The 144,179-nt window shown below is 37.4% G+C and overlaps 2 protein-coding genes across 3 annotated transcripts in view; both read right to left on the reverse strand.

Annotated features, from left to right (window-relative positions):
- Window positions 1-19,681: 19,681 nt before the first annotated feature.
- Window positions 19,682-86,054, reverse strand: GCC2 (GRIP and coiled-coil domain containing 2). Of its 2 annotated transcripts, none has more exons than XM_043603030.1 (23): window positions 85,874-86,054; window positions 85,449-85,505; window positions 84,376-84,460; window positions 83,184-83,251; window positions 80,110-80,214; window positions 76,941-79,406; window positions 76,179-76,248; window positions 73,602-73,702; window positions 73,278-73,376; window positions 66,375-66,494; window positions 63,456-63,620; window positions 63,051-63,155; window positions 62,019-62,181; window positions 45,685-45,785; window positions 45,520-45,597; window positions 44,706-44,843; window positions 43,679-43,800; window positions 41,746-41,922; window positions 38,963-39,180; window positions 37,104-37,298; window positions 35,701-35,840; window positions 26,764-26,965; window positions 19,682-20,552 (listed from the first exon to the last, which is right to left on the reverse strand). In XM_043603030.1, the coding sequence occupies exons 1-23, from the start codon at window positions 85,877-85,879 to the stop codon at window positions 20,482-20,484; spliced, it is 5,052 nt and encodes a 1,683-aa protein (XP_043458965.1). In that variant the 5' UTR covers window positions 85,880-86,054; the 3' UTR covers window positions 19,682-20,481. The 2 variants fall into 2 exon arrangements, with proteins under 2 accessions (XP_043458965.1, XP_043458964.1); XM_043603029.1 differs by having other exon boundaries at window positions 85,778-85,954.
- A 57,522-nt stretch (window positions 86,055-143,576) lies between these two features.
- Window positions 143,577-144,179, reverse strand: part of LOC122496657 (sulfotransferase 1C4-like) — a 10,555-nt gene continuing 9,952 nt past the window's right edge. Inside the window, exon 7 of the mRNA XM_043603031.1 lies at window positions 143,577-144,179. This exon is cut by the window's right edge and continues 726 nt beyond it. The gene's annotated coding sequence lies outside the window, so the exon portion shown is untranslated.

Consider the following 144,179-nt stretch of genomic DNA (forward strand, 5'->3'; position numbering starts at 1 on the left):
CCTCATGCACTACCAGATAGGAAACTATCCTCCTGCGTTTTAGAGAGGGAAATTTTAAATTCAAAAATTAAAAAAAAATTTTGTAATGTTTATTGTTGAGAGAGACAGAGAGAGAGAGAGCAAGCGGGGGAAGAGCAGAGAGAGAGAGAGAGAGAGAGAGAGAGAGAGAGAGACAGAATCTGAAGCAGGCTCCTGGTTCTGAGCTGTCAGCACAGAGCTCAATGCGGGGCTTGAACTCACAAACTGTGAGATCATGTGTTGAGATGAGGTTGGATGCTCAACTGACCCAGCCCCCCCTGAAGCCCCAATTAAAGAATTTATACCTAGTGAAGATGCCTTCACAGATGAAGACAATGGAAGAAAGACATTTTCAGATATGTAAGTGTTCAGAAATGATACCACTTCTTGAGACAAGAAGCTGCTTACTTAGATTATTCCAACCAATTTAGACATGAAGGAAAATTGAGTTTATTAAATCCACGTCATACCACAAGACTGTAGTGAAACTGAAATCACATAAACACAAATAAATTTAAGTAATTGTCCTAAATCTCTTTATAAAATGGAGTGAAATGTTAAAGTCTTCAAAAGGATAAATAATGGGAAAAGCAATAATTCAGTAGTATTTTGATAAACTATATTAACTGATGTTAAAAACTGAGAATTAATGGGGCCCTGAGATTGAGGCACAGATGGAGGAGCTAATGAATAAAGTTTTCCACATTTTCATCAGAAATAGAGTCAAAATGTTCCATATCAAAACTAAGGTTGACAATTAGAGAAATGAACAATGAAGAAATGTTTTTGGAAAATGTCAAGGTAACTACTATAAAAATTAAAGGCAGGATCAATATTCTCAAAACATTGAAGAAGAAAAATAAAATACTTAGTCATAGCAAAAAACAGAAGCCGGGAATTTGTAAAGAACAAAAACACTTATTAGGATAAATAAAAGTGTCTTTTTATTTTATTTGTATTTTATTTTAGCTTAAAAAGTGGTTATTTATTTATTTTGAGACAGACAGGGAGAGAGAGAGAAAATCTCAAGCATGCTCCACACTCAGTGCAGAGCCTGGTACAGGGTTCAATCCCACAACCCTGGGATCATAACCTGAACTGAATTCAAGAATTGGATGCTCAACTGACTGAGGCATACAGATGCCCCAAAAATGTCTTAAAAATTTTTTTTTTAGATGTGCCTGGGTGGCTCAGTCAGTTAAGTATCCGACTTCAGCTCAGTTCATGATCTCATGGTTCATGGGTTCAAGCCCTGCATTGGGTTCTGCACTGACAGCTCAAAGCCTGGAACCTGTTGTTTCAGATTCTGTGTTTCCTTCTCTGCTCCTACTCAGCTTGTGGTCTCTCTGTCTCTCAAACAGAAATAAACATTATAGAAATTGAAAAAAACTATTTTTAGTATTTATTTTTGAGAGAGAGGGCAAGTGAGTGTGGGGGATGGGCAGAGAGCGAGGGAGACAGAAGGATCAGAAGCAGATTCTAAGCTGACAGCAGAGAGCCCCATGCAGGGTTTGAACTCACAAACTGTGAGAACATGACCTGAGCTGAAGTCAGCTGCTTAACGGACTGAGCCACCCAGGCACCCAAAAAGCGTATTTTAAATTAGAAATTCTGTATTACCGTGTGCTGATAAATTTGAAAATCTGGATGAAATGAACTATTTTTTTTTCTAGGAAACAACTTATCAAAATCATCTCAAGAAATCTGCAATAGAAAATCAGTGAAGTCTGATAAAATTATAGAAGAATTCTTTTTAAAAATGACATCAAGTCCACGTGTTTTACAGGAGAATTATTTTAACATTTCAAGGAGGAAATGTTTAAAGCTATTTAAACTGTCTCAGAATGTAGAAAAGTCATCCTAATTCATTTTACACAGTTAGCATGAATCCAGTACCAAAAATTGCCAAAGGAAGTAGGAAAGAATTAAATAGATTGAAAAATCTTAAAGAATTATGAACAAATCAATACCAACTATATATCACAGGAACATTAATCCATGACCAAGTAAGCTAGCATGCTAGAAATTTTAGAAATACAAGGTTGGCTTTCTGGTAAGAAAAATACATTTTACTCTATTTGTAAAGGAGGAGAACCATATAGTCATCTTAATAAATGCCTAGAAGTGTTATAATTCAAGTTATGTTGCTGATAAATGTTGTTACAGTGTGCTTAAAGAAATATGAAATCAAAGACATATTTACAATGAAGAACTAGCTACACGCTTATAGTGAGGAATAAAATTAAGGAGACCGTTGAGGAAGTATAACTTTTGGAAAAGAGAAAAAAATGCGATCATTTGTAGATGATATGATTAATTGAAACAGCAGCATTCTTACAAAACTTCAGCAAGATGTACAATTGCAAAATAAACATATAAAAAACAAAGCTTTTATATATCCCAGGAATAACTAGAGATTGTTTTACTTATAATAATAAAAAAACATAATTTTTTATATAATAAATTTAATAAACCTTTCTAAAATAGGCTGCCTATGGTAATCACAAACTGTTCTCTGTTATCTATGAGCTTGTTTTGTTTTGTTTTTAATTCTAGATATAAGTGAGATAATACAGTATTTGTGTCTCTCTGTCTGACTTATTTCACTTAGAATAATGCCCTCAAATTTGTCCATGTTGTCACAAAAGACATTCTTTTCTATGGCTGAATATTATTCCATTGTATCTATATATCACAGTTTTTTTATTCCATTCATCCTTTGGTGGGCATTCAGGCTGGTTTCATATTTTGGCTATTGTAGATAATGCTTCAGTGAATATGAGTGTGCATATATTGGTGAGTTAGTGTTTTCATTTTCGTCAGATAAAAGCCCAGAAGTGAAATTGCTGGATCATATGGGAGTCCCATTTTTAATTATTTGAGGAAACTTCATACTGTTTTCCACAGTGGCTGCACTGATTTACATTCCCACCAACAGTTCCGCATACTTGCCAACACGTGTTATTTCTTATTGGGTAATAGCCCTTCTAATAGGTATAAGGAGACATCTCATCGGGTTTTGATTTGCATTTCTCTGAAGATTACTGGTGTTGAGTATATTTTCATGTACCTGTTGTCCATTTGTATGTCTTCTTTGGAAAAATATCTACTTAGATCTCTTGCCCATTTAAAATTTTTTTTATGTTTATTTACTTTTGAGAGAGAGACACAGAGAGAGCACAAGTGGTGGAGACACAGAATCTGAAGCAGGCTCCAGGTTCTGAACTGTCAGCACAAACTCACAAACTGTGAGATCATGACCTGAGCTGAAGTCGAATGCTTAACTGACTGAGCCACCCAGGCGCCCTGATCTTTTGCCCATTTTAAAATAGTGTTGCTTGTTTATTTGCTATTGAGTTGTATAAGGTCTGTATATATTTTGGATATTAGCCCTTTATCAGATATATGATTTGCAACTATTTTTTCTCATTTAGTAGGTTGGCTTTTCATTCTGTTGATGGTTTCCCTTGCTGTGAAGAAGGTTTTGATTGATACAGTCACACTTGCTTATTTTTGCTTTTGTTGTCTTTGCTTTGGGTGTCTGATTCCAAACATCATCACTAAGACTGGTGTCAAGGAGCCGTGACAACTGCTTATGTTGTCTTCTGGGAGCCTAATGTGTTCTTCCAATCTATGAGCATGGAATGTCTTTCCATTTCTTTGTGTCTTCTTCAATTTCTTTCATCAATGTCTTATACCTGTAAGTATACAGGTCTTTCACTTCTTTGGTTAAATTTATTCCTAGGTATTTTATGACTTTTGATGTGATTGTAAATAGGATTTTTCTCTTAATTTCTATTTCTCATAGTTTGCTATTAGTGAATGAAAACAAAATAGATTTTTTTTGTATATTGATTTTGTATCCTGCAATTTTACTGAATTTGTACATTAGTTTTAACAGTTTTTTTTGGTGGAGTCTTTAGGTTTTCTATATATAATATGTCATTTGCAAATAGTGACAGTTTTACTTCTTTCTTTCCAATTTGGATGTTTTATTTCTATTTATTGCCTAATTACTGTGGCTAGGACTTTCAGTACTATGTCGAATAAAACTTCTATGAATAGACATCCTTGTCTTGCTCCTGATTTTAGAGGAAAAGCTTTTAGCTTTTCATCACTGAGAATGAAGTTAACTGATGGTTGTCATATATAGCCTTTATCATGTTGAGGTATGTTCCCAGTATGCTTATTTTGTTTAGAGTTTTGTTTAGAGATTTTATTTTTAAGTAATCTCAACACCCAATGTGGGGTTCAAACTCACACCCCTGAGATCAAGAGCTGCATGCTGTACTGAGTCAGCCAGATACCCAACACTACCATATGATTTTTATCCTTCATTTTGTTCATGGGGTGTATCACATTCATTGATTTGCATATTTTGAACCATCCTTGTGTCCCTGGAATAAATCCCACTTGATCTTAGAGTATGATTTTTTAACATATTGTTGAATTCAATTTGCTAATATTTTGTTGAGGATTTTTGCATCTATGTTCATCAGGGATATTTACCTGTAATTTTCTTTTCTTGTGGCGTCTATGTCTGGTTTTGGTACCAGGATAATGTTGGCTCCATAAAATGAGTTTGGAAGAGTTTCCTCCTCTTTTATTTTTGGAAGAGTTTGAAAGGTTGGTAAATTTTTTTGAATGTTTGATAGAGTTCACCAGTGAACATGTCTGGTTCTGGACTATTATTTGTTGGGAGTTTTATTATTATTGATTCAATCTCCTTACTAGTAATTGGTCTGTTCATATTTTCTTTTTCTTTATCATTCAGTCTTGGTAGGTTGTCTGTTTCTAGGAATTTACCTATTTTTGTAGGTTGTCCAATTTGTTGGTATATTTGTCTTGTTATTTAAGTCTGACTTAGTGAGTAATAGAGATCTAGTTTGGAATAACACTTATTCTTTAAAATTTGTTGATTTTTTTATGGACATGGTAAATTTTTGTGACTATTCCAAAATTACATTCTCTGTTGAGAAAAAAAGTATTTTCTAATTATTGGATGCAGCCCTCTATATATGTCCTTTAGGTCAAACTTTTTAATTCAGATCTTCTATTTCCATTCAAATCGTCTATATCCTTGATAAAGTTTTGTCTGAGAAGGATGTTTAGAAAATCTATTATCAAATACTTTCTGCAATCAAAGTGTATTATATTTGTGTTAAACAAAAATATTTTTTGTCTTATAAATAAATAACAAGTATAATATAAATAAAAAATGTATAAAGATGTCCCATAGTTCCTGAGAGTGGAAGATGAGTGGAGGGAAGTGAGCCAGGAGAGCTGTTGGAGGCACCCAGTTATAGAAATCCAAGTGAGCTGTGCTGATGAATGGGAGTAGGAGTGACACCAGGGAGAGTGGTTTGTAAGACATTGATGGGATGGAATGAACATGAATGTGGAAAGAGAAAGAATGTACCGAAAGAGGAAGAATGTAGAATGACCTCCAGGCTTCTGACTAGGCCACATGGTGAATGGTGTAGCCATAATCTGAAATAGAGCACAAAGGAGAAAGTAGAGAGGAAGTATCAGGCAGATGACACATTCAGTATCATATTTGCCACATTTGAAGAGTTTGTGGGGCATCCAACATCCAGTAGAAAGATGGATGTAAGACAGATGGCTGTAAATATAAAAAACTTAAAATTTTATGAGTCAAAGATCTAATAATCAAATTTGGGAGAGAGATAAGTGAGACAATCAGAGTAATACACAAGGCAATTACTTAAGGGTCTAAAATATTTGGAGAAGTCAGAAAAGCTATGGCGGGAGCAAAACCAAATGAGATAAGAGTAGATGGGGTTATCAGGGCTCACTTCTGGCCCAGGATCTGATTTAAAAGGTGAGCAGGTAGAATCTTAAAAACACTGAAATTATATGATTCCACTTACATGAGGTCCCTAGAATAGGTCAAATTCATAGAAACAGAAAGTAGAATTGTGGTTACCAGGACCTTGGGGGCGGGGAACAGAGGGGTGAGGAGGAAGTGTTTATGGACAGAGTTTCGGTTTTGCAAGATTAAAGAGTTCTGTAAGTGTACAATGGTGATGGGTGCCCCACAACATCAGTGTACTTAATCCCACTGAAGTATACACTTAATAGGATGGTGAATTTTATTTTATGTAGCATAAAGACAGACAGTAGCATATTCTGGGTACAAAACAGCCAAAGGAAAGAGCATGAAATTAAAATAAGCCAGGTTGATCCAGGTCACAACAGTCCTAAATATTAGAGAATGCTAGATTTTCAATGAAAAAAAAAAGTAGATGTGGATGATTTTGAATAGAGAAAAACTCAAAGGCAATATTTATGAATGCATTTATGTGTATGTTGTTTGAGAGAAGGAAATCTAGGGTCAAGGAGAGAAGGTAGGAATCTGATTTAATAATTCAGCAAGTTATGTCAATGGAAATGCAGGGAGAGTGTAGAGAACATCTTGGGGGTGTCTACCCAACTATTCCTGGTTTGTTCAATCTATTTTTACAAGTGACTTTAAACTTTTCACCCCTAAATAGTTCAGAATGTATCCTTTTAAAAAAGAAAATTATTTTACCACACAATCACAATATAATTCTCATATCTAAAAAAATTTACAATGCTTTCTTAATGTCACCTCATAGTCAGACAACATTAAAATTTCCTCTATTGACCATAAAATGCCTTTCAGAGCTGGTTTGTTTAAATTGGGATTTAATTAAGGAGCATGCATTACATTTCATTGTTTTGTCTCTAAACATTTTTAAAACCAAGCACAGTACTTGGCCCTGATTTTTTGTGTTGACCTTGAACTTGTTGGAGAGACTCAGACAGTTGTCTAAGGCCAATTTTCTCAATTTCTGTGTTTATCTGATTGTTTCCTGATTATGTCCTTTCTTTAACTGTTGTCTCTTTTATTTCCAGTAGACTGGAACTTTAATCTAAAGGTTTGAATATACTTCTATCAAACATTTTTAGCAAGGATTATTCAGTTAATACTATTTTCATCAGGCACATAATGTCTAGAGCACAACCATTAGAGGTGCTTAGATCAAGGGGTTAAGGTATCTCTCTATTGGAAGGTTATGTTCATCTTTTTTTTTTTTCAACCAGGACATATTCTAAAAGATTCGTCAGCTCTGACTTTAGTCATATTTCACCGGCCTTTCCTCCAGTATCCTGTCTATATCAGGATTCAATTCATGATCTTTGGCTCTCTTTACTTTGTGAAATGTCCTTCCGTTTGGGTTGGCTGTTTTCTCATGGTTAAATAAAGTCCATGGATTTGGGGGAAGGATACCCAAGAGGTGTAATGCCCTCTCCAGAGCATCCTATAGAGGGTACCCAGCCCTGATACGTCCCATGATGGGTGATATCAGCCTTGGCTCCCTGGCCTAGGGCGGTTTCTGTCAGGTTTCTCCAATGTTAAGTCACTGTTATTCCTTGTAGTCAACAAATATTTGAGGGGGAGATACTTTCAGCTATGCAGTATCCTGCTCCTTCTTAAACTATGGTCCATTAATTTTCATATTCATTATTTGGTTTTGCCTATAGCAATTATTAGCTTTGGTATGGTGATTCTTATTTCTCCCACTCCTAACAAATGTTTCAATTAGAATTCTTCTGTATGGAAGAGTTGTCCCTTCTCCCTCATTTTTAAATTCACCCAGAGTACTCATGGGTATCTATTTTATTCTTTGAATTATAATCTAATACTATTATTATTTATTTAGTTGTTCAAATTTTTCCAGTTTTGGCCATTGGGAGCTCTTCAAGGCTGACTCCTATGTCCCTTTGATACGCCCCCATCTTTTTGTCTTTTTGGCACTTACTTACTTTTTGGCGCTGCAAGATGCTCCAGGCTCATTTTGTATTTTCCCTACTCAGCCTTGGCATCAACCATTTCACCAAGGAGTCTTGGTTCTTTTTTTGGGGGGATAATATTTTAAATTTTAAAACCAAGAGCTGGGCAGTAGGTATGTTCATCTACGCTCTCTGAGCCAACAAAGCTAAAAAAAATGTATGTGTATGTATACCAATCCATATATATATGCTTAGCTAGATTTCTATCACCATACTAAAGCTAATAATTGCTGTAGGCAAAACCAAATGATGAATATGAAAATTAATGGACCATAGTTTAAGAAGCAGCAGGATATTGCATAGCTGAAAGTATCTCCCCTTAAATATTTGTTGGCTACATGTATACCAATCCATGTATATACGCTTAGCTAGTTTTCTATCTCTGTGTGTGTAGTAAAACAACAAACATGATTTATACTGATACCTCTGATTCCAATCCAGTACCTTGAGGTTCATTCTAGCCTTCTCCTTTTGCTTATTTGTAATTTCTTTCTCTTTCTGACAGTGAGAAACCTGGGGACTTGCCAATAAGTCAGACCTCCTGCCTGTCCTCAAGGACCTTACAATTATGTAGGGTCAAACATAAACATGCATGCAAATAATGAAGGGCTGTATATCTGCAGAAGGCATAGTGAGCTCCCAAAGGAAGATGTCCACGTTGAGGTGTGAGGCCAGGAACATTTTAAAAGCAGAAGTGACAACTGATTTTTGCTTTAAAGAGTTCATCATTTGGACAAAAGAGAGTCAGGGAGAGGATGTTTCATTATTTTATGCAGTTTTCAAAGTCAGTTTTAAATTTTGTTTTGTAAAATGCAATGATTTTTATACCCTGCACTTATTTCAAGGTTTATGAATTTTTAACTATTCTAAGGGCTAACAGAACTTTCACATGTGCTCTGTGCTCTACTGTGGAAGAGAAGGAGAGACTTTATTTTAGTTTGTAATTCATGAATCACATTACAAAAAAGTCTTGTAGTTCTCTGAAGACTAGTTTATCCTTTCCAGGTTTTAGAGAAAAAGCAATCTAATGATCTGATTATATTAATTGATACCAAGATGGAAATGACCCTGGCCTAATCTTCTTCAATTCACATTTTAAAAGAGGAACTTAATAACCCCCAAGTAATAAGTAATTGGAGATGAAGAGTGAATATTTCTGAAGGAAGAAAGTGTATTTCTCATGCTTGCTGGCTTTTAGAAATTGAATTTCAAGGAAGCCTCTCAGTTAGCACTTTATTCCAGAAGGCATTTGGAGTTAATTTTAGAACTTAACAGAATGTTTCTTTAGAACAGTATTGTTCTAAATGTAATATAAGCCACAAATGAGATCCTTATAAGTAACTTAAAAATTATCTAGTAGTCACATTATAAAAACTAAATAGAAATAGGTGAAATTAATTTTAAGAGTATATTTTACCAATAAAATACATTTTACTTAAACCAATATGTTCACAATTTTGAAATTTCAGCATGCAATCATGATAAAATTAAAAAAAAATTAATGCTTATTTATTTTGAGAGAACACGAGCAGGGGAGGGGCAGAGAGAGAGGGAGACACAGAATCTGAAGCAGGCTCAGGCTCTGAGTTGTCAGCATAGAGCCTGATGTGGGGTTTGAACTCATGAGCTGAGCCAAAGTCATATGCTCAACCGACTGAGCCACCCAGGTGCCCCACATTATAACATTTTAAAATGAGATGCGTTATTATATTTTTTTCATATGTCTTTGAAATCTGGTGTGTATTTTGTACTTACAGTATGTCTCAATTTGAAATAACCACATTTTAATCTTTCAAAAATCCACATGTGACTAGTGGCTACTGTATTAGAGCAGTTTTAGAACAACAGAATTCCTTTTAAAATATTTCAGTCATTGTCTATAAGGCAGTTTGAAAGCTTATCTGAATGATTTCCGCTTTTCCAGGAAAGGAAGCAGAAATAGTACAGTCATGAAATTAAGTTAGCTGCATATTTTATGGGTCCCAGGAGAAATATGCAAGGCCAGAGAGAATGATCTCAGTCAGAAACTCAGAATGAATCATATGAATTAAACATTGGACAATGTCCAGTACTCAACATGACTTTTTAGTTTATAATAAGATCACATTATACCACCAAATGTAGAGATTTTCTAATTATGCTCAGTGTAGGATACATTGTTCTACAGACTACCATAGACCCATACTCAGCAAAAAGTTATATCTCGTTTTTTGGGATTTGTATCTTATTGTAATCTTAAACTGCACTAAAGTGAATATAAACTGTTAAGTTCCTCAGAGTGGGTCTGAATCCTAGCCTCTACTTTGGTTATAAGAGAAGTAGTAAAAGTAGTGCTTTTGTGTATAAACAAGACACTAAAAGCAATCAATGGTGATTAACTAACAGTGCTCTTGCAAAAGGGTAACTCTTTCTAGAACTTGGTATACCACAGTATGACCATTGATCGACTTATTAACTGTTTTACACGTTTATAAGTTTTCTAAGCAGTTAAAAAGAGTCCTTTTCACGTCTGTGGTGGGACTCCATGCTATCCTCAATCTTTATTCCACTAGCCTTCTATCACCACCTAGCTGTGCAATGAGTAACACATCCATGCTCACACAAAGCAGCTACAATAATACATCAGTGCTATAGATATACACTATACATATAGTCTAAAGATATATACAGATATAGACATAGATATAGATATAGATTATATAGATATAGATATAGATGTAGATGGATATAGATATAGAAAGTCAGAGAGCTCAGACTTAATGAATAGATCCTTTCCTTGGGAAAATTCATGAAAGTAAATACTGAACGTGAAACTGAAGGGCTTCTTGAGGGAATGTGATCTGGTAATCCACTGGAGTAAGAAAAAGAGCAAGAAGACATAGCCAGTTCTTGATGAGGCCCCCAAAGGATAGCAAACCCTGTATCTAGCCAGCAACAACATTGTTAAGAAAGAGTGAGCACAATGTTTAGAAAAGTTGATCAAAATAGAAACAAAAAACCACATATTTTCTCTTAAGTTATCATAAAATATTCAAGGAACATAACTAACAGAATTTGCAATATTATGGGTAAACTACATTTTAAATTGCTTTTGCAAATTAGGAAAGCAGTAACAGGAATAATCCAAATGTCATTTATATTAGTTTTATAAATATTTAATTTTTTATCTATTTATTGTTTATTTTTGGGAGAGAGAGAGAGAGAAAACACAACTGGGGGAGGGGCAGAGGGAGAGAGGGAGACACAGAATCTGAAGCAGGCTCTAGGCTCTGAGCTGTCGGCACAGAGCTGGATGCGGGGCATGAACTCACGAACTGTGACATCATGACCTGAGCTGAAATCAAGAGCTGGATACTTAACCAACTGCACCACCCAGGCAGGCGTCTCTAGGAGTATTTTTACATATAGTTGTTGTGAGTGTTAATTTTATGTCATCTTGACTGAGACACGGATGCTTATGTATCTGTTTAAATACTATTCTGGTGTGTTTTGAGCGTGTTTCTGGATGAGAGTACCATTTGAATTGGAGGATGGCCCTCCCCAGTGTAGGTGGGCCTCGTCCAGTCCACCAGAGGCCAGAGTAGAACAAATGGCAGGGTAAGGGAGAGCTCATTTTCTCTACCTTCTTTGAGCTAGCTGGGGCACTGGTCTTCTGCATTTGGGCTGCAAATTACATCACTGGCTCTCCTGATTCTCCAGTTTGCAGAAAGCAGATCATGGGACTTCTTAGTTCTGTTTCTCTGGGGAACCTGGAGTAATATAGTACTACATACTGAAATAGGAGGAAAAATAGTCACAAAAATCCATTCATTTACTATCCTGAGAAATAATGAGTCCTAATAATCCATTAATTATTGATGTTTTCTATTGTTATTTGTTATCCAAGATCAGTAGATTTAGTAAGTACAACAAAAAATAGGCAATAATTATAGATCCTAAAAATATAACTTTAGCATCTATTCTGTGTTGATGTGTGTATTGGTCAGCTCCAGCTGCCATGACAAAATACCACAGCCTGAGTGGCTTAAACAACAGAAATCTATTTTCTCACAGTTCTGGAGGGCAGAAGTCCAAGCTCAAGGTTCTGGCTGATTTGGTTTCTGGTGAGAGCATTCCTCCTCGCTTGTAGACAGCCATCTTTTCACTACGTCGTCACCTGGTCTTTCCTTGGTGTGTAAACGCAGGGAAAAGGAGAGTGAACCCCCGTCTCTTCCTCTTCCTATAAGGACGCCCATCCTATTGGATTAGGTTTCCACCTTTATACTTCATTTAAGCTTACCTCTTTACAGGCCTCATCTCCATATACAGTCACATTGTGGGGGAGGGCTTCCACATGTGGATTTGAGGGGGGCACAATTCAGTCTATAACTATGTGTGTTAGAGCAATATCTCTGGTATCTTTGGATTCCTGTTCATTATGTAAATGTAACATTTACTTGTTTTATTTTAAAGGATTATAAAAGAAAAACATGAATCCCTTGCTCTACTTTTCTGACCCAAGGCCCTCTCTCCAAAAGTACTACTTTTACCTCTTTCAACTTTTCTCTTGGTATTTACCTTCATATTTCTAAATAATATATGGATTTGTTAAATCCATTTTTTATGATTTTTAGGTTTATTTTTATTAATTTTGAGAGCAGGAGAGGGGCAGAGAGAGAGAGAGAGAGAGAGACAGAATTGTAGGCTCCACAGTGTCAGGTCAGAGCCCAATGGGGGGCTTGAATTCACAAACCATGAGGTCATGACCGAGCTGATGTCAAGAGTCAGATGCTTAACTGACTGAACCACCTAGGTGTCCCATTTTTTATCTTTTTGATTTGCTTTTACATGAGGTGGGAATTTAGGAACTTTGTGTCTCCTCACTTCACCCATACCCATTCTTCCAATATAACATTCTAATATTTTGCAAATAGTGTTTTGACTTTATATTGTTATCCAGTGAGCCAAAAGTGTACTATGACTATATCTTCTTTGTCATTCACCTTTTAGTGTTTCCTAAAGTTAACATTGACTCCCCCCGCTTTCCTAGTCTCCTACTTACATTTCACTAATTCTCTAAGAACTTTCTACTCTTTATTCAATTTTTAGTAACTTAAACATTTAAAAAAGTTTTTAAAAATTGAAATATAACCAACAAACAGTGTTATATCAGTTTCAGGTGCATAATACAATGATTCAACAATTCTATACATTACTCAGTGCTCATCGTTGTAAGTGTACTCTTTATTCCCTATCACCTGTTTCAACCAATACCCCCTCCCACCTCCTCTCTGATAACCATCAGTTTGTTCTCTACATCTCTGTGGTTACTACAGCATTATTTACATTGGCCAAGATATGGAAGCAACCAAAGTGTTCATCCACAAATGAATAAAGGAGATGTGATACACACACACACATACACACACACACACACTGGAATATTCCTCAGGCATAAAAAAAAGTGAGATCTTGCCATTTGCAACAACATGGATAGACCTAGAAGGTATTATGCTTGGTGAAATAAGTCAGAGGAAAAAAAATCCCATATGATTTCACTCATATGTGGAATTTAAAAACAAAAACAAATGAACGAACAAAGAAAAAACAGACAAATTAAAGGGCTCTTAAATTTTTAGTAACTTTTTGTTATGGAAAATTTCAAACACATACAAAAATGGTGAGAATACTACTATATATACTCCAGTTTCCATTATTAAGCTTCAAATCTCAACTCTTATTTCAAGGAATGTAAGGTTAGTTTAATATCCAAAAGCCAATCCATGTAATAATACGCCATATTAACAGAACAAAAGACAAACCCTCATGATTATCTCAAAAGAGACTGAAAAACTATTTGACAAAACCCAATAGTCTTTCATGATCAATCACTCAACAAACTAGGAATAGAAATAAACCTTCTCAATCCGATACAAGGCATCTATGAAAGTCTCACAGCTGACATCCTACTTAATGGTGAAAGACTGCATGCTTTCCTCCGAACATCAGGACGATAGGGATGGCCTGTTTTGTCACTTCACTTTGACATTGTGCTAGAGTTTCTAGACAGGTGATTAGGCAGGAAAAAATAAATAAAGGCATCAAAATAGGAAATGAATGGGTAAAACTATCTTTATTTGCGTATGACATGATCTATGGAATATAGTTACCTATATTCCTGTGGAATCCACATACAGATAGCTACTGGAACTAATAAAGAATTCAGTGTGGTTACAGGATAGATCAGCATACAGAAAATCAATTAGATTTCTATATATAAGCAATGAACAATCCAAAAATGGAATTAAGAAAACAATTCAATTTACAATAGCATCAAAAGGAATGAAGTATTTAGGTATAAATTTAACATTTAAATGCAAGACTTGTACACTGAAAACTACAAAATATTGTCAAAAGAAATTAAAGCAAATCCAAAGAAATGGAAAGATACCCTATGTTCATGGGTTGGAAGACTAAATATTGTTAAGAAGGCAATATTTTCCAAATTGATTTATAGACTCAACATAAACCCCATCAAAATCCCAATTTGTGTTTTTTCAGAACAGACAAGCTGATCCTAAAGTTCATATGGAAATGCAAAGGATCTGGAAGAGACAAAAAATCTTGAAAAGAAAGAGTAAAATTTTGAGGAAACACACTTCCCCCTTTCAATCTTACTAAAGAGCTGCAGTAATCAAGACTGTGTGGGACTGGTCTAGCTGCAGACATACAGGTCAAGGAACTAGAACTGAGAGTTAAGATATAAACCCTTACTTTTATGGCAAATGATTTTCAACAAAGTTGCCATGACAATTCAATAGGGAAAGGACCAAGTTTTCAATAAATAGTGCTGGGACAAGTGGATGACAACATGCAAAAAGAATGAAGTTGGACTCCTTCCTGTATCATATTAAAAAGATTAACTCAAAGCGAATCAGAGACCTAAATGTAAGAGCTAAAACCAGAACACTTTTTTAAGAAAACATAGGAATAAATCTTTGTAATTGTTGGATTAAGCAATGAAGTTTGGATCTGACATCAAAAGTAAAGGGGATAAGCAAAAAGTAGGTAAATTAAGACTTCATCAAAATGAAACTTTTGTGCTGCAAATGAGTCATTGAGAAAGTAAAAAGACAAACCACAGAATGGTGGGAAATATTTGCAAATCATATGTCTGATAAGAGATTTATGTCCAAATATATCACATAAAGTTGTATGTAAAGAACACTTACAATTAAATAATAAAAAGACAAATCATCCAATTTTTAAAATGGGCAAATAATTGAAACAGGACATTTTTCCGAAGAAGAAATACAAAGCACATGGAACACACTTTTTAAAAAAAATTTATTTATTTATTCTGAGAGAGAGAGAGAGAGAGAGAGAGAGAATGAGAATCCCAAGCAGGTTCTGCACTGTCAGCACAAAGCCCAATGCAGGGGTCTATCTCATGAACCTTAAGATCATGAACTAAGGCGAAATCAGGAGCTGGATGCATAACCGACTGAGCCACTTAGGTGCCCTGAAACACACTTTTAACATCATTAGTCATTAGGGAAATATAAATCAAACCACAGTGAGATATCACTTCATATCCACTAGGATGGCTATAATCAAAAAGACAGATACGTTTTGATGAAGATGTGGGGAAAATGAATCCATACCTTGGTGGGATTGTAAAGTGGAGTAGTCCTTTAGAAAAGTTTGGCAGTTCTTTTTTTTTCAACATTTATTTTTGGGACAGAGAGAGACAGAGCATGAACGGGGGAGGGGCAGAGAGAGAGGGAGACACAGAATCGGAAACAGGCTCCAGGCTCTGAGCCATCAACCCAGAGCCTGACGCGGGGCTCGAACTCCCGGACCGTGAGATCGTGACCTGGCTGAAGTCGGACGCTTAACCGACTGCGCCACCCAGGTGCCCCAAAAGTTTGGCAGTTCTACAAATAAACATACAGTTACTATATGATGCAAAAAGTTCCACTCCAAGGTATGTACATGTACCCAAGAGAACTGAAAACATATCCACACAAAATCTTGTATGCAAATTTTCATAGCAGCAATATGCTTAATAGCTAGAAGCTGGAAATACTCAAATGCCTACCAACTGATGAATATATAAAACATAACATGTCATAGAAGGGATTTTTTCAGCAGTAAAAGGGATGATGCATGCTACAATGCAGAGGACCTTGAAAACATTATGCCAAGTGAAAGAAGTCAGTCACAGAAGATCACACACATGATTCTATTTATATGAAAAGCCTATCATAGGCAACTTGATAGGAAGTAGATTAGTGTTGTCAAGGACTGAAGTAGGCTAATGGAGGAGTGACTGCCAATGGGCAGGGAGTTCCTTTTAGGGGGTAATAAAAATTTCTAAACTCAGATTATGGGGATGATTTTGCAACCCTGTAACTGTACTAAAACCATTGAATTGTACACTTTCAACAAGGGAATTTTATGATATGTAAATTATATCTCAACAAATGTGTAAAAACCAAAACACAATGTATAAGTGATGTCAGAAAAAAAAAGATGTATGCTTATGGAGTGCATTGAGTGAAAATGTTTGAGTAGATAAGAAAACAACTTTCAACTCATTGTCAATCCTCTTTCACTGCCTCCCTCACCCACACTTCTCCCATAATACTTTGGATCAAATATGATTTCAACTGTAAATACTTCATGTTTTAAAAGTAATTCTTTTAAAACACAGACTCATCATCAAAACTAAACAAATTAAACATATTTCCTTTAGGTGTTCCTAAAAAGCAAGAGGTGATTATTTTTTTATTAAAAAATTTTTTTAATGTTTATTTTTGAGAAAGAGCACGAGCGGGGAAGGGGCAGAGAGGGAGACACAGAATTCAAAGCAGGCTCCAGGCTCTTAGCGGTGAGCAGAGCCGACACAGGGCTCAAACTCATGAACTGTGAGATCATGACCTGAGCCAAAGTCAGATGCTTAACCGAGTCATCCAGGTGCCCCAAGCAAGAGGTGATTATTACAGGCATGTGCAGGTAAATGTTACATTCACTTGTTGATTAATTAAATAACTTACTCATTAAGCACACTTTAGTGTTATGTGCCGTGCACTTAAGTAAGGACTGGGCACAAAAAGAAAAGTGAATTGGTAAACCTTTTTGCAGGCTGAGGAAGTAGGAAGATAACTTCCAAAAGGGGGAATTAACATTGGAGTGCCCACTCTGTGCTGGGGTGATTATGTCATTTAATAACTCACGATTGTGTAATTTGTTGTCTTCCTCTTGCAGATAAACAGATGGGTTGTCAGAACTGTCAAGAATGGGCCCCGAGCCAGTCAGTAGTAAAGCGGATATTCTGTCCAGATCTTAGTGTAGAGTTTCTCCTCTCGTCACTGCACTGTGTTCCAGACACCTGATAGTCACTCTCGAAGCACATGTAGAAGTTTGCTGAGGATGCAGGGACATGGTCTAGACTCCACTATACGTGTCTCAGGTATTAGAGCAGAATTGAAGTCTCCCAACATTCTCACCCCATATGTATTACCTCTGCCTGTCAGCTTAGCTTCTTTGTGCTTTCTAGGTGAGCTTTCCTTGCTCTTTCTGGGTCTCCCAGAGCTCCTGTCTTTGTCATAATTTGAGTTACACAGAAATGCGGACTTGACTCTGTAGTACCAAATCCACATCATTGAATCTAATCAATTTCGCCTGGGTTAGGGCTCTGTGCCTGGTTCAGTTGATTCTGGTTGGGCCTATGGTTGCCTCCTGGTGTGGTGGGGCAAAAGTTCCCAGTGAGAGGCAGGGGTGGAAAGGATTGTTGTCGTCTTCAAGTCTAGGCAGACATTTGGAGTGTTAACCACTATGGGTCTTTTTTAAAAAAATTTTTTTTTTCAACGTTTATTTATTTTTGGGACAGAGAGAGATACAGCATGAACGGGGGAGGGGCAGAGAGAGAGGGAGACACAGAATCGGAAACAGGCTCCAGGCTCTGAGCCATCAGCCCAGAGCCTGACTTGGGGCTCGAACTCACGGACCGCAAGATCGTGACCTGGCTGAAGTCGGACGCTTAACCGACTGCGCCACCCAGGCGCCCCTAACCACTATGGGTTCTAAGTGAGCTCACCTCAAAGGGAAGCTGGGGTGGTCATCTACATTATTGACACTGAAATCTTATTTCTTCACCATATTAATATTGAACAATATTCAGTGTTCTATTCATATGCACCTTGCTATTTTTTTTTTAAAGTAACAATTTGAAGGCCATGTAATCATATTTTGAATGCAGGAGGAAAAGATTTTTCTGCTATATATAACTTATGCATAAATAACCAAATCCTTTTTAACACTCATGGGTAAAAATTAGCTCAAAGACACCTGCAAAGTTGTATCAGGTTGTTTTACCTAGTGTATACTCATTTTGAAATAATAGCTGATTTTCAGATAACCAAATCAAAACAGAATAGTCTTAAACCAAATTGCAACCTACATTCCAACTTACTCATAGTACGAGTACTTTTTTTGTGTCACCAAATACCAAATTGTGTCTTTATTGGAAATTTCACATTCCTCAATACTATGTATTTCCAGTGACATCATTAGCTAACATGGGGCTTAAAAAGAACACAAAACACTGCATGCCTTTCCAAACCTTAGCTTTGCTAGTAAGCAATTCAATTACACTTCTGCCAAAGTTTGTTTAAAGGAATGTAATTGTGAAAGTTTGTTTAAAGGAATATAATTCTTGATCTTACACAGTTTGGAGCATAAGCAAATCTCACTGTATACAAGAGAGGCCTACATCACAGAGGAGGCTGGAACTTGAGAGGTGCCCAAAGTAAGGCTAAATGTGGCTCCCGGATCCAGCTGGAAGGTAGATGTCAGACATGGAAGGCATCATGGCTACACTTTATGCACCAAAATGTCAGTTCTCTCAAGCAAATGACATTCTAGGTCCCAACTGTCTGAAGAAAGCAGTGAAGGAATTTGCAATGCCAATTCATGGACTAAAAAACCCCAAAGAGACAGTGTCTAACAGAAAAAGAGTAGGCATAAAAATATAATATGCAGTTAAATATATTTAATAGAAATATTAAAATAATCATTACATTTCCTCTCATTGCTGAAGCCATGAAAGAATATCACTTTTGTAATCAAAGTAATAATTTATCATGCAAAAAGGTATTTTTGTTATTACATTCATAAGCAGAGACTGTATTTCAAAACAAGTTTATATAGACTTCAAAAAGGCCTAGACTTAAAGTGAAATTTATTTAAATACTAGTAGTTACATAGTATGCTGCTGGCATACACATCTTCACAGTTCATAAAGTAAAAAAGCTAAACTTTTAAAGTCAGCTCTGAAATGGATGCATTTTCATTAATACATTCACTAGTTAAGTCTGTTCTTCTAAAACAGGAGGAAAGACAGAAATAGGAGATATTCTTTGAGAACAAACTCAACATGTCAGCAGCAAATTTCAGTTAAATTGGAAACAAATGTTCTGAGTAACCAAAATATAAAGTCAGTTCACCAGCTGAGACTGAAAATTAGGGTATAAATTGGAAGGCTTAAGAGAACTTTACAGAGCATACTGTGTGGTGATTTTTCCGTCAAATAAATATTAAAAATGGAATTCTCAAATTTATGATTTAGGAACACAATTTTGATCTAGTCTATAAAATATACTCAGAGGAATCAAAGGCAGGTACCACCACCACCTAAAGTTATTCACAAGATCTGTGGAACCATGACCCCGGCCTCTAAGGTGTCTACCTGAAGCTCCTTGTGATGGAGTTCATGGAATGGCATGTCTGCTGGGCCACGGGAAGCACCACTCTCATATTAGATACAATGCTAATGACAGAGTCAATGTGCTGATAAGTTTTTATTAGGGGAGATGGAAAGAATTCTCAAAACAGATTCATGGCTTAAAAGTGGATGAATCCCCTCAAGAGCCTGGAGAGACATCATGAAATCACCCCGAGGTAATGAGCTTGGTCCCCTACGTTCATGTTCCGTGTCACACCAGCCAACGGTAGAGTCTCTAACAACATAATGAGTTTTGAGATAATATACTTTAGAGGAAAAAAAGGACAGTTCATTTTAAAGTAATTAAACTGTATTTTAGTTTCATAATTAACTGCACATATTTGCTTTATAATCTCTTAATAAACATGTCAACTTTACCAATAAAGTATTTTCCTTCATATTCTACTTAACAAGTTTTCTTTAACAATTTATAATAATAATCCATCTGCAAGTCTGATCTTGCAATAAACAGTCTTGTAACATTATTTTAAAAACCTAAATTCCAGTTGGTACTGTACCAAAATTTAACTTCAAAATTCACAGTACTGCCCAGAAACAGGCGGGTCCTGAGGTTCTACAGAAGAAGGGAGTGACTTCGTTCTTGGTGTTTTCATCTGGTAGCACACATGGGAGGTCACAGAGTCAAAGGGCTGTGGACTGGTATCAACACTTCAGGCTGCTGTACTTCATACTTTTACTTCAAGCGGAGACTTTTAAAATACATCTGACATAGATATGTAGAAATATATGTAGATGTGAATATATACACACACTATTGGACAAAAGAATGACAGCAATGTGAAACTTTTTTGCCAAATGGATTCTATTTCGTAAATAAATAATGTTTTCCTGTCAATCTATCGAAGTCCAGACCAACTATGCAGATAGGATGCCCAGCCAGAGGAACGGGAAGCATTTTCTTCCTCACCTTTGGAAAGTTAAAAAAGAAAAAAAAAAAGGCATTAATCTTTTCATACCATACTTTGACATTACAAGTATGTTCTTGAACTTTCAGTATTTGCTTTCTCCATTAGACAATTCCAAAAATAAACTCCCCAGCACAACTAAGTATTATTGACAATAAGGGGAATTTTTACATTCTTTTAAAACAGAAGCCTTACATAACTTAGAATCTAAACCCAATAGTTTTGTGGTAAACCTCAAAATGAAACCAAGACAAACAAAAAATCATTGTTTTTAATCATTTAAAAAAATTTTTTTTAACGTTTATTTATTTTTGAGACACAGAGAGACAGAGCATGAACAGGGGAGGCGCAGAGAGAGAGGGAGACACAGAATCTGAAACAGGCTCCAGGCTCTGAGCTGTCAGCACAGAGCCCGACGCGGGGCTTGAACTCACGGACCATGAGATCATGACCTGAGCCGAAGTCGGACGCTTAACCGACCAAGCCACCCAGGCGCCCTGTAATCATTTTAAAATCAAATACACTGAGGTATAATTTACTCATGGTAAAATTCATCCTTTTTAGGTATAACACCACCATCCCTACCTTTTTGCCTTTTCTAGAAAGTCATAAATTTAATTACATTGTGTATCTTTGGAGTTTGGTTCCTTTCACTTAGGAGGATGCATTTGAGAATTGTCCATGTTCCGTGTGTATCAGTAGTTCATTCCTTTTTACTGCTGAGTAGATTCCTCTGTGTGACTGTACCAGACTAGTTTGTTTTATTCATTTACCAGTGAAGGATATCTGAGCTGTTTCTATTTTTTCCAATTTAAAATAAAACTGCTAAAAACGTTTGTGCATGCGTTTTTCATTTTAACATTTATTGAGAAATGATCTGCATACCATAAGATTCACCCTTTTAAAGTGTATCATTCAGTGGTTAGGTTTGTGCAGTTTGTTGTGTGAACAAAGGCTTTCATTTCTCTTGGATAAATACCGCTGAGTGGGATTGTTATTATACAGTAAGCATGTTTAACTTTATAAAAAATGCCAAACTTTTCCCAGGGGATTATATCATTTTGTATTGAGTGTTCCAGTTTCCTTTTATCTTTTTTATGATCAACACAAACAAATCCTATCTTAAAATTCAGAAAAATTCTGGGCTTCCAAGAAAATTTCAGACAAGGCCTCCTTTATTGTTGTCTTCTTACTATGACTTGAATATTAATATATATGATTTGCAAGTTTTACAACCTTAAAAAAAGTGAACCCCTCTTCTTATTACATGTCCTTTGCCACCTTCCCACTTCTCCCCAAAAGTGATGACTATTAAATTCAGTATACTCTCTCCTAGATGCTCTTCTGTGTTTTCAAGCATGTATAATGTATCACAAGTGGATCTCATGCAGAAAGGCATTTTCAAAATTTTAAATAGAGGAACTTTATTTTATTATTATTTAACCTTTTAAAAAATGTTTATTTTTGAGAGAGAGAGAGAGAGAGAGGAGGGGCAGAGAGAGACGGAGAGACAGAATCCCAAGCAGGCTCCACGCCATCAGCACAGATCCTGCCGTGGGACTGGAATCCCCAAACTGTGAGATCATGACCTGATCTGTGTCTCAGATCTGGCAGGACTCTGCCCCATGCAGACAATGTTCTGGGCAGCTGTTTTTTTTTTTTTTAAATGTTTATTTACTTTTGAGAGAGACAGAGACAGAATGCAAGTGGGTTAGGGGCAGAGAGAGAGGGAGACATGGATCCGAAGCAGGCTCCAGGCTCTGAGCTGTCAGCACAGAGCCTGACGCGGGGCTCGAACTCACGAGCCGTGAAATCATGACCTAAGCTGAAGCCGGCTGCTCAACCAAATGAGCCACCCAGGCACCCCTGGGGCAGCTGTTCTTCTCTGGTAAACAAAGACCACAGAAAGGCTGAGATAGGGTGTATTTGCTCCTGCACTGAGTAATTGCTCTCTTCTGATAAAATTCTACATCCTCTTCAAACCAAATCAGGCCCGTACAGTGAGTATGTGAGTGTTCTCTTCCTGCCAGTCTGGAGATGATCAAAAAAGCTTCACGGTCTTCACCTTTTTTTCCTATTGAATTGTTAGCCTTTTTCTTTTTCTTTCTTTTTTTTTTTCTTAATTGAGGTAAAATTGGTTCTTCTATTACTTTTAGGTATTTTTCCTCTTTACTTACTTCTATAAAGTATTAGATTTTGGCAACACTGTACAGTAAGGAACAATACACAGTTCTGCAAATTATAACCTAGTTGGGGAGTAAAGATGTAGAGAAGCAAACTTTGCTCTTACTTGAGCAGCCAAGTTGAGATTCTAGTCTTTCAAAGAGAAGCACGATATGACCAACAACCTGCTTACCTCAAGTTGTGGCTCAAGAAGAAGAGAAATCCGCAGCCTGTGAATGGTGCTGGGATCCAACATGAGGGAAGCAGGGGAGTTAACATTTGCACCACATGCAGAGCAACAACCTATGCTACTGAGCAGTATTTCTTCATGTTACTTGTTTGGGGACTAACGTAGCACTTTGTGTTGTTTTGCCTTATGTAGAGATGTGACAGGCAGCTTTGAGCAGCTAATGACACTTGCCCATGGGGCAAGTTGGGTCCTTATTGGGTGTTTATTACAAGGAGTTGGACATCACCTGTCAGAGGGAGAAAACCTACTTTATCCCCTAAGTTAATGTTTCTCAAATATTTGTGACCCAGATGCACAGAAAGGCAAACATCTGTCTGATACAGTCAGACAGAAACCAACATTCACACATATACCCAGGGAACTTCAAGAAACAATTCTTACCCTTATCAGATTCAAGATAGTCTGATGTTTGTCTCATTGTCTCAATTAAAAAAAATGTTTTGTATGTGATTCACCAAATTAATTTCAACATCCATTAGTGATTACCAACCTGAATAAAAAATATTGGTATAATCTCTACACAAAATCAGAGTATAAACCCTGCTTCAAAGGAGATGAAGGGGGCAAGAGGTACTTGTGCTCTTTGCTTTTATGGTCCCATTCCTTTCACTGTCAGGAAGAGCAGCCCTCAGACCCTCTCTTCTGGTACTCTGGACATCTGTAACGTGGTCTATTGTTTCCAAGTCTTGGTAAATGTCCTTGGTCTGGCTGGTGGGGCCCAGGACTGTTTTCCGTAGTGTGGTGACAGGTTTCCTGTGCATGGCATTCCTTCTTGTATCTCTGACCTTCTACTTACCTTTTCCTTATACATGAAGTACATAGTTGAGCATTTCCAATGGAGGTGAATTCTTGAAGTTTCTATCAGAAAAGATCTTGAGAAATAGTTTCTCAAGGTTCACAGTTATTGTTTTTTTTTTAATGTTTATTTTTGAGAGTGCACGTATGCGCAGGAGTAGGGGAAGGGCAGAGAGGTGAACAGAGGATTGGAAGCTGACTCTGCACTGACAGCAGACAGCCTGACGTGGGGCTTGAACCCATGAACTGCAACATCATGACCTGAGCTGAAGTTGGATGCTTAACTGACTGAGCCACCCAGCTGCCCCAAGGTTCACATTTATATCTTATAGCATGCGAAAGACAGTACTCCACCAATGTCACAGAAAAGTACACTGTGAGCCTATCACTCCTTTAAAGGTAATGAGGTAATGGGTCTTCTTTTGAGACTTTTCTCTGTTCTTTTAGGGGGCATTTTTACTTTTATGTGAAGAGGTACACTTCCTTTTATTTATCCTACTTGAAATTGTATTGAGATTTTTCAAATGTGTGGAGGGATGTCCTTCAGCAGCTCTGAAAAATTTTTAGCCACTCTCTTCAATACCATCTCTACCTCATTCTTTCCTGTCCTCTCCTTCTAGAACTTCAATTATTAAATATATGTTAGATGTCTTCATTCTATCCTCTACATCTATTACTTTTCTGGTTTTTTTTTCCTCCATTGTGTTTCCATGCTGAATTCTGAATAATTCCTTCTGACCCATCTTCCAGTTTAATAATTCTCGCTTAAGCTGTATCTCTAGCTGCTGCCAGACTACAGCTGTTTTTAATTCAATTTTTATAAGTTTTCTTTTGTTTGTTCACATAGACAAGAGATAAGTGAATAATCTTTATAACGTATAGTAGTTTAGGGAATTTTTGTATACGTTTACGGGACTTAGCAAAAAAACCTGTATTAGAGTTCTGGGTTTCTAATGAGCTTCTTATATATACCCTGTGGGATGATCACTAACATCTGTGTTATCAGAACCCTTAAGTTAGTCTCTTTGAGATCTTTTAATCAACAGGCACTCAACTTACAGGAGCCACTTGAATGTAACACCTACATAACATTAAATATCTGGGCCTTAAAAAAGACTGTTAGACATGCTAAGTATTTTGAGATCATTTCATTGAAGTATGTTTTAATTTAAAAATACACATGTCATTCCTAAAGTCCTGGTTAATTTTACAATGAAAAAAATAGTTTTAACTTTGGTAGAATAAACAAAAAGTAATATATAAAAGCAAATTTATTATCAGGATAACTAAATTACAAAAAATGTACATTATGTATTCTTATTTTGGTTCTTGTGACAAAAATACAATTGTAGCTAAGGTAATGTGCCCTACAATTAGCAGAACTGAGGTTACTTGAGAATATTCCTCCCTCATCATTACTCAGATATATTGTAAGACAACATTTTGAAAGAAACAATCAGCACTATGTATGAAGTATTTCTGCAAAACCAAAACCAACCAACCAACCAACCAAACAAACAAACAACAAACCCCGAATCATATCAGTCCTCTAGATCAGGGGTTCTCAAGGTATGGTCACCAGACCAGGTCCCCAGAGCATCAGTATCATCTGGGAACTTGTTAAAAATGCGAACTCTTGAATCTATTGAATCAGAAACTTGGTGGGGAGGGGGGTGTCCAGCAATCTGAGTTTTAATCATTGCACCAGATGATTCTGATACCTGCTCAATTTTGAGCACCACTCTCCAGCATTACCAGTTTAATCAGGACTTATAGGGAATAGAAGAACATGTTAAAGAGCACCAACATGAGGTAAACCAGTCAAAAGTGGGACAACTGGACATTCTGCGCTTACTGATACGATGTCTCAGAAATTATACAACATTACCTATGAGGTATTTTTTGTTTCCCACCCCACCCATTTACACCTGGATCTAATCAGAGATCTAACTTCCTATTTATAGGCAATAATGGAACAAGTTAAATGCTATCTCCAAGTGCCAAATTCATAACTGAGCTTCTGTAGGACAAATGACCAGTTTCTTCAAATAATAATCAACATACTACAAAAAAGAACATGGAAATGCTATAGATAATAACAATAAGACAAAGCTTAAGGGACATCAACCAGATGCAGTGTGTGAGCCCTACTTGGGATGCTGTAGAAAGACATCTGTGATAATGGGAACACTGAGGGTGAACTTGGTGTAGACAGCAGAGGGGTCCAATACACAGCAAATATTTGCTGGGGAAATCATATGATGTGTGGAACTTGTTTTAAAATCTCTAGCTCTGCTCTTCCCCTGTCAAAAGAGTCTGACCATGAGTTGAAAACTGTTAAAGATGACTGAGAACTATAAGGGACATGACAGTATTCTGCCTGCATGCTTGAAAGGGTCAGTGATAAAAACATTTGAAACTATCAAAAATTAAACCATGATCCTTAAGACGCAGTCTTAAGTCAGGTAACTACAGCAGCTGTATGTGCATCATTTTAAAGGAGTTAATGAAATCACAGTATTAAATCTATTTGATAGAAAATCTAAACTCCAAACACAGGACAGCTTTAAAGCTGAATGTTCCTTAAGAAATGGACTGTTGGGTATGATATGGACCAAGTGTTGAGCCATATCATTGTTGCCTTGAGACTCTTTGGGGGAAAAGAGGTAAAGGTGGACATGAAGCAAGAAAGACTAAACCAATACAAGTTAAAAAAAAAAGTATCATATAAAATAAAACCACATTCTTTGATAGAATTCAATGCTAGAATTACAAGTCCACTATTCAAAAGATCTAACTAAACACTGTATTGTATTTTGATGCATCTTAAAATTACATAATGTTACCTTTTCAAATCTAGTCACAGGTTACACATATGATAGAATTCATATTTTAAGTCGTAGTGTCATGAAAAAGATTGTAAGAGCACACACAAAGTCTCATCCACAAGGCCAGCATTTAGTGTAAGTTATGAAACAGAAGTTCTAATACTTTCCTTCACGTACCTTGAGCAATTGCAGCAAGTTTTCCCTTTTCTTCAGGGCTGAGCTGCAGCATTGTATCTATAACAGGAAGCAGTCTTTCTTTCTCACTACCTGGTTTCAGGAAAATGAATTGGAGCAAGACATTCTTCAAGTACTCCAGGTTAGCTACAGACTTTTCTCGTTCCTGATTTCTTTCCAGTCTTCTTATTTCACTTTTGAGGAGCTGATGTTAAAGAAATTAGTTAAAAATGGTTTTAGGAGCTTTGGGTTAAAAATGGTGGACTGAACACATGCACTTTTCTTCCCTTCCTGCTGAAATGCCCCCCAAAAATGACTAAAAGAGAGTAGGAGAAAAGAAAAAAAGCTGATAGAAATATCAAGAAATTCCTAAAAGATGAGAAACAGAAAAAGTGGACAAGACTCAGTCCAGCAGCTTACCAACTACCACTGACAGGAGGACACAATGGATTCCACAAAAATACCAAGAAGCTCCTGCCTCAGAAGTACAGAGGAGCATGGAAATTGGGGCTGAAAATGGGGGACTGATATAAAGCCTACATAGGTTGGTACTATGGTGCTCCCTCCATCTCCTATTCTCTACAGAAAGTAAACCAGTGGGCTCAGGGCTGTGGAATAAGACATGCTGTGAAGAGGGCAAGCCAGAGTTTGAAAACAAGGGCCACAAACCCCTTCCCTGCCCTGCTCACAGACTGCAGGTAGTCACGGTGTCCACAGTGAAGTTATGTTTACATGATGCACAGCATTTCACCAAAACAAAAGCCAAGTCCATGATAGAGTAAATATAAGGAATATAAGACGATCTAAGATATTACAAAAAAAAATGGGGCAAACGGTGATAGAAAAGATGGTAAAATGTTAAAGTCTTTGGAGATTTGTGGGTTGAAACAGACAAAAATAGTTATACTTCATCATTTTATGTTAGTCCAGGAAAGTTAGCAAACTCGGTCCTAAAATCTACGGTCATTCTGAAAAGTGACAATAAGGTCCAAGAAATCATTCAGGAATGTAAATTTGTGGAAATATAACATTTGAATAGTCACTTAGACTCATTGGGCTAGTTAGCAATTTGTTATATGTGATAATGTTTGGAATATGTAGAAAATGTTATTTTATACAGATGCATATTACAATATTTAGAAGTGAATGTCATAGTATATACAATTTACTATGAATAATGTAATAACTCCGTATAAAACAGTTAACTGAACAAGGAGAGCTGAGGCTCTCCACCGAAGGACAGCCTATTTGGACAAGCATGTACAGGGCAGAAGCCATGTGCTCTCCAGACATACAAGAGCTGCAATGTTGCTCCCCACTTATCAGCTTCAATCATTTCTCTCATCAGTGATGTGAGGATTAAATGAGATGGTCTATGTAAAGCCAAGGGGCTGGCTCATGAGAATTGCACAATAAGTAATAGGACTATTTTTGGAGAAGTGACTTAGCAGTGAGCCTGGGTGCATTGTATAACCCTCAACTGCACCACGATCTATCTATTACCACGTGTTTCTAGTGTCGCTTTTATTTATTTATTTTAATTTTTTAAATGAAAAAAAAATTTTAATTTACATCCAAATTAGTTAGCATATAGTGCAACAATGATTTCAGGAGTAGATTCCTTAATGCCCCTTACCCATTTAGCCCATCCCCCCTCCCACAACCCCTCCAGTAACCCTCTGTTTGTTCTCTATATTTAAGAGTCTCTTATGTTTTGTCCCCTCCCTGTTTATGTTATTTTGCTTCCGTTCCCTTATGTTCACCTGTTCTGTGTCTTAAAGTCCTCATATGAATGAAGTCATATGGTATTTGTCTTTCTCTAATTTTGCTTAGCATAATATCCTTAGTTCCATCCACATACTTGTAAATGGCAAGATTTCATTCTTTTTGATTGCCAAGTGATACTCCATTGTCTATATATACCTTATATATAGAAGTATACTATATATACTTCTTTATCCATTCATCCATCGATGGATATTTGGGCTCCTTCCATACTTTGGCTATTATTACTAGTGCTGCTATTAACATTGGGGTGCATGTGCCCCTTCAAAACAGCATATCTGTATCCCTTTGGATAAATACCTCATAGTGTAATTGCTGGATTGTACATAGTTCTATTTTTAATTTTTTGAGGAACTTCCATACTGTTTTCCAGAGTGGCTGCACCAGTTTGCATTCCCACCAGCAGTGCAAAAGAGATCCTCTTTCTCTGCCTCCTCACCAACATCTATTGATGCCTGAGTTGTTAATGTTAGCCATTCTGACAGGTGTGATGTGGTATCTCATTGTGGTTTTGATTTGTATTTCCCTGATGATGAGTGATGTTGGGTATTTTTTAATGTGTCGGGTGGCCATATGGATGTCTTCCTTGGAGAAGTGTCTATTCGTGTCTTTTTCCCTTTTCTTCACTGGATTATTTGTTTTTTGGGTGTTGAGTTTGATAAGTTCTTTATAGATTTTGGATACTAACCCTTTATCTGATATGTCGTTTGCAAATATTTTCTCCCATTCCATCAGTTGCCTTTTAGTTTTGCTGCTTGTTTCCTTCGCTGTGCAGGAGCTTTTTATTTTGGTGAGGTCCCAACAGTGAATTTTTGCTTTTGTTTCCCTTGCCTCCAGAGATGTATTAAGAAGTTGCTGCGGCCAAGGTCAAAGAGGTTTTTGCTTGCTTTCTCCTCGAGGATTTTGATGGCTTCCTGTCTCACATTTAGGCCTTTCATCCATTTTGAGTTTATTTTTGTGTATGGTGTAAGAAAGTGGTCCAGGTTCAGTTTTCTGCATATTGCTGTCCAATTTTCCCAGCACCAGTTGCTGAAGAGACTGTCTTTATTCCATTGGATAGTCTTTCCTCCTTTGTCAAAGATTAGTTGGCCATACATTTGTGGTCCATTTCTGGGTTCTCTATTCTGACCATTGATCTGTGTGTCTGTTTTTGTGCCAGTACCATACTGTCCTGATGATTACAGCTTTGTAATACAGCTTGATTCTGGGATTGTGATGCCTCTTTTCAAGATTGCTTTGGCTATTCAGGGTCTTTTCTGGATCCATATAAATTTTAGGATTGGTTGTTGTAGCTCTGTGAAGAATGCTGGTGTTATTTTGATAGGGATGGCATTGAATATGTAGATTGCTTTGGATAGTATTGACATTTTAACAGTATTTATTCTTCCTATCCAGGAGCATGGATATTTTTCCATGTTTTTGTGTCTTCTTCAATTTCTTTCATAAGCTTTCTACAGTTTTCAGTGTATGATTTTTTTTCACCTCTTTGGTTATGTTTGTTCCTAGGTATTTTATGGTTTTTGGTGCAATTGTGAATGGGATCAATTCCTTGATTTCTCTTTCTGTTGCTTCATTGTTGGTGTACAGGAATGCAAGCAATTTCTGTGCATTGATTTTATATCCTGCGATTTTGCTGAATTCATGAATCAGTTCTAGCAGTTTTTTGTGGACTCTTTTGGGTTTTCCATATAGAGTATCATGTCATCTGTGAAGAGTGTAAGTTTGACCTCCTCCTGGCCAATGTGGATGCTTTTTATTTCTTTGTGTTGTCTGATTGCTGAGGCTAAGACTTCCAATACTATGTGGTGAGAGTGGACAATCTGTCTTGTTCCTGAGGATGATATTAGCATTGGGTCTTTCGTATATGGCTTTTATGATCTTGAGGTATGATCCTTCTATCCCTACTTTCTTGAGGTTTTTTTTTTTTTATCAAGAAAGGATGCTATATTTTGTTAAATGCTTTCTCTGCATCTATTGAGATTATATGGTTCCTGTCCTTTCTTTCATTGATGTGATAAATCACATTGATTGTTTTGCGGATATTGAACCAGCCCTGCATCCCAGGTATAAATCCCACTGGATCGCCGTGAATAATTTTTTTAATGTATTGCTGGATCTGGTTGGCTAAAATCTTGTTGAGGATTTTTGCATCTATGTTCATCAGGGATATTGGTCTATAGTTCTTTCTTTTTAGTGGGGTCTCTGGTTTTGGAATTAAGGTAATGTTGGACTCAAGAAAGAGTTTTGAAGTTTCCCTTCCATTTCTATTTTTTGGAACAGCTTCAACCGAATAGGTGTTAACTCTTCCTTAAATGTTTGGTAGATATTGGTTTTTTGTTCTCCTTTTTAGTGGCGTCTCTGTCTGGTTTTGGAATCAAGGTAATGCTGGCTTCATAGAAAGAGTTTGGAAGTTTTCTATTTTTTGGAACATTTCTATTTCTATATTTTGGAACAGCTTCCATTTCTATATTTTGGAACAGCTTCAAGAGAATAGGTGTTAACTCCTCTTTAAAAAATGTGGGGTAGAATTCTCCTGGAAAGCCATCTGGCCCTGGACTCTTGTCTTTTTGGGATTTTTGATTATGAATTTGATTTCTTTACAGGTTATGGGTCTGTTCAAATTTTCTATTTCTTCCGGTTTCAGTTTTGATAGTGTATATGTTTCTAGGAATTTGTCCATTTCTTCCAGATTGCCCATTTTATTGGCATATAATTGCTCATAATATTCTCTTATTGTTGATTGTATTTCTGCTGTGTTGGTTGTGATCTCTCCTCTTTCATTGTTGATTTTATTTATTTGGCTCGTTTCCTTTTTTCTTTTTGATCCAACTGGCTAGTAGTTTATCAATGTTGTTAATTCTTTCGAAGAAACATCTTCTGGTTTCATTGATCTGTTATACTGTCTTGTTTTGTTTTGTTTTGGTTCTGATAGCATTATTTTGGCTCTAATCTTTATTATTTCCTGTCTTCTGCTGGTTTTGAGTTTTATTTGCTGTTCTTTTTGCAGATCTTCAAGATGTAAGGTTAGGTTGTGTATCTGAGACCTTTCTTCCTTCTTTAGGAAGGCTTGGATTCCTATATACTTTCCTCTTATGACCACCTTTGCTGTGTCCCAGAGGTTTTGGGTTGTAGTGTTATCATTTTCATTGGCTTTCATGCACTTTTTAATTTCCTCTTCAACTTCTTGGTTAGCCCATTCATTCTTTAGTAGGATGTTCTTTAGTCTCCAAGTATTTGTAACCTTTCCAAATTTTTTCTTGTGGTTAATTTCAAGTTTCATAGCACTGTGGTCTGAAAATATGCACAGTATGATCTCCATCTTTTTGTACTTGTTGAGGGCTGATTTATGTCCCAGTATGTGGTCTATTCTGGAGAACGATCTATGTGCACTAGAGACAAATGTATATTCCACTGTTTTAGGATGAAATCTTCTGCATATATGTTAAGTCCATCTGGTCCAGTGTTTCATTCAAAGACATTGTTTCCTTGTTGGTTTTTTGACTAGATGATCTGTCTATTGCTGGAAGTGGGGGTGTTGAAATCCCCTACTATTATGGTATTGTTATCAATGAGTTTTTTTATGTTTGTGATTAATTGATTTATATATTTGGGTGTTTTCCACAGTTGGCGCATAAATGTTTACAACTGTCAGGTCTTCTTGGTGGATAGACCCCTTAATTATGATATAATGCCCTTCTTCATCTCTTGTTACAGTCTTTATTTTAAAGTCTAGATTGTCTGATATAAGTATGGCTACTCTGGCTTTCTTTTATTGACCATTAGCATGACAGATGGTTCTCCATCCCCTTACTTTCAATCTGAAGGTATCTTTAGATTAAAGTGGGTCTCTTGTAAACAGCATATAGATGGATCTTGTTTTCTTACCCATTCTGTTACCCTATGTCTTTTGATTTGACCATTTAGTCCATTGACGTTTAGAGTGAGTACTGAAAGATATGAATTTATTGCCATTATGTTGCTTGTGCTTGTAGAGTTGGGAGTTCCTGGTGGTGTTCTCTGGTCCTTTCTATCTTTGTTCCTTTTGGTATTTATTTTTTTGTCTTTTCTCTCTCAGGGTGTCCCCCCTTAAAATTTCTTCCAGGGCTGGTTTAGTAGTCACAAACTCCTTTAATTTTTGTTGGTCTGGGAAACTTTTAATCTGTCCTTCTATTTTGAATGACAGCCTTGCTGGATAAAGAGTTCTTGGCTGCATATTTTTTCTGATTCACCACATTGAATATATCCTGCCACTCCTTTCTGGCTTGCCAAGTTTCTGTGGACAGGTCTGCTGCAAATCTGATTTGTCTTCCCTTGTAGGTTAAGGACTTTTTTTTTCCTTTGCTGCTTTCATGATTCTCTCCTTGCCTGAGTATTTTGTGAATTTGACTATGATAGGCCTTGATGATGGTTGGGTTTTTTTAATCTAATGGGAGTCCTCTGTGCTTCCTGGATTTTGATGTCTGTGTCTTCCCTCAGCTTAGGAAAGTTTTCTGCTATGATTTGCTCCCATAACCCTTCTACCTCTTTTTCTCTCTCTTCATCTTCTGGGACCCCTATGATTCTAACGTTGTTCCTTTTTAATGAGTCACTGATTTCTCTAATTCTTATATTGTGCTCTTTTTCCTTAGTCTCCCTCTTTTTATCTGCTTGATTATTCTCCATAAGTTTGTCCTCTATATCACTGATTCTCTGCTCTGTCTCATCCATCCTTGATGCCATGGCATCCATTCGAGATTTCAGCTCAGTTACAACATTTTTTATTTCATCCTGACTGGCTTTTACTTCTTTTATCTCTGCAGAAAGGGATTCTAATCTATTTTCGACTCCAGCTAGTATTCTTATTATTCTAAATTCTGATTCAGACATCTTGCTTGTACCTGTGTTAGTTAAGCCTCTTTCATTTCTTCCTGCTCTTTCTTTTGGGGTGAATTCCTTTATTTCATCATTTTGAAGAGAAAAAAGGAATTAATGAGGTAAAAAAATTAAAATTTAAAAAATTAATATTAAAAAAAATATTAAAATCAAAAAATTAAACACGCGCACATACAATCACACACACAAAACTCGAATAAGTGATGCTAGATCCTAAGTGTGTTTTAGTCTGGGTGTTGAAAGGGGCTTAATAGATCAGAGAAAAAGGGAAAGAGAGAAGGAAAAAAAGGAAATCTTTTGACAATTTGAAGATATGAATAGACTAAAGTAGAATAAAATGAAGTGATGGAAATAAAATAGAATTAGAAAAAATTTACATAAATGTAAAAAATATAATAGAAAAAATTAAAGAAAAATATTTTTAATAAAAATTGAAAACAAAAATAAAGTTTTTCTCTTTCTGTATTCAAGAAAAAGAAATGAAAAAGAGAAAAAAGGAAAAGAAAAAAAAGGGAAAATTGAATAAATGGACCAGTGAACAGACTGAAATATGATAGAAACGACTTCATTTTTCTCTAGAAGTCCAACTATGAATAGCTTTAATAATATGAATAGCTTTAATAATAGCTTTAATTTAGTCCATAAACTAAGTAGATGGAGAGACTCATGTTCCTGAAGAGCGAGGTTGGCCTGGTTGGGTGGGGCTTAGTGTAACGGCTCATTCTTCACTAGATGTTGCTGCTTAGCTTACTGGGGTGGATTGGTGTGGCGCTTGTAGGTGTGTATATGCATGTGCAAGAGCGGTGATAATGGTGTCATCCAGCTACCCAGTCTCTCGTATCAGAACTCTGTTCTCCCTGATCAGCAATCACACACACATCCTTTGTCTTCAGTACCGTCCTTTGTCTTCGGCTCCCGTCCACTCCCCGGCTTTACACAGTCTGTGGCCATGCCCCAGGCAGAACCTCCCTCCTGAGTTTTATCTCACATGCGGCTGTTTTTCCCCACCCCTTACTTCTGAGGAACTGTGGCTTTGACCTGTTCTGTCCCTCTGCGGGAGGGTGTCACCAAGCAATGGCCAGGTGCTGGCTGCACCCAGGAACATTCGTGGGACTGCGCTGCTGCTGGTACCCAGGGACTGTGGCTAGGTGCCAGCCCACCCCAGAAAAAGTTCACGCAATTGGGTAGCAGCAGCATTTTAGGGATTATGACAAATCACCACACACATTTGGCACCAGGCTTCACCCCCAGCAACCTTGTTCCAGAACCAGTAAATACGGTTGTTCTTCCAGGTCCACTGGGGCCTTTGCCTTTGGGGGAGTCACAGAGCCTCTACCAGGTGTCCTCCCAGCAGGGGAACTGCCTCTCCCATGTGGTCCAAAGACCCCCAGGCTTCACTCTGCTCCTGGGGATTCACCCTTCTCACCAGAGCATCGCCAGGTATTGTGTTGCAGAGCTTCAGACTCTGTACTTGCCCTGTTTATAGAGTCTTAATAGAGTTTAAACCCTTTCTTTTTCCTTTCTCCATTTTTAGTTGAGTCCCTGCAGCTCTTTCCACGGTTCTACTTTCTTTCCAGCTGCTTTTGGGGGGGGGGGGTGCTTTTCCCGTATTCTCCCCACCTCCATCCTCTCCACATGCAAAAACGGCTCCCTGCCCTCCACGGCCTCTCTCTTCCCCAGTTCACCTCTCTGTACTGCGTACCTGCTGAATTTTGTGGTTCAGGTTGTGCAGACTGTTGTGTTAATCCTCAGTTTTCTAGGTGTGCAGGATGGTTTAGTGTTGATCTGGCTGTATCTCATGGACGTGAGACACAAGAAAACTTCCATGCTGTTCTGCCATCTTGGCTTCTCCCTTCTACTGTTGCTTTTAAATAGGAAAGCTTCCTATGCTACCTTCCTATCTCTACCCACAATTGTGATAAGTAGTTTAGGGCCATAAATATCAGCTGAATGATATGAATGAGAAGTGTCTACAGTTTATCTTTACAACTTAAGGGCCCATACCTATTTGAGTTTTACATAAGCACATGTGGAACAATGACTTGTGAACCTACTCTAATCTATTTCTAAATCTATTATGGTTTCTTAGAAAAAGCAGGAATTAAAGTAGTCTTCCTATATATAACACATACCAAAGCAAGTAGTATTTCTCACTTTCCGGAATGTAGTGTCATAAACAATCAAGATGTGATGGATGTGTCTCATCTGTGAGAGTAGGGGGTGCGGTCAAGAAAACCAATCTGGTACAAAGAGTATTTTCTGGGTGGCAGTGTTTGATCTTACCTTAATTTGCTCCATAAGGATTGCATTGGTTGCTTCTGTTTCCCGAAGCAGGACATTTAAGTGATCAGCGCTTTTTGTGGTAGAACTGAGCTTTTGAACCAATTCTTCTTTGGTAAATTCAGCATGCCATAAAGGAGGCTCTGCAAGATGTTGTTCCAGTAATTAATTCTCAAAATCAGAGATTATAGATGAAGATTCTAAGTAAGAAATATATCTAAGTATGGATATTTTAGTTTGCAATATTACTCAGGTCCACTCTCTGTCATTCTTCTATTCAACATATCTCCATTACATGTTGAATATAACACTAATAAGGCAGAATCTCTGTTGTAAAGCATGTAATCTAACTGCATTCAAGTTCTATGAACCCCAGTTCTAGAATTTGTAGACAGTTCTATCAGTTTCACTATTCACACTCCTCTATGTCCCAAGAGTTTATGTCATTTTACTTATAAACAAGGGGAGTAGTAACATTCACCAATCGTTTATATCATGGATGCTTGTAAGAATTTTATATGAAGTGGGTAGGTATCGTTATTCAAATTTTATTTTATTTTATTTTATTTAAAAAAAATTTTTTTTTTCAACATTTATTTACTTTTGGGACAGAGAGAGACAGAGCATGAACGGGGGAGGGGCAGAGAGAGAGGGAGACACAGAATCGGAAACAGGCTCCAGGTTCTGAGCCATCAGCCCAGAGCCTGACGCGGGGCTCGAACTCCCGGACCGAGAGATCGTGACCTGGCTGAAGTCGGACGCTTAACCGACTGCGCCACCCAGGTGCCCCTCATTATTCAAATTTTATAGAGAAGGAACAGGCTCGAAGTTGACAAGGAATTTTGGCAGATCTGATTCTTGAGTCTGCTGCCAGTCTCTCATGATGCCTCCATGCCATTACTACTAACCTTGCCTGGAGGACTAACTGCAGTTTCCACCCACACCACAATCAGTGACCATGGACACAAACAGTCCTTACTCTAGATCCTGAAACTTCAGTTAGAGGATAGAGTCTCTCTGAATTATGAACATTAATGTTCATGACAGGTAAGACTAACATGTACCAAAACTTTACCATATTTAAATACGTTTAGCACTACTAAGTCACCCAGAGGAATAAATGAAAGCTGTCAGTTTCTTAGAAGGGTGAGAGAATAGTTCATCCTACTTTCTAATACTACATAGCTTACAACCACCTATTTCTGGCTCAAGCTTAGAGCAGAACTAGCATTAAAAACAAACAAACAATTGCTTCATTCTGTAGAAGAGTCTTCCATTTGGGGTGGAACACTGAAAGAAATTTTCCTAGAGTAGTTAAAAAAAACAAGTATAACTTAAGGGTTAGGATTTATTAGACAAGAGAACAGAGCTAAATAAGAAAAACATACCCAAAGAGAGAGACCTACCAAGTTTAGTTTCAGGAGAATTAAGCAGTTGCTCTAAAGACTGTGTGTGAGTGCCAGAGGAAGATACAGACTCTGTGTCAGTTGTCTCCATTCCTTCTCCCTCCTCCCGGGTTATGGTGTACATGTCTGGTAGGGGAAGGTCTGTGCTTCTCCTTTCTCGAAGGTTCTTCAAAGGTTGGTGGGAAGAAGCTGGGCCTATTAAATTTTTTTTTTAAAAGTGTGAGATTGTTCGAAACCATGGATTCAGCATTCACTGAGATACACGATGAGATTAAAATGATCATAGGGATGTCAAATGGTATGAGAGGGAATTTGAAGAACTAGAAGACAAGTAATAGGTGCATAAAGAATTTCTAAGCTAGGGGCGCCTGGGTGGTTCAGTCGGTTGGGCGTCTGACTTCGGCTCAGGTCATGATCTCGTGGTCCGTGAGTTCGAGCCCCGCATTGGGCTCTGGGCTAACAGCTCAGAGCCTGGAGCCTGTTTTGGATTCTGTGTCTCCCTCTCTCTCTGACCCTTCCCTGCTCATGCTCTATCTCTCTCTGTCTCAAAAATAAATAAATGTTAAAAAAAAATTAAAAAAAAGAATTTCTGTCAGTACTAAAAATTTATTAAAATAGAAGTTATTGAACTTTTAATCACTTAAATAATTTCAACAGAAGCTATAAATTAATTGCTACCACCTAGATAAAATATACTATTAAATATTGTAATAGAGCTATACTGTTGCAAAATACTGGCAGAAATTCTAAAACTAGACTCTGTTTTTGAGGATTAGTTATTTCAGATAGCTGCATGCTTTCTGACACAACACTCTTGCTGAAATTTGCTGGACAGATATTCTTGTTTATTACTGCCTTACACCTTTACCTCTGCCGGTTCCTACCACTGCCTCTTCATATCTTCAGTGTTTAGCCAAAGAAAGGCCTAGCATCCAGGGCAGGGATCTATTACACTCCTCAGGCCAGGCTTTCCTGTTTGCTGATAATGAACACTTGCATAGATCTGTAAGATCTGTAAGGCACTTTCAAACACATTACTTTATTAATACCAAGAAACCCAAAGGTCAGAGAAATTAAATGACTTTGTCCAAGGTATCATAGTAGGGTTAGGGGTAAGAATTCTAACCCAGATCTGTTAAATTCCAATTTCATTTATTTTCCATTCCATGAAGTTACCTCATTTCTTTCTTTCTTTTAAGGTTTATTTATTTTGAGAGAGAGAGAGAGAGAGAGAGAGAATATGCACATGAGCAGGGCAGGGGCAGAGAGAGAGGGAGGGAGAGAGAATTCTAAGCAGGCTCCATGCTCAATCTCATGAACCATGAGATCATGACTGAGCCGAAATCAAGAGTCGGACACTTAATCAACTGAGCCACCATGGCACCCATCTAATTAAGCAGAAATTTTAAAGGGAAGAAACTATATTGGCCAATTGATCCTACAAGTTCATTGTTGCCCAGTTGCTGTTAGTAAGCTGCTAACTCTCATAATCCTAATCACAAAACAGATACATTTGGTGATCACCAGTGGAGAACATCAGATTCAGTGAATACTGGAATTTGGATACATGTCATGAGACTGCAGGTTATGTCTGAGTGAGAGAACAGGAAATAGTGTTACACAGAGGGTAACAAACACGTGAAAGTCAGTACTGTAAGAGGTGAGGAGGTGGCTATAAGTATAATCAACAAGGGTTCAAATGGTTCAAATATCTTCTCATTAAGCTAATCCAAAATTCATTGGCACTGGCTTTCACCTGATACATTTTCTATTTTCTTATGAACTTGTGGAGAATGTATTTAAGTGACATAAATACATGAGAACATGAACAACCAATGTTTTCATGCATACACACATACTTCTTGTGGTCGGTTCACTCTTAAGCTGGAAAAGCTGAGCTTCCACTTTGGAGAGTTGCTGCTGTAAAGTTTCCATTGTCTTTCTGTGCTCTTCCTGCAAATGGCGCACTTGATCACGGAAGCTGCTGCGAAGGACCTCATTTTGGGACGTCAGTTGACTCACAGTCTGTGCATGTTCAGACTTTAGCATCATGTTCTCAGACTGTATTGAACACAACCTGAAGGGTGAGAGGAACTTACTTCATAGGAGATCTTTCAACTTGTCATGGTGACTCAGCTTTTCTCAACTGGGTTCTATTAGATCATTATCCCTGAGATATTTACTAAATGTATGAATTAACTTCTAAAAGCATCTATAATGGTACTAGCTGTGCTAACCATCTGTGGACTTTGGCAGTCATCTAGTTCAAATCATTTCTGTGTTCTATAGTTCATGAGGAACCTCATTTGAGTAACCATGTTACAATGGTTCAGATGAGGAACTTCCTTCATCATTTATCAGAAAATAGGGTTAAATTTAGAGCATAAAATAATTATATTTTAAATTGTCCCCCTTTCAAGTTATCTTATGTGGTAATAGGATTACTGTACCTTTTCTGTATTACATTGGAAACACAAAAATGAATACTTTCTTTTGATTCATAAATAAAGCCTTAGGGAAAGCCTTATGGAAAGTTTTCTGAGCCATTCTGAGCCAAGTAATGCAAAACTCTGAAACACATAGACTTGGTTTATTACAGCCGTTTTAAGATCTTGCTGCACAGTAGAATCATTGGGTCCCTTGTTAAAAACATACACATCTAGTTCTCATCCTAGGGCCACTGAATCAGAATGTCTGGAGGTGGTCCTAGAAATTGCCTACTTTTAGCAGTTTTGCATGCAATTTTTATGTTGTCAGCCTGATGCTAGCCATGCAACTATAATTTGGGAACCACTATGTTTAATTGTTCACTTATGGTCTTGATGTTTTATGTTTGGATTTGGTAAAAAAAAAAAAAAAAAGTTTTCTTTTAATGCAAGGGAGCCACAAGTACTCTCATAAAAATTCAAACAATATGGAACCAATTACAGAAAGAAGTGAGAGTCTTCTTTTATTCAATTCCACCCCCACAGTGTAAAATCCCAACTTCAGGCACAGACATTGTTAATGGTTCAACATGTAGCTTTCCAAGAGCTATTTCCTATGTGCTACACATATGCACACCATATAGTTTTAAAACAAAATTTAGTGGCTAAAGGGTGACATACAATACAAATATCATATGCTTCAGAAAAGGTTTCTTCATTGCCAAATTTATACTGGATCGATGAATTCAGAAAATGCTAGTGTATATGTTACCCCTCAAGCCTGCTTTTTTCGTAAGCCTTTGTTTAAATAGTATCTGCCACGAAAGTAAAGGAAGAATCATCGGCAGTCACAACAATTTTCTAAGGAAGATAATAACTACATTTTAGAGCTAGGGTCAGGTTGGTAGTTTGCAGGTGGTATCAGTGACACTTCTGACTTTACCTCGTTAAAAGCTAGAAGCTTGAATCCCAACCTGGACCTGGAACAATTGTGCTGATGGAAGTTTACCATCCGTCTCAGCTGTTATTGATGTGTTTATAGTAGCTGTACCCTCTGGGCAATGTAGTAGGTATTAGCTTCTCAGCCCAGTTATTCCTCTTGAGATGTTTTTACAATCTCATATAGAGAAAGTATGAATATTAAGATGTTTAAAAAAAGAAGAGGATTTATAAAGAAAAGGCTATTTCTTCATACTGGGACACAGATAGTAACAATATTACTCTTAATATGTGTGAAGAAGGGGGTTAAGACCTCTAAAGATATCTCAAATGCTGTGAAGTTTCTAGGACTAAGAGTGCCTGGCACATAGTAGGTACTGAAAAAATATTTATTGAACTTTAGAGGCATCATTTGCACTTTTATTTGTGTTAGCAATATATTTTGCAATAACTTTTCTAGAGTAAAGAATAAGTGTGGGAAATTTCTAATGTAAAGAGCAAGCAAGCATCACTATACTTAAGCTAATCTCATGGTAAACTCCGATGATAAGGAGCTAGAAAATCGGTAGATCTTCCTGGAAACTTTTGATTTACATGTTTAACTTATATAAATTACACTGCTAAAAGATTAGAAAGCCAATAAAATGAAGTTTTTGAGACTACCACAGATTAGGTAGGTATTAAAAGCATACCTGAGACATGTAAAGTATTCCAACATCCTTGATGAATGATGCTCAATGAAGAACTCTTTTCCTTAGTCTAAGATACAACAAATATTACCACCCAACTTCTTCATTAGGAATCCAAAGTTCCTTGTTCACAATAATCTACTCCTCCTGCCAGTACCCCTAAGGTCTACTGAAAGTACTGATTAACAGTAATAATATAACAAGTTGAAGACAGTTGCAAAGGTAAGTTGTATATTCCTTTTCAGCCAGCAGCTCTCTGAATGTTTTCCTCTCGAGAGAAAGAAAAATGCTTAGAATCTGAAACTTGAGTTGGAAAGTGGGTTTTTTTAAAAGAAACATTCTGGTCATGAAGGCCATAGGAGAGACAGAATATTGGATGAACAGATAAAGTTAATTGTTTTTTAAAAAAGTGAAGCATAAAAACAATAAAAAAGGAGGGCTTTAAGATAGGAAAACAAAGTTACCAAGCCTTTAGGAATATCTGTTTCTTATTTTCAATTTATCCCAAGGAGCAACACTTTAGGAGTTCTAGCAAGGAAATATTTTGCTGCCCAGTATAAACACTGTTAGTGCTGCTAGCAACCTTACTTTTCCCGGAGTTCTGCCTCTTTGGATACAGTTTCCTGCAGCATCTTGTTATGTCTTTCTAGCAGAGTGTCATGTTCAGACTGTAACATCTGAAGTTCGGATACGTTGATCTGTAAGTTATTTTGGGTGTCCTGTAATTTGATTTTTAGTTGATCAATCAGCATTTCCAGGTGTTCTCTAAAACAGAAACAGTTTTACAAAAAATCTTGAAAGACGTAAACCTGGTTTCAAATAAATTTTACTTTAATCATTTCATCTTTTAATGTCATATTCTTGTTATTATTATGGACTATTTTAAGCGAAGTATAATTGGAAGAACTCAGTTATAGAATTCATTAGAGTCAGATTTTGTGTCTTAGGCAAATGCAGATTTACAAAAAAGGCTGTGAATTTATAAATTTCATATTCAAATGGAGAAGAGAGCATTGAATGGTATTAAAATAGCCCATTTTGTTATAGTGCTATGCTTTTAGTTAAAAAAAAAAATCAGGTCTAAGCTTAATTTCCTTAAAAAAAAAAAAAGCATTTAATGCATAAGAAAATAGAAGGAATGTAAAACATTTACATTAAAATAATTTGAATCCAAAATTCCAGCACGATCAAAAAAGGCTCTAGAGGTGCATGGGTGCTCAGTTGGTTAAGAGTCCGACTTGATTTCGGCTCAGGTCATGATCTCATGGTTCATGAGATCAAGCCCCATGTCGGGCTCTGCGCTGACAGTGCAGAGCCTGCTTGAGATTCTCTCTCTCCCTCTCTCTCTGCCCCTCCCCCACTCACACTCTTTCTCTCAAAATAAACACTAAAAAAAAAAAAAAAGAACAGCACAAAAATTTTCAAAAAAGGCTCTTGCAGATGCTGACATTTTCATATTAAATGTGTCAATATTCAATTTCTGCTTTGAAATTTGAAAATGGGTTGACAGAGAAAATATCTCATTTTTCAGTCTATAGTTCCCATATTTAATAGGTACTTAAATAAAAAGTAGCAAAAGTGTAAACATACAAACATTGCAGAATATTTAGTCCTAGAATAGTAAGAGGCAGATGTAAAATTGTTTTCAACACTGAATCTCTACTTATAAAACACATTTGCTGTAGAATACCTTGTTTAATATTCCTAGCATACCTTCAAGTAATTTGCAAAAGTGATCTTATGCTAGTTTTAAAGATGCATTAAAAATATACTAAACAAATAATTGACATGGTCATAAATTTAAAAAGAATAATTTAATTCCAGACTAGAATTTAGTACTTAATTTAAAACTTTTTGAAATAAGTAAAATGTTTTAAAGCAATTTCTATTTAGCTTAATTAAATTTTAAATGTTTGTTTTTGAGGGGGGGGGGATTAACCGGGGGGGGGGGGGTGGCAGAGAGAGAGAGAGAGAGAGAGAGGAAGACCCAGAATCTGAAGCAGGCTCCAGGTCCTGAGCTGTCAGCACAGAGCCTGACACAGGGCTTGAACTCACGTACCATGAGATCATGACCTGAGCCAGAGTTGGACATCCAACTGACTTAGCCACTCAGGCACCCCTATTTAGCTTAATTAATGGTGGGTATATCAAGGAAGCATTTTTTTCCCTTCTATTTCTAAATTTTCAAAATGGGAAAAACTAATCATAATGTAACTTCAATGTCTGTATTTCTACTATGACCAGATCCTACTACAACAAGATGGCACTATTTAGTCTATACCTCAAAGACTATCTCCTCATTTCACTGCCCGTATTACAGTTTCTGAGTTTGTAACAGTGCCCTTGGTAGTGACATTTCCCTGCTGCTGCCTGGAGATAGTGAAGCCAAGACACCCTGCTCTCGTTGCATGTAAAATTCCACAGTCAAATGAAATCAGTTGGATTTTCAACATACTTGGTGGAGGACCTATCTCAGGGGGAGGAAGGGAAAGCTGCATGTTTCTTTTAATTTTGACTTTACCTTTCTTGTTTAGCTCCCTCGGTTTCAGTCTGAGACACAGATTTATTTTTCTGTTGTTTTAGAACATTGTGAACGCGGACTTTGTAGTTCTCAAATTCAGAGGCTATAGTAGCTTGTTCTGCCTATGACATTTAAAAGAGAGAGAATAATTTTTCTATTGTGTTTTCTATTGTAACATAATCCTCTTATTTTCTTTCAGATTAATGACTTAAAATGAAAACCTGTTTTAGAAAATGAATAAAATGGCTGACACTCTTTATCCCTTTGATTAACTTACCCTAAAAAGTGTGTTTTTGTTGGACTTACACTTTTTAATTCTTTGAATGATATAATTTTGTTTGACAGGAGATGTTTCTACATGTTTTCCTCCCTGGTAGATTCATTGAGTACCCATAAATTTTGTAATGGCACTATTTCTGCCTTTGGAAACTTGGAAAGATTTTTACTTAAGATAGTCCCTCTTTTCATAAATACAAGAAAAATTAATTCAAAGAAATTAAACTACTTGAACTTCAGATTTCTAAGGAGAGAGGGAAAAGTGAAATTCTAGGTCTTTCACTTTCCCAAGGTGATCTCCCATTACCCTTCTGCCAAAATTGCTTAGATGATAGCTGCACCTCTCACAAAGCTACTGTATTGAGTTTGTTTTGTATGCTGAAGAAAGCAGGCCCTCAGAGCCATTCTAGTAGAATGTTATTTTATAATCATTTGGCCCTCAGAAACAACTATATGCTTTTTAGATTATAAAATTTAAAGAAAATAACTCTTACATACAGAAATTGCAAAACAAGGTTAAAATGGAAACATGTACCTATGTCTTCCCTTTTAACAACAACAAAGAAAAGGTTATGCACATGACAGGATTGGGATGGGGTTGGGGTTAGAGTCAGATGAGCTGCACCGAGTTTTCCTCTAATAAGTGCTCTTAAATAACAGCAAACACTAAAAGGCCAGACCACAGCCCTCCCGTGAACTGCTTGCTAGGTGATAACAACACCTGTCGTCTGTGTCCATGTGAAGCATGTACCTTGGCAGCGTGGCATTCTTCTTGAAGGGCTGTCACTTTTTGCTGGTATGCGCTCAATGTGCGCTGGTGCTGGTCTGCAGAGGTCTTCAGCTGTTCATGAACTTTATGTTTCTCAGAGGTTATGTCAGCCAGCTGAATCTGGGACAAAACCTTTCAATTAAGCTCTAGCAAATTGGATCTTCACTAATTAAAGATGTTCCTTTAAATAAACTTGAGTTTTGGATCATGAGTATGTATAAGGTATAAAACTAAATAGAACTTAAAATATCTATTATTATTAAAAGAGTAAAGGCAATATAATAGAACATTTCCCCAATAAATTCAGTTTTCCTTAAAATCAATCATGAAAAATCATAAATTCCAGACTACTTGTTATAGTTCAATGTTTAATTGAATATATCAAGATATTATATAAATATAACAGTTATAAAAATATATATAATAATGGAAATATACATACATATGTATATAATATAAACATATGAAACCATTTTATAAACTGATTCTTGTGACTGCACTATCATTTAGAAAGCTCAGATACAGTCTAGGGCCGTGTTGATTTTGTGTTGTACTATTCTTAGTGCATTAAGGATTTTCAAATACATGAAGAGAATCTAGCTTAAGCTAAATGGGATACTCCAGTTATATGCCATACCTGGCTTACTGCTTCTACTTTTTCAAAATGTTGAGGAAGGATATTGGGGGGGGGGAATGTGTGTGGGTATATAAATATATGTACATAAGGATATTTAGAAAAATCCCTACATAGTACCTTACTTCTTTTGTAAATCCTCAGAAGTAAAAAGAATCTTACTTTATAGACTTCTACTTGCTGCTGGCTTGCCTCCAGCTCACCCTTTAAAGATGCTTGAAGTATTAAGTGATCAGTTTCCTAAAGAATAAGAATCCTGGTTATATTTAGAAAAGAAGGGATTTATAGATACATAAACTGAAATATGAAAATGGGAAATTAACATACTGCTTGCTTTGAATCTGCCAGTTCTTTTTTGGTTTTCACAAGCAACTGCTTGATTTTGGTATTCTTTTCCTCAGATTGTTGCACTGAAGACTGTAGTGAAGCTAGCAAAGGAAATAATTTCAGAAGAGGTTGAACAATTTTTATGAATGACTTTAAATAAAGAAATGACAAGTCTTTTCTTTTTATTAACCCATATTTAAGAAACTTGCCTTAGCCTTTTATTATGGAACATTTCAAACATACACGACAGCAGTGCCAACAGTGTAATAAACTCCCGGCACCCCTCTCTCAGCTTTAACAATTACCAATACATGGCCAGTCTTATTTCACCCAGAACAGGAATCTGGTCTGCAAGCTAAAATCTGGCTGCTGCCTGTTTTGTAAAGAGTTTTATTAGAACACAGTCAAGTTCATTTATTTACATATTGTTCACATTTGCTTTAGTACAACAATGACAAATTTACTAATGGCGATAGAGATATGATATGACCTGTAAAGCCTAAAATATTTACTGTGTGGCCCTTGAAAGAAAAAGTTTGCCAGCCACTAACCTATACCCTTACCTATTCCTTATGCCCTCACTGGTTTTTGGGTGATTGTTTTTGTTTTTTGTTTTTTTGGTTCTTCACAAGAAATCCATTGAACTGTAAATATTTCAGTATACATCTCTTAAAATAAAGTTATATACTTAGTGTATAAGTAAAAGATAAAAGCTTTACTTTTAAGAAGTACCTCAAAAGAGGTGCCATGTATTTCCAATTATATCACAGCAGAGGCACATACCTGGTTGTCTGTTTTTGTGGTACTAATTATTTTATGGAATGGGACTGTCAGTGACAGTTCACTAAGGAACAAATAAAACATGATAAAAACAAAAAACTTTTATGCTAACAGAGGTAAAAAAAAAATCATATAGGAATAAGTGGATTTACTGTCTAGATCACAGGTGCCCAACTACAACCAGCAGGCCAAATCTGGTCACAGCCTGTTGTGAAAGAGATGAAGAGTGTATGATAGAGACCACGTAGCCTGTGAAGCCATGGAGACTGACTTCCTGGTCCTTCAAGAAACAGTGTGCTGGACACCTGGTCTAAGCCAATTATATGGGCACTATGTAATTGTGCTACTAAAGTATATTATAATCAATGATTAACTTTATGTAGTTGTACTACATGTAAATATGAACACATATACTTTAAGAATATATCTTAACTATGACTTCTTATAAGTCTAATTTAGTTAACTTCTGGCAACTATTTGCTCAGTTCTGAAAAGCATTTTCTAAAGCACAAATTACATATAAAACCTTTGTTAAGTGCTTCAGGAATTATGATAAGATACAGTAAGTTCCTGAGCTCAAACTAAAAATGAAATTGGGGGATAACATTTCACATGATAACATAAAGCAAGATATAAATGTATGAAAGAAATACAAAAGGCTACAGAGAGCCAAAGGTTATATAAAGTTTGCACAGGACAAAAAAAAATTCATAGAATAGGAAACACTGAAGATTAGGAAGGATTCCCAAACGTGGGCATGATGGCGGGAGTGCGAGGGCATGAAAGGAGATTTCCTTTAGATATGAGATATACAGTTACAGAGTGGGGATAAATGTGGGAGGGGTTTCAGATTAAGATGTGTGTTGCTAATTTATTAAGCAACCTCCCCCCCTCCCCCCCCAGAACATTGTCTGGACGTTTTATCTTTTTCCTACTCTACCACATCACCTTAGCCAAGCCTTCCAAGGTCCTTCCTGCCATTAGCCTGGCGGCTTTTGGCAGATTCTACACCATTCCATTTAATCCAATATGTTGGCAGACCAATCTTCCACCCACTATCTTTAAAAAGGGCCCCATGGGGCGCCTGGGTGGTGCAGTCGGTTAAGCGTCCGACTTCAGCCAGGTCACGATCTCGCGGTCCGTGAGTTCGAGCCCCGCGTCGGGCTCTGGGCTGATGGCTCAGAGCCTGGAGCCTGTTTCCGATTCTGTGTCTCCCTCTCTCTCTGCCCCTCCCCCATTCATGCTCTGTCTCTCTCTGTCCCAAAAATAAATAAACGTTGAAAAAAAAAAAGGGCCCCAATACATTCTTCAGGTACTTCATGAACTGGATCAAAAATGTCTTCCTAATCATACCTCACTTCTCCCTGGCAGGTCAAGTCTTTCACTCCAACTGATCAAGACTTCCAAAATTATGTTACTTCTTTTAACTTTTGCTTGTACCATGGCTGCATAAAGGAATACTCTTTCCCTGTCTGCTTTTTCTCTCCAAACCTTACCTTCAGGACTCACCTTGAGGCCAACTTGCAATTGTTTCAGTCTACAGAATCTCTCTCCTCTGAACTCTAGTACTCACTTCCTGTACCATTTATTTCTATACTTATTTATTGAATAAATATCTTTTTTTTAGTTTTTCCAAGGTACCAATCAATCTTCTCTTTCAGTTTAGTTGATGATCAAACATACACATAATAACTAATTCATAAAACAAAATGTTTGTAGAAGGAAGATGGCCGGCGTAGGAGGATGCAGGGCTCACCGGTCACTTAGATTCCACCTACACCTGCCTAAATAACCCAGAAAACCTCCAGAAGACTAGCAGAATGGAGTCTCCGGAGCCAAGCCAGACGAGAGGCCCATGGAAGAGGGTAGGAAGGGTGGCGAGGCGAAGCGTGCTACACGGACTGGCAGGAGGGAGCCGGGGCAGAGGGGCAACCCGCTGGCCAAGCAGAGGCACCGAGTCTGGCTTGCAAAAGCGGAGGGGCCAGACGGAGTGTGTTCAGACAGCAAGAGGGACTTATCATCTGATCGGAGAGCCGGAGGGCTGGAGGACAACAGGAGGTAGAGTTGTTGAGCCCCCGACAACAGAGCTCAGCTTGGCTGGGAACAGAGGCGCTCGCCAGTGCCATCTCCCTCGCCCATCCCCTAGCCAAAATCCCAAAGGGAACCAGTTGCTGCCAGGGAACTTGCTTGCACCTGGCAAACACCCAACGTTGTGCTTCTGCGGATCCATCCGTCCAGCGGCAGGTCTGACTCCCTCCGGTGCCACAGGGCCCCTCCCGAAGCAGATCACCGAAGGATAAGCGAGCTGAGCCTGCCCCTCCCACCCCTGTACACCTTGCCAATCCACTCCAGCTAATACACCAGATCCCCAGCACCAAAGCCTGGCAGTGTGCAGGTAGCCCAGATGGGCCACGCTGCCCCACAGTGAATCCCACCCCTAGGAGAGGGGAAGAGAAGGTACACACCAGTCTGACTGTGGCCCCAACGGTGGGCAGGGGGGAGACATCAGGTCTGACTGTGGCCACGCCCACCAAATCCAGTTATTCAAAACAGCACAGGGGAAGTGCCCTGCAGGTCTGCACCACGCCAGGGACTATCCAAAATGACCAAACGGAAGAATTCCCCTCAAAAGAATCTACAGGAAATAACAACAGCTAACGAACTGATCAAAAAGAATTTAAACAATATAACAGAAAGTGAATTTAGAATAATAGTCATGAAATTAATCGCTGAGCTTGAAAACAGTATAGAGGACAGCAGAAAATCTATTGCTACAGGGATCAAAGGACTAAGGAATAGTCAGGAGGAGCTAAAAAATGCTATAAATGAGCTGTGAAATAAAATGGAATCGACCACGGCTCGGATTGAAGAGGCAGAGGAGAGAATAGGTGAACTAGAAGATAAAATTATGGAAAAAGAGGAAGCTGAGAAAAAGATAAAAAAATCCAGAAGTATGAGGGGAAAATTAGAGAACTAAGTGATGCACTAAAGAGAAATAATCTATGCATAACTGGTATTCCAGAGGAGGAAGAGAGAGGGAAAGGTGTTGAAGGGGTACTTGAAGAAATCGTAGCTAAGAACTTCCCTGATCTGGGAAAGGAAAAAGACATTGAAATCCAAGAGGCACAGAAAACTCCCTTCAGATGTAACTTGAATCGATCTTCTGCACTACATAGCATAGTGAAACTGGCAAAATACAAGGATAAAGAGAAAATTCTGAAAGCAGTGAGGGAAAAACGTGCCCTAACATACAAAGGGAAACCGATAAGACTTGTGATGGATCTCTCTTCTGAAACTTGGCAGGCCAGAAAGGAATGGCAGGAGATCTTCAATGTGAAGAACAGAAAAAATATGCAGCCGAGAATCCTTTATCCAGCAAGTCTGTCATTTAGAATAGAAGGAGAGATAAAGGTCTTCCCAAACAAACAGAAACTGAAGGAATTCGTCACCACTAAACCAGCCCTACAAGAGATCCTAAGGGGGATCCTGTGAGACAAAGTACCAGAGACATCACTACAAGCATAAAACATACAGACATCACAATGACACTAAACCCATATCTTTCTATAATAACACTGAATGTAAATGGACTAAATGTGCCAACCAAAAGACATAGGGTATCAGAATGGATAAAAAACAAGACCCATCTATTTGCTGTCTACAAGAGACTCATTTTAGACCTGAGGACACCTTCAGATTGAGAGTGAGGGGATGGAGAACTATTTATCATGTTACTGGAAGTCAAAAGAAAGCTGGAGTGGCCATACTTGTATCAGACAAACTAGACTTTAAATTAAAGGCTGTAGCAACAGATGAAGAATTACAGGCATTATATAATAATTACAGGGAGTATCCATCAGGAAGAGCTAACAATTATAAATGTCTATGCGCCGAATATGGGAGCCCCCAAATAAATAAAACAAATACTCATAAACATAAGCAACCTTATTGATAAGAATGTGTTAATTGCAGGGGACTTTAACACTCCACTTACAACAATGGATAGATCATCTAGACACACGGTCAATAAAGAAACAAGGGCCCTGAATGATACATTGGATCAGATGGACTTGACAGATATATTTAGAACTCTGCATCCCAAAGCAACAGAATATACTTTCTTCTCCAGTGCACATGGAACATTCTCCAAGATAGATCACATACTGGGTCACAAAACAGCCCTTCATAAGTATACAAGAATTGAAATCATACCATGCATACTTTCAGACCACAATGCTATGAAGCTTGAAATCAACCACAGGAAAAAGTCTGGAAAACCTCCAAAAGCATGGAGGTTAAAGAACACCCTACTAAAGAATGAATGGGTCAACCAGGCAATTAGAGAAGAAAATAATAAATATATGGAAACAAATGAAAATGAAAATACAACAATCCAAACGCTTTGGGATGGAGCAAAGGCAGTCCTGAGAGGAAAATACATTGCAATCCAGGCCTATCTCAAGAAACAAGAAAAATCCCAAATACAAAATCTAACAGCACACCTAAAGGAAACAGAGGCAGAACAGCAAAGACAGCCTAAACCCAGCAGAAGAAGAGAAATAATAAAGATCAGAGCAGAAATAAACAATATATAATCTAAAAAACCTGTAGAGCAGATCAACAAAACCAAGAGTTGGTTTTTTGAAAAAATAAACAAAATTGACAAACCTGTAGCCAGGCTTCTCAAAAAGAAAAGGGAGATGACCCAAATAGATAAAATCATGAATGAAAATGGAATTATTACAACCAATCCCTCAGAGATACAAGCAATTATCAGGGAATACTCTGAAAAATTATATGCCAACAAACTGGACAACCTAGAAGAAATGGGCAAATTCCTAAACACCCACACACTTCCAAAACTCAATCCGGAGGAAATAGAAAGCTTGAACAGACATATAACCAGTGAAGAAACTGAATCAGTTATCAAAAATCTCCCTACAAATAAGAGTCCAGGACCAGATGGCTTTCCAAGGGAGTTCTACCAGACATTTAAAGTGGAGATAATACCTATCCTTCTTAAGCTATTCCAAAAAATAGAAAGGGAAGGAAAACTTCCAGACTCATTCTATGAAGCCAGTATTACTTTGATTCCTAAACCAGACAGAGACCCAGTAAAAAAAGAGAACTACAGGCCAATATCCCTGATGAATATGGATGCAAAAATTCTCAGTAAGATACTAGCAAATCGAATTCAACAGCATATAAAAAGAATTATTCACCATGATCAAGTGGGATTCATTCCTGGGATGCAGGGCTGGTTCAACATTCGCAAATCAATCAACGTGATACATCACATTAGTAAAAGAAAAGATAAGAACCATATGATCCTGTCAATCGATGCAGAAAAGGCCTTCGACAAAATCCAGCACCCTTTCTTAATAAAAACCCTTGAGAAAGTCGGGATAGAAGGAACATACTTAAAGATCATAACAGCCATTTATGAAAAGCCCACAGCTAACATCATCCTCAACGGGGAAAAACTGAGAGCATTTTCCCTGAGATCAGGAACACGACAGGGATGCCCACTCTCACCGCTGTTGTTTAACATAGTGCTGGAAGTTCTAGCATCAGCAATCAGACAACAAAAGGAAATCAAAGGCATCAAAATTGGCAAAGATGAAGTCAAGCTTTCGCTTTTTGCAGATGACATGATATTATACATGGAAAATCCGATAAACTCCACCAAAAGTCTGCTAGAACTGATACATGAATTCAGCAAAGTTGCAGGATACAAAATCAATGTACAGAAATCAGCTGCATTCTTATACACTAATAATGAAGATACAGAAAGACAAATAAACTGATCCCATTCACAATTGTACCAAGAAGCATAAAATACCTAGGGATAAATGTAACCGAAGATGTAAAAGATCTGTATGCTGAAAACTATAGAAGGCTTATGAAGGAAATTGAAGAAGATATAAAGAAATGGAAAAACATTCCATGCTCATGGATTGGAAGAATAAATACTGTCAAAATGTCAATACTACCCAAAGCTATCTACACATTCAATGCAATCCTAATCAAAATTGCACCAGCATTCTTCTTGAAGCTAGAACAAGCAATTCTAAAATTCATATGGAACCACAAAAGGCCCCGAATAGCCAAAGTAATTTTGAAGAAGAAGACCAAAGCAGGAGGCATCACAATCCCAGACTTTAGCCTCTACTACAAAGCTGTCATCATCAAGACAGCATGGTATTGGCACAAAAACAGACACATAGACCAACGGAATAGAATAGAAACCCCAGAACTAGACCCACAAACGTATGGCCAACTCATCTTTGCAAAGCAGGAAAGAACATCCAATGGAAAAAAGTCTCTTTAACAAATGGTGCTGGGAGAACTGGACAGCAACATGCAGAAGATTGAAACTAGACCATTTCTCGCACGATTCACAAAAATAAACTCAAAATGGATAAAGGACCTGAATGTGAGACAGGAAACCATCAAAACTCTAGAGGAGAAAGCAGGAAAAGACCTCTCTGACCTCAGCCTCAGAAATTTCTTTTTATTTTTATTTTTTTTATTTATTATTATTATTTAAAAAAAATTTTTTTTTTCAACGTTTATTTATTTTTGGGACAGAGAGAGACAGAGCATGAATGGGGGAGGGGCAGAGAGAGAGGGAGACACAGAATCGGAAACAGGCTCCAGGCTCTGAGCCATCAGCCCAGAACCTGACGCGGGGCTCGAACTCACGGACCGCGAGATCGTGACCTGGCTGAAGTCGGACGCTTAACCGACTGCGCCACCCAGGCGCCCCAGCAATTTCTTACTTGACACATTTCCAAAGGCAAGGGAATTAAAAGCAAAAATGAATTACTGGGACCTTATGAAGATAAAAAGCTTCTGCACAGCAAAGGAAACAACCAACAAAACTAAAAGGCAACCAACAGAATGGGAAAAGATATTTGCAAATGACATATCGGACAAAGGGCTAGTATCCAAAATGTATAAAGAGCTCACCAAACTCCACACCCGAAAAACAAATAATCCAGTCTAGAAATGGGCAGAAAACATGAACAGACACTTCTCTAAAGAAGACATCCGGATGGCCAACAGGCACATGAAAAGATGCTCAACGTTGCTCCTCATCAGGGAAATACAAATCAAAACCACACTCAGATATCCCCTCACGCCAGTCAGAATGGCCAAAATGAACAAATCAGGAGACTATAGATGCTGGAGAGGATGTAGAGAAAGGGGAACCCTCTTGCACTGTTGGTGGGAATGCAAATTGGTGCAGCCACTCTGGAAAACAGTGTGGAGGTTCCTCAAAAAATTAAAAATAGACCTACCTTATGACCCAGAAATAGCACTGCTAGGAATTTATCCAAGGGATACAGGAGTACTGTTGCATGGGGGCACTTGTACCCCAATGTTCATAGCAGCACTCTCAACAATAGCCAAATTATGGAAAGAGCCTAAATGTCCATCAACTGATGAATGAATAAAGAAATAGTGGTTTATATACACAATGGAGTACTACGTGGCAATGAGAAAGAATGAAATATGTCCCTTTGTAGCAACATGGATGGAACTGGAGAGTGTTATGCTAAGTGAAATAAGCCATACAGAGAAATACAGATACCATATGTTTTCACTCTTATGTGGATTCTGAGAAACCTATCAGAAACCCATGGTGGAGGGGAAGGAAAAAAAAAAAAGAGGTTAGAGTGGGAGAGAGCCAAAGCATAAGAGACTCTTAAAAACTGAGAAGAAACTGAGGGTTGAGGGGGGGGTGGGAGAGAGGGGAGGGTGGTGATGGGTATTGAGGAGGGCACCTTTTAGGATGAGCACTGGGTGTTGTATGGAAACCAATTTGACAATAAATTTCATATATTGAAAAAAAACAACAACAAAAGAATCCCAAATGTTTTATTGAAGGAACATAATCTAGAGTTCTACCATTCAATGCACCAAGAACATCGTTGGAAAATATGGTATGTACATAAGAAGAGATACATGCATAGTGAATTGTCTGGAAACTCTACAGTCATTTCGATTATCTGAATATGTTATTTTTTCCCCCCTGGATGCAGGCAGATATCAGAACTCTGCATATGTGGCTTCATTCCTTTGTTTATTCATGGAATCACGTTTATTCAGCTGTGATTTGGTTACAGGTTGAATGAAGTACCCATTATGAAACATTCATGGGAGATTTGTTACTTTATTTATTGTGGGGATGCCATTGAAAATACAAATCTGGATTATCTGGATTATCAGTGGTTTCTGTTAAAAGTAAATATAAAATGGATACTGGGTTGAAAATTCCCCGAGCAGACAAAACCATTTAAGTCATATAACTGAAACTTATTTAGCTTATTGTGCAAAACAAGTGAACTTGTCATCTGGGAACCCCCATTGTAATAACCAATCATTGTAAAGGTTAAATTTACCTATTTTCACTTTACAAGCCAATCCTGTAAGGTAATACCCCTGGGCTATCAGTCTCTGAATTTGAAAACTCCCATTTTGTGAAATGTTCTTATATGCACACGAGATTCTTACTAAATATTATTTATTGATTTGGTGGTTTTAATTTTTGCTATTTCTGGATGTTTGTCATTCCTAAGGTAGCATTAGCTTCAAAATCACATATGAGACTATTGAAAACACTGATTGTATTAAAAAAACCTTTTTTTTCTTTACCTTTATTTTTATTTTTGAGAGACAGAGGGCAAACAGAAGAGGGGAAGAGAGAGAGAAAGATACAGAATCATAAGCAGGCTCTGAGCTATCAGCACAGGCCCCAACGGGGGGTTTTAACCCACAATCATGAGACCATGACCTGAGGTAAGTCAGACGCTCAACCAACTAAGCTACCCAGGTATGCCTGGAAAACACAGATTTTAATGCCCCACACTTTAAGATTCTGATTCTTTACATCTGGGCCTGGACTTTCCAAAAAGCTCTCCAATACTGTGTGATATTCAAGTTAGGTCTGGGACCATTCAAGTTATGGTCTGGGACCACATCACACAGTGTTTCTTTCATAAAAGTGTCTTTAAAAAAAATTTTTTTTTTCATTTATTTTTCATGGACAGAGAGACAGAGCACAAGTGGGGGAGGGGCAGAGAGAGGAGACACAGAATCCAGAGCAGGCTTCAGGCTCTGAGCTGTCAGCACAGAGCCCGATGTAGGCTCGAACCCACAAACTGTGAGATTGTGACCTGAACCGAAGTTGGAAAACCGTGAGGTCATGACCTGAGCCGAGGCTGGATGCTTAACCGACTGAGCCACCCAGGCACCCCCTTTTATAAAAATGTCTTAAAAAAAAGTTCTCTCACACATCTTAGTACCAGGAAAAGCTATGTTTCTTGCAATTATCACATTTGTTTTAATATTGTGGCTATTATAAACCCTGTACCTGAGAATGTTTCTGTCTTTGTATGGCTTCTGGGAAACTCCAAGCCAATTTATGGAGACCAAAGTGATACCAAAAGCACACAGAACATACACTTTATGTCTTGATGTTATGTCTGACTTTACTGTATAGTCCTATATCTCAACATTTGCTTTTATCTCATTTCCTCATCATTTATATATTTGAAATATTGTACGGTAGTATCTTTGTAGCCACCTCAAATCATTTTATGGGATTTCTGCTTCTTGTCATGTGGGAGTAACAAGTCTTAGACTTACTTTCCACCATAATCAATTAGAAAACTGAACAAAATATGTGAAAAAAAATCCTGCTTTCTGACATTAGACAAGAAGCACTATAGAGCTGTGATCCCTGAGAGAAGGTAAACAAGGTGAGCCCTATTACAGTCCCAGCTTTTGGTCAGGAGGCAATTTCTAGACTGTGGTACAGAAAGGGACTCCCAAACAGAGCAGTGGTCTTGCTGAGATTCAAAGAACAATAGCTTTGGAAAGAACAGTGAATAGGGAACTATAATTGGAACAATTCCCAGGGCTCACAAAGGGCTATAAATTGTTCCTACCAGCCAGAGTAAAGAGACGTTGTTTAATACATAGGCACTCAGTAGACATCAGAAGATCCCTATTTTAGTAGAGAGGCTGAACTATATCTGTATGAAAGGGCTATCTACACTTGTCCTAAAAAATAAAAAAGAAGGAAAAACAAGCCACAAAAGAATAAAACTGATCTATAAATGCCTGCCAAAGTTTAACTCTGTAAGTGAATACAAAAAATCTAGCACTCAACATGTAAAATTCACATCCAATTAAAAAATTATTTCCCATGCAAAGCAGGGAATTATTACTGATAACAGGAGAAAAAAATTCAATGAATAGATTTAGAACAATAAATCACAGAATATGCTTAAAGACTGGAAGGAAAATATAATGAAGAGATAAATGGAAAACAGGAAGAAAAAAAAACACAAATGGAATTTCTGGAGATGAAAAATATAATACCTGAAGAAAATATCACTGGATGGTAATAAAATATTAGACTCTGGAGATGAGAGAATTTAAAAATTACTTACTAATAGAAACAACTAGAATAGAAACTATATTATATTTAATAATAGAAAGTATACAAAAAGAAGCTCAGAAAGTGAAAAAAATAGAAAAAAATGAACAAATTATCACTAATCTATGGTGATATATCAAGTGGTCTAATGTGTGTAATTGGAGTCTCAGGGGAAAAAAGAAGGAGGATTTAAACAAGAAAGAATAAAGTAAACAATGGCCAAAAATATGATCAACTTGAAGAAAACTAGAAAATCTAAATACAGCAAAGAAATGCAAAAAACCACAAGCAGGATATAAACAGGGAAAGAAAACATAACAAGGCACATCATAAAATTCTATACCCAGCAGAACTATCTTTCAAAAATGAAGGCATTCTCCCCTCAAAATGACGAAACGAAGGAATTCATCCCAAAAGAAAGAGGAGGAAGAAATGACAGGAAGGGGCTTAACTAACACAGATACAAGCAAGATGTCTGACCAGAATTAGAATCATGAAATAAGAACACTAGCTGGAGTCGAAAATAGATTAGAATCCCTTTCTGCAGAGATAAAAGAAGTAAAAGCCAGTCAGGATGAAATAAAAAATGTTATAACTGAGCTGAAATCTCGAATGGATGCCATGGCATCAAGGATGGATGAGACAGAGCAGAGAATCAGTGATATAGAGGACAAACTTATGGAGAATAATCAAGCAGATAAAAAGAGGGAGACTAAGGAAAAAGAGCACAATTTAAGAATTAGAGAAATCAGTGACTCATTAAAAAGGAACAACATTAGAATCAGGGGTCCCAGAAGATGAAGAGAGAGAAAAAGAGGTAGAAGGGTTATGGGAGCAAATCATAGCAGAAAACTTTCCTAAGCTGGGGGAAGAAACAGACATCAAAATCCAGGAAGCACAGAGGACTCCCATTAGATTAAAAAAAAACCAACTGTCAGCAAGACCTATCATAGTCAAATTCACAAAATACTCAGGCAAGGAGAGAATCATGAAAGCAGCAAAGGAAAAAAAAAGTCCTTAACCTACAAGGGAAGACAAATCAGATTTGCAGCAGACCTGTCCACAGAAACTTGGCAAGCCAGAAAGGAGTGGCAGGATATATTCAATGTGGTGAATCAGAAAAAATATGCAGCCAAGAACTCTTTATCCAGCAAGGCTGTCATTCAAAATAGAAGGACAGATTAAAAGTTTCCCAAACAAAAATTAAAGGAGTTCGTGACCACTACACAAGTCCTGCAAGAAATTTTAAGGAGGGTTCCCTGAGGGAGAAAAGACTAAATAAATAAATAAATAAATAAATAAATAAAATAAAGACCAAAAGGAACAAAGACTAGAAAGAACAAAAGAACACCAGCAGAAACTCCAACTCTACAAGCACAAGCAACATAATGGCAATAAATTCATATCTTTCAGTGCTCACTGTAAATCAATGTATTAAATGCTCCAATCAAAAGACATAGGGTGACAGAATGGACAAGGAAACAAGATCCATCTATATGCTGTTTACAAGACACCCACTTTAATCTAAAGACACCTTCAGATTGAACGTGAGGGAATGGAGAACCATCTATCATGCTAATGGTCAATAAAAGAAAGCCAGAGTAGCCATATTTATATCAGACAATCTAGACTTTAAAATAAAGACTGTAACAAGAGATGAAGAAGGGCATTTTATCATAATTAAGGGGTCTATCCACCAAGAAGACCTGACAATTGTAAACATTTATGCGCCAACTGTGGAAACACCCAAGCATATAAATCAATTAATCACAAACATAAAAAACTCATTGATAATAATACCATAATAGTAGGGGACTTCAACACCCCCACTTCCAGCAATAGACAGATCATCTAAACAAAAAACCAACAAGGAAACAATGTCTTTGAATGAAACACTGGACCAGATGGACTTAACAGATATATGCAGAAGATTTCATCCTAAAGCAGCGGAATATACATTCTTCTCTAGTGCACATCGATCGTTCTCCAGAACAGACCACATACCGGGACACAAATCAGACCTCAACAAGTACAAAAAGATCGAGATCATACTGTGCATATTTCAGACCACAATGCTATGAAACTTGAAATCAACAATCAGTAAAACTAAAAGGCAACCGATGGAATGGGAGAAAATATTTGCAAACGACATATCAGATAAAGGGTTATTATCCAAAATCCATAAAGAACTTATCAAACTCAACACCCAAAAAACAAATAATCCAGTGAAGAAAAGGGCAACAGACATGAATAGACACTTATCCAAGGAAGACATCCCGATGGCCAACAGACACATGAAAAATGCTCAACATCACTCATCTTCAGGAAATACAAATCAAAACCACAATGAGATACCACCTCACATCAGTCAGAATGGCTATAATTAATAACTCAGGCAACAACAGATGTTGGCGAAGATGTAAAGAAAGAGGAACCCTGTTGCACTGCTGGTGGGAATGCAAACTGGTGCAGCCACTCTGGAAACAGTATGGAGTTTCCTCAAAAAAGTAAAAACAGAACTACCCTGTGACCCAGCATTTGCACTACTAGGTATTTATCCAAGGGATACAGGTGTGCTGTTTATAGCAGCACTAGCAACAACAATCAAAGTATGGAAAGAGCCCAAACGTCCACATATGGATGAATGGATAAAGAAGATGTTGTATATATAGACAATGGAGTATTACTCAGCCATCAAAAAGAATGAAATCTTGCCATTTGCAAGTATGTGGATGGAACTAAAGGTATTATGCTAAGCAAAATTAGTCAGAGAAAGACAAATATTATATGACTTCACTCTGAGGACTTTAAGACACATACCAGATGAAGACAAGGGAAGGGAAGGAAAAGTAATATAAAAACAGGGAGGGGGAAAAACATAAGACTCTTAAACATGGAGAACAAACAGAGGGTTATTTGAGGGGTTGTGGGAGGGAGGGGGGGATGGGCTAAATGGGTAACAGGCATTATGGAATCTACCCTGAAATCATTGTTGTATTATATAGTAACTAACTTGGATGTAAAAAAAAAAAAAAGAATAAAATTTTACAGTTAAGAAAAAAATGAAGGCAATTTTTTGGGGGTGAAAGACATAACAGAATTCAATACCTACAGCCCACAGTACAAGATATGTTAAAGGAAGTCCTTCAGGCAAAAGGAAAGTCATACTTGATGAAATCTGGATATACATGAAATGAAGAGCAACAGAGATGGTAAATATGTGGGTAAATAGTTAAAAAATTTTTTTCTAGTTTTTTATTTCTTTAAAACAGGGATTGGAAAATGTTTTACATGGTGAGGTAATAAATATTATAGTGTTGCAGGTGATACAGTATCTGTTACAACTACTCAACTGTGCTGTTATAGCATGAAAGTAGCCATAGGTGATACACACAAATGTACATGGCAATGTTTCAGTAAAACCTTTCTATATATACATATATATATACACACACACACACACACACACACATATAAAAACCTACATATATATATGAATAACTGTGGGACATGGTTTGCATATCTCTCTTTAATAAAGAAATATTTTTAAAGAAAAACAACACAGTTATTACATTCCTAACACATGTGAAAAACATGTGAAGCAAATGTGTGATAAAAATAAAGACCAACAATGGGGAAACAAACAGTACTGTAAGATTCTTATACTATATATGAAGTGGTATAATTTACTTAAATGTAATCTGTAATAAATTTATGATATATTATAAACCCTAAACCCACCACTAAACACTAACAATGGTATAGCTAATAAAAGAGATAAAATAGCATCATATAAATTAATTCAAAAGAAGGCAGATAAAAGAGGAGAAAGGAAATGAATTACAGAACAATAGAAAATAATCAGCAAGATAGATTTAAATCTAATCACATAAATATTTATGTTAAAAATAAATGACTTATATATTCCAATTAAACAGCAGAGACTGTCAGCTTGGAGAGAAAAGGAAGACCCAACTATATGCTATCTAAAAGGAATATTTTATAGACTTAGGTCGCAAGCCAAAGGATAGGAAAAGACATGCTATGTAAACAATAAACAAAAGAAAGCTGGAGTGGTTACATTAATATCAAAGTGGACTTTAGAAAAATAAATATTACTAGTAATAAGACATATTTCATAATAATAGAGGAATTAAATTACCAAGAACAAGTAATGATTCTAAATGTAAATGTAGCTAATTCCAGAGTTTCTAAATATATGAAGCCAAAACTAACAGAAATGAAAAGAGAAAGAAATCCACAGTTATGTTCAGGAAATTCAACATCCCTCTCTCCATACTTGATAAAGCAGTAATCAGAAAATCATTAAAAATACAGAAAACTTAAACAGTCACCTAACTTGACTTAATTGACATTAGTTAGAACACTCTATCCAACAACTAATACAGTTGAACACATTGTTTTCAAGTGCCTAAGGAGCATTCACCAAAAGAAATCTTATTCTGAACCCTAATACAAAACTGAATAAACTTAAAAGGACTGAAATCATGCAGAATATGTTTTTTAACTACAACAGAATTCAGTTAGAAATCATTAACAGAAAGATATTTGAAATTCCTTCAAACAAATTAAATAACACACTTGTAAATAACCCATGGGTCAAAGAAGAAATCCAAAGGAAATTTAAAAAATCTTGAGTGGAATAAGAAGTATAACATATCAACTTATGAGATGTGGCTGAAGGAGTGCCTGGGGATATTTAGAGCTTTAGGTGCATACATGAGAAATCATTTTATGGAAAGAATGGAATGTAATCACCTTAAAAAGAAGGTTTAATTGCTATTTGATGTTCCTACTCTGCTGACAACCAGCAAATCGTGGATAAGACCATTTCTTACCTTTGTATCACTCACATAGCAGGTACTTAAGAAATGTTTAAGTAAGTGAATGCATTATTCACCAACGTGGACTGTACACATCCAAACAAAACATGGTTTTACAACCCTCCTGGTCCTTAAGAATAGTGAGCATTGTGTGAAAGCTCTGGTTGGCAAAGACTGGTGAAATGAACAACTAATGTTGCTGCCCTGTGTTCTGTTATGATGAAATTATTGTAAGTTAAAGTGAATTTTGTTTTACTCACCCATTTCTTCTTGCAGGGTTTCTTGTTTCTGCTTCTGAATTTTTATTTCTTGCTCCAAATCTTCTATCTTGCTGTTTTTATTAGCTAACTTTTGATTTAGTTCTTTCATCAAACGTTCATAATCAGCTATTTCCATATTCATCAATGTGGTTTGCTGGGCATCCTGCACATATCAGAAATAAAAGATCCACATAATAGTAGATCAGTTGATTTGCAAAACTGTTAATTGCATAATTATAAATTATGCCACAGGAATAAACATATTCTATTATGCTTTTCTGTAATATGGAAAGTTTACACATATGAACAAACTAGAAATTGGTACTTTCTAATTTGTAATTTTATAAAATAAAATATTTTCTAATAGTTTAACTTTCTCAGTTTCAGTGAATTTCATCATAATTTTCATTAACCACAATTCATAGTTCTACCTATGGAGCTCTTATTTATAAAATATTAACATTGAAAAATTTTTTTAAATTAATTTATTTATTTTGAGAGAGAGAGAGCCAGGGAGGGACAGAGAGGGAGGGGTAGAGAGAGAATCCTAAGCAGGCTCCATGCTCTCAGTGCGGCTCAATCTCTTAAATCGTGAGATCACGATCAATAGTCAGACGCTTGACCAACTGAGCCACTCAGGTGCCCCTAAAATATTAACATTTTAAGCAGCTCTTACAGTACTTTTCTTTTTGGCCTCATCTTTGAAGAAGTAGAGAAAAATTAGCCAAAGTTTTAAGTATAATACAAATTCCCATTTTTGACATTAATTAGATCTTCATGTGTCATAGAATAATCCTGTACAAAAAATGAAGTATCAAACCAAAATCTAATCATTTTTGAGCCTAGATTCTTCTGAAAAAACAAGACTGAGAGAAATAAGTTAAACTTGCAATTTTTTGAGGCTGACAATCTACACATGATTATTTTGGTACCTCAAAAACCTTATTTTTGACATATTTCCTTTCTAAACTATTAGAATAGTTTAACACTGTGAATATTGATCTTAGTTTTGAATTTAGTATTTTATTTTACCTTTCTAACCAGCTCTAATTCTTGCATAGTTTTCTGAAGCTGTTTCTTTTCCTTCTGAAGTTGAAGCTGAAGTTCTTCAAGTTCATTTACAGAACTGGCATGCTCCTGAAATTAAAAATAAAAATATTGCCACCTCATCCCCCCAAGCCAACTAGCATTAAAAAAAGGTATTTGTAAGGGTCTATAAAATGAATTTGACATACTAAAATACAAAAAAAAAGCTTGAAAACCTTCTAATATTTAAAAAATGTGCACCTCAAAATTATATCTTGGGATTCTCAAATTCATAGTTCACATACATTAGGGAATTAATGAACTCTGTTGTATTCATAGTCTTTCCTTCACTTAAGTAATATAATAAAAATATCACTATATAACAAATTAATCCCATGGGACTGTTTGTACCTTTATCTTCTGTTCTTTCTGAAGTTTTTCGGCTTCCAACTCTTTGTCTGCCACTGCTTTGGCTTTTTGGACTTCTAATATCTGTACTTCTAATAACTTTGCATTAGACTGTAGTGTCTCAATACGAGCCAGGAGATCTTCATTATCAGAATTTAATTTTTCACACTAGAATGACAAATGTTCACTACTGTAAACATGCAGAAAAATATGTACAAGACAGGAAGAATAAAATAATACATTATGAGATTATGGCACAATTTGAAAACTGAAGATTTCAAAAACAATTCCACATAATGTAAAATCGAGAAGAAGTTTAAAACACTATTGTTAAAATAAATTTGGCAAACATTACAAGAGACCACAAGCACTGGCAGAGGAAAAGCAAAAAAGAAACAAAACCAAAAATACCCCAGGGAGCTGAGATTAGAGCAGTAGATAAGACAGGAGAGTTGCCAGCTGTTTTGTCATAGTCTTCCCCCAACAGGGGGAAAAAGAAAATGAAATTAAGTTTATATTGACTTTAATTAAAAGTTTTTATGCAAAAATACTGAAATTTAAACATATTTATTACAATTTTCATGTTTGCTTTTACTCAATTTAAAATTACCTGAAAAGCCCTTTCAACCAAGTGGGTGTGTAAGGAATGTACCTCAACATAATAAAGGCCGTATATGACAAGCCCACAACTACATCATACTCAATAGTGAAAAGTTTTTCCTCTAACATCAGGAACAAGACAAGATTCCTACTTGTGACATTTTTATTTAACATAGTATTAGAAGTCCTAGCCACAACAATAAGCAAGAAAAAGAAAAGGCATCCGAATTGCAAAAGAAGAAGTAAAACTGTCACTGCAGATGACAGGATACTATGTATAGAAAACCCTAAAGACTCCACCAAAAAACTGTTAGAATAAACGAATTCAGTAGAGCTGCAGAATACAAGATCAATATACAGAAATCTGTTGTGTTTTCTATACACTAATGACAAACTATCAGAAAGAAGAATTAAGAATAAACAATCCCACTTAAAACTGCATCAAAAAGAAAAAAAGTACCTAGTAATAAATTCAAAGAGGTGAAAGACTTAAAACTTTAAGACACTGATGGAAGAAATTGAAAATGACAGAAATAAATGGGAAGATACTCTATGCTCATAGATTGGAAGAATTAATATTTTTCAAAAGTCCAAATATTGTTATCCTGACCAAAGCAATCTACAGATTCAATGCAAATCCCTATGAAAAATTCAATGGCATTTTTTCAGGGAACTAGAACAATCCCAAAATTTGTACAGAACCTAAGAAGAGCCCAAATAGCCAAAGCAATCTTGAAAAAGAAGAATGAAACTGGAGCTATCATGCTCCCCAATTTCATACTATATTACAAAACTATAGTACTCAAAACAGTATGGTACTGGCATAACAGCAGACATGCAGGTCAATGAAACAAAGAGCCCAGAGATAAACCTATGATAATATGGTCAATTCACTTATGACAAAGGAGCCAGGAATATACAATAAGAAATGTACAGTCTCTTCCAATAAATGGTGTTGGACAAGTTGGATGTCCACATGCAAATGAATGAAACTGGACCACTACCTTCATCTTACACAAAAATTAACTTAAAATGGTTTAAAGATTTGAATGTAAGACCTGAAACCATAAGACCTCTAGACAATGGCAGTATGCTCCTTGACATTGGTCTTGCAAATGATATTTTGAACCTGATACCAAAAGCAAAGGCAACAAAAATAAAAATTAACAAATGGGACTGCATCAAATTCAAAACCTTCTTTATAGCAAAGGAAACCATCAACAGAATGAAAAGGCAACCTACTGAATGGGAGAAAGCATTTGCAAATCTTATATCTGATAATGGGTTAACAGCCTAAATAAAGAACTTGTACAATTCAAAAGCAAAAAACCGAACAATTCGATTTAAAAATGGGCAGAATATCTATACAGGCATTTTTCCAAAGACATACAAATGGCTAACAGGTACATGAAAAGATGTTCAACATCACTGATTATCAAAGAAATGCAAATCAAAACCACAATGAAATATCATCTTATATCTGTTAGAATGGCTATCATCAGAAAAACAGAAACAGCAAGTGTTGGCAAGGATGTGGAGAAAAGGGTTGGGAATGTAAATTGGTGCAGCCACTGTGGAAAACTTTATGGAAGTTCTCAAAAAATTAAAAACAGAACTACCATATGATCCAGTAATTACATTTCTGGGTATTTATTCGAAGAAAATAGAAACACTAACTCAAAAAGATATATGCACAACCACGTTTACTGCAGCATGGCTTTCAATGGCCAGGATAAGGAAACAGCCTAAGTGTTCACTGATGGATGAATGTATAAAAAACATGTGGTATATGTATGTATGTATGTGTATGTGTGTGTATATATGAAATGGAATATTATTTGGCCATACAGCCATACAGAAGTATGAAATCTTGCCATCTGTGGCAACATGGATGGACCTTGAGGGCATCATGCTAAGTGAAATAAATCAGAGAAAGATAAATACCATATGATCTCTCATATATGTGCAATTAAAAAAAAAAAAAACGAAACAACTAAGCTCATAGAATATGTGGTTGCCAGAGGCACAGGGTGGGGGTGGGTGAAATAAGTGTAGGCAGTCAAAGGTTATAAACTTCCAGTTATAAAATAAATAAGTCATGAAATGTACAGCATGGTGCTATAGTTAATAACACTGTATTGAATATTTGAAAGTTGTTAAGAGTAAATCCTAAAAGTTCTAATTGCAAGGAAAAAAAATTCTGTAACTACGTATGGATAGGTGTTAACCAGACTTCAAAATATATGCAAATCATGATGTACACCTGAAACTAAACTAATATAATGTTGTATGTCAATTATACCTCCACAAAATTTTTTTTACCTGAAAAGTTGAATTCCTTAATTGTCTTGTAAGTTCTTCTATGTGATGTTCAAAATTATTAGCACGTTCTTTTTCCACATCCAACTGCTCTGACTGCTTATCATATTCTAATAAAAGATTCTTCAATAAAAAACAAAAGGATTTAACTTTAGACAATTATACATTTGACCAATCAGACTATATTACCAAACCATCTTGATATAACATTTGAGTCCATTCTGAAAGTTTAAAACACTTAGCTAAGTTCAACATTTGACAGAACATCTAATTGGCACTGTATAATAAAATTAACATAGTTCAGAGGACTTTAGTATGGGATGGAACTATTAAAGGGCAAAAGGATTTTACATTTATACAGTACCAGCAAGTTAAATATATTCTAGTCATCAATAAAAATAAACTCCTGTAACATAAACAAAATTTAAAGAGGGAGGAGAAAAAGCTTAACCTGGTGGCCTATTAACTCCACCTAAAGAATTGTGATGAGGGAAATGTTTGAGGCCTGGCCTAACATAAGGTATAAGTGCTAATGGAAGGACATAGGAAGATATTTCATACAATCAGTGTCTCACTCTCTGTGGCAAGATGTTTACCATTTTTTGGACTCTAAAACCAATGGAATTTTGATATTTTTGGTTGGTCCCTACTCAAGAACAAAATGCCCGGGCTGACCTTTTTGCAACATACTGGCAAATTAGGTTATCCTCCAAAGTATGTAAATGAGATTCACTGTTTTGAGACTGTGTGTACTGTTTTTTTTTTCCCCCTCCTCTAATAAATCCTGCTTTTGCCTTGGTTCTTGGAAAACTACCGACTGTTCTTCACATGATGAATTTGTGTACAGAATAACTAACAAAATCTGAGTTTTCTTTGAAAGTTTACTTTGGAAAGCCTAAAAAGTGACCTTCATTCAGACCAGGACTTCTTGAGTCCTTCCCAGGCTCTTCTGGGGTTTCATGTGTGACAATTATAGGCTCTTTCTGGCTCTTGCTTGCCAAATCCGACTCTTGGCTAAGTGTAATTTTGTTTCTAATTCTGATTTATACATAATCAACTATTATCCACACTAGTAGCTGAATGTTGGGATCTGAGTTTCGATTTTATGGTCTACCCATCTAATGATCGGCAAAAACAGGATGTGGGAACCAAAAATCTGGCTTATATATATATGTTTGTCCATGTTTATTTGTCTGAGGGTTCTGCTATTTCTTGGCTTAAATGAATATGGGGTTGAGAAATCATTTGTCTTCCACAGAGAGAAGATTCCATGCTGTTTTTGTATTTCGTGCAGATTCCTCTAAGTCTATAGATCAGAGATCTTTATCTTCTTTTTTTTTTTTTAATTTTTTTTTCAACGTTTATTTATTTGTGGGACAGAGAGAGACAGAGCATGAACGGGGGAGGGGCAGAGAGAGAGGGAGACACAGAATCGGAAACAGGCTCCAGGCTCTGAGCCATCAGACCAGAGCCCGACGCGGGGCTCGAACTCACGGACTGCGAGATCGTAACCTGGCTGAAGTCGGACGCTTAACCGACTGCGCCACCCAGGCGCCCCATATCTTCTTAAACTCTATCTCGTCTTCGTTTTTACTTGCTATGGTTCTAATAGTTGTCAAGAGCTGCAAAAATGGGATTCCTATAACAAAGTTGACTTAAATAAATAATGGCTCGCCACAGGAAATTCTGACTATAATCACATATTATTCCTAAGGGGAGCACTGGAACAAAAAATGAATGCCATGCGTGCAATGGTCTAATTTCCTCGATGCATATGCCTATATTGATTCCAAGCAAATGAATAATTACAAATTATCACCGCTTCAGAATTGTTGTACGTTCAGATCTTTTTTTTTTTTTTTTTTTTAATATTTTTAATGTATGTTTACTTTTGAAGGCGAGAGAGAGACACACACAGAATCTGAAGCAGGCTCCAGGCTCTGAGCTGTCAGCACAGAGTCCAACGTGGGGCTTGGATTCATGAGCTGTGAGATCATGACCTGAGCTGAAGTCAGGCGTCCAACTGACTGAGCCACCCAGGCGCCCCTGTTCAGATCTTTAAAACAACAACAACAACAACAACAACAACAACTGAGAGGCATCTGGGGAACTTGGTTAAGCATCCAACTCTTTATTTTGGCTCAGGTCACGATCAAGCTCTGCATCAGGCTCCACACTGAGCATGGAGCTGGCCTGGGATTCTCTCTCTCTCGCTCTCTCTCCTCCTCCTGTTCATGTGTGCGTGCACCTGCTCTCTTTCTCTTAACATAAACATTAAAAAACTGATAAAAAATGATTATTTTAAGTGATATGAACACTGAAAAAAGAAACTGGCCAGGTTCACAAGTCTACAAAATTCCTCAGCATCCTAATATTGATGTTCCCTGAGGAACCTAATGGAGCTCAGTTATGTCTATTTTTATAAAAAATGATCATGATTCTTAAACATATCAGCAGGACCGATTTAATCGTACATCCTGTTGTTTCCTCACAAATGGAATCCCTAGCTTATTCAAAGGCTGAGAAAATTATACAACTATAAAATGTATTTTTAAGTTTATTTATTTACTTTGAGAGAGAGAGAGGGAGAGAGAGAGCAAGCTGGTGAGGGGCGGAAAGAGGGACAGAGAGGCCCAAGCAGCCTCCACACTGCCAGCACAGAGCCTGATGTGGGGCTTGAATAATCAACTGAGCCACCCAGGTGCCCCTAAAATGTATTTTTGAAAATGTTTTAATAGACTTCATTTTTTTAAGAGCAGTTTTAGGTTCACACCAAAACAGAGAGGAAGGTACAGATTTCCCATTACTCCTCTACCCCCAAATGCAGAGCCTTCTATATTATCAATAATACATGGCACATTTGTTACAATTGATGACCTTACACTGACACATCACCATCCAAAGTCCATAGTTTACATTAGGGTTCACTTCTGGTGTTGTACATTTTCTAGCTTTGGACAAATTTATAATGACATACATCCACCATTAATCAGTATCATACAGAGTAGTTTCACAACCTAAAAATCCTCTGTTCCATCTATTCATCCCTCCCTCCCTAACCACTGATTTTTTTGTTTTTAACTGTCTTTTCCCTTTTCCAACATGTCATGTAGTTGGAATCATCCATTATGTAGACTTTTCAGATTGGCTTCTTTTGCTTGGTAGTAGCATGCATTTAAGTTTCCTTCATGCCTTTTCATGGCTTCATAGCTCATTTCTTTTCAGCACTGAATGACATTCCATTGCCTGGATGTACCAGTTTATCTATCCATTTACCTACTGAAGGCCACCTTGGTTGTTCCCAAAGTTTGGCAATTATAAACAAAGCTGTTTATAACACCTACATGCAGGTTTTTGCGTGGATATGTTTTCAACTCCGTTGCATAAACACCAACAGTTACTAGATCATACGGTAAGAGTAGGTTTAGTTTTGTGAGAAATTGCCAAACTTCTGTTAAAATGGCTGTACTATTTTGTACCCCCTACCAGATTTTCTGAATGAGAGTTCCTATTGCTCCATGTCTTTGTCAGCATTTGTTGGTGTTGGTGTTTCAGATTTTGGCCATTCTAATATGCATGCAGTGGTTTTAATTTGCACTTCCCTGATGACATATGGTGTGGAATATCTTTTCAAATGCTTATTTGCCATCTGTTTATCTTCTTTGGTCTAAGTTTTTTGGCCCAGTTTTAAATCAGGTTTTTTGTGTTCTTACTGTTGAGTTTTAGTAGTTCTTTGCATATTTTAGGATAACAGTCCTTTATCAGATGTACGTCCTTTGCAAATATTTTCTCCCAGTCTATGCCTTCTCATTCTCTTGACATTATCTTTCGCAGAACAAATACTTATAATTTAAACATATATGTGTGTGTGTGTGTGTGTGTATACATATAGCTTATCAATTCTTTCATGGATCATACCTTTGGTGTTCTAAAAAGTCATTGTTACACTCAAATTAACCTAGGTTTTCTCCAGTTATTTTCTAGGAGTTTCACAGTTCTTTGTTTTACATGTAGGCTTATGATCCACTTTTGAGATAATTTTTGTGAAGGGTATGAGGTCTGTATCTAGATTCAATTTTTTTTTTTTTTTTTTTTTTACAGGTGGATGTCTAATTGTTTTAGCACTATTTGTTTAAAAGGTTATCTTTTCCTCCACTGTCAAAGATCAGCTGACTATATTTATATGGGTCTATTTCTGGGCTCTCTATTCTCTCCTACTGATCTATTTCTCTATTCTTCTACCAATATCACATTGTCTTGATTGCTGTAGTTTTATAGTAAGTCTTGAAGTCAGGTTAATCCTCCCATTTTGTTCTTCTTCAGTATTGTTTTCTGAGTCTGACCTACATCATTTTCCTTCTCTAAGGAACTTTTAAAATTTTTAAGAGTTTATTTAGAGAGAGAGAGAGAGAGAGAGAGAGAGAACATGTGTGAGACTGGAGGAGGGGCAGACAAGGGGGAGAGAGAATCCTAAGCAGGCTCTGTGCTCTAAGCAAAGAGCCTGATGTAGGGCTTGAACCCACGAACTGTAACATCATGATCCGAGCTGAAATCCAGAGTCAGATGCTTAACTGACTAAGCCACCCAGGCGCCCTAAATTTTTAACATTTCTTGAAAGGCATGTCTTTCTTTTCCTATGAGCATTCTCATTATGCAGTTGTACCTTTTGTACTTGGCTCACCATTCTTTGATATTCTTTTTTTTTTTTGTCTTTTGAAATCTCTCCCTATATATATTTAATTTTTATTGGTTTTTGAGAGAGACAGTGGACATGTGTAAGGAGAGAGGGGCAGAGGAAGAAAGAATCTTAAAAAGGCCCCATGCTCAGCACGGAACCTGACACAGGGGATCCCACAACACTGGGATCATGACCTGAGCTGAAATCGAAAGTTGGACACTCAACCGACTGAGACACCCAAATACCCCTGAAATCTATATTAAAAAAAATTTTTTTTAATGTTTCCTTATTTTTTGAGAGAGAGCAACAGAGTGTGAGTAGGGGAGGGGCAGAGAGAAAGGGAGACACAGAATCCGAAGCAGGCTCCAGGCTCTGAACTGTCAGCACAGAGCCCAATGCGGGGCTCGAACTCATGAACCATGAGATCATGACCTGAAACAAAGTTGGATGCTTCACCGACTAAACCACCCAGGCATCTCTATAGTTTAAACAAAGAAATTGGCATACCTGGTCTACCCATTGATAAAAATTAATAAATTAGATTAAAATGTAAAGAAGCAAGCTGCTAATGGCTCATAAAAGACAAATGAGCCTATAAATTTCAAATAAGTGTTTTAAAAAAATGGATGTGTCAAATACCTTTATATATTAAGGATATTAATCCCTTGTCATATTTTCATGTTAATTTTTTATTTTATATAGTTCAGTCTATCTTTTCCTTTGTAAATTCATTTGCTTTTAAGTTTAGAAACGTATCTCATATCCAGCAGTAAAATGATTGTTTTATACCAGGTTTTAAAAAATCCTTTTCACTTTTCACAAAACTCTTTAAATCCACCTAGAATTTATTTTGGTGTGTGGGAGTAAAGTAAAAATCTAACTAAATTATTCTGAAGTAGTTACCTTATTCCTTCTTTGTTGGTTTCAATGTTTTCAAATCTTACTGGGCTAGTATACAATCTAGCTTAGTTGGTGATAGAACAGATCTGGAACCAGACTTCCTGAATCCAAACTTGGCTTTATTCTGTTACTTGCTCTGTGATAGCGGCAATGTTAATTATATGTTTCTTGTTTTTTTGTTTTTTTTTTACTAAAAAAATTTTTTTTTTAGAATTAAGTCTGATAAGATACGTAAAGTGCTTAGAAAAGAGGCTGGCCTAGAAGTGTTTGTTGTTATGCAGAGGTCTCTGTCTTCTGTTAAATTAATGTCTTATTTTTATATCAGAATTGTATCACATTATGGTTTTGTAATAAATTTCACACCTGCTAGAGCAAGATGGCTTTTCTTTTTTCACTTTAAAAAGTATTAACTATTCTTGTGAGCTTATTTCCCATTTGAAACTTAAAATAATTGTCAAGATTGCATAACCAAAATAGATAAATAAATCTTTAGTGAAATTGTTTCAGAACATGTAAACCAACCTGAAAACAAGTATATCAAATAATAATAGTTGCTATATATATGTTTTGCAGTTTTCTTCAAGAAGTGCCAAATTTTCTCATTAAAGTTCTTCCTGAAATTTTATTTTTGGCTTCTATGGAATTTTCTTCTTTCAATCAATCCCACTTGGCTTACTCTCTTGTTGATACCATCCTCTTTTATTGTTATACACTGTAAGTTTCTTAAATTTTTTTTGTCTACTTCTCTGTTATTGCCATTAGAATTTAAGTCCTTAGAGGGCAGGAATTTAGTCTATTTGGTGGACTGCATCTCCCTAGTACTCAGTACTCACTCTGACTGTATAAATATTTGCTGAATAAATACATACAAGAATGTAAAGGTATTTATCTTACATTCAGGGATTTTGTTGCACTCTCTTATTTTAATTTTAAATTTTTTTATAATATTCTCATGTTAGGTTGATAAGCATATTACCTCCAAATAATGCTTTTACTTTCCTTTTAAACCTGTTGTTTGAGTTTCAAGTTTATTCACTTGGCCAGAATATAAAATAATAACAGTAATAATAGTCATCTTTTTTGTTACTGATTTTATTAGGAAATCCCAAGACAGAACTTTGGTTTTAAAAAACAATAGCTTGAAGGTACTTTAAATCTCAGACACTTAAAATCTTGATACTAGGATGCTATGACATTACACAAAAAAATAGAAACAAATTTACTAAAAAATACAAGGCGACTGTCTTATGGACAAGTTTTACATTTCTAGTACATTCCTTAACTTAGAAGTTACAAATATAACTTGCTATTAAAATAACTATTTTTACCTTATAGCTTTCTGCTCCTTGAATGAGATCTCTCATGGAAGTAGACAACTGATCCTTTTCTGATCGAACAGATTCAAGCTCTTCCCGTAGAGTCTGGGCCTATTTTAAATATATGATAAAAAGTTTTGTTTTGTTTTTTAAAGATTTTATTTTTAAGTAATCTCTACACCCAGTGTGGGGCTTGAACTCACGATGCTGAGATCAAGAGTCATGTGCTCTACCGACTGAGCCAGCCAGGCGCCCCTAAAAAGTTTTTTATGGACAGAAAAACTAGATTTTCTAATATGCAAGATTATTGAATCTTGTATTTTTAAGTCACCTTACCTCTCTTTTGCTAGAATCTAGTTCTTTTTTTGCCTTCACAGCAACTAGTTTTATCTTATTTATTTTTTCCTCTTTCTCTTTGGATTCTTTTTCCAGATATCCTAAAAACACAAAATGAAAGGATTATATATATGAACTCAAAAGGAAAAAATCCAAATTATTTACTTGTTTTAGCCTTAGAAATTGACCTTTAATCTGGAACACAAAATCTGTAATCTGTAATTAAAAGTAATAAGTAGCAAAAATATTAGTATCTATTTTTTTAAGTGAAAGCTTAGTCATTACCTAAGCAAGGGAAACAATGGTAAAAATGTCCATTTCCTTCCAACTGTCAAAACAGCCTACTCATTTCATAAGTGTCTAGGAATTGGAGAGGCTATTAGTGCTCCTTTAATGTTAGAAGATTTCCTAGAAACTCAACTATGGTAGGATTTTAGGCGGCAATTTGCAAATCAGGATCATATGGGGAAATATCAGATACAGTTAAATACTTTTGCTCTGTAGACACACTCCAATCCTGATCTCTTCCTTAACATCTTTAGCCATTTCCTCTATTTCAGCTCCTGTGTTCCAGATCTTATTTCTTGATATCTCTGCTTAAGTTATCTGAATTTCTGTCCTCGCTCATTAATCCAGATGCACCTGTGCTCACAGACTCTGCCTTTCTCTGCTGCTACAGGTGATTATTTTGTCTGTGTATTTGTGCAGCACTGGCCAATTGTTCCACTTTTGCATTTCATCCTACACCTCTCACGTACTCAAGAATCAGTGCAGCAAAGCTCCCTCTTTCTTGTGCAGCAAATCCCCCTCTCTAATGGAGTTTTCTTTTTTTCTTTCATTTTTTTTTAAAGTTTATTTATTTATTCTGAAAGAGAGAGAGAGAGTGGGGAGGGGCAGAGAGAGAGGGAGAGAAAGAGAATCCTAAGCAGGATCTGTACTGTCAGCATGGAGCCCGATGCAGGGCTCGAACTCATGAACGCATGAGATCATGACCTGAGCTGAAATCAAGAGTTGGCCACTCAACTGACTCGAGCCACCCAGGTGCCCCAGTGGAAGCACCAAAGAGGATGGGAAAGGTCATAAAAGGATTGCTGAAACAGCACACAAACAAAAAAAGGCAAACCACCACACTTCCCCTCTGGATACTGTCTCATCTCTTTTATAAGCAAATCCCTTTGTAAGCATGTGTACACATGCTCTCAAATTTTTTTTTTTTTTTTGAACATATTTCATTCAGGCTCTGGCTTTAGCATATCACGGAAAAGGTTATCAAGTTACCAATGCCCTCTAGTTTGCTTAATCCAATGGTTAGTTCTTTGTACTGATGTTACTTTACCTATTCTAGCATTTGCCATGGTTAAATATCTTTTCCCTCTTTAAACACTTCTGTTACTTGCACTTCATCGATCTTAATTTCCAACACATTTTATGTTCTGGGTTTTCCCAACTCACTGGCCGCTCCTTCCCAATCTCCTGTGCTGTTCCCATCTTTCAGACTTTTAAATGACAGAGAACGGTCTCTGGTCTTCATATTTTTTCTACATTCACTTCCTTGGTGATCTCCATCTCATGGCTTTTAACTGTTCTGTTAACTACAACTTTTTACCTTGGATCTAGCTCTCTCCCCATAACTCCAGATTTGCATATTTAGTAGTCTACCTGACATCACCATCTGAGTTGTTAAATTTGTCTCAAACCGAGTTCCTAATCTCATTTTTAACCCCACTTGTCCCAGTCATCCACTATAAGAAAACTAGCATTCATTTAAAAATCTTCCAGCTTCCCCTGCTACCTCTCCCTCACTAGACTAACTAGACACTAAATTGAAGATTTATGGGCACATTACTTAACACTTCTAAGTATTTGTCTCTTATTTTTAAATGGGAATAAAATAGCTACTCCATAATGTTACTATGACAAAGATGTGTATAGGACAAAGTCTCAACTTCTTTGCACACATTCTAGTGCTTTTGTGGTCATACTCCTGCCTCTCTAGGAACTTCTTGGTATGCTCCTTGATGTTATGTATGTTGATATTCACACACCTGCCGTTCTCTCCTGCCAGAATACTTTTCTTCTCATGTCAAATTTCTCATTTTCAACACAAAAGTATAGCCTATTCTGTGATGTTTTTCCTACCTGAAGACAGACAACCGATCATGCCTTCCTGTACTTCCAGCATTACACCTTGTCGACACTTCAAACTACTACAAGAACAGCCCCTCTGGCACTTGGCTCTTTGAAGACATGGTCTGTATTTTAATCACTTGCTATTACTAGTGCCTATCTAGCTAGGCATTCAAATAAACTTTGCTAAATAAATGAAAAATCCCCAAACCATCATGGAACCATTTATAAATGGAATCACATCAGTCCTTTAGATTAAACAATTAAACAAGAGAGTGGTAATTTTGGAAAGGAAGGCAAACAGATGGCAGAGAAGCAAAAATGGGGGCATTAGAGACAGCTAGTTATCATGATTTAACAACTCATTAATCAGCTACATTTCTCAACGTATTCTAACTCTAGAAGAATCTGTGTAATTCATTGTGACAACATATACAAAACCATACTTACCTATTTTTTCTTCCAACTCTTTTACTAAAGAAGGTTGATCATTTTCTACAGGTGATTTCTCTAAGGAATCCTAGATTTTATAGAAAAAACAAAAAGAAAATCACTTCATTTCCCATGATGAACTAATTGGCCATCATATCAAGCATGAGAAAATCCTCATTAAAGAAAATTCACACAAAAAGCAATTTGATGAGCAGTCTTTTTCTTACCTTGATAAACCAAGTAATACTGACCTTATGCATATAGAATTTACTGTAAAAAAACAGTAGTATCCAAGGCCAAGATGAACAACCTGACACATACCAAACACATAATGCAATAAAGAAAAGATTAAATGATTATAGTTTATCATACTTTCACAAATTTTGGACAAAAATCTAAAATTTTGGCTAAAGTTAAATACCACAATAGCCCACTTTTCTGCTCAATAGCGCTCTTTAAGAAAGGTAAAATGTATATCACACCAGAGTGAAATTCTAGTTTTTTCATGTTGTAGTTTTGGTGTTGACTAGTTATGCAATTTTGACCAAGACATTTAACCCCTTAATCATTTAATCTTATGCCAGATCAAGATTCTAAAATGATCTAAAACCAAAAAGTGACCAATATGGATACAGAATATGTAACATGAAAATGTTTAATGTACTTTTCAGAAAACAATTTACTTCTGACTTAAAAGTGTAAAAATTTAATGTATGTATTTTCTAGTCTAGTACTAGAACTAAGAATTTATTTAAATTAATAAAATTGAAATAATAGTACCTTTAATAACAACAACTCTGCTCTCACGTCCTGCAATTCAGCTTCTTTTTGTTCCTGCGATAGCCTCAGGTTTTCAAGCTCCCTTACAAAAGACTGTTCTTTTTCATTTTGGGTTTTATTTTTGCTATGTAAGTTTTGAGAGGCTTCTTCAACTTGACTTAAAAGATTCTGATTTTCAAGCCTTGTTTTTTCATTAGCATTCTTCATTTCTAGAAGATCAGACTGCAAGGCCTCTTTATGTGACAGGGTTTCTTCTAATTCTTTCCTTAAGAGAACTTTCTCTTGTTCATGGTCTCTTAGTAGAGACTGAAGCTCTTCATGGTGAACTGCATTCTCTTCTTGAAGGCACTTAATCTTTTTTTCTAACTCTGCTACCCTTTCATCATACTGAAATATCAAGTTGTGTTTTTCCTCATTGATTTTAGCTAAGGATTCACCTACAGCTTGTAGGATATTTACAACATCTTCCTCTTCATCTTCTTCTGAAACTTTTGACTCCATCTGCTTCAGAAAACCACATAACTGAGTTTTGACAAATAACTTCTGAACCTGCTCATTTTCAAACAGTGTACTTAAATTATCTCGTTCTGTAATTGTTACCTGAAGTTTCTTTTCTAATTCAGAAATGTGTTCCTTAAGCATAACATCTTCTTTTTGGGACAGGAGAACTTCCAAATCCCTATTCAACTGGTTCTTTTCTGAACTTAATCTATTATTTTCCTCATAAAGACTCTTAACTTCAGATGATAGTGCTTCCTGGTCCTCAGAGACAGTTTTTAATTGAACCATAAGTTTTTCTAGTTTTTGGTTATTTTGATCCTTTTCTTTTAAAGTTTCTTCTAGTTCTCCTCTTAATTCATTTACCTTTTGTTCCAGTTCACTGTTGCAGTGGCTAGTTTGCTCTACTTTTCCCCTAAGTTCTACAATCAATCTTTCTTCCCTTTCACATTTTTTATGGAGATTATCCATCTCTTCATGAGAAGTTTTTATTTTACTTATGAAATCATTTTTTTCCTCAGTGAGGGAACTTATCTTTGCTTCAAGTTCTTGTAACATGGTATCTCTCTGACTGAGACTAACTAAACACACTTCATTCTTTTCTTGAAGACTTTTTATGGTATTTTCAAGTTCTGGCACTAATTCTTGTTGGGACAACTTTTCATTTTCTCTCTGGAGACGATTCACAGTTTCAAGAAGAGCATCTTTTTCATTAAAGGCAGTTCTGAGTTTCTGCTGAAGTTCGTTAACATCAGATGCTTGCTGTTGCTTCATTGATTCAAACTCTTGACTTATTTTCCCAGCAGATTCCCCCAGTTCTGTTTGTAAGATCTCCATAATCTCCCTCAGACTCTCATAATTTAAAATTGCTTCTTGCTTTTCTTGCTGTAGGTTTTCACACTGCTCCTTAAGACCTTGTATTTCAAACATTAGTGTTAATTTTTCTTTTTCTGAACCTGACAAAAATGTCTCAGTTAGTTCTGATATTTCTTTTTGATGCTGTTCCTTAAGTCTCTGTACTTCTTTGTTATGTTGTTCTACAATACAGCAAAATTGTTTGTTTGAATCTTCTAGTTCAGATTTTAATTTTTCAATTACACAGCTCTGTTCTTCTTTAGCTAGCAATAATTCATTAATTTTAAACTCTAAGTCTTCCCGTTCATGAAAAAACTCATCCTTTATATGTTGTGCATCAAGTTCAAGTTTTAATTTAAGATTATTCATGTAAGTTACCTCATCTTTTAAGATACTATGTTGAGACTCCAGTTCTTTTAAGGTGTTTTCTAAGTGTTTGATTTTTTCGTTTACTACTTGTTCTACAAAAGCTTCTTCTTGTAAGAGCACAGGACACATCTGATTTTTGTGGTTTGCATCTGGCGCATTCTCTAAGTTTTCTAATTCACATTCATACTTCTCCTGAATGTTCTTCACACTTGCTTCACATTGTCTGACTAAATTCTCCTTTAGCTGGTTTAAATTACTCACTTCTGCTTCCCGTTCTTTTGCAGATGCTTCTATTTGGCACATCAAATCTTTCACCTCTTCTTGGTGTGCAACTTTCAACTGCAAAAGCTCTTCTTGCAAACTATTAATATCTTTTTGGTAACGCTGGGAATTAGCCTCAATGACTTCTTGGAGATGAGTAATTTCTTGCTCCTTTTCATTTGTAGCAGTGCTTAATTGTTTTTGCAGATATAAAATTTGTTCCTCAAAGACTGGCTTGATGTTCTGAATCTCTTGTAGTTTTTTAACATTATCTTCACAGTTACCCTGAAATTTAAGTTGTTCGGAAAGTTCTAATTGTTTTTTTGCTGCTTCTTCCAGTTCCTTTTGCAAGCTAACTTTATCTTCACTGTGTTTGGAATGTACTGCCATTAATTCATTTTTCAGATTTTCAATTTCTTTCACATAGTTTCCTTGTGATTGTTCAAACTCCTTGTGCACATCTTCCATCTTAGTAATAGAATCCTATTATAAAAATCAGCACACAAAAATACCTAATTAAGACAAAAGAAATGCCTGCCTTCAGGAAAAATATTAGCCACAGGCTAACTGGAGAGAAAAGGAAGTGAGCAAAAATGTACATAGAGCAATATGACACTGAGACTCCCAAGAATTCTGCTCAGGCTGCAACTACCTTAAGTATCATACTGCACGTTGCAGTACTAAATGTGTTATTCAGGGTAATAACTAAAATCTAAGAAATCTCTGGATTTAATTTCCTTTTAAAAAGGGATAAATTACGGAAGTTATATTGAGTCACAAAGGTTTAATGAGTTATCTCCTGAGTTGAACAATAGGGGACTTTTGGGGAAAATTAGCCCAGACCCAATAGGCAATTGACTATTCCAGAACTGAACAATGATTCATTTAGAGTATGTGTGAGAGTCAACTTACTTAAACAAGTACTTTTTCACAAAACAAGTAATTTTTAATAATTCTCATTAAAGAGTAACATTACAGCAATAAAGAGGATTAAGAAATGCAAAAACTAAATGCTAGTTCTATCTCTCTGTAGATGAGGGATTTCAGTTGTTTTTCTTTTTTAGATATTAATTTGTTGTTGTAAATTATTAAAGTCATCAAATCACATGCTTGTTAAGATTTTAGCTCTAAAATTCATGACTATAGTAAATAAATAAAAAAACCAAACATTACATTGTTGCCTTACCTCAACCTCTTGCTTCATTTTAATATTTTCTTTCTTCAGATAAAGACACTGTTGCTCACGCTCTGCTTTTTCCAGAAGAAGAGCATCCAGACGTTCAGTCAATGCCTGTTTTGGAGCAGGGTGATTTGTTTGCCAGAGGTTAAAAATGATGGATTGAACACATGCGTAATTTTGTCTTCACCATTTCCAAACCACACTGAAGTAAGAATAAAAGACTTAAAAAGGTCTATACGTAAGAACAAAGAGAAAAGGAGAAAATAAATAAGGACTACGGGAAATTTCACCACATTTTTGAAAAACTGAAAAGTGGAGGAGGAACTGAATTAGAAAGAGGAAGAAAAGTAAAACTTACAGTGTCTTCACAGGGAAACACACGAGAAGCTGGCAAATACTCTAGTAAATTAAATGTCCAGAAATTGGAGGCCCTAGATATTGTTGAGGGAAGTATAATGTGTGGGATTCAAAAACTGGGGATTGGTTGACAATATGAATAGGGAGGATGAGAATAAAAGGCAAGAAATCACCCCTGTCCCATCTTCCTCAGAGACAGGTTTGTTCTCTGCAGAAATTTAACAGGATAGAAAGTAAATGAAATGGAAACTAGATCAACAAGAGTAAGTAAAACTTCTAGCAAGACTGATTAAGAGAAGACAGAAGTCACAACAATAAAAATAAAAAGGAAACATATCTACATATAAATCAGAGATTAAACAGCTAAAGAGAATATTATGAACAATTATTTGGCAATAACATTAAAAACTGAAATGAAAGGAATAAAAATATAGCTTTATTAACTCAAGAAAAAAAAATTAAAACGCCTAATACTGTAACAATTTAAAAATTAAACTAGTGGTTTAAAAACTGTCCACCTAAGGTAACAGAAGGAATAGTTTTACAGGTGAATTCTATCAAATTTTCAAAGAACAGATTATCCCAATTACATATGAACTTGTTCAGACAAAATAAGAAGCAGATTCCGTTATTCTACAAAATTTGCATAACATGATACAAATATTGAAAGACTTTACAAACAGGAAAATCACAAATCCAATTCATCATGAATCCAGATTAAGTTAAACCTAAATGTTTAAAATCTATAAAAATGTTAAAATCTTAAATAAATTAGTCTACTATCACTCTATATCTGTCTACTTTTGAACTTACGTAAAGTAATAAAAACAAACCAAACAAGAGATGTAGAAAATTTAGAGTTCTATATCAAGTTATAGCTATTATTCAAACACAGGTAGAATAAAGCCATTTTAAAATATGGGATGACATTTTCCTCCCATACATCCCTTCTGAGGATGCTACAGAAGGGCATACTCTATGAAGATGAGGTTAACCACCAAAGTGAATAACATGTCACTTAGCAAATGGGGGGCCAATATAGAAAAGCAGTGTAAAAATTCACAGGATCATGGCACAAGGCCATTTCCAGGAAAACTGGGTGGCAGACCTAGAGAACAACCAGAACAAATTAATGCAGGACAGAAGGCTTTAGAAGGGGGGTGGGGGGTCCAGGAAAAAACAGTAAAGATGATCTGATCTATCTGATCAATGGAAAGTAGGAGTTATTGGGAAAGATAGCAAAATTTTCATATGCTGTTAACAGCAAGTTAATAGCTAAATGTCTAAAATGGATAAATCAAGGAATAGCAGTGTAACTGTATTATTTAGAAATACAGAAATAATTTCTAGAAGTTATTAGTGTTTTAATAAGTTATTTAGTTATTAGCATTATTTGTAAATTATGTGCACAGATTACTTTGGTTAAAACAATTTTAGTTTTAAAATTAGCTTTTTCACATTACATAGAATATTGCAATATAAACTTCTGATTGGTAAATATCAGGGCAATCCTAAATACATTCACTGATTTTTAGGGGATATATACAGGTCATTAACTGAAAACAGCTATAAAAAATCTTGAAGATTAGAGGCACAGATGCACAGTTATTTATTAGGAAATACAGACTTGATTCCAGCAAAGAGATAATAACAAGAGTGATATGTACTAGAAATTTCATTATCTTAACATGCAATTTCACCTCCCCCTTGCATTTGGAAGCAGCATATAACTTCATATACCTTCAAATTTTGACATGGAAAATACGATTATTCCTCTTCTAAAAATGAAAGTCAAATATATCAGCTTTGAATAAAACTTTAGATGTATCCCAATGTGCTAGAAAATAACTACTAGAAATAAGATGACTACTAGAAATTTAGAAAATTTAGAAAAGCATGGAAAAAAACATTACAAAGCTTTGAGAAACAAAAGAAACTCTAAAGATTAGACCAAATGGGTGGGGAGGGTACATTTAGTTAGCATTAGGGGCCTGTAAGTAAGAATAAGCAATTCAGGTTCTTCAACAGATAAACAAGATAAAAACAATACCCTGTGATCTGGCAAGAGCATACAAAACAAAAAGAGAAGAGAGAGCCGGGTTAGGGAAGAGAAGTGTACTGATAAACTGCAGCATTATCCTGAAGGAACTATAGATCACTGGTGGCTGACACATGTACAGGATAAAGGAAACAGGAAAACTGAAGAGTCTCTAAAGTTAAAAGGTCTGAAAAACAGTGCTGCCACTGGTTATCCAGTAAAAGGGATTTGGCCATGCTAAACACAAAGAAAAGACAAGAGAAATGGGTGAATATTTAAATCTTTCCCAAACAGCTAGAGATTCAACCGTGAGATGTGGGTCAGTAATCACATCCAGGTATATGTATCTATTTATAGATTTTTTGCATCCATTGGCCTAAAAATCACCATCAAATTCCTGATCACGGGTTTTCTGAGGGGGAGAGGGAAGAGCAGGGCTGAGATTAAGGCAGCGCCTTAATTACAGAGTGTGTGCGATGGAAAAGAGAAGAGAGTACCACTCATTTCACACAGAAAGAGAGGTAAAAAACTTAACCAAGGGCAGAGAGGAAGTGGAAAAACAGAGGCAAAAGCCAGAAAGGGCTCTGGCACATTGACAGCTTTAAAGGAAATTTGATTTGTTATTACACATTTCCTCTAAGTAAATAAATAAAAATTAAAGCAATATTTGCAACTTTTGCATTACCTTAATAATATCACCAGTTCCTCCAGCAACAGGTTTTGTTTTGAATTCCTCAATTTCTTTCTCCAATTCTAAATAATTATTAAAAAAATTCCAGTTCAGAAATGAAGAGAATAATTATTGTCTAAAGTGGTAAGTACATTCTTTAAGAAAAAAAAAGACACTATAAATTAGAATAAAGCAGCAGATATTTTGAGAAAGTACTAATTTCACCCCATATTACCTTTTATTTTCCTTTTTTCTTATGGAAAATTCCAGACAAGTAAGAAAAGTAGAAAGGATAGTATGATTAATACACCCATCACCTTAATTTAGCAATAATTACATGGACTCATTTCATCCTGACCTGTATTTTTCCTTTTTTCTTATCTATCTTGATATTTTTGATGCAAATCTGAGACATTATAGTATTTTAGCTGTAAATAACTTCTTACTGTATAATCTTAAAGCAATAATTAACCTCATATTAAGCATAAATACTAACCTATTTCATCAACTCATGTCCAGGTCTGGAGCCTAGAACACGTTTCCAAATATATTTATTACTCTCTTTATGACAAACTGGCCCAATCTCCCTAAACACAATGCGACCTTTTCTAGTAGAAAATAAATCTTGGCTTGTAGCAATTAACATTTGTTAAGTCATTGGAAATTCATGACCTCACTGCACATATTGAAAAGAATACTAATATCTACATTCTTTAGGAATATAAAGTTGAACAGGCAATCAATCAACTTCCACAAATATATTTCAACATTCCAGGAATGGAAATATTTTATTACTTTACTTGAGGCCTCTTTTTACTTCTTTGGGCTCACAATCTTCTATCTCTGACATTTCAACTGACTACCCTAGAAAAAAATGATTTATCTAGATCAATATACAATCCAAATCCAAAAAAATGCTTAATTTTAACCAAATTTTTCTTTAAGATCCTCTTCCTTGACTTTTATTATTTTATTATTTAAATTATTTTAATAGTTCAAAAATAACTGCCGTTTAGAGATGTGTAATGGTAAAAAAAAAAATCACAGGTAAATGGTTAGAATGTTAAATAATAATAGATTTCACACTGAGTAAGATTTTATTGGATTCACTGGTAAACAAAATAAGCCAATATACAACTAAAAACCTAGTATTTTAAATCATGATTCAATGAGATTGTGGTAAAGATGAGTATTTTCAACTCAATACCTGCACATCGGGCTTTAGCTTTCTGTATTAGCATCATCTGCTTCTTGGCAAACTTGATAAGATCTTCCTTGGGCAAGGTTTCCAGCTGAAAGATGTAATGATATTACTAATTTGTTATAACTCATGTTCCTTTTAGACCACAAAAAAAGAAATATAATATCTTCTTAAAAACATCCTACTGAATAAATCTTCATGTCAACCAAACCATATTTTTTAAAAGTAGCAACTGCAACTTCAACTCAATAAATACCAGTTAAGGGACTGCTATGAAATATAAAAAACAGCACATATCCTCTTACTTACATAAATTCTTGTTTAGGTTAAGATACTTTCTGGGTTTTGATTTAACTGTAAAATTAGGGGACTGGGACTAATTCTACTTAACGTTCCTTGGAGCTGTAAAATTATTCAAGGCTGAAATGTCTTTGGCTACCTGAAAATATGTAAGCATAAATATAGCAACAAGACAAATCAGGGTGCATTTAGTCTTTTTAAGAAATCAGGGAAATTACTTAACCTCTGGGCTCAGTTTTCTCATCTGTAAAATTGGGATAACAAAAGTACTTGTCTCATGGTTACCATGAAGCTTAAATGATGAAGTAACTGTTCAGGGAAGTACTGAAAACTTAGCATGCAAGCAATAAACCACTATCTTTTTAGAATCATGGAATATTAAACGTTGTACCAGACCATAAAAATTACCTAATTCAACCTTTTTTTCATACTGTAGGAGTAACCTACAGAATTGAGTCCGTTGACTCCTACTTAATGTCACTGCTCTTTCCACTACACTATATAAATCCTCATAGATTAATGTTTGAAAAATTGCAGAATCTCTCAGCGGTGCTAACCAGGAGCAGGAAGTAAACAAGGTCCATTCCTTTCACACCATGAAACTTAAAAAAAAAAAAAAAAAAAAGATAACAGATTGGTTATTGTGTCAATTAGAATCGAGAGCCCTTGGGGAAGGGTTTCTTTCAAATGGGCCACCCTCCTACCCATGCCAAAGTTTTCCATTCATCACCCTTCCACTCTTCAGTGAATTGGCTAGTCAAGTACTGTATTCTCTTCACCTTAGATTTCCCGGTCCCAGAGGTGGCTGGTGAAGCCACCCCATCTTGAACAGGATCCTGCAAAACAAAATCAAACCCACGTATCAAGAACTCTTCTCCTAATCTCAGATAGAACGCTGGAACCTTTACAGGTAAAGCCTCTCCGTGGAATCAAGTGTAGGAAACTCCTATGTGAGTTAGGGAAGGTGGGGGTCTGTCGCTGTGGCAAATCATATACAATCTGGCTCTAAGGAGCCAGGTAATCTAGGGACTGAGTTTGGGGCAGTAGGGGCAGAGACCGGAGCAGCGCAGGGCTGCGGGGCGCAAAGGGAAGGTTGCCAAGAACTCACACGGCGCCCATCCCCGTGTCTCAAACCGCGGCTCGGGAAGGCCCCGCGGGGAGATGGTGGGCCCCGGTCCCAGTCCGGTCGCCCGAGCAGCGTTACCTCCATGGCAGCCGGCCTGCAGTGGCCACGCAGCCCCGCTGCCCCGCAACCCCACAGCCCAGCCGCCGCCGACTCCGCACTTCCGTCTGCTGTCGCCTCTGACGTACCCTCGGCTGCAGGTTAAAGGTCGCGCTTCTCCGTGGCTACCCGCCACCCCCCGCGTCTCCATGGCTACCGTCTGATGGCGCTTCCGCTTCCGCTTCTCCTCCGGGAGGCGGGTCCCTGCGCGCGCCCTGCCCCGCCATCTGCCAGCTCCGCCCGACTCCCTGGCCTAACCCGGGGTGGGGGAGGTTTCTGCACGTTCCGGTGGGCGGGGGGGGGGGGGGACAAACCCTGGTATTGGGTGTCACAAACCCTGGTAGGTTTGAATCCTGCCACTGCTATGTTTTAGTAGCTGTGAGAATTGGGCAAATCACCCCTGAGACCCTCGTTTTCCATACCTTAAAATGCTGTTAGGATGATGGGAGTACTGTATTGAGGGTCAGGTACCCCCAAAAGGCCAGTTACCTTACTCTTTAAAAAAAAAATTTTTTTTTAACGTTTATTTATTTTTGAGAGACAGAGACAGAGCACAAGCAGGGGAGGAGCAGAGAGAGGGAGACAGAATTGGAAACAGGCTACAGGCTCTGAGCTGTCAGCATAGAGCCTGAGGCAGGTCTCGAATTCATAAACCGTGAGATCATGACCTGAGCCAAAGTTGGTCCCTTAACCAACTGAGCCACCCAGGCGCCTGGTCAGTTACCTTACTCTTTATGGAAAGCCTCAGATGCCTGTCAGATAGCTGTTTTCAAGAGGATTCTTAGGCAGATGCCGTCCAGCAGGGTGCCCTGTGAGTTCTCTCCGGAGCTGATGGAGCCAAGGATGCGGCCTCCCGAAGCAGACATTTTTTGGCTCTCAAGGCTGTGAGGAGGTCCCCAGGGGAGCTTTTGTCCAAGGGGGCTTTGAACCCTTGCTGATGTGGGAAGCAAGAGAGACGGCCTCTCTCAGGGCCAAGATGGAGGAACAGAGATGGTGAGAGACAGCACCTTATGTGGAACTAATGGGTTGTTTGTTGGTGCTTCCCCATCCCACAAGGAGTGTTCCCAGTGTACATTCTTGCCTTGATCTGGCCTAAGGGAAGCAGCATTCAGTCTTTAACCATTAAATGTGATGTTAGCCATAGGTTTTAATACTGATACCCTTTATCAACTCTCTGTACGTGCAATAATAACAATAATAATACTCCCTTTTAAAAAACATTATGTCTTGATTATGAACATAAAATTTTGGCCTGACGAAATTAAAAATATGATTTTCCTCAGTCCACTATACTTCTGAAAATGCTCATGTTCATGTTGTGTCCCCTTCATCTCTCTCCTATTTTGTGTACTGTTTGATGACATTCTGATTGCATTTAAGTCTTTTAAGTGAGGGCCCAAAAGTTATGGTTTATGGTTTTGTTTATTGGGGGGCTCTGTTCCACTGTGGTAGCATGACCTAGGAGATGGCCACATCCTTTTATCTCTTTCTCTTTCTCTCTCAAATATATGGTTAACCCCTCCTGGATATACATCATCAACCCTCAACAATTGACAATGCATAGCTAGTCTTATTTCACTTTTACTCACATTTACCATATCCTTAATTCTCCTACATTATTTTGAAATAAATCCCAGGGAGCATATCATTTAATTTATAATATTTCTGGATGTATTTGTAAAATACTTTTTTTTAAAAAGTAGACAAATACTATTATGATACAAAAAACAGAATTATTAATATCATTGCATATCCAATTAATGTTCACGTTGGCCAAAGTAGTCCTTTTAGAATTTGATTGTTTGATTCAGAATATTAACACCCATTCTTTGCAACTGGTTTATATGTCTCTCTCTCTTTTTTAAATTTTGAAGAAGGTATTATAATATCTTTTATTTTGTTGTTATTATTATTATTATTATTATTATTATTATATTTTTATTTACATCCAAGGTAGTTAGCATATAGTGCTATAATGATTTCCGGAGTAGATTCCAGTGATTCATCCCCTATGTATAACACCCAGTACTCATCTCAACAAATGTCCTCCTTAATGCCACTTTACCCATTTAGCCCATCCCTCCACCCACAACCCCTCCAGTAGCCCTCAGTTTTTTCTCTGTATTTGAGAGTCTCTTATGTTTTGTCCCCCCTCCTTGTTTTTATATTATTTTTGCTTCCCTTCCCTATGTTCATCTGTTTTGTATCTTAAATTCCTCTTATGAGTGAAGTCATATGGTGTTTGTCTTTCTCGGATCGGCTAATTTCACTTAGCATAATACCCTCTAGTTCCATCCATGTAGTTGCAAATGGCAAGATTTCATTCTTTTTGATTGCCGGGTAATACTCCATTGTATATATATACCACCTCTTCTTTATCCATTCATCCATGGATGGACATTTGGGCTCTTTCCATACTTTGGCTATTGTTGCTAGTGCTACTATAAACATTGGGGTGCATGTGCCCCTTCAAAACAGCATACCTGTATCCCTTGGATAAATACCTAGGAGTGCAATTGCTGGATCCTAGGGTAGTTCTATTTTTAATTTTTTGAGAAACCTCCATACTGTCTCCCGGAGTGACTGCACAGTTTGCATTCTTACCAGCAGTGGAAAAGAGATCCTCTTTCTCTGCTTCCTTGCCAACATGTGGTGTTGTAGGTAGTATCTCATTGTGGTTTTGATTTGTATTTCCCTGATAATGAGTGATGTTCAGCATTTTTTTATGTGTCTGTTGGTTGTCTGGATGGCTTCTTTGGAGAAATCTCTATTCATGTCTTTTGCCCATTTCTTCACAGGATTATTTGTTTGGTTTGGTTTTGTTTTGATGTTGAGTTTGATAAATTCTTTATAGATTTTGGATACTAACCCTTTATCTGATAGGTCATTTGCAGATATCTTCTCGCATTCCATTGATTGCCTTTTAGTTTTGCTGATTGTTTCCTTTGCTGTGCAGAAGCTTTTTATCTTGATGAGGTCCCAATAGTTCATTTTTACTTTTGTTTCCCTTGCCTCTGGAGACGTTAGATAAGAAGTTGCTGCAGCTGAGGTCAAAGAGGTTTTACCTGTCTTCTCCTTGAGGATTTTGATGGCTTCCTCTCTTACATTTAGGTCTTTCATCCATTTTGAGTTTATTTTTGTGTATAGTGTAAGAAAGTGGCCTAGGTTCATTCTTCTGTATGTCTCTGTCCAGTTTTCCCAGCAGCATTTGCTTTATTCCACTGAGTATTCTTTCCTGCTTTGTCAAAGATTAGTTGGCCATACGTTTGTGGGTCCATTTCTGGGTTCTCTATTCTGTTCCATTGACCTGAGTGTCTGTTTTTGTTCCAGTACCATCCTGTCTTGACGATTACAGCTTTGTAGTACAGCTTGAATTCTGGGATTGTGATGCCTCCTGCTTTGGTTTTCTTTTTCAAGATTGCTTTGGGTATTCAAGGTCTTTTCTGGTTCCGTACAAATTTTAGGATTGTTTGTTGTAGCTCTGTGAAGATGCTGGTGTTATTTTGATAGGTATGGCATTGAATATGTAGTATTGACATTTTAACAATATTTGTTCTTCCAATCCATGAACATGGAATATTTTTCCATTTTTTTGTGTCTTCTTCAATTTCATTCATAAGCTTTCTGTAGTTTTCAGTGTATAGATTTTTCATCTCTTTGCTTAAATTTATCCCTAGGTGTCTTATGGTTTTTGGTGCAATTATGAGTGGGATTGATTCCCTGATTTCTCTTTCTGCTGGTTCATTATTGGTATATAGGAATGCAACCAATTTCTGTGCGTTGATTTTATATCCTGTGACTTTGCTGTATTCATGGATCAGTTCTAGCAGTTTTTAGTGGAATCTTTTGGGTTTTTCATATAGAGTATCATGTTGTCTGTGAAGAATGAAAGTTTGACTTCCTCCTCACCGATTTGGATGCCTTTTATTCCTTTGTGTTGTTTGATTGCTAAGGCTAAGACTTCCAATACTATGATGAATAACGGTGATGAGAGTGGACATCCCTGTCATGTTCCTGACTGTAGGGGAAAAGCTCTCAGTGTTTCCCCATTGAGGATGATACTAGCATTGGGTCTTTCATATATGGCTTTTATGATCTTGAGGTATGATCCTTCTATGCCTACATTCTTGAGGGTTTTTTTTTTCAAGAAAGAATGCTGTATTTTGTCAAATGCTTTCTCTGCATCTATTGAGAGGATCATGTGGTTCTTGTCCTTTCTTTTATTCATGTGATGTATCACATTGATTATTTTGCAGTTATTGAACCAGCCCTGCATCCCAGGTATAAATCCCACTTGGTCCTGGTGAATAATTCTTTTAATGTATTGTTGGATCCGTTTGGCTCATGTCTTGTTGAGGATTTTTGCATCCATGTTCATCAGGGAAATTGGTCTGTAGTTCTCCTTTTTATTGGGGTCTTTGTCTGATTTTGGAATTAACGTAATGCTGGCTTTATAGAATATGTTTGGGAGTTTCCCCTCCATTTCTATTTTTTTGGAACAGTGTCAAAAGAATAGTTGTCAAATCTTCTTTAAATGTCTGGTAGAAGTCCCCTGGAAAGCCATCTTCCCCTGAACTCTTGTTTTTCAGCAGAATTTTGGTTATTAATTCAATTTATTTACTGGTTATGGGTCTGTTCAAAATTTTCTATTTCTTCTTATTTCAGTTTTGGTAGTTTATATGCTTCTAGGAATTTGTCCATTTTGTCCACATTGCCCATTTTATTGGCATATAATTGCCCATAATATTCTCTTATTGATCAAACTGGCTAGGGGTTTATCAATTTTGTTGATTTTTTCAAAGAACCAGCTCCTGGTGTCATTGATCTGTTCTACTGGGGTTTTTTTGTTTGTTTTTGGCTTTGATAGCATTGATCTCTGTTTTAATATTTATTATTTCCTGTCTTCTGCTGTTTTTGGGTTTTATTTGCTGCTCCTTTCCAGCTCTTTAGGGTATAAAGTTAGGTTGTGTATCTGAGACCTTTCTTCCTTCTTTAGGAAGGCCTGGGTTGCTATATACTTCCCTCTTATGACCACCTTGGCTGTGTTCCAGAGGTTTTGGGCTGTGGTGTTATCATTTTCATTGGCTTCCATATACTTTTAATTTCCTCTTTAACTTCTTGGTTAGTCCATTCATTCATTTTTTTAATTTTTTTTTAATTTTTTTTATTTTTTACTTTTTTTTAATGCTTATTTTATTTTATTTTATTTTTTTATTTTTTATTTTTTTATTTTATTTTATTTTTTTTTAATGAAATTTATTGACAAATTGGTTTCCATACAACACCCAGTGCTCATCCCAAAGGGTGCCCTCCTCAATACCCATCACCCACCCTCTCCTCCCTCCCACCCCCCATCAACCCTCAGTTTGTTCTCAGTTTTTAAGTCTCTTATGCTTTGGCTCTCTCCCATTCTAACCTCTTTTTTTTTTTTTTTCCTTCCCCTCCCCCATGGGTTCCTGTGAAGTTTCTCAGGATCCACATAAGAGTGAAACCATATGGTATCTGTCTTTCTCTGTATGGCTTATTTCACTTAGCATCACACTCTCCAGTTCCATCCACGTTGCTACAAAAGGCCATATTTCATTTTTTCTCATTGCCACGTAATATTCCATTGTGTATATAAACCACAATTTCTTTATCCATTCATCAGTTGATGGACATTTAGGCTCTTTCCATAATTTGGCTATTGTTGAGAGTGCTGCTATGAACATTGGGGTACAAGTGGCCCTATGCATCAGTGCTCCTGTATCCCTTGGATAAATTCCTAGCAGTGCTATTGCTGGGTCATAGGGTAGGTCTATTTTTAATTTTCTGAGGAACCTCCACACTGCTTTCCAGAGAGGCTGCACCAATTTGCATTCCCACCAACAGTGCAAGAGGGTTCCCGTTTCTCCACATCCTCTCCAGCATCTATAGTCTCCTGATTTGTTCATTTTGGCCACTCTGACTGGCGTGAGGTGATACCTGAGTGTGGTTTTGATTTGTATTTCCCTGGTAAGGAGCGACGCTGAACATCTTTTCATGTGCCTGTTGGCCATCCGGATGTCTTCTTTAGAGAAGTGTCTATTCATGTTTTCTGCCCATTTCTTCACTGGGTTATTTGTTTTTTGGGTGTGGAGTTTGGTGAGCTCTTTATAGATTTTGGATACTAGCCCTTTGTCCGATATGTCATTTGCGAATATCTTTTCCCATTCCGTTGGTTGCCTTTTAGTTTTGTTGGTTGTTTCCTTTGCTGTGCAGAAGCTTTTTATCTTCATAAGGTCCCAGTAATTCACTTTTGCTTTTAATTCCCTTGCCTTTGGGGATGTGTCGAGTAAGAGATTGCTACGGCTGAGGTCAGAGAGGTCTTTTCCTGCTTTCTCCTCTAAGGTTTTGATGGTTTCCTGTCTCACATTTAGGTCCTTTATCCATTTTGAGTTTATTTTTGTGAATGGTGTGAGAAAGTGGTCTAGTTTCAACCTTCTGCATGTTGCTGTCCAGTTCTCCCAGCACCATTTGTTAAAGAGGCTGTCTTTTTTCCATTGGATGTTCTTTCCTGCTTTGTCAAAGATGAGTTGGCCATACGTTTGTGGGTCTAGTTCTGGGGTTTCTATTCTATTCCATTGGTCTATGTGTCTGTTTTGGTGCCAATACCATGCTGTCTTGATGATGACAGCTTTGTAGTAGAGGCTAAAGTCTGGGATTGTGATGCCTCCTGCTTTGGTCTTCTTCTTCAAAATTCCTTTGGCTATTTGGGGCCTTTTGTGGTTCCATATGAATTTTAGGATTGCTTGTTCTAGTTTCGAGAAGAATGCTGGTGCAATTTTGATTGGGATTGCATTGAATGTGTAGATAGCTTTGGGTAGTATTGACATTTTGACAATATTTATCTTTCCAATCCATGAGCAGGGAATGTCTTTCCATTTCTTTAAATCTTCTTCAATTTCCTTCAGAAGCTTTCTATAATTTTCAGCATACAGATCCTTTACATCTTTGGTTAGATTTATTCCTAGGTATTTTATGCTTCTTGGTGCAATTGTGAATGGGATCAGTTTCTTTATTTGTCTTTCTGTTGCTTCATTGTTAGTGTATAAGAATGCAACTGATTTCTGTACATTGATTTTGTATCCTGCAACTTTGCTGAATTCCTGTATCAGTTCTAGCAGACTTTTGCTAGAGTCTATCGGATTTTCCATGTATAATATCATGTCATCTGCAAAAAGCGAAAGCTTGACTTCATCTTTGCCAATTTTGATGCCTTTGATTTCCTTTTGTTGTCTGATTGCTGATGCTAGAACTTCCAGCACTATGTTAAACAGCAGCGGTGAGAGTGGGCATCCTTGTCGTGTTCCTGATCTCAGGGAAAAAGCTCTCAGTTTTTCCCCATTGAGGATGATGTTAGCTGTGGGCTTTTCATAAATGGCTTTTATGATCTTTAAGTATGTTCCTTCTATCCCGACTTTCTCAAGGGTTTTTATTAAGAAAGGGTGCTGGATTTTGTCGAAGGCCTTTTCTGCATCGATTGACAGGATCATATGGTTCTTCTCGTTTTTTTTTTGTTAATGTGATGTATCACGTTGATTGATTTGCGAATGTTGAACCAGCCCTGCATCCCAGGAATGAATCCCACTTGATCATGGTGAATAATTCTTTTTATATGCCGTTGAATTCGATTTGCTAGTACCTTATTGAGAATTTTTGCATCCATATTCATCAGGGATATTGGCCTGTAGTTCTCTTTTTTTACTGGGTCTCTGTCTGGTTTAGGAATCAAAGTAATACTGGCTTCATAGAATGAGTCTGGAAGTTTTCCTTCCCTTTCTATTTCTTGGAATAGCTTGAGAAGGATAGGTATTATCTCTGCTTTAAACGTCTGGTAGAACTCCCCTGGGAAGCCATCTGGTCCTGGACTCTTATTTGTTGGGAGATTTTTGATAACCGATTCAATTTCTTCGCTGGTTATGGGTCTGTTCAAGCTTTCTATTTCCTCCTGATTGAGTTTTGGAAGAGTGTGGGTGTTCAGGAATTTGTCCATTTCTTCCAGGTTGTCCAGTTTGTTGGCATATAATTTTTCATAGTATTCCCTGATAATTGTTTGTATCTCTGAGGGATTGGTTGTAATAATTCCATTTTCATTCATGATTTTATCTATTTGGGTCATCTCCCTTTTCTTTTTGAGAAGCCTGGCTAGAGGTTTGTCAATTTTGTTTATTTTTTCAAAAAACCAACTCTTGGTTTCGTTGATCTGCTCTACAGTTTTTTTAGTTTCTATATTGTTTATTTCTGCTCTGATCTTTATTATTTCTCTTCTTCTGCTGGGCTTAGGCTGCCTTTGCTGTTCTGCTTCTAGTTCCTTTAGGTGTGCTGTTAGATTTTGTATTTGGGATTTTTCTTGTTTCTTGAGATAGGCCTGGATTGCAATGTATTTTCCTCTCAGGACTGCCTTCGCTGTGTCCCAAAGCGTTTGGATTGTTGTATTTTCATTTTCATTTGTTTCCATATATTTTTTAATTTCTTCTCTAATTGCCTGGTTGACCCACTCATTCGTTAGTAGGGTGTTCTTTAACCTCCATGCTTTTGGAGGTTTTCCAGACTTTTTTCTGTGGTTGATTTCAAGCTTCATAGCATTGTGGTCTGAAAGTAAGCATGGTATAATTTCAATTCTTGTAAACTTATGAAGGGCTGTTTTGTGACCCAGTATATGATCTATCTTGGAGAATGTTCCATGTGCACTCGAGAAGAAAGTATATTCTGTTGCTTTGGGATGCAGAGTTCTAAATATATCTGTCAAGTCCATCTGATCCAATGTCTCATTCAGGGCCCTTGTTTCTTTATTGACCGTGTGTCTAGATGATCTATCCATTTCTGTAAGTGGTGTATTAAAGTCCCCTGCAATTACCACATTTTTATCAATAAGGTTGCTTATGTTTATGAGTAATTGTTTTATATATTTGGGGGCTCCGGTATTCGGTGCATAGACATTGATAATTGTTAGCTCTTCCTGATGGATAGACCCTGTAACTATTATATAATGTCCTTCTTCATCTCTTGTTACAGCCTTTAATTTAAAGTCTAGTTTGTCTGATATAAGTATGGCTACTCCAGCTTTCTTTTGGCTTCCAGTCGCATGATAAATAGTTCTCCATCCCCTCACTCTCAATCTAAAGGTGTCCTCAGGTCTAAAATGAGTCTCTTGTAGACAGCAAATAGATGGGTCTTGTTTTTTTATCCATTCTGATACCCTATGTCTTTTGGTTGGCGCATTTAATCCATTTACATTCAGTGTTATTATAGAAAGATACGGGTTTAGAGTCATTGTGATGTCTGTATGTTTTATGCTTATAGTGATGTCTCTGGGACTTTGTCTCACAGGGTCCCCCTTAGGATCTCTTGTAGGGCTGGTTTAGTGGTGACAAATTCCTTCAGTTTTTGTTTGTTTGGGAAGACCTTTATCTCTCCTTCTATTCTAAATGACAGACTTGCTGGATAAAGGATTCTTGGCTGCATATTTTTTCTGTCTAGCACCCTGAAAATCTCTTGCCAATTCTTTCTGGCCTGCCAAGTTTCAAAAGAGAGATCAGTCACGAGTCTTATAGGTCTCCCTTTATATGTGAGGGCACGTTTACCCCTTGCTGCTTTCAGAATTTTCTCTTTATCCTTGTATTTTGCCAGTTTCACTATGATATGTCGTGCAGAAGATCGATTCAAGTTACGTCTGAAGGGAGTTCTCTGTGCCTCTTGGATTTCAATGCCTTTTTCCTTCCCCAGTTCAGGGAAGTTCTCAGCTATTATTTCTTCAAGTACCCCTTCAGCACCTTTCCCTCTCTCTTCCTCCTCTGGGATACCAATTATGCGTATATTATTTCTTTTTAGTGTATCACTTAATTCTCTAATTTTCCCCTCATACTCCTGGATTTTTTTATCTCTCTTTTTCTCAGCTTCCTCTTTTTCCATAACTTTATCTTCTAGTTCACCTATTCTCTCCTCTGCCTCTTCAAGCCGAGCTGTGGTGGTTTCCATTTTGTTATGCATTTCGTTTAAAGCGTTTTTCAGCTCCTCGTGACTGTTCCTTAGTCCCTTGATCTCTGTAGCAAGAGATTCTCTGCTGTCCTGTATACTGTTTTCAAGCCCAGCGATTAATTTTATGACTATTATTCTAAATTCACTTTCTGTTATGTTATTTAAGTCCTTTTTGATCAGCTCATTAGCTGTTGTTATTTCCTGGAGATTCTTCTGAGGGGAATTCTTCCGCTTGGTCATTTTGGATAGTCCCTGGCGTGGTGAGGACCTGCAGGGCACTTCCCCTGTGCTGTGGTGTATAACTGGAGTTGGTGGGCGGGGCTGCAGTCAGACCTGATGTCTGCCCCCAGCCCACCGCTGGGGCCACAGTCAGACTGGTGTGTGCCTTCTCTTCCCCTCTCCTAGGGGCGGGATTCACTGTGGGGTGGTGTGGCTCGTCTGGGCTACTTGCACCCTGCCAGGCTTGTGATGCTGGGGATCTGGTGTATTAGCTGGGGTGGGTAGGCAAGGTGCTCGGGGGCAGGAGGGGCAGGCTTAGCTCGCTTCTCCTTAGGTGATCCTCTTCAGGAGGGGCCCTGTGGCAGCGGGAGGGAGTCAGATCCGCTGCCGGAGGTTTGGCTCTGCCGAAGCGCAGAGTTGGGTGTTTGTGCGGAGCGAGCAAGTTCCCTGGCAGGAACCAGTTCCCTTTGGGATTTCGGCTGGGGGATGGGCGGGGGAGATGGCGCTGGTGAGCGCCTTTGTTCCCCACCAAACTGAGCTCTGTTGTCAGGGGGCTCAGCAGCTCTCCCTCCCTTTGTCCTCCAGCCTTCCCGCTTTCTGAGCAGAGCTGTTAACTTATGACCTCCCAGACGCTAAGTCGCACTTGCTGTCGGAACACAGTCTGCCCGGCCCCTCCGCTTTTGCAAGCCAGACTCGGGGGCTCTGCTTGGCAGGCGAGCCGCCCCTCCGCCCCGGCTCCCTCCCGCCAGTCCGTGGAGCGCGCACCGCCTCGCCGCCCTTCCTACCCTCTTCTGTGGGCCTCTCGTCTGCGTTTGGCTCCGGCGACTCTGTTCTGCTAATCCTCTGGCGGTTTTCTGGGTTATTTTGGCAGGTGTAGATGGAATCTAAGTGATCAGCAGGACGTGCGGTGAGCCCAGCGTCCTCCTAAGCCGCCATCTTGCCGCCTCTCAGTCCATTCATTCTTTAGTAGGATGGTCTTTGGTCTCCAAGTATGTTATCTTTCCAAATTTTTTCTTGTGGTTGATTTCGAGTTTCATAACTCTGTGGTCTGAATATATGCACGCTATGATCCCGATCTTTTTGTACTTGTTGAGGACTGATTTGTGTCCCAGTATGTGATCTATTCTGGAGAATGTTCCATGTGCACTGAAGAAGAATGTGTATCCTGCTGCTTTGGGATGGAATATTCCTAATATGTATGTTAAGTCCATCCAGTGCAGTGTGTCATTCAAAGCCATTGTTTTCTCATTGATTTTTTGCTTAGATTATCTGTCCATTGCTGTAAGTGGGGTGTTGAAATCCCCTATTATTATGGTATTATTATCAATGAGTTTCTCTATGTTTGTGACTGATTTATATATTTGGTTGCTTCCATGTTTGGAGAATACATGTTTACAATTGTTAGGTCTTCTTTGTAGATAGACCCCTTAATTATGATATAATGCCCTTCTTCATCTCTTTTTACAGTCTTTATTTTAAAATCTAGATTGTCTGATATCAGTATGGCTACTCCGGCTTTCTTTTGGTGATCATTAGCATGATAGATGGTTCTCCATCCCCTTACCTTCAATCTGAAAGTGTCTGTAGGTCTATAGTGGGTCTCTTGTAAACAGCATATAGATGGATCTTGTTTTCTTACCCATTCTGTTACCCTATGTCTTTTGATTGGAGCATGTAGTCCATTGACATTTAGAGTGAATACTGAAAGATATGAATTTATTGCCATTATGTTGCTTGTAGAGTTGGAGTTTCTGGTGGTGTTCTCTGGTCCTTTCTGATCTTACTTGCTTTGGGTCTTTTTTGTTATTTTTCTTCTTTTCTTCCCTCCGAGTCCCCCTTAAAGTTTCTTGCAGTGCTGGTTTAGTGGTCATGAATTCCTTTAGTTTTTGTTCATCTGGAAAACTTTTTACCTCTCCTTCTATTTTGAATGACAGCCTTGCTGGATAAAGAATTCTTGGCTGCATATTTTTTCTGATTCAGCACATTGAATATATCCTGCCACTCCTTTCTGGCTTGCCAATTTCTGTGGATAGGTCTGCTGCAAACCTGATCTGTCTTCCCTTGTAGGTTAAGGACGTTTTCCCCCTTGCCATTTAATGATTCTTTCCTTGCCTGAGAATTTTGTGAATTTGACTATGATATGCCTTGTTGATGGTCGGTTTTTGTTGAATCTAATAGGAGTTTTATGTGCTTCCTTGATTTTGATGTCTGTGTCTTTCCCCAGGTTAGGAACGTTTTCCACTATGATTTGCTCACAAAAACCTTCTACTCCTTTTTCTCTACTTCATCTCTTGGGATCCCTATGATTTGGATGTTATTCCTTTTTCATGAGTCACTGTGTTCTCTAATGCTCATATCGTGCTCTTTTGCCTTAGTTTCCCTCTTTTTTCCTGCTTCATTATTCTCCATAAGTTTGTCTTCTATGTCACTGATTCACTACTCTGCTTCATCCATCCTTGCTACCATGGCAGACATTTGAGATTGCAGCTCAGTTATAGCATTTTAAATTTTGTTCTGACTAGATTTTACCTCTTTTATCTCCACAGAAAGGGATTCTATGCTTTTTTCAACCCCAGCTAGTATTCTTATTATTGTGATTCTAAATTCTGGTTCAGACATCTTGCTTGTATCTGTGTTGATTAAGTCCCTGGCTGTCCTTTCTTCCTTTTCTTTCTTTTGGGGTGTATTCCTTTCTTTTGTAATTTTGAAGGAAGAAAAAGAATTAATAAAATAAAAGTGAAAATAAATAAAAATAAAAACAACACAAAAAATCAAATAAAGGATGCTAGCTCCTAGGTATATTTCAGTCTGGTTTGAAGGATGTTTGATAGATTAGAGAAAAAAGGGAAAGAATGGAAAAGAAAGAAAAAAGGTTAAAAAAAGGAAAATGTTAGAAATTTAAAAAAAAATGAATGCAATAAAATAGAATCAAATGAAATGATGAACATAAAATAGAACTAAAAAATTTACAAAAAAGTAAAAAATATTGTAGAAAAATTAAATCTTTTTCATAGAAACAGAAAATAAAAATAATTTTTTTCTCTTTCTGTATTCAAGAATAAGAAAAGAAAAAGAAAAAAATTGAATAGATAGACCCATGAACAGAATGAAATACAATTGAAATTATGTCCAGTTTCCCCTAGAAGTCAAACTATGGAGCACTTTATAGTATGTAAACTAAGTAGGCAGAGAGATTTGTAGTGTTCCACTAGAGCTCTATGGCCCATTTGGGTGGGTCTTGGTTCAGCAGCTCCATTCTCCACTAGATGGAGCTGCTTAGTTAATTGGACTGGATCGTTATGTAGGTATACATGTGCATGCGCATGCGTGGGAGGGGTGAAAATGGCATCACCGAACTACCCAGTCTCTAGTATCAGAACTCTGTGCTCTCACAGACTGGAAATCAAGCACCCCTCCTTTGTGTCTGGCTTCCATCCACTCCCTGCTTCTACACTGTCCATGACCAAGCTGTCAGCCTGCCAGGTGTCACCTCCCTCCTGAGTTTTATCTCAGATGGGACTGTGTTTCCAAACCTCACTTCTGAGTGCCCTGTGGCTTTGACCTGCTCAGACCCTCTGAGGGAGGGTTTGCTGAGCAGTGGCCGGAGGCCGGCCCACCCCCAGGAATGTTTGCAAGACTGTGCTGCCACAGATGCACAGAAACTGCAGCTGGTGCCAGCCTGCCCCAGAAAAAGTTTAGGGGATTGTGTAGCAGCAGCGTTTCAGGGATTATGGTAAATCACAATGCCCATCTGGCTCCAAGCTTCAGTGAACCCTTAATGTCCCTGTTTCAACACCAGTGAAAGTGGCTGTTCTCTGGGGTCTGCTGGAGGAGACTGTACTGCCTCTATCAAATGTCCTCCCAACAGGGAAAAAGCCATTCCCCATGTGGCCTGAGGACTCCTCGGACCTTGCTGTCTGCTCTTGGGCTTTGCTCTTCCCACTAGAACTCCTCCAGGTATCAAATTGAGGAGTTTCAGACTCTGAACTCCCCTTTTTATGGCGTCTTAGTGGAATTTAGACTGTCTCCTTTATCCTCCCCCCCCCCTTTTTTGTTCAGTCCCTTGTAGTCCCTTTCTCCATTCTTCCTTTTTTGCTCACTCCACTCTCTTTCTCTCCAGCTGCTCTCAGGGGGCATAGAGCAATGCTTTTCCTGGACTCTTCTTCTGTTTCCATCCTCTCTCCACAGGCAAAAATAGCACAGGCAAAAAAAAAAAAAACAGTTTCTCTCTCCCCAAGTTCACCTCTCTGCACCATGTACCTGCCAAGTTCTGTAGTTCAAGTTGTGCAGATTGTTGTGTTAATCCTCAGATCAGTTTTCTAGCTGTGCAAGATGGTTCAATGTTGATTTGGCTGCATTTTAGGGATGAGGGATGCAAAAGAAAAGTTCCATGCTGCCCTGCCCTCCTTCTGGATTTGTATGTCTCTTAAGTTTCTTAATCTAAAGGTCTCCCCTGCCATCTATTCCTTTTTCCTTTCACTTATTAGAGAAATGGGGTCATTTATCCTAAACAGTTTCTTACAGTTGGATTTTTCTGATTATGTCCCATTTACCATATTTCTTTTCCCTTTCTGTTTGCTATAAATTACTAGTTACATTTGAAGGTTTGTTTGTGTGTGTGCATGTGTGTGTGTGAAGAGTACTTGATAAGGGATGCTATGTACTTCTACCAGGAGATATATAAAATCTGTTGTCTTGTGATGTGAGCAATCACTGATGATCATTGCCTAGATCATTAGTTGCAAAATGGTGATATTCTGATTCTATCGTTCTTCAACTTATTAACTGAAATAATTCTTCAAGGAGAAATTTCCTCTTATTAACTATTTTGTTACCCCGAGGATAAGACTTCGATTTGCACTTTACTTGCTAGTTTTCAAAGCAATAGACTTCAAAATAATCCTCCCAGATTGACCAGTTAAATATTTTTCTTCTTGTAACTAATATTCATGGATTTAAAAATAGTTGATGAGGGGTGCCTGGGTGGCTCAGTTGATTAAGCATCCAACTCTTGATTGTGGCTCAGATCTCACTGTTTGTCTGTTTGAGCCCCACATTGCACTCTGCACTGTCAGTGCAGAGCCTGGTTGGGATTCTCTCTCTCTTGCCTTCTGTCTCTGCTCCTCCCCTGCTCTCTCTCTCTCTCCACCCCCCCAAATAAATAAATAAATAAACATTTAAAAACTTATAAAAAAGAAAAATAAAAATAGTTGATGAGTTTAAATTTATTGCAGTTCTTATTCTTTCTGTTGTTCAAATTATCCCATTTTTGGTTTATGGGAGTCCCTACAGATTGGCTCTGCAGTTGGCCATGTTCTTCTAACATAGATCTTTGGTGCTTAGCTCTCTAGGTTGGATGGTACCCTTTTTGCTCCATTGACACTCATTTCTACTTGCCATTCATGGTAACTTCCTGAGGCACCCTAATTATGTGCTTATAGCTAACTTGCTTCTTGTGCTAAATCATCCTGTTCTTTTTGAAATCCTCTGATCTCCCACTCTTTTCAAATTTTGTTCCTCATGACTGAGGGTAAACAGCATCATCTCTACAAATAATTAAATAAATAAAGTTACTGGGATTTTTTTCCCCTTTAGCATTCCTGACTCACTAAGTCTTGGGGTGAGAGGAAAAACTCAAATGTTTTCATTTCATGTGCCTTCTCTATAGTGGGCTTAGGGGCTCACATGCACACATGTACCATATATAAATGTGTGTGTGTGTGGGGGGGGACTATATATATAGTCCCGAAGTATACACTGCTTTTAAAGACCCACATTACTTCACCTTCATGCACGGCAAAGTATTTTCCAGACTTAAGAGAAATTTATGGTAAACTCTATTTTGATTAATAACCCAAAGGAAAATAACTTGCCATAAAATAGCAGGTTAACCAGCTATACTGTTCACTCCAATCCTGTAGAAGTTGTTCAGAGAAACACAGCAAGAAATAGTTATATTCTAGGAATGAACTGTATGAATAGCTACAGAAGAATTGTTGTTACAGTAGAATTCTGTCTTTCCCACATTTGACACCAAAAGGACCTTTCTTCCTTTTGATCCTCCATCCCTCATCCTGTTCTCTCTTAGCATTAGGTTGAGTAACACTGTCCATAAATTGTAGGTCAGGTAGAGCAGCATGGAATCCTCAGGGAGACAAAGATCAGTGCATCCTTAACAGTGTCCCCAGGCTGCCTAGCAACCAAATACCTCACTCAGTTCCAGTTCACTGCCAGCTGTCTTTCTGGATATCATTTGTGCAAGAATTTTATTCTCTGAGATGACATAGATGGGCATAATGTCCTTGACCATATGGTAGCTCTGTTCTTGTTCCTCTAAAGGAAAAAATTATTTTATTTCTTATTCTACTAGTTACAGTGAGCACTGAAATCCCCAAAATATATTTATCATCTTTCATACTTTCTTTTTGATTTTTTTCACATTTATTTATTTTTGAGAGAGAGAGAAAGAGAGAGAGAGAGAGAGAGAGAGAGAGAGCATGAGTAAGGGATGGGCGGGGGGGCTGGACACAAAATCTGAACCAGGCTCCAGGCTCTGAGCTTTCAGCACAGAGCCCAACATGGGGCTTGAACTCGTGGACCGTGAGATCATGACCTGAGCTGAAGTCAGATGCTTAACCGACTGAGCCACCCAAGGTGTACCATACTTTCCTTTTTTTTTTAAGGTTTATTTATTTTTGAGAGAGAGAGAGAGAGAGCATAAGTGGGGAAGGGGCAGAAAAAGAAGGGCACAGAGGATTCAAAACTGGCTCCGCGCTGTCAGCAGCGAGCCCAATGTGGGACTCAGACTCTTGAACCATGATATCATGACCTGAGCCGAAGTCAGATGCTCAACCAACTGAGCACCAAGGTGCTCTATCATCTTTCATACTTCCTTAAGTGAAATAAACAATATTTATGAATTGATTGTGAGTACTCTGAGGTTTCCTGATATTCTTCAGTCCATAGTTAATACATATTTAGATTTTAGAAAAATTATTATTGATATTTTACATTTTTTGACTGCTAATTAGTTCATGTTTTTGAGATATATATTAATGTAATGATACTATCACCAGTTTAATGATGTGTTTCTTTTCAGTTGTAAAGATAACATCTGGAAAATAGAGGAAAATCTCAGAAAATAAAAATCACCCTGAAAATGTATTAGAAATAGAAAATAGAGACACTTGTCATTGTGTTTGTCAATAATACATGCTATGTTACTGGGCACATTGTATGCCAGATGGAGACTGCTTTGTGTCAACCAACATTGTTCACATAATATAATTTGAGGATGTTAAAGGCCCTGCCTAAGTAAATATATCTTCTTCACCAGCTTGCCATGGTGCCACTGTTCCCTCCTTATATGGTTTAGGTGACAAAGGTGTGGCATTATTTCCAGAAAAGCCTCATTACAATACATCTGTTATTTAGGGTTCTGAGAGACGCCTGATCTTTTTTGTTAGTACATTAGCAAGAGTTAGTTCAGGAAATTAGTTCTTGGCTCACTAGTGCTTCAGTTATGTTTCTTAAAGTATGACTCTTGCCCACATACTTGTAAGTAGGCATAAGAAACTAAGGCCAGAATTTAAGGTATTGGTTAAAGGCCATAAAATGGCTAGTAGCAGAACCAGTACCAAAACCAAGGATTCTTTTTTTTTTTAATTAGAAAATTTATTTATTATTTATTTAATTCCAATATAATTAATGCATAGTGTTGTATTAGTTTCAAGTGTACCATATGCTCACCAATTCTTTTTTTAAAATTTTTTATTAAAAATTGTTTTTACTGTTTATTTTTGAGAGAGAGAGAGAGAGAGAGAGAGAGAGAGAATGAGCTGGGCAGGGGCAGAGAGAGAGAGAGAGACACAGAATCTGAAGCAGTCTCCAGGCTCTGAGCTGTAAGCACAGAGTCCGACGTGGGGCTCAAACTTATGAACTGTGAGATCATGACCTGAACTGAGGTTGGACACTCAACTGACTGAGCCACCTAGGTGCCCCAATATACCCACCAATTATATACATTACTCAGTGGTCATCATAAGTGTACTCTTTTTTTTTTCCTTTAAGAGATGAGAGGGCATAAGTGAGCAAGGGGCAAAGAGAGAGAGAGAGATAGAATCCCAGGAGGGGCAAAGAGAGAGAGAGAAGTGGGGCTCACCCAAAGCAGGACTTGTGTTTCACCCAAAGTGGGGCTCACATGAAGTGGGCTTGTCCTCCATGAGAGTTGATAGCATCGTGCCTAGATAACAGTAAGTGCTCATGAAATGTCATTTTACCCCCACTAATCCTAAGACTCTTTAACTGGGTTTATTGGGATATTTTAAGCAGACTCTTTGACTAGAGAGAACCCACTTGCCTGGGTTTGTAAAGTGGGTTCTGAAATATAAGAAGGCTGCTGACTTCCCAAATATAAAATGGAGAACTTGAACAAGACAACAGGCCAGGTCCTTCCAACTCTTACATTTTACAGCCCTGTCTGGATGACCTTTGGAATTCCTTCCAATTCTAGTCCACACATTCGACTATCTATACAGTATTAAAGAGAAGGAACCTTCTCTTAGTTTCCCTTGTATTCACCTCCAGCATCTATTATAACACCAGTCACATTTAATTATTTGTTGAATGAATGAGTAGAAAAAAGTGACAAATATAATCTCCTTAAAGACCCTATGCTGTGGTTGTCCAACAGTCATTTGAAAGAGTGTGAGAACCATAAATATTAAATGTTAGTTGTAGTTGTCTGCTATGGACTGAATACTATTCCCCCCCCCCACCCCCCCCCCCCCCACCAAATTCATATGTTAAGATCCAATCCCCATACCTCAGAATGTGACTATATTTGGAGGTAAGGTCTTTAAAGAGGTAATTAAGATAAAATGATGTCCTTGGTGTAGGCCCTAACACAACATGACTGGTGTCTTTATAACAAGAGGAAAATTGGACACACACACACACAGAAGGAAGACCATGTGAAGACACTAGGAGAAGATATGGGGCATATGGGTGGCTCAGTCGGTTAAGTGTCTGACTCTTGATTTAGGCTCAGGTCATGATCTCACAGTTCATGAGTTCGAGTCCCACAATGGGCTCTGCGCTGACAGTGCGGAGCCTGTTTGGGATTCTCTCTTTGTGTTTCTCTCTGCCCCTCCCCTGCACACACACTCTTTCTCTCAAAAATAAATAAATAAACTTTAAGACACTAGCAGAAGACAGACATCCATGAAGCAGACAAGAGGATTTCAGAAAAAAAACAACAACCCTGTTGGCACCTTGATCTCAGACTTCTGGCCCTCAGAACTGTGAGAAAATAAGTTTCTGTTGTTTATGCCACCCAATCTGCAGCCCTAGAAAACTAATAAATTAACCAACAATGAATTAAGGAATCTGAAAATTGTTACTATAATGTTAGTTGTATAAGTAAAGATTGTTTTCAGCAATAATGTCTGACTAACAATGGCTTAGATTATTTTCTCCCAAACAAGACATCTGGAAGTAAGGAGATAATAATTTCATACTAGAGCTAGAGTCTATTATTTTCTTGGCCATTTCCCCATGATCAAGAGATGGCTCTCATAGCTCCAAGGAAAATAGGAGTCACCAGCACAATTTTTTCCTACCATCAAAACAGCAAAATATTTCCAGAAAACCCTTCCTCAATAGACTTCTTATTGCATCTTACCACCCAGAACTAGGCCAACCTAGGTTTAAGGGTTAGACCAGTCATGAACCTGATCATGAGGCCACCATAATTCTGAACAAAGTTGAGGCTCTCTTGACAAGGAAAACAAGTAAATGGATAACAAGAAGGCAACAGACAATGTCTATAACCTACCTTTGTAATCTTGTGAAAATCACCACGCTGTTCCACTGGCTCACTGTTTCCTCTTTGCTGTACCCCCTGCCATCAGAACAGACACTTCTGGACCCATACCAATGACCCATCTAATACTTCAGCCTCATAATTCTAGAACCAGCTTAACTACAATGACATCCATTTGCCCTGAAATTCAGCACTTCATGGATTCTGAATCACTCAGCCATACCCCACACCAATATCCCAAATTTTGAGATTTCTCTTCAGAGATTAGACTGTTCTTATTTTCAACATCTGTTATTCCCACACCATTTCCCATGGTGTAAACAATGCAAACTTTTTGAGAGAAGGGGGATGTGATGGTTGGAATTTAAAGAAAGGATAGTGTCCTTCAATGTGAATAGATGACTGTCTTCTAGATGGTTGCAAGCTAGTTCACTTCCCTTGTTGCCTTCAGAACGTGGGAGACATTTGGGAAGTGTCTTGTTTGAACACTTGTATGTTTACATTTCAGTCCAACACTATGAAGGACACATCAAACGTGGCATCTAATGTCTTATAAAGGCCAATAGGTCCCTTGTCCTATCTCATTCTGTACTTCATTTCTTCAATTTGTGTGACTGTATCAGCAAAGGCTGAATACAGTCTACTAAAATTCAGTAATGAATATAGTTCTAGAAGCAACGGTGATTCCAGTCTGCTGGTAAAAACTCGATGCTTGGTAGGTACATAGAATTGATACATAGAATTGATACAATTGATACATAGAATTGATACAAAGACTTTTTGTAAAAAATTGTTTAATGTTTGTTTATTTTTGAAAGAGAGAGAGAGACACACACACACACACTGAGTATGAGTGGTGAAGGGGCAGAGAGAGAGGGAGACACAGAATCTGAAGCAGGCTCCAGGCTCTGAGCTGTTAGCACAGAGCCCCACACGGGGCCCAAACTCACAAGCTGTGAAATCACGACCTGAGCCGAAGTCGGAGGCTCAACTGACTGAGCCACTCAGGCGCCCCCACAAAGACTTTTTAAAAAATGGTTGGTTTTTTTTTTTTGAGAGAGAGAGAGAGAGAGAGAGAGAGAGAGAGAGACTGTGAGTGGTGGAGGGCAGAGAGAGAGGGAGATACAGAATCAGAAGCAGGTTCCAGGCTGCGAGCAGTCTGCACAGAGCTGGATGCGGGGCTCAAACTCATGAACAATGAGATCATGACCTTAGCTGAAATTGGACACTTAACCAACTGAGCCACCCAGGTGCCCTGATATAAAGACTTTTTAAAAATCACTTTCCAAATTCAGTCTCCTCTTATTCTGAGGTGCTTGTCCAAGTACCCAAACTTGTTTTTAATCTTTTGGTTCAGAATTTTGTCCTAATATAAACTAAAATCTATACTAAATTATTCTTTCATTCAGCCCTGGTTACCACAAGAACCTGCTATTCAGGTTGTTGTTGTTGTTCTATATAGTCACCACATTCTTTGTGTAAAGATGATACTGTTCATTTATGTAAGTGACAGGTACATACTGATGGCCATTGACCTACTTATACATATTTGAGGTCTGTTTGAAAATAAGAAAAGAAATGTATAATTTTTGTTCTGTTTTTGATCATAAATTATAAAATAAACACCATTTTAGTCACCTGGGCAAGACACACACTAGAAGACATCTGGTTGGATTGTACAGTAAGTTTAGAGCAATTCAGTTTAACTTTTGTCTCTCCTAAGTTTGACTGACTAATTGAATTTATCTTGTTGGGTGTTTATTCTTAAATTGATCTGACTTATTTAGATGCCATTGTATTACTTACAAATGTTGCTGGTTTTATACTTTTATAGTGGAATATTTAGATTGCTTTCTAGACTATAGTTCTCTAGATCTGTATCATGGGCCTAGTCATAGAGACAATCCATGGTCTGTACAGGCAAGAAATGAATTTATTGGCGTTGCTTTTCTTTATTTCATTACTTTATTCTTAGGGTATAGCAGCAAAATTGCTGCAGCATGTTCAAACCTCATATCATACACATGAAATGCACAAAGGAAGCGAGAAGATCAATTCTTGAAGCATTCCCAGACTAGGGAGAAATTTCCTGCAAATCAAAATTCTCTGCAAACCTCTTCATGGCTTTTATTGGCCAAAGTGCATTCCATGCCAATTCCTAAACTAATCACCATCCAGAGGAATGGGATTATATTTAACCAATAGGCTAATATTGGAGAACAAGAAGCCAGAGCCACCATAAGAATGTCCTGAAGGAAAGGGACGGAGCAGCAAGGAATTGAAAGCAGTTCCGTTCCCAGGCGGAAAACCTTGGACTGCACGTTCTCTTCAGAAGGACATCATGTGGGCCCCAGGCCTGGGGATAAGAATGTTTTGTCTGGCACCAAAGGTACTCATGACCCAGTGTGGAATACACTTCAAGTGCATGACCTGGCAAGATGACAAACACTATGTTGTATGTGCTTGCTGTTATCAGACATATTGCAAAATTAAAAGAGGCTTGAGGCAGGAACCGGTGCTTTGGCTACTGGAGAGTCAGCCCCCTGCTTTGTAATTCTCTCCTCACCGCACCTTTAGGCCCTGTCTCTCTTCAGCTGGTGCTGGAACAGGGGCCTGAAGGTCGAAGTGTGCAACACCGCTGAAGAAGTGGGGAGGGAACCGAAGGGAACCTTTGAGCCAGGGAAGCTCATCCTTTGGGATTTCTGTGGGGCAAGTATGGGGAATGCCACCTCATTTAGTTATGACTCATATATTCAGCTCCTGCAGGCGTTACTAAAGAGCTCAGGGATAAAAGTGAAACGTTCGCATTTGAGGATTTGTTTTATTTAGTAAAGAAATATTGGTTTACGCCCTCTGGCAAAAATGCTTTGAGTCAGAAACAACGGAATTTGATTTTATGTGTTTTGCTCGAACTCATCAACAAAGAGAAGCCATCCTTCTCTCCATATGGTCTTTATGTAATTTAATTTCCCTGGCTTTACAGCCCTTGAAGTCACAATCGGGGGAAGGAGGGAGCATTGGGCCTCACAACCCCTCACTGGCTGAAAATGATCATGAGCTTGTAGATAATGAGGAACCCGAGCCCCTACCCCCACCACCGGAGGAACGGAAACCTACGGGGTGCCGGGTTAATGGCCTAGAGATAGTCTCAGCTCAAGCTTCCGCACCCCTGCCTCCCGCACTGCCCCACGGCCCTGGGCCTGTCAATCTTTTTGAGGAAACTAAATGCTCCACTTATTCAAAAAACACATTTTTTGATACCTCCGCTTGGAGAATCACAGTTCCTGTGTCCTCCATGATGCAGATGATTCAACAAGCTGAGGCTGCAGGGACACTGAATTAATGGCTAGTATGCCTGCAGTTTATCCTGTCAACATTCCCCAAATTCCTCCTGATCAGCAATATACTCAGGAGGGCAACAATTTGATGATGTTCAAGTTTTAAGGTAATTAAGGATTTGAAACAGGCTTGCATACAATACGGTGTTATTTCCCCCTATATGTTGGGATTGGTGTCTGGTTTAGCGAAATTCAGAGTGACTCATTCCGTAGGACTGGGAGGTCCTAGGTCGCACTGTCCTAAGTGCTTCTGAATTTTTGCAATTTAGAACTTGGTGGGATGAAGCACAGATACAGGTCCGGCGTGATGCCGCCGCCAAAGCTCCCGTGCCCATTACCCTAGAACAATTTACTGGCCGGACAAGGGTTTGGCATACAGGTTCGGCTTCAGCGTGATGATCAACCAGTATGCAAGTTACATTGTGCTGCCTTAATGCCTGGGAGAAAATAGCTATCCCGGGACAGGTGACACCCTCTTTTGTTCAAGTTAAACAGAGTCTTAACGAGCCTGATGTAGATTTCATCGCTCAGCTAAAGGATGTTGGCTAAATGATGTTATTATAAAAACCGTTTCTGGGGCGGGCTTGCCCGATCTCCTCTTACAGCTGCTGTCTTTTGGTAACGCTAATAAGAAATGCCAACAAGCTTTATGCCCAGTGAAGTCTCAAGGGGGTGATTTAGCTGATTATTTAAAGGCCTATCAAGATATCGGCTCAGAGGCCTATAAAATGGGGTTACTGTCAGCGGCTATTCAAGGCACAAACAGTCCAAGTGTTTTCGCTGAGGCAAATTGGGACATTATAAAAGGGATTGTAGACAGCCGAATCGTAACAATATCCAGGATCTACCTTGGTTCTCCTACCAGAACGAAATACTAAACCTCCTAGGTTATGCCCCCGATGCAATAAAGGCTATCATTTTGCTAATCAATGTACATCCAAAGTCGATAAAAATGGAGCTCCCCTGCCTCCTCGGTCGAGAAAGGGGATAATGGGCCCTCCCCAGGGCCCGAAGGTAAACAATATGGGGAATGAGATTCCACGTTGTTATCCCATGAGCGACGGGGACTTATCACTCAAATCTGTCCATGACCTCCTCCATGCCACACGAGGGAGCGCTGCATTAGATATCCCTGCCCCAGATTCTTTGGTCCTTGAACAACCCATTGGAATTTATCAGGTTAAAATTGGGATTTATGGCCCTCTTCCTTCAGGGTCTGTTGGTCTTCTTATTGGATGAAGTAGTCTTGTCCAAGGGAGTTCATGTCCACTTAGGAATCATAGATGCTGATTTTAAGGATGAAATTTTAGTAATGATTAGTACTTCTGTTCCTTGGCGTTTCATGGTAGGAGATTGCATTGCTCAACTATTATTTTTGCCTTACATTGCTTTAAATCCCACGCTGATAGAATGGCAGGGAGGGTTTGGATCTACTGGCAAACAGGTATTTTGGCAAACATTTCTAAAGGACAGAAGGCCTTAGATGAGCATACAATTCATGGAAAATCGTTTTCTGGCCTGGTAGACTCAGGAGCTAATGTCACCATCATTGCTTCCAAGTTTTGGCCTAAGAATTGGCCACTTTGGTATGGCCAACTAATCTTTGGCAAAGCAGGAAAGAACATCCAATGGAAAAAAGACAGTCTGTTTAACAAATGGTCCTAGGAGAACTGGACAGCAACATGTGGAAGGATGAAACTAGACCACTTTCTTACACCATTCACAAACATAAACTCAAAATGGATGAAGGACCTGAATGTGAGACAGGAAACCATCAAAACCCTAGAGGAGAAAGCAGGAAAAAACCTCTCTGACCTCAGCTGCAGCAATTTCTTACTTGACACATCTCCAAAGGCAAGGGAATTAAAAGCAAAAACGAACTATTGGGGGGGCTCCTGGGTGGCTCAGTCAGTTAAACATCTGACTTCGGCTCAGGTCATGATCTCGCGGTTTGTGGGTTCGAGCCCTGCGTCGGGCTCTGTGCTGACAGCTCAGAGCCTGGAGCCTGCTTCAGAGCCTGTGTCTCCCTCTCTCTCTGCTCCTCCCCAACTCTCACTCTATATCTGTCTCTGTCAAAAATCAACGTTAAAAAAATGATTAAAAAAATGAACTATTGGGACCTCATGAAGATAAAAAGCTTCTGCACTGCAAAGGAAACAATCAACAAAACTAAAAGGCAACCTACAGAATGGGAAAAGATGTTTGCAAATGACATATCAGACAAAGGGCTAGTATCCAAAATCTATAAAGAACTCACCAAACTCCACACCTGAAAAACAAATAATGCCGTGAAGAAATGGGCAGAAAACATGAATAGACACTTCTCTAAAGAAGACATCCAGATGATCAACAGGCACATGAAAAGATGCTCAATGTCACTCCTCATCAGGGATATACAAATCAAAACTAGATTGATATACCACCTCATGCCAGAGTAGCTAAAATGAACAAATCAGGAGTCTATAGATGCTGGAGAGGATGTGGAGAAAACGGGAACCCTCTTGTACTGTTGGTGGGAATGCAAATTGGTGCAGCCACTCTGGAAAACAGTGTGGAGGTTCCTCAAAAAATTAAAAATAGATCTCTATGACCCAGCAGTAGCACTGCTGGGAATTTACCCAAGGGATACAGGGGTGCTGATGCATCGGGGCACTTGTACCCCAATGTTTACAGCAGCACTTTCAACAAGAGCCAAATTATGGAAAGAGGCTAAATGTTCATCAACTGATGAATGGATAAAGAAATTGTGGTTTATATAGACAATGGAATACTACGTGGCAATGAGAAAGAATGAAATATGGCCTTTTGTAGCAACGTGGATGGAATTGGAGAGTGTTATGCTAAGTGTAATAAGTCATACAGAGAAAGACAGATGCCATATGTTTTTACTCTTATGCGGATCCTGAGAAACTTAACAGAAACCCATGGGGGAGGGGAAGGAAAAAAAAAGTTAGAGAGGGAGAGAGCCAAACCATAAGAGACTCTTAAAAACTGAGAATAAACTGAGGTTTGATGGGGAGTGGGAGGGAAAGGAGGGTGGGTGATGGACATTGAGGAGGGCACCTGTTGGGAGGAGCACTGGGTGTTGTAGGGAAACCAATTTGACAATAAATTTAATATTAAAAAAATAAAGAATTGGCCACCTCATCCTGTATCCACAGTCTTTACGGATGTAGGAAAAGCTACTGATATCCAGCAGAGTGTTGAAATTTTTCTATGTAAAGAGCCTGGAGGCCAGGTTGCTACTATTCAGCCTTATGTTACTGGTAGAGCCATTAATCTGGGGGGAAGAGACCTATTAAGTCAATGGGAAGCATATACTTATGCTTATGCATATGCTTATGCTTATGTTTCTCCTGTTGCAACCAATATTATGTCCAAAATGAATTATAATCCATTAAAAGGGCTTGGATGACAAGAAAATGGGCACATGGAGCCAATTACTGCCAAAATGTAGCCTCCTTATATGGGACTGGAATATCCTATACAGAATTCAAATTTAGTGTAAGGGCTACTGTTCATGAACAACGTTATGCCTTATGTTAAAATGGTTAACAACTGCCTCAAAAGTAAGCCTCAAGCATAGCTATCTATTTTTAAAAACAGGACCCAGCACAAACATATTTTCTTACTATCAGCCCATTCTCTGGCTCCAATCTTACAATTGATGGCACTCCTCCAATGCTTCTGTCTTGTGCTACTTGTATGTTGTCAGAATGGGATGGATGGGTGACTTGGGAAACATGTAGAGGGGATATGGAGTGAGTTCTTTTAAATACTTCCTATGGAAGTGTCATTGATTAGAGCCTTATGGGCTCAGCTTGCCTTAAAAATTCATTACAAAATCTACAATTGTGTGTTCATAATCAAACTATCAACACCACTACTAATGGACCAATTGTTGGGCATGGTGAGGGATTTTCTGCACCCAGTCCTCATTTACAAGAAGGACCGTTACAGAAGTATATATGGAAATTAACTGCTGCCCTCAACCATTTACAAACCTGGAAGGGCACATATTATAAAAACAGCTCCAGCAATATTTCTACTTTATCTGTCATGGTTAATAGTACCTGGTACATACAGGCTTGTGTCCACTTGCCATACGTACTGTTGAAAGTTTGGAATGATGCTGAGGCCCTGTCTCTCTTCAGGCTAACTACTGGAGTAGAGGTTGACATCAATTTATCCTGAGGCACATGGGCTACATGGAGAAGGGGTGGATACCTGAATTGGCATAGTAGCTAGGTATGAAACCAGCAATGCCAGCAATATCCATCACTGGAAGGAAGTGGGAGAATTTAAGAAATATCAAGGCTCTAATGTGTTGGTGATATGTTATGGAGAATGAGGGAAGAAGTTTAGGATGATACATGGGTGTGTCTGGCCTTGGCAGTTGGAAGCATGGTGGGCTACTGATGAAATAAGAGACCAGAGAAAATAGACTTAATGGAGGAAGGTGGTAAATTTGGTTTTGTGTGTTGAACTTGAACTGCCAACAAAATGTCCAATGGACATGTCCACTGGAAATGTCCAATGTTTGATGTGCTCTAGAATAAGATTTAGCCTGAATATACATATCCAAGTGACATCAGCATGTAGAGAGAATTGAGTGGGTGAGATAACCCAGGGAGTGAGTGGAGGGGGAAAAAAAGAGGAAGAATTTAGAATCATTGAGAAAGAGGATGAGAGCAAATGAAAAAGTAATATTGGAAATGTAGAAGGAAAAATCTGGAATATTTGTTATTAGGGAAGCTGAGGGATGAGAGCAATTTAAGAAAGTGATAATGGTTATACACTGTTACATGATGCAGAGAAATCAAGAGATACAGACTTAAAAGTATCCATTGGATTAGTGGCATGAAAGTCCCTGGGTGACCTTGACAATAATACTTTTGATGGACTGCTTGGGACAGAAGCATGACTACACCTAGCATGAGAAGGGAGTGGAAGAGAGCATTAGAGAAGGTACATGCAATCAACTATTTTAAAAGTCAAATCTAAGTGTTTTTTAAACCAAGAGTGATGTTAGTGTGTTTAAATGCTGAACAGCTTTCTGATTCAAGATGGCTGACTGACTCAGTTACACAAGCTCCTTTCCAAATTCTTCATTGTTTAACAGTAGTGACTGCAGCAGTACTAGAAATCATGTATATTCTGTTGGTGCAACAAAGGAGGGGTTTCTGGAAGATGTGAAGGAAGGGATTGGATTTTTGGCAAAAGCAAAGACCCTAAAAAACAATATACTGGGCAAGTTAATAGTCATAGATGCTTGGAAGGATGCAGTGGGTAATAGGCTGTGGGAAGATGGTAGGATCATTAAGTCAAGATTGCTGGAGCTGGATCAGGCCCAGAGAGTGTCCCTATGGGCATTTCCTCTCTAGGCAGTAGCTGAAGACAGCCTTGTTTTTCATAAGTGGCAGGGGGTGGAGTGGGGTGGGTGGGTCTTCCTTGGAGGGTGGGATGTCATAATCTGAGTCCACCGAAATGGACACAGAGATTTGCCTTAAGAAATCAATTCCTCAAGAAGCATGAGAGGCAGTTCTCCTGGCTTCACTTTTGTGTCCATCCACCACGGCCAGGGCTCTGCTCTCAAGAGAAGAATGCAGTGATTTTGATACACTAGCTAGAGATGCTTTGCATTTATAAACTCTGGGTAGATTACTAAAAATCACTAGACATTGTTAATAGTGTGAAGAAGAACAACTAAACTAGTAAATAAATGAATACTGAGGAAACAGTTAAAGAGGAAACTGATGACTTAAATTCTCTTTTTTTTTCAGAAATGATTGAGATGATATTGTACCCACAAAATAAAGGCTACACTGAAAAAGAAACAATTGGAGAGTAAGAAATAGCCCTTTGAAATGAAACAAAAGAAAAAAACTTTATATAAGTTTATAAGTAGACTAGCCATGGCTGTAATCTGAAAATATGAATATTGTGAAATATGATGCAAGTCGTAACAATCTAAAATATGATGCAAATGAATTCCCTAGAACTTAGTGCTAAAAGACAAATAGTTGAGAATTATGAAAGACAAGTTAGGAAACATTCACTATTTGTTTCATTTTTTGGGGGGATAATGAAACACTTTCATTTCTTATTAACACAAATTTTTAAATATTGAGATATAATTGACATATAACATTGTATTCACTTTTGGTGCACAACGTAATGACTTGATATACGTATATACTGTGAAATGATTCCCACGATAAATTTAGTTAACATCTACCATCTCCTAGAGTTTTTTTATCTTGTGGTGAGAACTTTTAAGATCTACTCTCTTAGTATATTTCAAATATACAGTACAGCAAGTTAAGTACAGTCACCATGATGTACATTATGTCCCCGGGACTTATTTATCTTATTGCTGGATCTTTTGCATCTTTTGGACCATCTTCACCCATTGTACCCACCTTCTATCTTTGTCCCTGACAACCACCAGTCTGTTTCTCTGTGTCTATGAGTTCAGTTTTTTCTTTTTTTTTGATTCCGCATATAAGTGATAGCATACAATATTTATCTTTCTCTGTCTGACTTATTTCACTTAGAATACCCTCAAGTTTCATCCCTGACATTGTAAATGGCAGGATTTCCTTCTTTTTCAAGGCTGAATAATATTCCAGTGTATGTGTATATCACATTTTATTTTTTATTATTTTTTTCAATATATGAAGTTTATTGTCAAATTGGTTTCCATACAACACCCAGTGCTTATCCCAAAAGGTGCCCTCCTCAATACCCATCACCCGCCCTCCCCTCCCTCCCACCCCCCATCAACCCTCAGTTTGTTCTCAGTTTTTAAGAGTCTCTAATGCTTTGGCTTTCTACCACTCTAACCTCCTTTTCTTTTTTCTTCCCCTCCCCCATGGGTTTCTGTTAAGTTTCTCAGGATGCGCATAAGAGTGAAAACATATGGTATCTGTCTTTCTCTGTATGGCTTATTTCACTTAGCATAACACTCTCCAGTTCCATCCATGTTGCTACAAAGGGCCATATTTCATTCTTTCTCATTGTCATGTAATACTCCATTGTGTATATAAACCACAATTTCTTTATCCATTCATCAGTTGATGGACATTTAGGCTCTTTCCATAATTTAGCTATTGTTGAGAGTGCTGCTATAAACATTGGGGTACAAGTGCCCCTATGCATCAGTACTCCTGTATCCCTTGGGTAAATTCCTAGCAGTGCTATTGCTGGGTCATAGGGTAGGTCTATTTTTAATTTTTTGAGAAACCTCCACATTGTTTCCAGAGCGACTGCGCCAATTTGCAGTCCCACCACCAGTGCAAGAGGGTTCCCGTTTCTCCACATCCTTTCCAGCATCTATAGTCTCCTGATTTGTTCACTTTGGCCACTCTGATGTATATCACATTTAAAAAATACAATTCATCAGTCAGTGGACACTTCGATTGTTTTCATGGTGGCTATTGTAAACAATGGTACAATAAACATGGGGGTGCAGGCATCTTTTCAAGATAGTGATTCTGTTTCTTTTTATTAAATACCCAGAAATTGAATTGCTGGATCATAATTATTTATTTCATTCAAGAAGTATTTCAAGTGTCTACTAGATTCCACTTGCCCTCATAGAGCCTACAGATTGGTGAGGGGTAAGACAATAAGCAAATTATGACAAAAAATGTGTATATAATCAAATTGTGATAATTTGCTATAAAGTACAAAGAGTTTCAGTATTAATGATATCTGAAATTTTTATAATTTTGAACTCTATGCCAAGTACCTTTTTAAGTGCAAACTTTAATATATTAACTTATTTACTGTTCTCCACAATGCTATGAGGTAGATACTATCTCTGAGGAAATGTCTACAACCATGAAAAATGTGAGATTTTATATTACTTTATAAATTAACAAGTTACATGGAAACTGATGAAATATATGAGACTCCTGGGTCAGAAATAAATACTCCAGGCAAAGCAGGCTGCATGGATTTGATGTTCATAGGTAGATGCACATGCAGTGGGTTTGTGTTATAGCTGAGGAACTCAGAGTTCAGGGAACCCAAATCTTTTGTAATGGGCTCAAGAAGGCCTGCTCTTTTCCTTAGAGGGAGATATTATCATTAGATGTTGTCATTACTAGACAGTAAATAAGATGCTCTTTACTCCAGAAGGACACTTTATTCTAAGGTTGTTCTTTTTACACATATCCTTAAAAAGGTAGTCTAGAAAAAAGTTATTTAGTTCCTCTGCTCACAAGATGTGCAGAAATGACATAGACCATGGGTAATTGCCTCCCAACAGGAAACTAAAGCACAGAGAGGTTGAGTGATATGTCTTATTCTTGAGTTGACTAGTAGCAGAAAAAAGATCTAAATTCAGACAATCTCGACACCATACTTTTACTAGGGGTTTACAAACTGTGGTCTTCAGGCCAAATCCAGGCCTGTTTTTGTATGACCAATGAGCTAAGAATGGTTTTTACATTTTTAAAGAATTGTAAAAAACAAACAAACAAACAAACAAAAAAAACCAACAGAGAATATGTGGTAGAGATTACATATATCCCATAAAGCCTAAAATATTTACTACCTCGCTGGACCTTTATACAAAAAGTTTGCCAAACTATGATATTAACCAATGGAACTAACTGCCTCTATAGGATGTTTAGTGGAGTATGTATGTATGGATCTAACCTAGTTCAAGGCGATGGTGGTAGTAGAAGGCACAGATTGATATTTGAATTGAACTTTGAAAGGTAAATAGAAGTTGGATGAAGACAGGTGAGGAAATGGATTCCATGAAGAAAAATTTCACTGAATGAAGAAATACTTGAGTTTTTAGGTCAAAATTCAGTGATGACAACCACTGTCCATGTTGGTATGAACATGCACCATTCCTGAAGTCCAGTGTAGGTGGTAGCTGTGATCACTGAGTGCTCTGCACAGTATGTGGGACTGGGGATAAAATATGGGACAAAGTCTTCTAAGAATATGAGGCTGACTGATGTGGGTATTTCACCATGTTCACAGTTCTCAAACCTAGAGTTGTTCTTGATTTGTTTTTTTTTTCCTTCCCTGTACCTAATCCATCCACAACTTCTATTGGCACCACCTTCAAAATATACACTTAATCCAACTGTTAGTAATTTCCACTGCCACACCTGTAGTCCAAGCCATTATTACAATAACCTTCTAAACTGATGTAATTGCTTTCACTCTTACTGCTTACTTCCTATTTTCCATACAGCAACCAGAATAATACCTAAAAAAATTTAATTCCAGTGTAGCTAACATACAGTGTGATATTAGTTTCAGGTGTTCAATATAGTGATTCAACAGTTCTATATATTAGTGCTCATAAAGATAAGTGTACTTTTAATCCCCTTCACATATTTCACCCAACTCCTTACCCACCTCCCTGCTGGTAACCATCTATTTGTTCTCTGTAGTCAAGAGTCTGTTTTTTTGGTTTCTCTCTCTTTTTTGCTTTGTTCATTTGTATTGTTTTTTAAATTCCACATATGAGTGATATCATATGGTATTTGTCTCTCTCTGACTGGAGTTTTCCACTTTGCATTATACTCTCTAGATCCACCCATGTTGTTGCAAATGGCAAGATTTCATTCTTTTTTTTTATAACCGAATATTTCATTATATACATAAACCATATCTTCTTTCTTCATCAATGGATGGATACTTGGGCTGCTTCCACTTGGCTTTTATAATTAATGCTACAATAAACATGGGGGTGAATATATTCCTTTGAATTAGTTTCTTCATATTCTTTGGGTAAATACCCAGTAGTGGAATTACTAGATCATAGGGTAGTACTATTTTTAATTTTTTGAGCAACCTCCGTACTGTCTTCCACAGTGGCTGCACCAATTGCATTCTCTTTTTTTTTTTTTTTTCTGAAATTTATTGACAAATTGGTTTCCATACAACACCCAGTGCTCATCCCAAAAGGTGCCCTCCTCAATACCCATCACCCACCCTCTCCTCCCTCCCACCCCCCATCAACCCTCAGTTTGTTCTCAGTTTTTAACAGTCTCTTATGCTTTGGCTCTCTCCCATTCTAACCTCTTTTTTTTTTTTTCCTTCCCCTCCCCCATGGGTTCCTGTTAAGTTTCTCAGGATCCACATAAGAGTGAGACCATATGGTATCTGTCTTTCTCTGTATGGCTTATTTCACTTAGCATCACACTCTCCAGTTCCCTCCACGTTGCTACAAAAGGCCATATTTCATTTTTTCTCATTGCCATGTAATATTCCATTGTGTATATAAACCACAATTTCTTTATCCATTCATCAGTTGATGGACATTTAGGCTCTTTCCATAATTTGGCTATTGTTGAGAGTGCTGCTATGAACATTGGGGTACAAGTGGCCCTATGCATCAGTGCTCCTGTATCCCTTGGATAAATTCCTAGCAGTGCTATTGCTGGGTCATAGGGTAGGTCTATTTTTAATTTTCTGAGGAACCTCCACACTGCTTTCCAGAGCGGCTGCACCAATTTGCATTCCCACCAACAGTGCAAGAGGGTTCCCGTTTCTCCACATCCTCTCCAGCATCTATAGTCTCCTGAGTTGTTCATTTTGGCCACTCTGACTGGCGTGAGGTGATACCTGAGTGTGGTTTTGATTTGTATTTCCCTGATAAGGAGCGACGCTGAACATCTTTTCATGTGCCTGTTGGCCATCCGGATGTCTTCTTTAGAGAAGTGTCTATTCATGTTTTCTGCCCATTTCTTCACTGGGTTATTTGTTTTTCGGGTGTGGAGTTTGGTGAGCTCTTTATAGATTTTGGATACTAGCCCTTTGTCCGATATGTCATTTGCGAATATCTTTTCCCATTCCGTTGGTTGCCTTTTAGTTTTGTTGGTTGTTTCCTTGGCTGTGCAGAAGCTTTTTATCTTCATAAGGTCCCAGTAATTCACTTTTGCTTTTAATTCCCTTGCCTTTGGGGATGTGTCGAGTAAGAGATTGCTACGGCTGAGGTCAGAGAGGTCTTTTCCTGCTTTCTCCTCTAAGGTTTTGATGGTTTCCTGTCTCACATTTAGGTCCTTTATCCATTTTGAGTTTATTTTTGTGAATGGTGTCAGAAAGTGGTCTAGTTTCAACCTTCTGCATGTTGCTGTCCAGTTCTCCCAGCACCATTTGTTAAAGAGGCTGTCTTTTTTCCATTGGATGTTCTTTCCTGCTTTGTCAAAGATGAGTTGGCCATACGTTTGTGGGTCTAGTTCTGGGGTTTCTATTCTATTCCATTGGTCTATGTGTCTGTTTTGGTGCCAATACCATGCTGTCTTGATGATGACAGCTTTGTAGTAGAGGCTAAAGTCTGGGATTGTGATGCCTCCTGCTTTGGTCTTCTTCTTCAAAATTCCTTTGGCTATTCGGGGCCTTTTGTGGTTCCATATGAATTTTAGGATTGCTTGTTCTAGTTTCGAGAAGAATGCTGGTGCAATTTTGATTGGGATTGCATTGAATGTGTAGATAGCTTTGGGTAGTATTGACATTTTGACAATATTTATTCTTCCAATCCATGAGCAGGGAATGTCTTTCCATTTCTTTAAATCTTCTTCAATTTCCTTCAGAAGCTTTCTATAGTTTTCAGCATACAGATCCTTTACATCTTTGGTTAGATTTATTCCTAGGTATTTTATGCTTCTTGGTGCAATTGTGAATGGGATCAGTTTCTTTATTTGTCTTTCTGTTGCTTCATTGTTAGTGTATAAGAATGCAACTGATTTCTGTACATTGATTTTGTATCCTGCAACTTTGCTGAATTCCTGTATCAGTTCTAGCAGACTTTTGGTGGAGTCTATCGGATTTTCCATGTATAATATCATGTCATCTGCAAAAAGCGAAAGCTTGACTTCATCTTTGCCAATTTGGATGCCTTTGATTTCCTTTTGTTGTCTGATTGCTGATGCTAGAACTTCCAGCACTATGTTAAACAGCAGCGGTGAGAGTGGGCATCCTTGTCGTGTTCCTGATCTCAGGGAAAAAGCTTTCAGTTTTTCCCCGTTGAGGATGATGTTAGCTGTGGGCTTTTCATAAATGGCTTTTATGATCTTTAAGTATGTTCCTTCTATCCCGACTTTCTCAAGGGTTTTTATTAAGAAAGGGTGCTGGATTTTGTCGAAGGCCTTTTCTGCATCGATTGACAGGATCATATGGTTCTTCTCTCTTTTTTTGTTAATGTGATGTATCACGTTGATTGATTTGCGAATGTTGAACCAGCCCTGCATCCCAGGAATGAATCCCACTTGATCATGGTGAATAATTCTTTTTATATGCCGTTGAATTCGATTTGCTAGTATCTTATTGAGAATTTTTGCATCCATATTCATCAGGGATATTGGCCTGTAGTTCTCTTTTTTTACTGGGTCTCTGTCTGGTTTAGGAATCAAAGTAATACTGGCTTCATAGAATGAGTCTGGAAGTTTTCCTTCCCTTTCTATTTCTTGGAATAGCTTGAGAAGGATAGGTATTATCTCTGCTTTAAACGTCTGGTAGAACTCCCCTGGGAAGCCATCTGGTCCTGGACTCTTATTTTTTGGGAGATTTTTGATAACCGATTCAATTTCTTCGCTGGTTATGGGTCTGTTCAAGCTTTCTATTTCCTCCTGATTGAGTTTTGGAAGCGTGTGGGTGTTCAGGAATTCGTCCATTTCTTCCAGGTTGTCCAATTTGTTGGCATATAAGTTTTCATAGTATTCCCTGATAATTGTTTGTATCTCTGAGGGATTGGTTGTAATAATTCCATTTTCATTCATGATTTTATCTATTTGGGTCATCTCCCTTTTCTTTTTGAGAAGCCTGGCTAGAGGTTTGTCAATTTTGTTTATTTTTTCAAAAAACCAACTCTTGGTTTCGTTGATCTGCTCTACAGTTTTTTTAGTTTCTATATTGTTTATTTCTGCTCTGATCTTTATTATTTCTCTTCTTCTGCTGGGCTTAGGCTGCCTTTGCTGTTCTGCTTCTAGTTCCTTTAGGTGTGCTGTTAGATTTTGTATTTGGGATTTTTCTTGTTTCTTGAGATAGGCCTGGATTGCAATGTATTTTCCTCTCAGGACTGCCTTTGCTGCGTCCCAAAGCGTTTGGATTGTTGTATTTTCATTTTCGTTTGTTTCCATATATTTTTTAATTTCTTCTCTAATTGCCTGGTTGACCCACTCATTCGTTAGTAGGGTGTTCTTTAACCTCCATGCTTTTGGAGGTTTTCCAGACTTTTTCCTGTGGTTGATTTCAAGCTTCATGGCATTGTGGTCTGAAAGTAAGCATGGTATAATTTCAATTCTTGTAAACTTATGAAGGGCTGTTTTGTGACCCAGTATATGATCTATCTTGGAGAATGTTCCATGTGCACTCGAGAAGAAAGTATATTCTGTTGCTTTGGGATGCAGAGTTCTAAATAGATCTGTCAAGTCCATCTGATCCAATGTCTCATTCAGGGCCCTTGTTTCTTTATTGACCGTGTGTCTAGATGATCTATCCATTTCTGTAAGTGGTGTATTAAAGTCCCCTGCAATTACCACATTCTTATCAATAAGGTTGCTTATGTTTATGAGTAATTGTTTTATATATTTGGGGGCTCCGGTATTCGGTGCATAGACATTGATAATTGTTAGCTCTTCCTGATGGATAGACCCTGTAACTATTATATAATGTCCTTCTTCATCTCTTGTTACAGCCTTTAATTTAAAGTCTAGTTTGTCTGATATAAGTATGGCTACTCCAGCTTTCTTTTGGCTTCCAGTCGCATGATAAATAGTTCTCCATCCCCTCACTCTCAATCTAAAGGTGTCCTCAGGTCTAAAATGAGTCTCTTGTAGACAGCAAATAGATGGGTCTTGTTTTTTTATCCATTCTGATACCCTATGTCTTTTGGTTGGCGCATTTAATCCATTTACATTCAGTGTTATTATAGAAAGATACGGGTTTAGAGTCATTGTGATGTCTGTATGTTTTATGCTTATAGTGATGTCTCTGGGACTTTGTCTCACAGGGTCCCCCTTAGGATCTCTTGTAGGGCTGGTTTAGTGGTGACAAATTCCTTCAGTTTTTGTTTGTTTGGGAAGACCTTTATCTCTCCTTCTATTCTAAATGACAGACTTGCTGGATAAAGGATTCTTGGCTGCATATTTTTTCTGTCTAGCACCCTGAAAATCTCTTGCCAATTCTTTCTGGCCTGCCAAGTTTCAAAAGAGAGATCAGTCACGAGTCTTATAGGGCTCCCTTTATATGTGAGGGCACGTTTACCCCTTGCTGCTTTCAGAATTTTCTCTTTATCCTTGTATTTTGCCAGTTTCACTATGATATGTCGTGCAGAAGATCGATTCAAGTTACGTCTGAAGGGAGTTCTCTGTGCCTCTTGGATTTCAATGCCTTTTTCCTTCCCCAGTTCAGGGAAGTTCTCAGCTATGATTTCTTCAAGTACCCCTTCAGCACCTTTCCCTCTCTCTTCCTCCTCTGGGATACCAATTATGCGTATATTATTTCTTTTTAGTGTATCACTTAATTCTCTAATTTTCCCCTCATACTCCTGGATTTTTTTATCTCTCTTTTTCTCAGCTTCCTCTTTTTCCATAACTTTATCTTCTAGTTCACCTATTCTCTCCTCTGCCTCTTCAAGCCGAGCTGTGGTGGTTTCCATTTTGTTATGCATTTCGTTTAAAGCGTTTTTCAGCTCCTCGTGACTGTTCCTTAGTCCCTTGATCTCTGTAGCAAGAGATTCTCTGCTGTCCTGTATACTGTTTTCAAGCCCAGCGATTAATTTTATGACTATTATTCTAAATTCACTTTCTGTTATATTATTTAAATCCTTTTTGATCAGCTCATTAGCTGTTGTTATTTCCTGGAGATTCTTCTGAGGGGAGTTCTTCCGCTTGGTCATTTTGGATAGTCCCTGGCGTGGTGAGGACCTGCAGGGCACTTCCCCTGTGCTGTGGTGTATACCTGGAGTTGGTGGGCGGGGCCGCAGTCAGACCTGATGTCTGCCCCCAGCCCACCGCTGGGGCCACAGTCAGACTGGTGTGTGCCTTCTCTTCCCCTCTCCTAGGGGCGGGATTCACTGTGGGGTGGTGTGGCTCGTCTGGGCTACTTGCACCCTGCCAGGCTTGTGATGCTGGGGATCTGGCGTATTAGCTGGGGTGGGTAGGCAAGGTGCTCGGGGGCAGGAGGGGCAGGCTTAGATCGCTTCTCCTTAGGTGATCCACTTCAGGAGGGGCCCTGTGGCAGCGGGAGGGAGTCAGATTGCATTCTTACCAATAGTGCACGATGGTTTCTTTTTCTCCACATCCTTGCCAACACTTGTTGTTTCTTGTGTTTTTAATTGTAGCTGTTTTGACAGGTGTGAGGTGGTATCTCATTGTAGTTTTGATTTACATTTCCCAGATGATCAGTGATGTTGAGCATCTTTTCATGTTCCTGTTGGCCATCTGTATTTGGAGAAATGTCTGTTTATGTCTTCTGCCTATTTTTAATTAGATTATTGTTTTCTTGGTTTGAGCTGTGTAAGTTCTTTATATATTTTGAATACTGTTTATCAGATAAGTCATTTGCAAGTATCTTCTCCTATTCGGTAGATTGTCTTTTAGTATTGTTGATTGTTTGCTTTGCTGTGCAGAGGCTTTTTATTTTGATGTCGTCTCAATATTTTATTTTTGCTTTTGTTTCCCTTGCCTAGGGAAACATATATAAAAAGATATTATAGCCAATGTCAGAACAATCACTGCCTGTGCTCTCTTCTAGGATTTTGAGGGTGTCAGGTCTCACATTAGGTCCTTGATTCATTTTGAAGTTTTATTTTTATTTTTATTTTTTCATTTTGAGTTTATATTTGGGAATGGTGTAAGAAAGTATCTCAGTTTACGTCTTTTCCATGTAGCTGTCCAGTTTTCCAAACACTATTTATTGAAGTGACTGTCTTTTTTCCATTGTATATTCTCGCCCCATTGGTTGAAAATGAATAGCCTACATAACTATGTGTTTATTTCTGGGCTCTATTTTGTTCTATTGATCTATGTCTATGTTTTCATGCCAATATTATAATGTTTTGATTACTACAGCTTGTGATATAACTTGATGTATAGAATTGTGATACTTCTAGTTTTGTTCTTCTTTTTCAAGATTGTCTTGGCTATTTGGGGTCTTTATGGTTCCATACAAATCTTGGGCTTGTTTGTTCTAGTTCTGAAAAATGCTAATGGTATTTTGATTTTTTAAAAATGTTTATTTATTTTTGAGAGGGAGAGAGAGAGAGAGAGAAAGAGAGGGAGGAAGGGACAAAGAGAGAGGGAGACACAGAATCTGAAGCAGGCTCCAGCCTTTGAGCTGTCAGCACAGAGCCCAATGTGGGGCTTAAACTCACAAATTGTGAGATCATGACCTGAGTCAAAGATGGATGCTTAACTGACTGAGCCACCCAGGCACCTCCCCCCCTTTCAAAAAAAATTTTTTAATGTTTATTTAGTTTTGAGAGAGAGACAGAGAGACAGAAAAATGCTATTGGTATTTTGATAGAGAGTGCATTAAATATGTGGATTGGTTTGGGTAATAGGGACATTTTAACAGTATTTGTGCTTCTGATCCATTAACAGCCTATGTCTTTCCACTCGTTTTTCATCTTTAATTTTTTTTGTCATTGTTTTATAGTTTTCAGAGTATGGGTCTTCCACATCCTTGGTTAAATTTATTCCTAGGTATTTTATTATTTTTGGTGCAATTGTAAATGGGATTGCTTTCTTAATTTTTCTTTCTGTTGCTTCATTATTAGTGTATAGAAATGCAACAGATTTCTGCACATTAGTTTTGTATCCTGTGACCTTACTGAATTCATTTGTCAGTTCTAGTAGTTTCTTGGTGGAATCTTTCAGGTTTTCTTACATAGAAAAGCATCATATCGTCCGCAAATAGTGAAAATTTTGCTTCTTCCTTAACAATTTGGATGCCTTTTGCTTGGCTGATTGGCTGTGGCTAGGACTTCCAGTACTATGTTGAATAAACAGTGGTGAGAGTGGACATCCTTGTCTTGTTGCTGACTTTAGGGAAAAATCTCTCAGTTTTTCCCCATTGACTATGAGGTTAGTTGTGGGTTTTTCATATAAGACCTTTAATTATGTTAAGGTATGTTCCCTTTAAACCTACATTGTTGAGTGTTTTTATCATGAATGGATGTTGTACTTTGTGAAATGAATATCCTGCATCTATTGAAATGCTCATATGGTATATCTTTTCTTTTTTTGATGTGATGTATCACTTCATTGATTTGCAAATACTGAACCATGTATGATTGCATCCTGACAATAAATCCTACTTGATTGTGGTAAATGAAATCTGAAATGTTTTGTTGGATTTGATTTGCTAATATTTTGTTGAGGACTTTTGCATCTATGTTTATCAGAGATATTGGCCTGTAGTTTTCTTTTTCAGTGGTGTCTTTATCTAGTTTTAGTAGTGGGGTAATCCTGGACTCATAGAATGAATTTGGAAGTTTTTCTTTCTCTTCTATTTTTTGGGATAGTAGGAGAAGAATAAGTATTAACCCCTGTTAAATGTTTGGTACAATTCACCCGTGAAACCATCTGGTCTTCCACTTTTGATTATTGGGAGTTTTTTGATTAATGATTCAATTTCTTTGCTGGTAATCAGACTGTTCAATTTTCTATTTCTGTTCAGTTTTGGTAGGTTATATGTATCTAGGAATTTATCTATTTCTTCTAGGTTGTCCAATTTGTTAGCATATAAGTATTCATAATATTCTCTTACAATCTTTGCGTTTCTGTTCTGTCAGTTGTTATTTCTTCTCTTTAATTTTTAATTTTGTTTTTTTATTATTAAATATAATTTAATGTCAGATTGGTTTCCATACAACACCCAGTGCTCATCCCAACAGGTGCCCTCCTCAATGCCCATCACCCACTTTCCCCTCTCCCCCACTCCCCATCAACCCTCAGTTCTCAGTATTTAAGAGTCTCTTATGGTTTGCCTCCCTCCCTCTCTGTAACTTTTTCCCCCCTCTTCTGCCATGGTCTTCTGTTAAGTTTCTCAGGATCCACATAACAGTGAAGACATATGGTATCTGTCTTTCTCTGCCTGACTTATTTCACTTAGCATAATACTCTCCAATTCCATCCACGTTGCTACAAAAGGCCATATTTCATTCTTTCTCATTGCCACGTAGTATTCCATTGTCTATATAAACCACAATTTCTTTATCCATTCATCAGTTGATGGACATTTAGGCTCTTTCCATAATTTGGCTCTTGTTGAAAGTGCTGCTATAAACATTGGGGTACAAGTGCCCCTATGTATCAGCACTCCTGTATCCCTTGGGTAAATTCCTAGCAGTGCTACTGCTGGGTCATAGAGTAGATCTATTTTTAATTTTTTGAGGAACCTCCACACTGTTTTCCAGAGTGGCTGCACCAGTTTGCATTCCTACCAACAGTGCAAGAGGGTTCCCGTTTTCTCCACATCCTCTCCAACATCTATAGACTCCTGATTTGTTCTTTTTAGCTACTCTGGCATGAGGTGGTATCTCAATCTAGTTTTGATTTGTATATCCCTGATGAGGAGTGACATTGAGCATCTTTTCATGTGCCTGTTGATCATCTGGATGTCTTCTTTAGAGAAGTGTCTATTCATGTTTTCTGCCCATTTCTTCACGGCATTATTTGTTTTTCAGGTGTGGAGTTTGGTGAATTCTTTATAGATTTTGGATACTAGCCCTTTGTCTGATATGTCATTTGCAAACATCTTTTCCCATTCTGTCGGTTGCCGTTTAGTTTTGTTGATTGTTTCCTTTGCAGTGCAGAAACTTTTTATCTTCATAAGGTCCCAGTAGTTCATTTTTGCTTTTAATTCCCTTGCCTTTGGAGATATGTCAAGTAAGAAATTGCTGCGGCTGAGGTCAGAGAGGTTTTTTCCTGCTTTCTCCTCTAGGGTTTTGATGGTTTCCTGTCTCACATTTGGGTTCTTCATCCATTTTTTATTTTATTTTTGCGAATGGTGTAAGAAAGTGGTCTAGTTTCATCCTTCCGCATGTTGCTGTCCAGTTCTCCCAGCACCAGTCGTTAAAGAGGCTGTCTTTTTTCCATTGGATATTCTTTCCTGCTTTGTCAAAGATTAGTTAGCCATACATTTGTGGGTCCAATTCTGGATTCTGTATTCTATTTCATTGGTCTATGTGTCTGTTTTTATGCCAATACCGTAGTGTCTTGATGATTACAGCCTTGTAGCAGAGGCTAAAGTCTGGGATTGTGATGCCTCCCACTTTGGTCTTCTTCTTTAATATTACTTAGGTTATTCAGGGTCTTTTGTACTTCCACACAAATTTTAGGATTGTTTGTTCTAGCTTTGAGAAGAATGTGGGTGCAATTTTGATTGGGATTGCATTGAATGTGTAGATAGCTTTAGGTAGTATTGACATTTTGACAATATTTATTCTTCCAATCCATGAGCATGGAATGTTTTTCCATTTCTTTGTGTCTTCTTCAATTTCCTTCATAAGCTTTCTATAGTTTTCAGCATACAGATCTTTTATATCTTTGGTTAGGTTTATTCCTAAGTATTTTATGGTTCTTGATGCAGTTGTGAATGGGATCAGTTTCTTTATTTCTCTTTCTGTTGATTCATTATTGGTCTATAAAAATGCAACCAATTTCTGTACATTAATTTTGTATCCTGCAACTTTGCTGAATCCATGTATCAGTTCTAGCAGACTTTTGGTGGTGTCTGTCGGGTTTCCCATGTAGAGTATCATGTCATCTGCAAAACGTGAAAGTTTGACTTCATCTTTGACAATTTTGATGCCTTTGATTTCATTTTGTTGTCTGATTGCTGATGCTAGAACTTCCAACAGAATGTTAAACAGCAGCGGTGAGAGTGGACATCCCTGTCATGTTCCTGATCTCAGGGGGAAAGCTTTCAGTTCTTCCCCATTGAGGATGATATTGGCTGTGGGCTTTTCAAAAATGGCTTTTATGATGTTTAACTATGTTCCTCCTATCCCAACTTTCTCGAGGGCTTTTATTAACAAAGGATGCTTTATTTTGTCAAATGCTTTTTCTGCATCGATTGACAGGCTCATATGGTTCTTATATTTTCTTTTATTAATTTGATGTGTCACATTGATTGATTTGCAAATATTGAACCATCCCTCCAGCCCAGGAATGAATCCCACTTGATCATGGTGAATAATTCTTTTTATATGCTGTTGAATTCAATTTGCTAGTATCTCATTGAGAATTTTTGCATCCATATTCATCAGGGATATTGGCCTGTAGTTCTCTTTTTTTGCTTGGTCTCTGTCTGGTTTGGGAATCAAAGTAATGCTGGCTTCATAGAATAAGTCTGGAAGTTTTCCTTCCCTTTCTATTTTTTGGAACAGCTTGAGAAGTATAGGTATTATCTCTGCTTTAAATGTCTGGTAGAATTCCCCAGAGAAGCCATTTGGTCCTGGACTCTCATTTGTTAGGAGATTTTTGATAACTGATTAGATTTCTTCACTAGTTATGGGTCTGTTTAAATTTTCTATTTCTTCCTGTTTGAGTTTTGGAAGTGTGTGGGTGTTTAGGAATTTGCCCATTTCTTCTAGGTTGTCCAGTTTGTTGGCATATAATTTTTCAGAGTATTCCCTGATAATTGCTTGTATTTCTGAGGGAGTGGTTGTAATAATTCCATTTCCTTTGTGATTTTATCTATTTGGGTCCTCTCCCTTTTCCTTTTAGAAGCCTGGATAGGGGTTTCTCAATTTTGTTTATTTTTTCAAAAAACCAACTCTTGGTTTCATTGATCTGCTCTACTGTTTTTTTTTTATTCTATATTATTTATTTCTTCTCTGATCTTTATTATTTCTCTTCTTCTGCTGGGTTTGGGGTGTCTTTCATGTTCTCCTTCTAGTTCTTTTAAGTGTGCTGTTAGATTTTGTATTTGGGATGTTTCTTGTTTCTTGAGATAGGCCTGGATTGCAATGTATTATCCTCTCAGGACTGCCTTCGCTGCATCTGAAAACATGTGGATTGTTGTATTTTCATTTTCGTTTGTTTCCATATATTTTTAAATTTTTTCTCTAATTGCCTGGTTGGCCCATTCATTCCTTAGTAGGGTGTTCTTTTTTTTTTTTATTTTTTTTTTCAACGTTTATTCACTTTTTTTGGGGACAGAGAGAGACAGAGCATGAACGGGGGAGGGGCAGAGAGAGAGGGAGACACAGAATCGGAAACAGGCTCCAGGCTCCGAGCCATCAGCCCAGAGCCTGACGCGGGGCTCGAACTCACGGACCGCGAGATCATGACCTGGCTGAAGTCGGACGTTTAACCGACTGCGCCACCCAGGCGCCCTGCTTAGTAGGGTGTTCTTTAACTTCCATGCTTTTGGAGGTTTTATGGACTTTTTCCTGTGGTTGATTTCAAGTTTCATAGCATTGTGGTCTGAAAGTGTGCATGGTATGACCTCAATTCTTTTATACTTATTAAGGGTGTTTTGTGACACAGTATGTGATCTATATTGGAGAATTTTCCATGTGTACTCGAGAAGAAAGTATATTCTGTTGCTTTGGGATGCAGAGTTCTAAATATATGTGTCATGTCCATCTGGTCCAATGTATCATTCAGGGCCCTTGTTTCTTTATTGATTCTCTGTCTAGATGATCTATCCATTGTTGTAAGTGGAGTATTAAAGTCCCCTGCAATTACCACCCTCTTATCAATAAGGTTGCTTATGTTTGTGATTGTTTTATATATTTGGGTTCTCCCGAATTTGGTGCATAGACATTTATAATTTTTAGCTCTTCTTCATGGATAGACCCTGTAATCATGATATAATGCCCTTCTTCATCTCTTGTTACAGGCTTTAATTTAAAGTCTAGTTTGTCTGATATAAGTATGGCTACTCCAGCTTTGTTTTGACTTCCAGTAACATGATAGATAGTTCTCCCTCCCCTCACTTTCAATCTGAAGGTGTCCTCAGGTCTAAAATGAGTCTCTTGTAGACAGCAAATAGATGGGTCTTGTTTCTTTATCCATTCTCATACCCTATGTCTTTTGATTGGAGCACTTAGTTCATTTACATTCAGTGTTATTATTGAAAGATATGGGCTAGAGTCATTGTGATATCTGTAGGTTTCATGCTTGTAGTGATATCTCTGGTACTCTGTGGTCCTTGCAACATTTCATTCACAGTGTCCCCCTTAGGATCTCTTGTAGGTCTGGTAGGGTGGTGATGAATTCCTGCAGTTTTTGTTTGTTTGGGAAAACCTTTATCTCTCCTTCTATTCTGAATGACAGACTTGCTGGATAAAGGATTCTTGGCTGCATATTTTTTCTGTTCATCACATTGAAGATTTCCTGCCATTCCTTTCTGGCCTGCCAAGTTTCAGTAGATAGGTCTGCTACTACCTGGATATCTACCTTTGTATGTTAAGGCCCATTTATCCCTAGATTCTTTCAGAATTTTGTCTTTATCCTTGTATTTTGCCAGTTTCACTATGATATGTCATGCAGAAGATTGATTCAAGTTACATCTGAAGGGAGTTCTCTGTGCCTCTTGGATTTCAATGCCTGTTTCCTTCCCCAGATCATGGAAGTTCTCAGCTATGATTTGGTCAAGTACACCTTCAGCCCCTTTTTCTCTCTCTTCTTCTGGAATTCCTATGATACAGATATTGTTCTGTTTGATTGCATCGCTTAGTTCTCTAATTCTCCCCTCATACTCCTGAATCTTTTTCTCAACTTCCTCTTTTTCCATAATTTTATCTTCTAATTCACCTCATCTCCCCTCTGCCTCTTCAATCCTCAGCAGCTGTTTAAAATGGCTTTCCCCTTTGAATGTTTTTAAGGTCAGATGTCTTTTGTTCAATCATTATAGAAGAAAATAGTAAAATTCCAGCTGACATAGAATATATGAGAAAAATGTGAAAACATTTCCACACGAGTGGAGAAATGGAGTGGCTTATGAATTTGGTGGAACTAATGAATTGTCTGTCATTGGATTCTTCTTCACTACACCAAAGAAGGTGTGATTGTCACTTTAGTCTAGAATTTCACCTGATTACTTCCCAGTGAATTCCAGCACCTTTTCAAATTTACACTTTGGATCCTAAGAAGAAAGTTAAAAGAGAATTGGGAATTAATAAAAATAAAAACAGGTTTTGAAGTATATCAAATTAGCATAGGTTTGGAAGTATATCAAATTAGCATACTATAAATAGAAAAAAAGGAACTAGAGTGATGATAGGTTCAAAACACTGACCTTCATGAGATAAATTGGTATTAAATATTCTCACTCTTCTTAGGCTATATTGCTGCTGGTATTATTTGTGTCTTGATGTAGAATTTTTTTAAAGTTGTAATTTTAAATATATTTTTTCCTCTTATATAAACACAAACTGGTAAGTATTAACAAAATGTCAAGCAATTATTGCAAAACTAGCCTTGGAATTTTGAGGATCAAGGAAATGTGCTAACTAGAGGTGTACCTAAATGTATACTAATCAGTCTTTGTGTTCACAGACCAGGGAGGATTCCATGAATTTCCATGAGAGCTTCCTTGATTCATGAATTTATGATATTCCATGTACATGTTGATGAATATACAATATTTCCTAATTGCCACTATTTTCTCCTGTCTCTTCATGGGTGAGTACCTGGTGGTGGTGAGTCAGTCAGTGCAAAATAGAACATGGCACATAGTCAAGCAGTCAATAACTGTTTGTTGAAAGAGTGAACATGTCATTATTTCCAAAGCATGCCTTGGAGATATGGTAAATTGTACTATGCCACACTGTCCCTCACCTCCATCATATCCTCATAGAAGAGGTAGAGAATGCAGTGTTGCTTGTTGACTTTCTATCAACCTTTCATGTCATGCCAAGAACTCCAACACAACGCAAGACATAGAAGAAAAATGGGGCAGTGTGTCTTGACTGTCTACGTGATCCCAGTAATTCACTGAAAGGATTTATGAAGATAGGAGATAATCCACAGCAATAATTCCCTTATTTTAGAGAAGGTAAAACCCATGTTACAGTGTCCAGATATTATTTCTAACATTTTCTACAGCACTTTCCAGCATAAATAAGATTATTGATAAAAGAAGAAAACTTAGCTAAATTCTCTCACCTTTCTTAGTTGGAAAACTTTCATAAAACTCATCCCATGTTTCTGGAGCAGGAAGTGTTTTATTCTTCCTCTGAAATAGGACACCAAATTGTCCTTGAGACTTTTTCTACAGAGATTTCTGAAAGTAGATGGTAAAGTAGAGGGTTGGGGGTGAAGAAGAAAAAATGAGAGAGAAATTTTAGTGATGTCAGAGCCGTAGTTTTTAGTACAATAAACTGTGGGAGAAAAGTTTTAATGACTTTATATTTTTATTCATCACTGAGAATTGTTACTACATGAAAACAAAAGTTTTATATAGTTAGTGGTTATTTTGTGAGCAATGATGTAGACTGGAAAGTGATGCACTGAAATTCTGGTTTTGGCAGAGCACCAGCACATGAAAGAAGGACATACATGAAGAAATGAATGCACGTCGATGCCTCTCTACTCTTGGCTTTTTTCGTGAGCTCAGTCAACTTTCAATAGTAAGTCTCCTGATTTTGATTTAGGTATTAAGTATTTAGGTATTTAGGTATTAAGTATGTAGTCATATCGTGGCAATCTGTGTGAATAGACATATTTTGGGGGGCGCCTGGTTGGCTCAGTTGGTTAAGCGGCCGACTTCAGCTCAGGTCATGATCTTGCGGTCCGTGAGTTTGAGCCCCGCGTTGGGCTCTGTGCTGACAGCTCAGAGCCTGAAGCCTGTTTCAGATTCTGTGTCTCCCTCTCTCTGACCCTCCCCTGTTCATGCTCTGTCTCTCCCTGTCTCAAAAATAAATGAAACGTTAAAAAAATTAAAAAAAAAGACATGAATAGATATTTTTCCAAAGAAGACATCCAGATGGTCCACAGACACATGAAAAGATGCTCAACATCACTGATCATCAGGGAAATTGCCAGAATGGCTAAAATTAACTGCTCAAGAAACAATAGGTGTTGGCGAGGATGTGGAGAAGGGGAAGTCTCTTGCACTGTTTGTGGGAATGCAACCTGGTGGAGCCACTATGGAAAACAGCATGGAGGTTCCTCCAAAACTTAAAAATAGACTTACATTAAAATCCAGCAATTGCACTACTAGGTATTTACCCAAAGAATACAAAAAGACTAATTCAAAGGTATATGTGCACCCTGATGTTTGTAGCAGCATTATCTATATAGCCAAATTAAAGATGTGGCATGTATATATACAATGGAAAATTAGTCAGCCAAAAAAAGAATGAAATCTTGCCATTTGCAATGTCATGAATGGAACTATAGAGTATTATGTGAAGTGAAATAAGTCGATTAGAGAAAGGCAAATACCATATGATTTCATTCATATGTAGCAGTGAAGAAACAAAACAAATGAACATGGGGGGAGAAAACAAAGAGGCAAAAAAAGAAACAGACTTTAACTATGGAGAACAAACTGATGGTCACCAGAGGGGAGGTGGGTGGGAGGATGGGTGCAATAGGTGATGGAAATCAAGGAGTGCACTTGTTTTGATGATCACTGGGTGATCTATATAAGTATTGAATCACTAAATTGTACACCTGAACTATTATTACGCTATATATTAACTAACTGGAATTTAAATAGAAGTTTTAAAAAAGAAAAAAAATAAGGAAAAAAATTTTCATTTATTGAAATGATCATGTGGTTTTTGTCTGTTATGCTATTAATGTGGTATATAATTCTTTTTATATATTATGTATTGCTGGTGATACAGTTGCTAGTATATTGTTGAAGATTTTTTACATCAGAGATGCTGATCTGTAGTTTTCTTTCTTATGATTGTCTTTGGCTGACTTTGTTATTAGGGCATCATAGGATGAATTGGGAAGTGTTCTTTCCTTTTTTATCTTGGAAGAATTTGTGAAAGACTGATATTAATTTTTTAAATGTTTGACATAATTCACCAGGGAAGGAATCTAGTCTTGGGCTTTTCTTTATAGAAATTTTCTTGATTCTTAATTTCTTGTCTCTTTATTTGTTACAGATCTATTCAGAATTTCAATTTCGTGAGTCAATTTCAGCAGTTTCTAGGGATTTATCCTTTTTCCTGTGTTATACAATTTATTGGCATACAATTATTTACAGTGATGTCTCCTCTTTTCATTCCTAATTTTAGCAGGATGACTCCTCTTTCTTTTTTTCTTGGTCTGTTGAACTAAAGAACTGATGTAACGATTTTGTTGATATTTTCAAAGAGCTACCTTTTCATTTTACTGATTTTCCTTATTGTTTTTCTAATCACTATTTCACATATTTTTGCTCTGCACTTTATATTTTTCCTTCTTCTTCTTTTGGACTTAGTATACTGCTCTTTTACCAGTTTCCTGAGGTACAAGGATGTAGGGGATAAGCTTAGGAATCCCCCAGGCTTATACCAATGGGTTAACAAGGCATAAAGAGATACAAAGCCATAATATACTCACACTGAGTTTGGGTAAACCAGATTGGCACCCCAGGAATAGGGGGTGCAAAGGCACCTCAAGAATATGCAGGTGCAAAGGCGCCAGGAATAGGGTGGTGCAAAGGCATCCCAAAATAGAGAGGGGATGCAGAGTCCCCAGAATAGAGAGGGAGGGGCAAAGCCCCAAATAGGAACAGGTGCAAAGGTGCCCAATACATAGGTATATGAAATAAACAAGATTAGATATTCAGGGTGGAAGCATCCCCGCTTTAGTACTAGAGCAGAAAGGCTGCTTTCACAGGAGGATAGGGCCAGGTTAGGTGAATTGGACTATGGACTGCTGTGTTGCAGGCAAAGCAGCCCAGAGCGGAGATGGTTAACAAAAGAAAAGGTGCCTTCTTAACCCTGAGGTTATTTCTCCTATCTGTCTAGCTAAGATAAACAGATGTGCTGCCTCATGTCTGCTGTAAACAACCTTCCTCCCCACTGCCCGGCACCCATATTTTGTTTTGTATTAACCCAAACCCCTAACCTTGAATATCTTCAAGACCCCCTTCCCCTCATGTTCACAAGTTAATGTTCACAGATTCATTGCCTCTTTATGCACACCCATTGCCATGTTTGTGAGCCTTCTGATCCTAATAAAAACAGGGCAAGGACCCTTATTTGGGGCTCTTGTATTTTCCCAGACATTAGCCATCTCTCGCTTTTCATCCTGCATCCTGCTCTCTTGCTAGACAAGAGAGAACTTTAGACTTAGAGTCTATGACAGAAGGAAATAAATTGTTATTGATTTCTTCTATGTTAAAATTTTTTTTTATTATAGCCATTTATAACTGTAAGTTTCCTGATGAGCATTTCTTTAAACACTGCATTTTATAATTTTTGGTAAGTTGTATTTCATTCAGCTCAGAGTATTTTAAATTTCCCTCATATTTTCTTTTTTGACCCATTTAGGGCTGTGCTGTTTAACTATTTGCATTGAGAAAAATCTTACATTTAAAGAAGAGTTGCAAAAATAACCCATAGAGTTCCCATATTCTCTTTTCTTTTTAAATCAGCTCTACTCAGGTATAATTGACATAAAAATTGTAAGACATTAAAGTGTATGTTGTGGTAATTTGATATACAGGTACATTATGAAAGGATTCCTGCCATGAAGCTAATTAACACATCCCTCATCTTGTATATTTATCCTTTTTTTAAGTACATTTAAGTTCTATTAGCTAATTTAACTTATACAAAACAGTGTTATCAACTATAGTCACCATGTTTTACATTAGGTTCATGTTATTCATCTTATAGTTGAAAGTTTGTACCCATTTACCAAACTTTCACTATTTCCAACACTCCCCAGCTCCTGCCAACCAATTTCCTACCCTCTGCTCTATCAGTTTGATTTTTTAAAAAAATTTTCACATTTAAGTGATACCATGCAGTATTTGTCTTTTTCTGTCAGGCTCATTTTACCAAACATAATGACTTTAAGGTCCATTTATGTTATCACAAATGACAGAATTTCCTTCTTTCTCATGGCTAAATAATATTTTATTATATGTACATGTTTATGAATATATGTTTCCATCCATCCATCCATCCATCCATCCATCACATTTTCTTTATGCATTCATCCACTGATGGACACTTAGCTGTTTTCATATCTCAGCTATTGTGAATAATGCTGAAACATGGAAGTGCAGATATCCAGTTTCCATTTTCTTGGAACATACCCAGATGTGGGATTGCATGATCATGTGTAGTTCTATTTTTAATTTTTGAGGAACCTCCTTATTATTTAACACAGTTGATGCATCAATTTACATTCCTACCAACAGTGTACATCTTTACCATAGTTTTCTCCACATCCTTTCCAACACTTGTTATCTTGTTTTTTTGATGATAGCCATTCTAACAGGTATGAGGTGGTATTTCATTATGGTTTTGATCTGCAATTTCTCTGATTAGGGATGTTGAGTACCTTTTCACATACCTGTGTCCATTTATATGTCTTCTTTGGAAAAATGTATTCAGATCCTCTGTCCATTATTTAATTGGATTTTTTGGTATTAAGTTGTATGAGTATTATATATTTAGGATATTAACCACTTAGCAAATTTATGACTTGGAAATAATTTCTCCCATTTTATAGTTTGCCTTATTATTTTGTTGTTTCCTTTGCTGTGAAAAAGCCTTTTAGGTTGATATAGTTCCAGTGTTTATTTATACTTATGGTGCCTTTGCTTTTGGTGTCAAATCCAAAAATCATTGCTAAGACTGATGTCAAGGAGCTTTACCCCGTATATTGTCTTCTAGGAGTTTTATAGTTTTAGGTCTTATGGTCAAGTCTGTGATCTATTTTGATCTGAATTCTGTAAATGGTGCAAGATAGTGGTGCAATTTCATTGTTTCGCATATGGCTATCCAGTTTTCCCAATGATACTTATTGTAAAGACTATCATTTTCTCATTATATTCTTGGCTTCTTCGCTGTAAATTAATTGACCATTTATATGTAGGCTTATTTCTGGGCTCTTTATTCTCTTCCATTTATCTTTAATTCTTTGGCAATACCATATTGTTTTGATCAGTATAGTTTTGTGATACAGTTTGGAATCAGGAAATGTGATGCCCCCAGCTACTGCTTCTTTCTCATAAGCCCATTGGTTATTTTTCATAACCCATATTTCTCATAAACCCATTGGTTATTTCTTCATAAACCCATTGGTTATTCAGTAGCATTTGGTTTAGCTTCCAAGTGTTTGTATTTTTTCCAGTTTTTTTAAAATTGTGATTCATTTTTAGTTTCATGCAGTTGTGGTCAGAAAAGATGCATGATATGATTTCAATCTTAAATTTATTGGGACTTGTTTTGTGGCCTAACATGTAATCTTATCTATTTCTTCTTATGGCTTGAGTTACTGTCTAGTATCCTTTCGTTTCATTATGTAGGACAGGTCTAATGAAAACAAATTCTTACAACTTTTGTTTATCTGGGAATATCTTAACTTCTTTCTCACTTTTGAAGAACAGTTTTGCTGGCTATAGGATTCTTGCTGATAGTATTTTTCTTTTAGCAGTTTGAATACATTAACCCACATCATTCTGGTGTCTGAAGTTTCTGATGAGGAATGTGCTATTATTAAAGATCCTTTTATGTTAACAGTGCCTTATCTCTTGCTCCTTTGAAGTTTCTCTCTGTCTTTCAAAAGTTTAATTATACTGTATCTTGTCTCTCTGAGTTCATTTTACTTTGAGTTTATTGAGCTTTTTGAATATTCATATTCATGTCTTTCATAAAATTTGGGACATTTTCAGCCATTATATCTTCAAGTATTTTCTCTGCCACTTTTTCTTTCTCTTTTTCCTTTTAGGACTCCCACAACACATATGTTGGCCCATTTGATTGTGTCCCACAGGTCCCTTAATTTCTGTTCAGTTTTTTCAGTCTTTTCCTTTCTGTTTCTCAGACTGATAATTTCCATCATTCTATCTTCAAGTTTGCTGATTCTTTCATCTTTCTGTTCAAAGCTGCCTTTGATTACCTTCAGTGAATTTTTTATTTCTGTTATTTTAATTTCCCATTCTAACATTTATTTTAGCTTTCTGTTTATTGTTATCTCTTTATTGATATTTCATTTTGTTCCTAAGTTATTTTCTTTACTTTCTCCATGTCTTCCTTTAATACTTGGGGAATATTTAAGACAGTTGTTTTAAAGTTTTTGTCTAGTAGATCTACCATTTGTTCTTTTCCTGGGAGGGTTTCTGTTTTTTTTTCCTTTGAAAGGACCATACTTTCATGGTTCTTTGTGTGCTTTGTGATCATTAAAAACTGGACATATGAATCTAATAATGTGATAATTTTGGGAATCAGATTCTTCCTCTTCCCCAGGGTGTGCTGTTTTTTTGTTATTGTCTTTGTTTATCTTTTTTTTATTGCTATCAGCTGCCTCTTTGCAAAGACTCTTTCTGAGATGTAGACTTAAGATATTCTCAAGTCTTTTCTGAACCCATGCCTTTCCTTGGGCATATAAGTGGCCACTTTTTAATTTTCTCTGAATATGTAGTTACTTTAGAATTTCCTAGTCTTTAATATTTGACTTTCAAAAAGGTGAAAAGAGGAAAATGAAGAGAGAAAAAGGGTACCAGTCCATTAAATCCCCTGGAAACCACTTCATCTAGAGAAGGAGGGGATTGCAACAATTGGGAGAGGTGCACTAATGATGGCCAGCTACCTCTTTGTCAGCACTGATGTGTTTGGTGCAATCAGTGATAAAAGCACAGATACCTGATAGTTATCTATCAAAAAGGAGAGGGTCCTTTTTGCCCACTTTGGCTCCGCCAAAAAACTGTGTGTAGTTTGTTTCAGGAACATGTGTATAGTTGCTTGCCATGGTGCTGGCAGCAGTTTATGGGAGCTACTATTGTTCTAAGGGCTGAAATTGGCTCAACTTAATGGCAAGTTACAGTTCAAGCCTTTCCTTTGAATTTACAGGTCTTCAATGGACTCCAGAGTTCCAAAATGGTTATATCATGGGTATTTTGAAGGGGCACTTGCTGTCTAGGTGGGGGACACAGATTTCTGGTGCTTTCTACTCTGCTATCTTCCCAGGGTCCTTCTCTCCTTCATTTTTTAAGGTCAGTTTTTGCAAGATACAGTATTCTTAGTTGGCAGTTTGTTTTTCTTTCCACACTTTCTGAAATATATCACCTGAATGTTTGTTTGTGTGTGTGTGTGTGTGTGTGTGTGATCCTTGTCTTCTGGCCTATAAGTTTTCTGTTGAGAAATTAATTGATAACCTTAAAATACTTTTTCTTATTGTATGTGATGAGTTGCTTTTCTCCTCCTACTGTTAAAATTCTCTCTTTGTAATTTTTACAGTTTGATAATAATGTGTATTGGCAATTTGTTAAGATTCTTGAATTTCTCTTTACATTACTTTCCTCAGACTTGGGAATTTTTCACCTGTTCTTTTTTGAAATAATCTTTCTGCCCTTTTCTCTATTCTTCTGGGACTTCCACATTGTTTTTGATGGTCTCTCATGAGTCCCTTAGGCTCTTTTTGATTTTCTTCATACTTTCTTCTTTTTGCCTTTCTGACTCATTTTCTCCATGTTCACGGATTCTTTCTTGTGTTTAATCAAGTCTCTTGTTTAATACCTTTAGGAAATTTTCAATCTGGTTATTGTATTCTTTAGCTCCAGAATTTGTTAAGTTCTTTTCTTTTCATTTTGAGAGAGAGAGAGAGAGAAATTGAGGGAGAGAGGCATAGAGAGGAAGGGAGAGAGACAGAGAGAGAGAGAGAGAGAGAGAGAGGAGAGAGAGAGAGAGAGAGAGAGAGAGAGAGAGGAGAGAGAGAGAATGTCAGCATGGAGCCTGACATGGGACTTGGTCCCATGACCCTGGGATCATAACCTGAGCCAAAATCAAGAGTTGGATGCTTACCTGACTGAGCCACCCAGGTGCCCCAAGTTCTTCTTCTTTTTTTTTTGTAGTTCCTGTCTCTTTGTTGATATTCTTATTTTATTCATGCATTATTTTCCTGATTTTATTTAGTTAGCTTCCTGTGTTCTTTTTTTTTAACCTTATTGAGCATATTCAAGATGATTATTTTGGATCTTTGTCAAATAGTTCATAGATATCTGTTTATTTAGGACTTATTTCTGGAGATATATTTTGTTTGTTGTTTTTTTTTTTTTGATTGGCTATGTTTCTCTGTTTCTTTTTATGCCTTATGACCTCATGTTGTGATTTGGGCATTTGAAAAAAAATAGTCACTTTTTCCAGTCTTTACATATTTGCTTTGTATAAGGGAAGACCACTGTCAATCAGCCTAGCTAGAAACTCTGAGGACCTCTCAAGCCTTTTTGGGGTGTGACTTCTTTGATCTTCTTGTATACTTTCTCAGTTAAGTTTTTTTTTCTTTATTAAGAACTTGTAATCTCTTGCTCACGTTGGTATCTTTCATATTGTAGTCTCTCTGGTGCTGTGGTGAACTGTGGCATGCACCTTTTTCATTAGTGCTCTAGTCTGGGGAGTCAGAAACCATTTACTTTCTAATTTCCTGTTTTATTGGGACATTTTTGGGGTTCCTGAGTGGGTCAGTTGGTTTAGTGTCTGACTTCAGCTTAGGTCATGATTTCATGGTTCATGAGTTTGAGCTCCACATTGGGCTCACTGCTGTCAGCCTGTCAGTGCAGACCCTGCTTTGGATCCTCTGTCCCTCCTCTCTCTCTTCCTGTCCCCCGCCTACACTCTCTATCTCAAAAATAAATAAAACATTAAAAAAAGAAAATAGTAAGGAAAATCAAAGTGCATGTATAGAGATGCAAGAAGTAAAATAGTGCAAAAAATCAGTATTATGATTCTATATAAAACATTAAAAAGAACATATATTCTTAGCAATGCTAGAGACAATTTGGTGTGAATGAACCATAATGCTACTTGGCTCCTGTCTATTAGTAAAGTATCAATAGAAATATAATTTTTAAAATAAATACATTTCATACCAAATCAAGCTTTCTTAATTTTCTTGATTCAAACCTAGACTTCTTCCATAGGAGTTAAAAGTTATTGCTCACATATGATAAAACATAGAATGTACACTCTGTATTTGATAGATTCTATGTATCAGAAGGATTACAAAGACTAAATACATTATTGCAATTTTCTGCTAAAATGGAAGCAATTTTGACTAGATCTAGAATATAATATGCTAATCAATGGTTTTGAAAGACCGAAGGGGAGAGGAAGGTAAGAGGTAGCAACTTGAGCGCAAGGTCAAAAGTCCAAGAGCCATGGGCTGAGCACATGCCCCCTTCCTCTGAGTTATCTTTGTGAGGCAGCAGGGCAGAGCATGGATTTTGGTGTCTTGGGGGTAGTGGTGGTATGTGGGGGAGAACTGAACATAGTCACAGAAAGCACTGCATTCAGATAAGAGCCTGCAGGTATTGTAACCAATTTCAGGGAGAACTTTAGAGATATAAAGGTATAAAAAACAGATTTCAGACTGGACAGATGCTAGGGGTGCCAAGTGGGAAGCTATTGTTGGCTTAGGACTCTGTCTACTTCAGAGCATGCGGACAGTGGGAATATTTTAGATATTCAATAGACTATTGTTAAGCTTCACTTGATCATGGTGGGGAATGGATGACATCTTGACAGTCTGGTTATTTTTAGGCCTGGGTCTGGGTTGGGCATCCTTTAGTTAGCAGTGATCATTATGAACCTGTGATGGGACTGTGGTAAGAACAGCAAGGGAGAGACTCTATTTTGAACAGTTAAAAATGTGGGTTTTGGAACCATTGGAGCTGTGTTTGAAAGTAAATTCCAACATTTCTTATTTGAGTAACTTAACTAATATCTCTGAACTTTAGTTTTAGTTTTCTCTGTGGGATAATACTGCCACATTCAAAGAATTGTTATAAAAATAAAATGTCTTATCCAATACAACTTTTCTGGATGATAGAAATATTTTCTAATGTCCAAGTAATAGCTACTAGGTATGTGTGGCTAGTGAGCATTTGAAACTTAACTGGTGGAAATGAGGAACTAGATTTTATCTATTTTTAATTAATTTAAATAGGCACTTGTAGCTAGTATATTGGACAGCAGTTAAAGATGATAACTTTTATAGGTACTACTTAAAATATAAATTTAGGTACTACTATCTAAAAAGTTAGCTGTTTTGAATTTCCTTGACAGACATATTCTTTCAGTTACTTATTTTTGTGCTTGTCCTATTTTGTTTGATGCAATGAAGTATATAGCAATGTTTCTATCTTGGAAAAAAAATAAATAAGCGAAAATTTTAATAAGCACAAGAAAGACAATATATACCTATAAGAGATGTAATATACTTTAATCTTAATCACAAAAGAATTATACTAAGTGTAGAGAACTTCAGAAGAACAAATGATCTCTTCAGTTTTCAGTATTTGCAGAACGAATGAACCACTTGCCCCGGTTATTGAAGCATGTTATGTGTTTTGGATAGGTAGAATATGTTTTCAGATAGAGGCATGGTGAAAATAAAACTAGTAGGGTAGGAACCTGCAAGATATCAGGGCTCAGTGAGTAGCTAATTTGCTGAAGTAAGGAGATGGTTTAGAAGATGAAATTAAGCTAGAAAAGTGGTTTGGAAGATGAGATTAACCATATCGTATGTTTATAGCTGCCTATGAATTGATGGTTAAAAAGCATGGGATTTATCTTTCAGCCACTGTAAATTCAGTGTCATTGAAGTATTATTTAGAGCTAAGGAAAAATACAATCACAATCCTGTTTTAGGAAAGTAACCCTAATAGATTTGCGAGGAAGAGAGAAATTAGTTAGGAAGCTTACACTAGTATGGGTAAAAGGTTTCTGAACCAGAAGGGTGGCTATAGAAATGAGACTTCATACAAGAAAAACTGAGATATTGTTGGTGGATTAGCATAT

The sequence above is a fragment of the Prionailurus bengalensis genome, chromosome A3 (genome assembly GCF_016509475.1).
Source record: "Prionailurus bengalensis isolate Pbe53 chromosome A3, Fcat_Pben_1.1_paternal_pri, whole genome shotgun sequence".
Lineage (NCBI taxonomy): Eukaryota > Metazoa > Chordata > Mammalia > Carnivora > Felidae > Prionailurus > Prionailurus bengalensis.

Coding starts and splice junctions, on each gene's coding strand:
- GCC2 (XM_043603029.1), bottom strand. CDS start 85,879: ATGGAGGTAACGCTGCTCGGGCGACCGGACTGGGACCGGGGCCCACCA. Junction 83,252..84,375: donor AGCTAAAGCCCGATGTGCAG/GTATTGAGTTGA, acceptor ATAATTATTTAG/AATTGGAGAAAGAAATTGAG. Junction 62,182..63,050: donor AATTAGAGCTGGTTAGAAAG/GTAAAATAAAAT, acceptor TGATATGTGCAG/GATGCCCAGCAAACCACATT.